The sequence below is a fragment of the Brachypodium distachyon genome, chromosome 4, assembly GCF_000005505.3.
Source record: "Brachypodium distachyon strain Bd21 chromosome 4, Brachypodium_distachyon_v3.0, whole genome shotgun sequence".
In the NCBI taxonomy this organism is placed as follows: domain Eukaryota; kingdom Viridiplantae; phylum Streptophyta; class Magnoliopsida; order Poales; family Poaceae; genus Brachypodium; species Brachypodium distachyon.
This window is the reverse complement of record NC_016134.3, coordinates 5,161,257-5,299,717: the sequence shown is the minus strand read 5'-3', so window position 1 is coordinate 5,299,717 and position 138,461 is coordinate 5,161,257. Positions and strand designations below refer to the sequence as shown.

Genomic DNA, 138,461 nt, shown 5'->3' with positions numbered 1-138,461 from the left:
TATACTAAAATATGTCTAGATACATGTATTATTTCGGCACTTAATATGAGTCGGAGGGAGTATAACTTTATGTCTGACTTAAAAGTTAGCCTATAAATAAGATGGCGGCGTATCCAGTGAAAACCTCCATTCGGTGCAAACTTCATAAAAATCACGTACAAAAGTTTCAAAAAAATCATATAAAAATGTCATATGTTGGAGGTGTGGTGCTCTACAAACCAGCAAAATTTCAAGCTAAAAATCAAATGCATTTGGAAGAAATTAAAAAGAGAAATATGCAAATGAATAGTATCAAAACTGAAGGCCCACTATTCATGCTGATTTTGTTTTTTTCGCTGCTACTAAACGCAATTGAGTCCGGAGTTGAAATTTTACACACACACACACACACACACACATATATATATATATATATATATATATATAATACATCACTTCTCTAACACGTGTAATTTTTTTGAGAATTGTTTGAATTTTTTTTGTTGGAGTTTTCACGGTTTACACCGTAGAGGTGGTTTTTACCGGATATTTTCCCAAATAAGATACAAACGAGATATACACTGTCATTTTTGCATTGGGGTGTCCCAGGCGTCACGATAGCAATTGACCTTGCCGTGGGACAAATGCACACCACTAAAATTTCTAAAGTTACATCTAAGTTCCGTTCTAATTGCGGAGGCGCCCTGTAACATTCAATTTCTTAGGGATGTCCGCCGCGCGCCCGTCCGAGGGGCACCGGTACCGCCGCGCCCACAATTACTGCAGGTCGATCTCCAGCACACACCGGTTGGTGACGAGCAAAAAACCAAGGAAAAAACGAAGTTTGAAAGTCGTGGTTAGCTATTGGCTGGGCTTCCGATCCGGGCAATCCAAAAGCACGACTGTCAGGATCGAATTGAAGGTGCTCAGAGGAGCTGGGCCCGGCAAAGCAGCGGCAGTAGAAGTAGGAGTTTGCTGCTCAGCTCTAGTTTGCTCACTACTTTGGGATCGTCGCAAAGCAGGAACACCACACGCTAAATAAGTGGGGAAATAAATGGTTGGGATGATTCAAGCAGCTAGCAAATTTCATGAATGCTTGAATAGTTATTTGTTTTGAGAACAGTCTGGCTTTATTGATTCATAGAAGAAAGTACAATATATCCAAACAAGCTAAACGAACATAAAAACGAAAATCCACTATAGAACTAAAAGCTCCATCATGGCCTTCCGTAATCAACGTCTCTAGATCCATCTTTCCAATCTTGACGTTTCTCTATGTAACCGGTAACGGAATTGCAGAACATCATGTTTGCACAAACTGGACTAACCTTATAGGTTTTAAAAAGCCGCTTGAGTCACCCACCTCAAACAACGGGAACCTAAAATCGTCGAACGCACCATGGCCGAGGACACAACTCTTACAAGGCAAGCTGTGAAAACTGCTTCTTCGTTGATGAATTGACAAGGAAAAAAACCAAAAACACCAAAAGAAGAATTGCGAGAACCACTGGCTCCATGGAGTAGGACGCGATGCCTACGCTAGGACGGGGATGAAGCCGGGACATAAATTTTCGAGACGACGTCATCTCCACCGTCAAGATGCCACCATGAAGAACACACAAATCTAATCAGTAAACTGCAAAACTAATGCCAGACGTTGATCCGTGGTCCCCCCGTCTCTCAACGCTGAAAGGACAGTCAGAGACGAGGGGAACCGCTGGAGATTGAAATTTCCTTCAACAAGGACGGCTAGGTCTTCTCTTGACAGCTAGGGTTTCATAAAAAAAAATGCTTGAATAGTTAGGAGGAGTACATGGGCATCGGGCGGGACTTTCCCAGCCCAAAGTTCTTTTATGGTGATGCCAGCCCAATGACCCAGCGCCATTTAGCCTTTTCATTGGGCTCCTCCGTACTCTTTTGATCTTTTCCCTCCCACCGTGCAAGTAAGGCCCTTTTTGGAAAGAAAAAAACAGGCCTGGAAATTGTTTAGAACAAAATTATGTACACAAACAATAAAGTTACGTACACAAACAAAAAAAACAGAATTTAATAATTTAAAACAAAATTATGTCGAGAAGTGTTCCGCATGCTTCTCTTTTGCCCTACTGATAAACAAGATGGCAAGCACACGTTCTCTCAAAAAAGATGGCAAGCACACGCATCCAAGTTTAAGGAGAAACTTGCTAGCTTGAAGGGATGGTGGCTCCCCTACCGGAAAGATCTTTTCATCGCATAGCTTCCAAAAGCCCCAGCTAGCCAGAATAATTATTTCTGTGGCAAAAGCCTGATTCGGAGCATCTAATTTGACATTTTAGATTCCAGCAGTTCATAGCAAAATAGCAGTCCCATGACAGATGGATCAGAGTTTCTTCAGCTTGTCGGGACAAGTAGAGCACACAATTTTAGCTGGGTAGGTGGATGTTTTTTATGCTGAGCAAATTTCTGGTATTGAGTCTATCACGAAGGGCCAGCCAACAAAAGGTTTTATGCTCCAAATGACAGCTGCTTTTCCATATTCACTGGAATTGTGGGCAGAGTGTGAACTAACAGTGTCATAAATTTCATGGAGGTGAAGCTACTGGCGCTCCGATTATACTACTCCCACCGACTCATATTACTTGTCTCAAATTTACCCAAATATGGATGTATATATGTTTTAAAAGTGTCTAGATAGATGTAATATTTTGACAAATAATATGGGTCGGAGGGAGTAGTTCCAAAGATTATTAGAGGTACCAGTTTCAGTCTGAACCAAGAGGGCCTGAACTTCGAAATATTGATCATAAGCAGGGTGAGTGAGACAGAAGAAGATGGAAGAGATCAGAAAGGTCTTCCATTTCTGCCACCTGCTTGAAGGAAATATGCATGTTGCGGTTTATGCCTGTCTAATTCATGAGCTACTCCAGAAAGTTCTTCCATTTCAGTCAAAAAAAATTCTGCCACCTGCTTGAAGGAAATATGCATGTTGCTGTTTATGGCTATCTAATTCATGAGCTACTCCCTTAATTGTGTTCCATACCAATACTTAGAAAATACCAACAAAACAAATACAATTTTTAGCGTGTTCATATGTATGAACAATTAAACATAGGTTGATATCATACATCGAGTCCTTCGTCCGTGTCAACATTGCAATGATGCCCCCCACATGGATTGCACTGACTCCTAAGTTTTGTCTACTGCATATGCCCCCAAAGTGTGGGTTCTTCACTTAGTTACTACTCTGTTATTGTTCCTTGTGTTAATGATGCGAAGGGGGCATATAAGTCTATATTATAGAGTTGAGTGGGATCCTGTTCTTTTTGCTAACAACCAAAGTGGTTGCGGCCAAATCCTAGCTAGGGGGCAAGATTCTTCGTACTTCAGCTTCTAATACCACTAACTTGAAGGAAGAAAACAAGGGCCTATCCACAAACCTCATCTTTGTTTCCTGTTTGATCTTGAAAAGGACTTTGTGGTGCAAAAAAGCTAGTTACTGATTGGAAAGTTATGTGGGGGATGCAATGTCTTAGGCGTGAGCGCTCTGCTTATGGCATCCATAAAGTTTGAGTTCTCCACGTCACATAAAGAGACGACAATAATTAAAAGAACTTGTATAAACAGATTGTATCCTTAAGCTGACTCTATATAATTTCTTTAATCCGACTTTACATGAGTTGTTAGAATTAAATTATATCGCGTAATGGTCAACTTTTGTCTAAGAATTTGATTCTTGGGAAGAGTTGTTTCTTTTTTCCCTCCCTCAGTCCCTCACATCAGCAAATTGCAAATAAAACTATAAGTCAATCTCTGCGGATGGTATCAGTTATGTTTAGAAGTATCCCTTACTAAAAACTCATAAAAAAACATGATACAAGATGAGAAATATTGCAAGAACATGATACATGATGAGTATTTTATACCACAAAAATGTTACTTCCTCTGATCCATATTAATTTTCAAAATATTACATGTATTTAGGTGCTTTTTAGGCATGGATACATCCATATATGAACAAATTTGAGACAAATAATTCTGATCAAAGGGAGTATTACCAAGTAGCATAATTAATGCATAATTAAAATTTGGAATGTTTTAATAGGAGCGTTAGAATAACAACTTTTGTTCCAACCTCTAATTACATTGACTCGGATCGGAATTTGCTTTTAAAAAATAAGTGAAGTTTTTTTTTAGAAAAAGTGAAGGATTTAGGTTTGTAGAAAAAAAACCGTCATCCCCTTTGTAGAAAAAAAACTAAATTATATATGTGTGCGCTAGAAAGAAAGAAAATATGTTTGAGTTTCTAAGGTTGCACTAAAAATATGTTCTAGAGGAAACAACAGACTTCAGGAAAAGCTTGGCATGATTTAAAAAAAAAGTTGTACTAAAAGAAAAATTGGCAAAAGAAATTCTAAAACCGAGAGCTATTTTGGAGGTTCGTTTATTTCCAGCCATTGGGTTTGAAACAGAGCTGGAACTCACGGCCGATTCAGAAAGAAGATATAAACAGAGGAGACCCGGGAGGGCACAGCCACCACGATGACGCGCATCCGCCGCCACAGCGCCGCCATCTGCCCTAGCTTCTGCGTCGGACCTTCCATGTCGCTGCTGCACGCCACACGCCGGTCTGCATCGTCGCCGGCAGCGCGCGCACGAAAGGGCTGCTCCTACCTTCATGCCGCTGCCCTGCTGCCTACGGCGTATTGCTTCTGGCTGCACGCGGGCCGATGGAGGAGAGAATGCAGGTCAGACACACGAAAATTGGAGATAGAAGAAGAAGACTGCAGCGAAAATTCATCGAGTTCGTCAACAACCAATGGTTCACGCTACAAGGGTAATTCCTAATTAGTCCGTAAATAGATGGTCTTGAGATTGGAAGTTCGAAATTGTTCGATACGAAATTTGGGAAAACTGGTTCGAGAACTAATGATTTGGGAAACTAATTCGAAAATTGGGATAACTGGTTGATCTTATGAAGTTGGGCCTGAAATAAGAATTGAAGTACGTCTTCGTAATTATCTTTCCAACAGCACCGACATTGCTTAAGCTCGACCAATTGTGTGCAAGTTCTAGTCGGAACTGTCCCTAGCCCTGTCATTTTTTTATTTACACGGTAACCTGTTTATTAGATTTTTCATCAGGTTAATGGACTATCTAGTCTCGGCTCACAGCAGCAGATTAAGCTTTGGCTCTTCTGTGTATCTATTCATGGCGGTACGGTTAATTTGCTAGTTTTGGTTCATTAGAACTAAAGATATGAGGAGCAAGTAAATCAGAAGTCATGCTGGGAAATCGTTAGAGAAGTAAGGTCAGGGTTTTGGAAGGATTCGCTGCAATGAGTCTACCTATAATCATGTTCTTAATTTTTATTTTTATTTTATTTTTGAGAAACCAGTAGGAGCTCTGTCTATTCATTAAGAAGAAAGCAATTTGTTACAGACAACTCGTTTTTAAGGGCAAACGCAAAGCCCACTGCACCACATGTTGACTACTCCCAAAATAAGAAACAACAAAACACTGCGTAACAACTGTCTTGCGTAACAACTGTCTTGCGTAACAACTGTCTTGCACCAGCTTGAAGAGGCGAACCTTCTTCTCCCACACGTCAGCACAACAATCCGTCGACACACAACCAACATTGCCTAAGCGAAAGCGGCGACTAACGGAGAACCACTAAAACTACACTGACAACATCAACCATCACAACATAATAGATGCCGGCGACACTGACGACCTAGAAAACCGAGAAAGATCCATCAAACAATTGTGGTCGCCTTCTCCTTGGCGCAACCTTTCTTTGGTTTCTTCTTCTTCACCATCTCCACATTCTTAACGAGGCTTTCAATTGCCGCGATGGAGCGCAGAGACAACGGGCTCTTGAACATATCCATGTATGCCGCACGAGTAATATCATCAAGCTTTTCATTCTCACCCAAGAGGCCGCACACCCGCGCAAGCAGCTCATGTGTTGCAGTCTCGTTGCTGTTTGTAGTCATATCCTTTTTCTTCTTCTGTTGCTCAATGCGGTTGCTCCGGCGAGGCGTATCATTGGGAGCAGCCTTGCAACTTATTTTCGGCGTAGTAAGGATTGGCGTCGGCACAGGCCGAAATATCATAGCCATGAAGTCGTCGAGCTTTCTGCCCTCAACGGTCCCTGGATCATTGTTAGAATCGACCGAGGTCTCCGGGATGGTGACGACCTCCGCAACAACAGTCATATCATCCTGCACCATAGGCTTCTGGATAGACTTAGTCGAAGAGATTTGAGCCAGGTAGTCGCAAAGCCTGGTGTTGTCAGCAACACCAGAAACATCAACTATTTCATTGACAACATCAATGTCGCCAACGACAGTTGTTGCATGTTCTTAATTATCATAGAGTAGCTTCTTAAGCAAGATTTTTTCCACAGGTTTGAGAGCTTTCGGTGCAGATGATAGTTCTTCGGTTTAATCATCCGTTTGAGCAAGTGTATGGTTGCCGTTATTTGGTTCTTTTGGTGCTCGTATTGTTCTGTTGGCTGTTGCAATGGTCGTGCAAGGCTGCAAGAAAGAACACCACGCGGTCAGTACATTGTCCAATCACACATATTGACATATATGTACAATAACGGCTTCATGAATTATTCAACTTAGAAAAAATTGGATGCAGAGACTTCTTTTTTCCTTTAACCTTTAAAACATTTGTTTTTGTTTTTTTTTATTTTCTCATCTAGTTTACTTTGAGTTTATTTACTGTTCTGCATTTATTTATATTAAAACACACAAAAAACTAGAAATACCTTTTTTTCATGATGGTAGGAAACAATACTAAGTTGTGTGACTACACCAATGTTCCAAATGCTCAATTTATTGCAAATCCTATTATTTCACCTGAAATTAATGCTGATAGATTTGAAGTTAGTCCTGTTATGTTAAACTTGATATGCAAAGATCAATTTGGTGGTATTGCTAGCGAGGGTGCCTTGGTGTATCTTCATGACTTTCGTGAGATCTGTGATATGCCAAAATTTAAGAATGTTGAAATGAAGTTGATAAGCTTAAATTGTTCCCTTTTTCTCTCAGAGTTAGAGATAAGGAATGGTTACTATCTTTGTCTTGCGCGCGGTTTATAAATTCTTGGGATAGTCTGAAGGATGCTTTTATTAAAAAATATTACCCACTTGTTAAAATTCTGCAAAATAGAAACAATATCCTGTCTGTTAAACAATCTGATAATGAGCATGTAGCTACTGCTTGGGAAAGAATTAAATTATGCTTAGATGTTGTCCCTCACATGGAGTCAATGAATGGACTATCTTACACTCCTTTTACAATGGTTTGAAGTCTAGAAGCATTAAGAGTATCCCAAGTATTAATGCTTCCATTGGCAGAGAGAGTAACCCTTTTTAGCTCTGCCTCTAAGTGAGAAAGGAAACAATTTCACCTTGACAATAGCATTCTCAACATTTTTAAATTTTTGCATGTCACATATTTCACAAAAATCATGGAGGTGCATAGAAGCATCCTCATTAGCACTACCGCCAAATTGATCTTTGCAAATTAAATTCAGTAATCCAAGACTAACTTCAAAACTTTCAGCAGTAATCTCAGGTGAATTGATAAGATGCAATAAACTGATCATTAGGAGCATCTGTGTAATCACACAACTTAGTATTGCTCCCTACCATTTTTTAAAGTAAGTAATTCTAATTTTTTTATGTTTTAATTTTTAATTGCAAGGAAGCAAACAGCTTGAAACAAAATAAAGTGAAGTAAAGTAAACGATAATAAAAAGAACAAAACAAAAATAAGTTCTTTAAAAGGTCTAAGGAAAGAGGAATCTCACAACCAATTTGTTCTTGAAGTAGCGAACCTCCCCAAGCTTAGTTGATTGCAAGGAACTTCACAGTCTGGCCTGGACCTTTTACTCGGTACTCGGAGAGTAACTCGACTCGTTTGGTACTCGGCTCGTTAAGAGTTCGGCTCGTTAGACTAAAGAACCGAGTAGAGCACCTCCTGAAACTCGTTAACACTAAAGAGCTTAACGAGCCGAGCTAGCGAGACTCGCGAGCATGCTCGTTAGCTCGTTATCTGGCGTCTGGCGGTCGAACCAAACACAGTAACCCACGACTCGTTAGGCTCAGCACACCCTCCTGAACAGCCCAACTGACTGAACGCGGCCCAAGCCCAAGACTCGTTAGGTTAGTCGGGTCTCTAGTCTCCTCGTCTCGTACTCTCGTCAAACTAATATTAGTCTTATTAGTGTTTCTGTATTGTACTGTATGAGGACACCGAAGCTGTGTAATGGCTGCTAGTCTTATGAGTGTTTGTGTTGTAGCCTGTAATGGTTATTAGTTTTATTTGTTATGGACTTATTATATAATGCTGCACACATGTTTTGCCTGTCATTTTTTCTGCATAGATGCTGCCCATTTTTTTCACCACTAACGAGTTTAACGAGCGCTCACGACCATTAAACGAACCGAGCCGAACAGGTTTTGATGTTCGTTAAGGTTAACGAGCATAACGAGCCGAGCTCTTAACGAATCGAGCATGCTCGTTAGCCAGGCCAATCACAGATAGACTCTTATCTTCCTGAAAACTTATTGTCAAGTGATGGGAAAGGGAAGCTGAATCATACCTCTGCCCAGGAAGCAAGTGAAGCCTCATTGGTAAGTTCCTAGTCAACGCCAACCCATCAATCATTTTGTTTGATACCGGTGCATCACACATTCATTAATATCACAAGCATGGGTGCACAAGCATGTGTTAGTTACAGAAGTACTTAGTACACCTTTGATAGTACCGTCCCTTGGGGCAAGTTTCGAGCCTACCACTATTGCCATGGACTTTTGATAAACATCGGAAGTGTAATCTTTCCACTAGACCTTGTTGTGTTAAAGTCACATGGTTTGGATGTGATCTTAAGAATAGACTGGCTTTGTAGCGATAAGGGACACACAGGTTGTGCCAACCTAGCAATTGTACTTATATTACCATCCCAAAGGGAAAATTGATCAGATTTGCGTTGAGGAAGTACCTGTTCTTAGTGAATACCTGGATGTACTCTCACAAAGAATCAAAACCCTATACCACTCCTTTGTCATATTCATTAAGCATGTATATATGCTGCAACTACGGTGTTACTTGTGACTACATTCAATATACTACTCTTTAGTTGCTACCACCTATCATATGTGTGCAGAGAGAAGTGAGGGCTTCGACAATAAAAGCATGCACGACCAGATTACACAACCTGTAGATGGAGGGAGGGACGGAGATTGCAATTAATCGATTGATTTGTCATGGCAGAAGTGTACACATCAACTTTTCTTGCCTCCCCCTCCATTATGTTGAGTCTAATTGCACGGCCCAGCTAGCCAATTAACGGCCCCTAATCCCAACCTACCTACATATTTGACCAGTGACAGTGACTGTTCCTCCTACTCCATGCATGCAGGCACATGCATGATAGGCATGATCTCTCTCGATCCCCACACAACACTCACTCATGCATGCACTCAGCTGGCACCTTTCAGACCCCTCAAAATCTATCTCTATTCATAAGCTCATCAATGTGACTTCATGTGTAAGGGAAGCAGTTGGTGCATCAACGAAAAGATGAAGCAAAGGAACAAACAAAAGGGAGGTCACTTTACCATGAAGGAAATTCTTTTTTATAAAGCTGTACAGCGTGCATGCATTATCTGCAAACCCTTAAATACAATGTGCTTTTATATTTCAGAATAGATGGCATCCTAGCTAGGAAAGCTCAAACATTTATAGCTTTGACTATCGACTGATATTATAAAAAGCTTGTATATTACTCCGTATGATTGATCAAATAGAAATAATATCACTGTCAATTAAGCATATCATGAAAGATGTTTCAAAATTTGCAATTCTCTAGTTTGCTTCTAATAGGAACATATTCATCTCAAATAATAATGCTCAGAAGGTAAAATATTCATCTAAATGTGTAAATCGTATATTTGGAAAGAGAGAGCAGTATCAATATATATGTATCTGCATGGAATTGTGATGCATGAGACAACCATATACATCTCAAGTAACTTCCTTTTAATTATTTTTTGCATGACATGAATAACTGTATACAAGGATGAATTGAAGATATGTATAGGATCAAAAGTAAAGTAGAGAAAATGGTCTTGTGGGAAAATCTTGTACATTTTGGGGGAAATAATGTCAAGGCAAAAAAATATATACTACCTTTAATGTATATATTTATATATATGCTAGGAGAGAGATGGGCCCCACCGGTCAGTCTCATCACTCAACTTGGAAATCAAGGAACGGCAAGGACGACACGTCTTTCATGAGCTCCTCCAAGTCCCACTCCCCCATGACATTCCTGCTCATGTGCTGCTGCTGCTGCTGCTGGTGACCATGCAGCTGCTCCGGCCAGTAGACCACAGAACTGCTGACATTATTATTCTTGCTGTTGTCGTTGTTGTCCGTGATGTTGCTGCCATTGTTGCTGCTCAGCGTGGTGGCCTCAGGAGTAGTGCTCTTGTTTCTTGACGCCATTAGGGTCTGGTCTTGTGCTGCTGCCATGGCTGGCTCTAGCTGCAGAGGCGGCGGCACGTTGAAGAGGGCACTCTCTTCGCCTGCTACGACTTCTTCTCCCATGAAGCAGCCGGCGCCTCCATCCTCCATTGCCACCCCATGGTGGTAGTAGCTACCGCCATGCAATGCGGAAGCATGCTTGAAAGACAATGGATGGTGGTCATGGAAGAATAACGGCGGCGCCTGCGTCTCGCCACCGCCGCAGACTTGGTCGGGGAGCGGGAGGAGGAGCCCGCCGCTGTAGCTCCTGGATGCCGCCGCCATCGCTGACGACGGCCGGGTCTGCATGGAGGAGGAAGAAGACGTCGAGGAGGACGAGTCCATCATCCGCCACGTGCTCTTGATCATTGCGTGGTGGCCTCCGTCCTCTAGGCTGGCGAGGTCGAGGCAGCCGACGTCGAGCTTCGGCTCTGGCGGCGATGCGCATTCCGTAGTGGTCGCCGGAGACGAAGCCGCCGAGCTCACCTTGAGCCGCTTCTTGATGGTGGAGTTCCAGAAGTTCTTGATCTCGTTGTCGGTGCGCCCCGGCAGCCTGGCAGCGATCTGAGACCACCTAGAGCACGTAGCAGGGATATGTTGATTTTATTGCAAGCAAAGAGATGTTTCTGTCAGGGAAAAGTTTACAAGGACACGTGTCTTTATCTTTTTTCTAGTTACAAAACGACTGATTATTTTCATATTGGTGTCGTGATCATAGTTTATGGTAAGACAGAGATTAATCACAGGTATGATGGAACCGACAAGAAAACTGCATGTCCAGGTTAAACGCACATGCATGTGTATCGCTTTCAGTTTAAGTGTCTATGTTTGTCCAACTTTTATTTGCTACGACGTTATATCTGTTTTGTACCTTTATGTCATTTTTCCATGCAAATTAAATTTATTGAAGGAGGAAATGAAGGAAAACTCCTAGTCATTCTCTTATGGAAGTAGTAGTAAACAGTAAATAAAATTATACCATATACTAGTATTATGTTAAGATCCTACCGTGTGCCGACTGATATCGAGTCGATAAATTCTCAGTTGACTTGGAAAAGTTGTTGTGTTTTACGTACTTGATGATTAATAATGATGATGCTTTAGAATTTGAATGGTACCATAGTACTATATGGACACGTAGCAAAAACATTTATCAGCATGTAGAAAAGAAACCCGACCGTACAATGAGTGTTCTTTTTATTCAGGGGAAACAAACAACAATGTGTGTTCCTAAAGCAATGTTTCACAAAAAAAAAGAGAGATCAAAACAGGCAGGCAATAAACAATTATATCCTCCTACAAATATATTGCTCATAAGCCTATAACTACCACTAAAAGCTAAAATGTATGAAGAACACATGCATTTGCGTGCATGTTACTATTTTGGAAGGGAAAAAATTGAAGAGAAATAGATGCATCCTACATATGTATGTATGAATGAATACCTGTTGCCGAGGATGGCATGGAGGTTGACGATGAGGTCCTCCTCCTGTGGGGAGAATGCGCCGCGCTTGAGGTCGGGGCGGAGGTAGTTGATCCACCGGAGGCGGCAGCTCTTGCCGCACCGCAGCAGCCCGGCGTTCCGGGCCACGTCGCTCCAGGACCCTTGCCCGCTCCGCAGCATGTACGCCACCAGCCTCTCGTCCTCCTCCGGCGACCACAGGCCCTTCCGCAGCTTGGCTGCTGACGCCGCAACCACATTGCTGCAGCTGTTCCCTGGCCCGGATGCCGCCTTCGTCGTTGGGCACTCCGGCTTCCTCATTGCCCGTAATTAAGCACGCACACACACAGGAGTGAAGATAGATAGGTAGATAGAATATGGGGGGTATAGCTATGTACCGGCCGGCCTAGAGATCAGGTTGATCTCCGGGACTCCAAGTACACACCGGCCAAGTGTGTTGGATTTATAAGGGGGGGAATGGACTCGAGTGGTGTGAGTTATATATATATGATGTGTCTGTATGTGTGTGGGTGTGTGTTCTGTATGGAGTGATGGCCGAGAGGCATGGAGGGAGGACGAGAGGAGGAAGAAGGGGAGACGATGATATGATGGTGATGGCGATGGGTGTGTGCTTTGCTTAGAAACTGGACAATAGATGGAGAGCAATATCAAAGAGAAGAGGGGAGAATTGCTAGGTCCACACCACCCACACACACTCTGCCTTCGTAGTAGTGTTGGACTAGGAGATCTGTCATGCACAGTTCAAAATTTCTGATTTTTTTTGTCATTTCGAAGGCTAATACGTAATGTCCGTTGTCCCGAAGTTTCAGTCCAAACTCAGACGAAATATACAAAACTTGTCAAAATGTTTGATTAATTTTATTTGAACTTCCAAGTTTTCATATATATGTGAGGACTTTTCAAGGTTAGGATCTCAATCCATGGAGGATGGGGTGGTAAGCACCGACATTTTTGCATTGACGGGCAAGGTAAATATCTACCCTTGTGTTCCGGCGCTGAAGAGGCAGAGGTGTTGGAATGCCTCGAAGGTGTTCGGCTACTTAAAGAGTGGATCTTCATGCTAGCGATTGTCGATGCGCTTCTATGGTGGCAAGCTTGTTAGGAGGTGGATCTGGCTGTGCTTGGAATTTCTAGATACAAGGAGATTTCGGAGGCCTTAAAAACAATTCTAGGCTATCAGGTCCCAAAAGTGTCGAGAGAGTGCAACAAAGTTGTTCATGGGTAGCTAATTGAGCAAGTCAAACAATTCATTCGGCATTGTTGTGGGCATTTGGCTGCACTGATTTGTATTCTTTTGAGAATGTTGGCAAAGATGTAAGCACATTGTTCAAGACCGACGAGGCTCTCTCGTCCCGCACAAAAATAATCATGTGGCAATTCTTTTAGCAATTTCACATATCTCCGACTCGGAAACAAGTTTGGACCTTTTGAACATTGACATGGTTTTCAAGATGTAACCTTGACCACTAGTTTCTGTCTATTAAATGCAAAATACCCAATAAATTATTGTATTCTAGAAATAGTTTGAGACAAATCTATACATATCATTTCTCAAGTTTCCAATGTAGGTATGTAAAAGGATGTTAGGAGTCAAAGTTTGACTATCCTAAAGATAAAAAATTACAAACCAGAAAATTAAGCATATATTCATGTATCCCATCACTTGTGACATATATTGACAGCTCTGTGATCTAATGAGGTGTAGCTGGAATGTGTGAACCAAACATTTTACATGCTCGCACGACAGAGGGGGAGAGAGAGATTGGAGAGAGAGAGAGAGAGGAGTCTAGTCTTCTTGTCTTTGACTCCAGCTCTTGTTGTCTTTTCCCATCCTCACTTCCCTTGAGCCAGAAGGTTATCATGGCCACCTGAGGGCAGGGGGAGATCAGTTGAGGGGACAGAGATATATGCATACATATGCCCTTGTGTGGGGTTGTTTTGCCATGAAGCATAGCTAGCTAAGTCACATAATTGCTTAGAGTTCACATAATCCCACTCTCCCTCTCTAGATCTCTCTTTCTTTTCCCATATCTCAGCTTTCAAATGTCATCATAATCCATAGGGGCGTATATCAAAGCAGGTCACTATTATATGTGCATGCAATAACCGTTGGACCGATCGATGATGGAAGCTGTTGTAGTAAGCTGCAAAACATGCACGCGTGGAAGCCTTTGCATGGAGTGTACGTCTGGCGAACTGGCCCCTCTTCCTCTGCAAGGGAACAGAATCAGACTTCATCCCTTCCCTTTTGAAAAGTTCTCCAATCTAACAAAAAAAGAAATTGTTTAACATGAAGAGAGAAAATGAAGAAAAAGTTCATGTATATACATAGAGCTAGCTTGCAACTTTACAAGTTGGTCGTCGTAGTATATACATGGTTGTGATCCTCTGAAGATTTGTCCACTTGTCAGCTATGAGTACAGACAGTGTGGCCACTTGTCAGTGGATGAACTTAATTGCCAGCCTTCTACACTTCGTTTCTGCTGTACGTATTTGTAGTTTGTTAGGTACGTAGTTCGTTATGGTGATTATGCGTAATTATGCAGATTATTGATTGATGTAATAGATGGAACAAACAATTTGGGCAGCTTGTTTGCATGATGTATTGGTGCCCCACGCATCTACCATGCATGCATGCTCACAATTTTTACCAATATTCTTTTTATGTATTTTTCAGTTGATATCATCGGAGGGAGTACGTAGATAACTAAATATAGATGCAAATTAATACTGCAATCTCACAAGGCTTTCCCGGCCCTTAATCAACTATTTAATCTAGATAGATCAAGATCGCGTATGCATAATCTAAGACATGGCCACATATTGAAGCATTTTTGTTCCCATGTCTCCCAACATCATAACTCAGGTACAAGAAAGTTTGCTTTAAAGAAAGAGTGAAGCGTTTAAATACTGTCTGTGTAAAAAGTTAAGCCGCGCGCACATGGACGAGACAATACAGTAAGCCAAGTGCTAAAAAGGGAGATTTCAAGCATGTGATCCATTCAAAGGAGCTTACTTTTGTTTAGTCCCATATAACAAAATAAATATATGACAGCCAGGGGCTTTGCGCTTTCTGTGAGACATGCATATTTTTTTCACACTAGTAAATTTTATATTGATTAATCCACGTAAATATGTTAACATGTTCAAATAGCTTGTTATGGTGTCAGCACTTATATCTAGTTTAAGCTTGGGCAACCATCATGATGGCTGCTACTAGGATACTTGTATTGGCTCGTTTGGTGCACCGGGAGAAAAAAGGTCGAGATCCCAACCCAATCCCGTCGACAAAGAGGCATGTGCGTTAAACCCAGCGAGAGAATTATGCAGGTCCATTCGGTTGTGGTCCGGGAAGGTAAATCTCGGCCCATCTCGATCGAAACCCAGGGATCTGCCCAACGCAATTCTGTTTTTTTTTTCTTATTCTATTTTTTTTAGAGATCGATGGCACTCGCACCCTTTTGTCGTCTTATATTGCTATTCCACATGTTAAGCAAAGCTCAAAATTATTTCTCAAAATAAAATAAAATGAGAAGCTTGCGCCAATAAACACCCCCTCCGTTCCAAATTAATTGGCGTGGATTTATACAAATCCGCGTCAAGTTAATTCGAGACGGATGGAGTATTTATTATTCAGAAATAATCTCGTCTCAACGAAGTCAATGTGTCGTGGTGGTGTCACGACAGATGTCATATGATGGTTTAACTTGGGGCCGATGGACAAAGGAGGAACCGGAGGAGGGAGGACGTGAAGGGGAACACGCACAAACACACAAACACATCATGGTTTACTCAGGTTCGGAGCCCTCTTGTCGAGGTAAGACTCTTACTCCTGCTTTGTTGTATTAGCCGAGATAGACAAGCTTTACAATGGCGCTCCTTGAGCTGTATTCTTGAGAAAGAACAAGAAGAAAGGGGAAACCCTAGAATGCTCCGCCTCTCCTGTGTGTGTCTCTACCGAGGGGTGAGGTTCTATTTATAGGCCAGGCATGTCACACTGACATGCAGACCGAGTCTAACGTCATCTTCCTTGAACCCCGCCGGGCACGCGGCTCGGTTCCCTCCAGGAAGTACTGCAGGGGACAAGACAATTTTACTTTTCCTGCCAGCCAGCAGCGGGTACGGCTATCCTCTGCCGACTTCCGTCATAGATTCGCTTTCAGTGCTTCTTTTGCGTGGTCACCTGACACCGATACGCAGGCATTGACCGCTTTCCCTGGAGTGATGATGGCGCTGCTTTACTTTACATCGCGTGGTCAGGATAAGACCGTTGAGAGATCTCGGCTACCGCCGAGATCAACATGCTCGTCCTTATCCTGCAAACTCATAAAGCAAGATAGCCCCGTCGGCATACGCTTGGCATGCTGGCTTAGCGTTAGCCGTACTCCATGATGCCGGCATACGTAGCCATGCCGGTCTTTGTCTCCGTCATCTCGGCTAGAGTGGTGTTGCCATGACCCTACCCAGGGTCATCCCCCCGACACTAGTCCCCGAAGCTGTTGTGGTCCGGCAGAGAAAGATGTTGGGCTACGACAGTTTCCCATAGACAGACCACCAACGCCTAGATGAGTTCGGCCGAGAAGGATGCCGAGATAGCCCCAGATTCTCACGGCCAAGATCAGTCTGATCCTGGACTCCGGGTTGGCGTGCTTATTCAGCCCTTAGCCGAGATTCTTTCTTCTTCATGTTCGTCAGTTGAAAGCTTATTTCTGCCGACATAGATGCCAACTGTGACTTGGACTCTTCACTTCTGACGGGAGGATAACGCTTGAGTTAATGCAATCACGCTTTTTGAGGCGAGCGCGCCGTCGCGTCGGACAGTAAAGCCGACAGAGCCTTTAAGGATGGAATTTCGGTTCCCACGCGAACACTTATCCTCCGATTCTCGGCTGCACGCCGCGCAGTAACCGAGCAGGCGCTTTGATGGGAATAACTGCCCCAAATCGTGCGCAATCTTCCCGTTAGCCACTGAGATAGCGGGCGCGGGGGAGTTGTGCCCCATTACTGCACTGCGGGTATAAAAGGAGGAGGAGGGCGTGGGCAGAAAACCCTTCGCACTCCTCGCTCTCTTCGCCCCTTCGTGCTCCTTTGCTCCCTTTGCTCCTCGCGCACTTTGCCGCCGTAGCTAGCTCTGAGCTTCTCCGGCGCTGCGATTTCTTGCTCTCGGCCACCGAGCTCACCGCTGCAAGTTCGCTCGCAGTCGCTTGGGAGTCCGCCCCATTTCTCTGCTTGCTCGAGCCTCGCGCAAGCGCCTCCCTCACCGAAAACTCAAACCCTAGATCTACTCCCAAATCCATGGCTTCTTCTTCCCGCAACCCCGCCGTCGACCCTGCTGCTCAGCAGGCTGAGGAGAGGACCGGCTCGGAGCGAGCCGGCTGGGAGGGCTCAGATGTCACTCCAGCGAACATCGAGTGGCTCCGCCGCTCCTGGCTGATTCCGGAGGGCGTCGAATGCCGGGTTCCCGGCGACGAAACCGTGCCGACTCCAGAGCTTGCTGAGCACGTCGTTTTCCTCTCGCATTTCGAGCGCGGCTTCGCTCTCCCCGCTAGCAATTTCTTTAGGACCTTCCTTGATTTCTTTGGCCTCCAGCCGCACCATCTCCCGGCGAACGCCATTCTTACCCTCTCAGCATTCGTCACCTGCTGCAAGGGTCTCGAACTCTAGCCATCCATTGATCTGTGGTCCCGGTACTTTATGTTCCGGCCGCAAGTTCTCCCCGACAAGGACAATCCCGGCGCTCCCAAGCCGATGACCTAATGCGATGCTGCCACTGTCATTCCTCGCCGGGGCTCCATCTTCCCTCGGATTCAGAGTCTTGAGTCATGTAAAAAATGCCTCAAGACCTTCTTCTATATCAAGAACTCTGCTGAGGCCGACTACATCAACCTGCCGGAATTCGAAGTCGGCCCCCCAGAAGAGAAAAGGAATTGGTCCCACGACGGGAAGGACGCCTTCCCGGAGGCTGCCAGGATCCACGCCAGGATCCTCGAACTCAAGGATGAGGGGATGTCGGCTGATGACCTGCTAGCCATCTTCATCTACCGGCGCCGGATCCACAAGATGTGCTTCTACGGCGGTCAATTTGACCCGGATAGGGTGTCGACCATCAAGCTTTCTCACGCTGAGGTTCGGCGCCGGGTCAGGCCGATCGCCAAGACAAACATGTCGGAGAAATGGGCGTGGGGCAAGCCGGCATATGCCAGGGATCGTCGCGCTCCTCCAGTAAGCTTTAACTCTTACTCATTTTATATTTATATCCGACATACAACTGTGCCGGCACTTGTCCGATATAAGCTTATCTCGGCTCAATCCGACTCCTTTGTGCAGATGTTCTCTCTTCAGCGGAGTGAAGACGGGGGCTCTCCCGACAAGCGCTTTGCTGCCCCGCGTAGGTCCGCTGACGTCGAGGACCTGGACTCGGAGGATTTCATGCCAATCCCCCATGCCGGCCCTCGCCGTATCGAAAGTAAGGACCTCTGACACCCTTCTTGTAATCTTTTCAATACCCATTAGCAAAGTATTTACTCTTGCTTTATCCCGTAAATAGACGATTCGGGCGAGCCTACTGCTGAGGCATCAGAAGCAGGTGCCGTTGCGACGCCGGTCCGGCAGAAGCGCACCGTTATAAAGCGCCCCGCCGAGAAAGATCTTCCGCAGAACGTGAAGCGGAAGAAAACTGCGGCGCGTGGACCCAAGCCCAAACCCCTGATCGCTGGGTAAGGCCGAAGTTACTTCAATTGCTAACATCGGTTTTCTTCTTTGTAATCATGCCAACGACTAAGCTTTTTTATTTCTGCAGGGAGGCTTTAACAGCCACGCAATCTCGGACGTGTATTGCGTCCGAGATCCCGGTGGCTCCCTCTTCCCGCGCCGAGATTACAGACCTGGCCACGGGTGATACCAGGACCGCCGCGGATCCGACATCCCCCGCTCGGGATGTCAGCCCGAGCAGCGACACCTCGATCGTCGGCCAGACCGAGACTCCTGCGGCCGGGGTCTCGGCGACCAAGGCTGCTCCTTCCTCGGCAGCAGTCGAGACCGCGACGGAGCCGCCGGCCTCCGAGACGCCGCAACAGCCGGCAGTGGGTTCTCAAGAACCCCAAGGGCCTCAACCGACTCCGACGCCGCCTCCGTCTCCGTCGCGGCAGGAGGACACCCAGGTTGCTGCCGCACGGGCCAAGAAGGCCATGGGCCCTGCTGCTGCAACAAGATCGGCAGCCCCGGGCTCCGCTGGCCCGCGGCCTTCCGGCAGGCCGCATGAGGTTCCCCGTCGGACGGCCAGCGGGCACAGCTGGGGGTCATTGGGCCAGTCTGTCATGGATTGGAACAGTGCGGATCACTATGAAGTGACCTCCAGCAGCGTACAGTCGGCGCGGCAGATCCCCTTGGTGGGACCACCACCGACATCAACTCCGGAGTCGATCTCGACCCGGATGTACCAAGCCAGGGTGGCTTTGTTCGAGGCCGGCCGAGCCACCAAGGTACGAACAATCCTTCAGAAAACTTTAACTTCTAAATTTAGCACCGTATCCATATTCCTAGTCCCCGAGGTTTAGGGCGAGTAGAAAATAGTCGGCCTGAAGCTTATCCCGAAGAACTTTAAACACTTATTCCTCGAGATTCAGGCCGGGTTTAGAATAGTCGGCCTGAAGCTTAGAATACTTCAAATACTCATTCCCCGAGATTCAGGCCGGGTTTAGAATAGTGGGCCTGAAGCTTAGAATACTTCAAACACCTATTCCCCGAGATTCAGGCCGGGTTTAGAATAGTGGGCCTGAAGCTTAGAATACTTCAAACACCTATTCCCCGAGATTCAGGCCGGGGTTAGAATAGTCGGCCTGAAGCTTAGAATACTTCAAACGCTTATTCCCCGAGATTCAGGCCGGGTTTAGAATAGTGGGCCTGAGATTCAGGCCGGGGTTAGAATAGTCGGCCTGAAGCTTAGAATACTTCAAACGCTTATTCTCCGAGATTCGGGCAGGGTTTAGAATAGTCGGCATGAAGCTTAGAATACTTCAAACACTTATTCCCTGAGATTCGGGCATTAACTTCCTGCTGCAGTAACATGAACTATGAATCACTGTTTTGCAGCTCTGCATGAATAAGCACACCGCCATCTTCAAGACTTTGTTAGCGATGTACAAGAAGTTGGAGGCTGAGCACGAGGCACTCAAAACTGAGCGTGAACACCAGGGTAAGTATCTTTTACCAGAAAAGAGTCTTTCTCCGAGTATCAATGTTCTGCGAGAACTAACACCTGCTCTTGTTCACAGCCGGGGACAACGCCCAAGTAGCCGAGCTACTGAAGCGCGTCGCCGAGGTCCAAGGTAACTCGTCGTCCGTATCCCGGGTTCCATCCATATTAGATATCAATCTCTGTAATATATGCCTGTTAAAACAGATGAGAAGACTCGGCTAGCCGAGCAGCACCGAGAGGACGTGCCTCGGCTGCAGGCACAAATCTCGGCGCAAGCGGAGGCACACAAGACCGAGGTGGGTGAGCTCACCTTGGCTCTCTCTACCCAGGCTGATGAGAGGATCCGCCTAGAGGATGAGGTGAACAAGTGCAAAGGTTTGGTCGCCGAGACTGAGACCCGCGCCGTTGCTGCCGAAAAAGAGGATGCTGAGGAGACCCGGCGGTTTCAGGTTGTTCGGCATGAGCTCATCAAGATCGAGGCCATGCTGACCAGTAAGTTGCTAGCACAAATTTCTTCATCTGATCACTTGTCCGAGTAATAGTAGTAAAAATGCCGAGACTCATTACTATCTTTTAAGCTTTTGTCAGAATTTTTTCCACAATCGGTCGAGACCACCGAAGCCGCCGTGATCAAGGCGTGCAAGAAGAGGGATCCAACCGGGACCACCCCCTTCGAGTACGACTCAGAGGATTATTTGGTTAGCATTTCTAGCCAGGTAAAACCTATAAAATCGTTCGGGGTGAACATGCTGAACGCCGGCATCCGTGCCTTCCGGGCTCTGTGGCCGGGAGAGGAGGCTCCGACCGGCATCCCCGAGTTAGCAACGCGTCTGCTGTAGGTGGGGGATCGCCTCAACGAGTGGCGGGAATCGGCCGCACGCGTTGGCGCTGACGAGGCCTTGTCATTTGTACTGTCTTGGTACGACGGCATCAACCTCGACGTGCTGCAGTCAATGCGTGCCGGTTCCCCCTACCTCACGGACCCGGAGGTAATCGCCAAGCGCAAGGAGCGGGCCCATTCCTTCATCCGGTATGCCGACGTGCATACGTTCGTGGAGGGCCCGCCATCCGAAGCTGAGGCCGAGATGACCGATGGCGATGAAGAGGAGGCAATGGACGAGGAGATTGTCATTGAGTCGGCCTCCACCGCAACGGATGCACCAAGCTCCGGCGCCAACCATCCCTCTGTCTCTTCTTAGTTATGCCGGAAAAAGAACTTTAGAACTTTAGAACTATCAAATCCCCGGAATGCCGGGTGCAAATGTAACCGGAATACTTATGTTTGTCAGGCACTATGTTTTTAATTTAATTAAGTCTTTTGCTTATCGAATTCCCGACCGAGTCCTCGAGTTCATTTATTCTTTTAGTGAAATTTTACAACTTTGGTTCTTTTGTCTGCCTTGCCGGCGTTCGACGTATGAATCGCAAAGTCGTAAAACCACTCTCTCGAAAAAAGTAACTCAAAGAATTCGCCCGGCAACAACCGAGTTAAAAAGGAATGCCGAGTTAAGATGGCGCGTATCTCGGATCGCCTCTTTGCTTGTTTCCTTAGTCATTTTTCGTGTGCTCGGTTATTTTATTCCCGTCTCTAGCTTGCCATGAAGCCGGGTTGCGGACAGCAGCGAAGTCATAGAGGGGTTTTGTCAATACCGACACACTACTAAATTAACGTAAGGTTACGCAAATAAGCCACGCCGACATACTACGAAAGTTGTAACAGAGTACTTAAATGATACTTAAATCCCCGAGTTTCTTTTGAGAACCCGGCGGATAATTTCATTGTCTTAATGAAAACATTCAACATAAGGAAAAATTAATACAAATACTCAGCTTTCAAGTATAGAATGGACGGAGCAACGCTACATTCCACGGCCTCTTGGTGTCCTCGCCTGACTGGTCCATCCTGTTCGCCTTGGGGTCTTGTGCATCTATAAGATAATAGGAATCATTGTGGAGTGCTTTGCTCACAATGAAGGGTCCTTCCCATGGAGGTCATAATTTGTGCATGCCGGCTGTGCGTTGCACAAGCGGGAGGACAAGATCTCCGTCCTGGAATACTCGCAGGCTGACCTTTCGGCTGTGATAATGCCTTAGGTGCTGTTGATAGATGGCCGACCAAGATAGAGCCAATTCCCGTGCTTCTTCGAGCAGGTCGACATCATTTTCTCGGGCCTCTTTTACCTCGGCCTGCGTATACATGGTTACTCGCGGAGAGTCATGTTCAATGTCGGCTGGTAGGACAGCTTCCGCCCCGTACACGAGGAAGAACGGCGTGTATCCTGTAGAGCGATTGGGAGTCATCCTGAGACTCCGCAGCACAGCCGAGAGTTCATCCAGCCAGCATCCCGGAGTGTGCTCCAACGATTCGATTAGCCGGGGTTTTATGCCGGCCAAGACCATGTCATTTGCTTTCTCCACTTGCCCATTGGATTGAGGATGTGCTACAGAGGCAACATCAAATCGGATTTTCTTTTCAGCACAGAATCGCGCGAAAGGTCCCTCCGCGAAGTTTGTTCCATTATTCGTGATGATACTATGCGGGTGCCCATATCTCAAGATGACATCCTTCAGAAATGATACCGCAGTTTTGCCGTCACACTTCTTTATCGGCTTGACCTCAATCCATTTGGTGAACTTGTCGACCATGACCAGGATATGCGTCATGCCTCCTCGCGCCCGCTTGAACGGTCCTACCATATCCAAACACCAGACGGCAAACGGCCAAGTGATTGGAATGGTTTTGAGTTCGGATGCCGGCATATGAATCTTACTGGCATATCTCTGGCAGCCATTGCACCTCCTGACTATGTCTTCTGCTTCCTGTAGTGCACTCGACCAGTAGAAACCGTGTCGGAAAGCTTTGCCTACTAGCGTTCTCGAAGATGCGTGATGGCCACACTCTCCTTGGTGAATATCCCGGAGTATCTCCTGCCCTTCTTCCGGCTTGACACATCGTTGTAGGACGTTAGTGACGCTCCTTTTGTAAAGCTCACCGTTGATGATGGTGTACGCCTTTGCTCTTCTTTGAATTTGTCTTGCCGACACCTCCTCTTCTGGTAGACTCCCATCTTTGAGGTAAGACATTATCGGTTGAGCCCATGCCGGCACAGGATGAGTGGTGAAGATCGGCTCATCCGGCTCGTCTATCTCCATTTGCTCAACTGCCGTTGCTTCCGCCGAGTTAAGACGCTCAGTCCCCGGGTTACCGGAACCGTTGCCGCTGTCAATGTCCATAGGAGTGGCGTCGGCCTCAGAGCTCGCTGGGATAAATATAGACTTCGATTCTGGCAATGGTTTGATGGATGGCTTGTGTAAATGCTCTAGTGCCACCCCAGCCGGAATGACTTGTCGTGTTGAACCAAGTTTCGACAATGTGTCAGCTACCTTATTTTCGCCCGAGGTATATGGTGAAATTCACACCCTTCGAAATGACCACTGATCTTTTGAACATGGAACCGGTATAGTGCCATGTTGGCATTCAGTGCATCCCAGTTGCTGGAAGCTTGCTGGACAACCAAATCGGAGTCACCAAAACATTGAATCCGGCGAACTCCAATTTCCTTTGCCATTTTCAGTCCATGCACCAGTGCTTCATACTCGGTGACATTGTTGGATGCTGCAAAGTGAATTTGCAGTACGTACTTGAGCTGATCGCGCTTAGGCAAGGTCAGAACTATGCCAGCACCTAACCCGCTTTTCATCTTAGAGCCATCAAAATGCATCTTCCAATAATTAGTTTCCGGGGGTGGTGGCTCATACTCCATCTCTGCCCAATCCACCAAAAAATCTGCCAGAGCTTGAGATTTTACAGCATCTCGTCTATCGTACTGTAACGTATAGGGTGCTAGCTCAACGGCCCCATTTTGCTACCCGGTTGCTCGCGTCTTTGTTACCCATGATCTCCGAGACAGGCGCCTCACATATAACCCGGATCTGATGCGCATCGAAGTAGTGCTTCAGCTTTTTTGCCGCCATATAAACACCGTACGCCATCTTCTGATAATGGGGGTAATTCTGCTTGGACGACGATAACACCTCGCTCAAGTAATATACCGGCCTTTGCACCGATTTGCCATCTTCAACTCTTTCAACCACGATGACGGCACTAACAACTCGGTTGGTTGCCGCGATGTATAACAACATCGGCTCCTTCTCCATTGGAGAGGCCAATATTGGTGCTGTAGCAATCATTTTCTTTAGCTCCTGAAAAGCTAGGTCTGCCTGTGGCGTCCATACAAATTTGTCAGTTTTCTTCATCAGCTGATATAAGGGCATGGCCTTTTCGCCCAGTCGACTAAGGAAACGACTTATCGACGCTAGGCACCCCGTGAATTTCTACACATCTTTGAGGCACTTTGGCAATTAGATTCTTTCTGCAACAGCAATCTTTACACGGTTTGTTTCTATACCTCGGCTTGACACTAGGAACCCAAGCAATTTCCTTGCCGGTACACCCAATGTGCATTTGGCCGGGTTCAGTTTCATTCGGAATCTCCTTAGATTCGCGAATGTTTCCCGGATATCGTCCACGCACGTAGCACTCTCTTTGGTTTTTATGACGACATCGTCGACATATACCTGCAATTTTTGCCGAGTTGATCGTGCAAACATTTCTGCCTGCATCTTTGATAAGTAGCTCCTGCATTTCTCAAACCAAACGGCATAGTGCAATAGCAATAAGCCCCGAACGGGGTGATAAATGATGTCTTTATTTGATCGTTAGGGTTCAACGGTATCTGATGAAAACCAGAATATGCATCCACAAAAGACAACAACTCACACCCGGCAGTAGAGTCAATCACTTGATCGATCCGAGGTAACGGGAAAGGATCTTTGGGACATGCCTTGTTGAGGCTGGTGTAGTCGATACACATGCGCCACACCTTGGCAGCAGTTGGGTCGTCCTTCTTCTTCTCGACCATGACCAGGTTTGCCAGCCAGTCGGGATGTAACACTTCCATGATGAAGCCGGCAGCTAGAAGCCGGGATATTTCCTCTGAGATGACTTTCCTTCTGTCATCGGCGAAGCGTCGAAGGGGCTGCTTCACCGGTCTCGCGTCTGGCCTGACGTGTAATGAGTGCTCAGCCAGCTCCCTCGGCACACCCAACAGGTCTTGATTCGACCATGCGAAGATGTCCCGATGCTCACGGAGGAAGCTGGTGAGCTCGCCTTCCTATTTCTCGCTTCGACCGGCACCAATGATGACGGTGCGGTCCGGGAACTCGCTGTCAATTTGAATCTTCTTTGTTTCCTTGGCTATCTGGAAAGCCACACTTCCATGAGGATTTTTCATAGCCGGCAAGCCAATCTGTGCCGCCTGAGCCATCACGACAGCTTCCTGTAGCTTCTTCTTCTCACCAGCAATGACCAGAGATGCAGCCAGAGCCGACCTTGCCGCCGCGCATTCGATTGAACGGTTGTAGTTGCCAGTGATGGTTATGGTACCATTTGGTCCCGGCATCTCTCATCTTGAGATAGCCAATGTGGGTTGTTGCCATGAACTTGGCGAGTGCCGGTCTACCGAGCAGTGCGTGGTATGGACTATTGAGGTCCACCACTTCGAACAACAGATTCTTAGTCCGACAGTTCTCCCGGGTACCGAATAAGGCGTCCACTCGAATCTTGCCTATTGGGGCACAAGACACTCCCGGCACGATGCCATGAAAGGTAGTCCGGCTTGGCTCAAGCATGTTGTCGGTAATGCCGAGCTTCAGCATCGTGTCCCGATATAGGATGTTTATGCTGCTCCCATTGTCGACGAAGACATGAGTGAACTTGACGTTAATGTCAGGCCCGATGAGTGTCGGATCAACCACCAGGGCGTATCCGCCAGGATTAGGCATAACCTTGGGATGATCTGCCCGGTTCCAGTTGATCTCCTGCTCCGACCAATACATGAACTTCGGAACAGCCGGCATTACAGCATTGACATCCATTTCTCACCTACGCTGACTTTGTTTGTCAGTCGGCTCAGTGATGAAGATCATGTAGCTTTGGTGATGCTCCTTGTACTCATTTCTCCCGGCATAGCCTGGGATTTCCTGTTCCTCCACCTTGTTAATAGCATTGTTCGCCTGAGGGGGTCCCTGGATTTGCGCATTCGCACCTGTGAGCGGTGGAGGAGGGGGTAACCGACTTGCGTCACCCTTCTCGGCCCGTTGCATCCAGCTGCGCTGCCGCGTCGTCTGGTTCGCCGGCTTGTTGGGGTTTGTCATGTGAAAACGACAAGGCTGATCCAACATCACTTCGAAGGTATACTTCGGCTTATCTTGCCAGGGTTTCTTTTGTTCTCCCTTCTTGACCCACTGATGATTTCCTGTTTTCTGACGCTGGCTAGAGCCGGCATCAGGTTGGTCCTGAATCACAGCGACATGAGCTGGCCCATATCGGTAATCCAGCCTGTCATACCTTCTCTTGTTGCGATGATCTTGATGATCGTTTATCCGGAATGCCCCGGCAGGATTGTATACCGGCTGCTCTCTTTATGGCTCTGCCGGCATCAGCGATGGCTGAGTCGGATCGCCAAGCACGTATATGTCGGCTATCCTGATCATTTCAGACAGAGTAGCCGGCATCTCTCTTTGAAGCTTTTGCCACAGCATGCTGCCGTGCCGACATCCTTGGACAAACCATGCTATGGCCTCCGATTCCACTATCCCTTCACAGGAATTGCGGAGATTGTTCCATCTTGTCAGGTAATCTGGATCGGTCTCGTTGTCTCCCTGCTTGCACATGGACAACTGTTGAGGACGATCTGGCCTCTTATAAGTACTGGTGAAGTTGCTGAAAAAGGCTTCCTCGAGATCTATCCAGCAGTTGATACTGCTCTCCGGCAAATTGTTTAGCCATATCCTTGCCGGTCCTACCAGCATCTGGGGTACGTAACGCACTGCCCATCTGCGGTTGCCGCCTGCCACACTTACTGCTGTGACATAGTCTTCCAGCCAATCTTTCGGCTTAGTACTGCCGTCATACGTTCTCATACTCCTGGGCAGCTGGAAACCCGGGGCTGGTTTCTCCCTCAAGATTCGGTTCGCGAAGCAACGCGGTCCCGAGGGACCTTGCTCCTCCAGGAGCTCGGACAGATAGATTCGGTCAAGCCGATGTCGTGCATCCAGGGGTGATACCTGCCTATTGCCAACTCTGCCTCCGAGCGGGCCGAGGTTATCGCGCTCCCGCCTGATATAACCCTCGTCTGCCATGGCCGAGTATCCGTCATCGTAATGGTCATACCAGCGATCTTCACCTTGATAGAGGGGGTTGCACCCGACACCCTGCTGTCCTGCAGCAGTATTGGGTGCCGGACCCCGAGGTCGGTGTCCCTGATCGAACGAGTTACGCTCCTGCTGATCTCGGCGATTTCCGCCAAGACGCAGACCACTTTGGCTGTCATCGACCCTCCTGACTATTTGCCTCTCGGCCAAGGCTGGGTCATGGCGTTCCAGCTGCTTATTCCGAACAGAGTTGACGCTTTTGTCCCATTTGCCACCAGGCGAGGATGCTTGTTTGTCAACCCGACCACCAGCGTCTGCAGCCGAGTGAATGACCTGCGACGCACCGGGTTTACCGTGCATTCTCATGTATGCCTCATTCTGTTCGTTAGCTATCTGGAGCAGCTCTTTCACGCGCAACTGTTGCTGTCGTAGTGCCTCTCCCGTAAGATTCGACAACTCCTCAGCTGCAGCCTGCCGAAGCAAAACTTGCCGACACAGCTGGTGCTCCCCTGCCATCTCTTGTCATCTCGGCATTCAAGTTCTTGCCACGGTTACGCACCTCCCCCACTCTGCTAGGGTTAGTAAACGCAGTAGAACTGAGACCATGAGCTTTGTTATACTCACGGAGCGAGATGTCGAGCTGTTGTCGGGCGTTGGCGACATCAACGGCTTCCTTCAGCAGCTTCTGTCTCTCCAACTCCAACTCCACCTGTAACTGGGCCGGGTTAGCGTTCGACGCCACCGGCGCGGTCAGCCACTCGATGGAGGTCTGGATCTGAGTCGGCTTTGGTGGCAGAGCCGATGTGCCGGCTTGAGCGGCGATGTTCTCCGGCTTCTCCAAAGGGAGCTTCGCCGTTCTGCCGGACTTGGTTGGGACCGCGCCACCTCCTGTAGCGTCCCTTCCCGCATCAGCGCCATGGGCCGTCACCATGACCTCCACACGGTCAGCGGGGCAGTCAAAGTGCTGGCCGCGAGCCGTGCAGATGGCAGGGGGATCTTCGGCCATCACCACCTGCTCCGGGTACCTGCAAGGGCTGTCAGTAGCAACGTAGACCTCGTGCATGCCGAAATTGATGAAACGGCCTGCACAAGGAAATGGTGTGCCATCGAAGCAGCCCGTGTTCTTGTTGATGAAGCCCAGAGAGCCGAATCTCTGGACCAAACCGAAGACCACGCGCTCTTCGGTGACGAGGAAGTTTCCCGTCCGGATGAAAACTCCAGCCAACGCTGCTGCTGGCCCCACGGTGGGCGCCAACTGTCGTGGTGGTGTCACGGCAGATGCCATAGGATGGCTTAACTTGGGGCCGATGGACGAAGGAGGAACCGGAGGAGGGAGGACGTGAAGGGGAACACGCACAAACACGCAAACACACCACGGTTTACCCTAGTTCGGAGCCCTCTTGTCGAGGTAAGACTCCTACTCTTACTTTGTTGTATTAGCCGAGATAGACAAGCTTTACAATGGCGCTCCTTGAGCTGTATTCTTGAGAAAGAACAAGAAGAAAGGGGAAACCCTAGAATGCTCCGCCTCTCCTGTGTGTGTCTCTACCGAGGGGTGAGGTTCTATTTATAGGCCAGGCATGTCACACTGACATGCAGACCGAGTCTAACGTCATCTTCCTTGGACCCCGTCGGGCACGCGGCTCGGTTCCATCCAGGAAGTACTGCAGGGGTCAAGACAACTTTACTTTTCCTACCAGCAGCGGGTACGGCTATCCTCTGCCGGCTTCCGTCATAGATTCGCTTTCGGTGCTTCTTTTGCGTGGTCACCTGACACTGATACGCAGACGCTGACCGCTTTCCCTGGAGTGATGATGGCGCTGCTTTATTTTACACCGCGTGGTTAGGATAAGACCGTTGAGGGATCTCGGCTACCGCCGAGACCAACATGCTCGTCCTTATCCTGCAAACTCATAAAGTAAGATAGCCCCGCCGACATACGCTTGGCATGCCGGCTTAGAGTTAGTCGTACTCCATGATGCCGGCATACGTAGCTATGCAGGCCTTTGCCTCCGTTATCTTGGCTAGAGTGGTGTTGCCATGACCCTACCCGGGGTCATCCCCCCGACACAAGGTCCTTGTAGGTTTTTTCCGGCACATACACATGTTTAATTTCTCTTCTTCCGACCATAAGCAAGTACTTTTATACTACTGAAGTCACATAAATTCTGCATTAATTCTGTATTAATAAAGTAATCATCGGTGAAATGTTTTTCCAAAGCAAATGAAACAAATCTTATGTGGTGAGACGGAGGGAGTTATCGCAGTCTCTCTAGTAGGTTCTTTACAACACCTTCTTCCATGCACACCATCGTCATGATGTTCCCTCACCTGGAACCTCTACCGAGCGTCTCCGTCTCTCGAGTTCTTCCCCAACGCTCTCCTCCCAAACGCCATGGATGACCAACGGTGGAGCTCAAGTTTGTGTCACCGAGCTTAGAAAGACACGGGGATCGTAGTGAATGGGTCCATGGTAGCCAGATCCGGTTCTGCTAGGACTTCGCTCGTGGAACTTTGGAGGTAAAGATTTCTTATTTTCTGGCCTGACACGTTGCAAGCACATATGCTCTTGCTGCACACACCAGGTGATATGTTGCAATGGTTTTGGACATTTGCTAAGACAGGGTTGATTTTATGTTGCGAACAAGTCTTTTTTATGTTGTCCGTGTTGTTTCCGAATGTTATATATGTTGATTTTTTCATGCTGCATACATCACTTCCACCGGTTTTAAACTTTTTTGTCACGACGAAACCATGAGAGAAAAATTGCAACATACAATAGTTTATTTCTAGAACTTGTTCTCCTTTTCTTTGTATCATATTATAAATTATTGGATTTTATACAATTGCACGGAGGAATCTAATTGACGACAACAAACCGCAATTTTAGGTGTGAAATAATTTTACAAAACAAATCCAAACACTACCAATGCTTAAACATTTTCTGTAAACCACACTGAAACGGCATCTCGTCCCCCGCAATATCGGCAAGCCCATAGCGATCAGACAACCGCGAGAGTGGTTACTTGGAGGACACGAATGGACAAGCAAGATGTCCGGCTTTGTATGGGCGGTCCATCGCCGTGGCGGACACGAATGGACAAGCAAGACGTCCGGCTTCGTTCACAGACCAACCAGGGCCCGCAAGCTATATCTCTGCCCGCAGCAGCGTGCGCGCTGCACGTGACAGAACCCAAAGCCCCGGCCCCACCTGACAGTCCAAACCCCCTCTTGAGTCTTGACCCCAACCCTTCCTCCTCACCTCATCGCCTCCGCCGCCGCCGTCGCGCTCTAGGTTTCCCGTCGCCGCAGGCAGCCCTCCTCCGCCCGCCGCTATGCCCACGGTCAGCGTCGGCCGCGACCGCCTCTTCGCCGCCCTCGGCAGGGTCTACAGTAAGCACCTCCGCGTCCTTCCCCGCCCGCGAACACCTAGCTAATTCGTCGCTTTGCCGTGGCTTCTGCAGCTCAGGAGGAGTTCGAGGCGCTCTGCTTCGAGTTCGGCATCGAGCTTGACGACGTGGTGAGCCGCTAGGATATCTGTCTTGTTCTCTCTCCTACTCCCCTGCTCTGGTTTTCGGGTGTTGTTTGGTTGGATCTGATTTGCTTCCTGGTTCTGTGTAGACCACGGAGAAGGCCATCATTCGGAAGGAGAAGCACCTGGAGGAAGATGGTGAGGCCGATGGGGAAGACGAGGTCATCTACAAGATCGAGGTTGCCGCCAATAGGTCAGTACATTTCGGTTTTGCCAGCTGAACTGTCTGTAGTGATCGCCAAAATGCTCTAAATTGAGTTGATATGTTGTGTAATTCCTGTCCATGTCTGCATCGCTAGCTCAATTGGCCTGCGTCCATGCTACTTGTCCAAATGGATATACATACCGAGTATGATGCTAGTGTCTATTTCTGATTTCTGGCTATGGTTGCTTCTACGAATTGGTCTCAACCTAGTTGTTTTCCTTTGACGCGGAACACGTAGTCGTCGCGAGCAAATTTCGTTCTGCTATTCCAGTTCGATGTTTTAGGTCTTTTAAGGAAATTTGGCATGCCATGCCTCACCCAATTGCAGGAGTTTGCGGAAATAATCTTGTAATCTGTACTAAAGTCAGGTAACCTGCTTAATTTATGCCTGATGTGTCATAAGACTTCACATAGTGCTTCCACATTACCCATTCCATCCAGCCAGACAATCTACATTGGTTTATAGATGCGAATATCTAGTATTTCTGGCATAAAGTAAGATACCCAATGACAAGGAGCTTAAGCATAGCTCTCCCTGAGAAGCAAGTGATACAGCTGGAACTTCCAGTATGGCTGCCTTGTTACGAGTTACGACTTCACACCAGTCGCAAGCCTGTCTTGTTTAGCCTCATGCCTTCATGATCTGTTCTTTTCGTTTAATTTATTATGTTCAGTTTGATGAATTATTGGTTGTCAAATAATTTACAAACAAATATCATTATATTACTTATTCAGTTGGATCTTCACTACAATCCATGCAGATATGATCTGTTATGTCTTGAAGGAATAGCAAGGTCACTTCGCATTTTCATCGGAGCTGAAGCGACCCCTCTATTCAAAACTTCCTCAATCCCTCGTGGTTCGATGCTTCAGATGCATGTTAGACCACAGGTAATTGTTTGACATGTTTGTACCCTTGTCTAGCTCTTTATTATACATATATGTACCCTTGTCTAGCTCCTTATTATACAAATATTGTACATAATTTCTTATGATCTTTTTATGACATATTCATGTTACAAATAGCATTCTGTAAAAAATTTAAACCAAAAGTAAGGTTAAACTTCTTCGATCTGGTTTTGCTACCTATCGGGTAATGAATATGTGTAGGCTGTAGATAAAACTGATGAACATAGTACAGGGGTGGGAACCCTTAACAGCTTAATTGCTTTATGGATTCTTGATTAGTGGTATAGAAAAATCTTTTCAAATAAAGGAGAAATGACTCATAGTTAAATACATGATAGAGACGAAATTTTAGGGGGGTAAAGGAAAGATAAGACTAGTTTACTGTACTTTAATTTTCTATAGATATGTTTGGTATGCTTAGTCTAGGCATGTTGTTTTCGCCCTGACCATTACTTTAGCATGAAAAAGAAATACATTTTGTATGTCCATGCTTCATCCTAAACACTAGAAGCAGATGGCACATAAAGTGATGGATTAATTGTCATATTTGAGAATGTTAACTGTGTTTCTCCAGAATGGTAGTAGATAATGTATATGCTCATCTATAAAAGGGAAGTCAAAGCCTTGACCTGTGGATATTTTGATTTCTTTGCAGACTGCACAAATCAGACCATACGTGGTTTGTGCTGTCCTAAGAGGAGTAACTTTCGATGAGGTCAGATACAACAGCTTCATTGATCTTCAAGATAAACTGCACCAAAATATTTGCCGGTATAACTTATCTGGTTCCTGTGGTAGTTTATTGTATTTGAATGGAAGGTCACACTTTATGCCGTAATTAGTTAACTGACTATGCTGTGATGATGGAAAACAGGAAGAGAACTCTTGTTGCTATCGGTACCCATGATTTGGACACTCTAAAGGGACCCTTCTCTTACGAGGTAGATTTCTGACGTTTGTTAGTCAATAATCACTATTATCTTAATTGTTATCTCTTTGATGTGTTCTGCATGTTTCCTTTTCTTTTCTGTTGTTGGTATGGGGTTCCTTGCGTATTTAGAAGACCAAATGCATTTCAAGAATTACTAATCCATAAGTTGGAGGAATTCTTCATCACTGGTAGAAAGGTCGAGAAATAGAACCATATTTGAGTCGTTCCCAATAGCCATGAGATGATCATCTTATGGTGATCTTTTTTTTTTGAACGTATTTGAGTATTTCTGTTTTAGGATCTATCCTTGAGTGTTTTTTTGCCAAAAGTAGTTTACTTTTTTGTAGTGATAGCAAAACATTGGGACATCTTGTGGTATGTTTAGTTGATTGTGCACTTATCCGCTATGCTAGCTCGTGTTGAGGTTTTAGTTTATTGGCCCAAAAGCTCCCTTCCACTGCTTTCAGGCTGTGTTTAGGAAGATTCAGGTTTATCTTGAGGTAATCGGAATAAGTATTTCTAAACACGATGTCTTCATGTGGAAGTTTAAACCCATCTTGATCTTGTATTGATAAACCGAAGCTCCTTTCTACCAGCTTATGAGAGAAGCCAAATTTTGGAGGAAGCTTAAGCCCTTTAATTAAAACCTAGTGCATTCTGGCTTGAAACTTATATAACACAAGACCAAGAAGCTCCCCTCTGTTTGGGTTTGTCTCAACCTATAAGTCCATAAGTTTACTCTTTTGTTTGTTTTAAGATCTTGGCAGAAATCTTGTACCTTGTGTGCAACTGCTTGAGTATGATATATATCGTTTCGTGTTTACGTATACAAACCTCTTTCAGATAGCCCTTTCTTCAAGTTTTGATTAATAATTGTAAACATACATTTCTTTTATAGCTATTGATGTGGTGACGCAAATGCCCTGTTGAATGTTGATTCCTTTCATCATTTTTATTTGACATATTTATTAATCTTCCCAGGCTCTACCACCACAGGAAATCAATTTTGTCCCATTAAAGCAGGTAAAAGAACTCGCCACTTTCAACCATGCGAGATACTATGCTTATTTTGCTCATTACTCTTTGGGCATTATTGCAGTTCAATTTTCTGGCAAGCAGGCGTTTCTGCTTACACTTTCTTAATTTTGTTTGCTTTGTTATATGGTTCAGGAGCAAAAGTTCAGAGCTGATGCATTGATGGATTTCTACAGAGTAAGTAGCCACATCACAGTTTTTATAGTGCCACTGCTAACGTAATATTGCCACTATTGACCGTGGCAAACATAATTTTCTGAATTCTTGAGTTCTATTGTAGGTTCTGAGTTCTGATTTTCTTTAGGTAATCTATCTGTACATATTGGTCACTCATTGTTTATGCTTTCTTTGTGGCAGTCAGACATGAAGTTGAAGAAATTTTTGCATATAATCGAGAATTCTCCAGTTTACCCAGTCATATATGATAGCAACAGGTAATCAAATTCCATGCTAGTGCTATTACATATTTCAAATCCTTTATTTGTATTGTTCAAACAGCAAGCTGACACTTAATACTTTGTAGAACTGTATTATCATTACCTCCTATCATTAATGGTGCGCATTCTGCTATCACCCTGAAGACAAGGAATGTGTTTATTGAATGTACTGCTACAGACCTCACAAAAGCAAATATTGTTCTGAATACAATGGTAAGTGTAATGTAATGCTATAAACATGAATAATATTCCATCCTTTTGGATGAAGATTAGAGTTATTTATTGATGCACTTGTTTCTTATGTGTCCAGGTTGCAATGTTCTCGGAATACTGTGAAAATAAGTTTGAAGTGGAACCAGTTGAAGTGGTATCTTCTGATGGAAGCAAAGCCATTTACCCTGATCTTTCATGTTACAAGTTGGAGGTTTCGCTCTCTGATATCGTTGGTCCCATTGGGATTTCCCTAGACGAGACACAGGTATATTACGTTAATGCCTGAAAGATGAAGTACCGCTTTCTTTTACTGGGACAAACGACCACATATCCAGATTAGTAGTTGAATAACCGTTCTACATTAATTGTTTTTCTTAATGCAATTTCAACGTTCCTGCATCTAATTCTGAGTTCAACAAATGTTTGTGATCCCATAATGTCATATTTTCTTCTTGAATTTTATGAACTTAAGTTTGCATGCTTGAGCAACTGGGCAAGTGAAATGATCCGACTGTATTTGGAAGTGCAGGTTATCTCCCTTTTGAAAAAAATGCAGTTGCAAGCGGAACTTTGCCCATCAAACGGGGAGCCTCGTTTTTCGGTGTCTGTCCCTCCTACGAGAAGTGACATTTTGCATGCCCGTGATTTGGCGGAGGTAAAATATGCAATTCCCTACCTGTCAGCCATGTTTGTGGTTATTTGTTCATAATTGTCAATCTAACTTTGTACTAAATCCAAGACACTTATTATGAGGAGTAGTTTTTTGTGGCTGATTACCATTTTTGTTCCATAAAGGATGTTGCTATAGCTTATGGGTACAACAATGTCCCAAAATCAAAGCCGAAGTCTATGACAATAGGTGGAAGGCAACCACTAAACCGTTTCTCTGATAAAATTCGTGCTGAGGTATGTTCTTAAAATATTCAGTACTCCTACTTATTAGGAGTTTCTTCACTCGGTCCATATACATATTTCACCAATTGATTGTTTACTGAAAAAATAACTTTTTGTGGAGCAGGTTACAAGAGCTGGCTATATGGAGGTGCTCACGTTTGTTTTGACTTCACATGAAGAAAACTTTGACATGCTAAACAGGACAGATGATGGGAACAAAGCAGTCATTATTGCAAACCCCCGTACTTCTGAATTTGAGGTGAATTGCCCAAGTATTCATGGTTGTCTTTATGATTGGATGTTTTTTTCTCACTGCTGATTGCAGTATAAAATATTATCTGTTGTGAATTGCATATTGATCAACGAGCAGTGTAAGCGTTCATTCTGGAGGCCTGGCCTTCTATGCTGAGTATCTTTGTTACTCCTTCCGATCCATATTAGTTGTCGAAATATTACATGTATCTAGACGCTTTTTAGGCATAGATACATATTTGGGCAAATTTGAGACAATTTATATGGATCGGAGGGAGTATCTTTTTTTCTAGAATAGTTGTTGATAATTGACCTATCCATACAAGTAAAATCATGAATGAGTAGCGTGAACAACTACTCTGGTGTCCACTATTTACTGATGTAAGTTGATGACATGTTATGGTTCTGCCTTTTTTGATAAAATGCAACTTTGGATGTTATTAGTTATATATTTATCGCACTCTTGGTATCTTCTGTCATTCTTATTTAGCTGTCTTCACTTGTCAACTGCAAAAGAAGCTTAACACTGTTTTTACATTGATCATTTGTTTCTTATTTGACATTGTAAATATAATTTCCATTAGCTTGTTCCCACATGTGATGTATGATGTTCTTGTTTGTGATCATGCAGGTTGTTAGAACTAGTCTCATGTCATGTCTGTTAAAAACACTGAAGCATAATATAGACCATCCAAGACCCATAAAGGTACTTACTGAAACAACCCTATTAACATTGTTGTCGAGGTGTTATTCTTGTAGCTAGTTATTACCAATACTTCCTTTTTATATAACGCCAACTCTAATTATTGGCTGACACATAATATAATATTGGTTGTACCTCACGCACAATTAGCTTTGTTAATACTCCCTCCATTTTACAAAGGTTGGCGTATTTTGTTTCGTTAAGACAAGGCTTTGACCAAGAATTACACTATTAATATGTAACATATATGATACAAACTCATGATTATTAGAAAGAACTTTTAAAGATGAATCTATTGATATAAATTTCATGTATGTAAAAACACATATTAATAGTTATTATTGGTCAAAGCCTTGTCTTAACGAAACAAAATACGCCAACCTTTATGAAATGGAGGGAGTATGTAACATCATGGTTTTCTAAATGGAGAGCTTTCATGTGGCTGCTTATATTGGTCATAGTCAATTAGAAATGAAAGCCATTTTTTGCATGCAGATTTTTGAAGTTGGTGATGTAGTGGCATTGGATGCATCTCGTGATGTTGGTGCCTCTAATAATCGCCGGCTTGCAGCTCTGTACTGTAATAGTAATTCTGGATTTGAGGTAATACACATGTTTTTTTTTGTACGAATGATATTTGCAGATTTTTGTTCTCTAGTCCTTGGCTAATTATTGCGGATTATAACAGGAAATCATGGGTTTGGTGGATAGGACTGTCAAAATTGTGAGAGCGCCACATATTAATTTTGGCAAGACTTACTACGTTCCCACAAGTGTAAGCATTTAAATTCTTGATACATTTAAATAGACTAAAGTTCCTTGCTGTTATAAACATCAGTACTGATATCTTGTCTATAGGAACCTGAGTTCTTTACGAAAAGGCAATGCAAAATTGTTATGAGCGATGGGAAACAGGTTGGCTACCTAGGAATTGTCCATCCTGAGGTAATTCTTGTCATATCAAGAAAATATGCCATGATAACTGTTATGGAGCTTTTAGTTTGTGCACTCATATATAGCTTTATTATCTGACGGCGATAAACAACATATTTTCTGTAAACTGCAAGAAGCCATCTAGTTGTAACAGAAGTACCCCAAAACCCTTCAAGTGACAACGGTGCCAGAAATAAGACCGGTGAAAGCACATAGATCAAAACATTTCAAAACGATTTACATTTCAAAACGATTTGTGCAAATATCCACCACATTTAGTCATTTGGAATAACTAATGTGACATATTCTTTGTTACATGCAGGTGCTAAGAAAATTTGGCATTCCTGACCCCTGCACTTTCGTTGAGATTGACATCGAGGCTTTGTTGTAGTGCCATCTACTGTGAATCAGGGGCTGCTCCTGTTGGTTTTCTTCAGGTGATAGTTTGACATGCGTGGGGTATCTCAACAGGCCTCTTATTTGAGTTCTGACACAACATGTGATGGTAGCATTTGCGCTCACATCTTTTTGACTCGGGAAAAGGGAAGATATATAGTGATAGTAAAGATGCCCCCCTTTTGTGTGTGTGTGTGTGACAGAAACATCTGTTCAAGATCATGTTTATCTCGTTTCCATTGTAATACAACATCATTTCTGGCACAGCTTTCTATTAAAAAAAAGGCTAGTTAAAGTTATATCGTGAAGAATTTGATGTTGAAAAAGCAAAGCCCTTTGGTTCTCTTCCACACAGCAGATTTGACACGGTGCTGATTCATCTTTTACATTATTCAGTTCATATCTTTGTTGAATGGATCTCGGATTCCAGATCTGCCCTTTTGTCTCGTGCCTTGGTTTTTATCTTAGCTGACGCTGAACTAGCTGTCTATTTCCAGTCTTGGACTGCGAAATTCATGTTGTCTGCTGGTTGTTTTCTATGCGAGTTGCTATCAGCTGCCTACTTTTTTTTCTGATGCCTTCTGAAGAGTGCAAGAGTCAATGGTGGCCATGACGTGATCATAAGCGGACGGTAATCCTCTCCCGATCTGGGCGATCTCGACCGCAGTACCCAGCCACAATCACAAGGACATACCATTCCCGATTGTCATAGCTGCCACTGAATCTAAGCTGGTGGCCCTCGTTTTGCTTGTTTCAGCTGGACATGGTCCGTAGGCTGCGGCTGGACGATCACAAGGACCTTTCAACTACGACATTACGATGTATGAACTGGGATGTACTAGTACTATACTTTATGGAGTTTTCTCGCCGTTAGGAAGGAAGATTGGCTGGTTTTCCTTGTTTTGGCGAAGATGGACTTTGCCCAATTAGATTTGAGTATTAAATGCTAATCGAATCGAACTTTGCATGCAACGGTACACTAGTCTCGTCGGCTCCGCTAGCCTCAAGAAATCAAACTGTTCGCCTCGCTAGAGTGCACGCAGGAGAATTATCAAATGTCTTCCAATAAAGATGAAGAAAAGAATAGTATAAGCTACCGAATTGTGAAGAATTGTACGAGCCACGAATAAATGGCAAATTTTTCGATTCAAAGGATGTTTCATGGAAATTGTGAAGAATTGTATGATTAAATCCTATATGACTTTTTCCTATAGATTCCTCTGCACTACATTCAGTAGGAAAGTTAGCATTCAGCCAAATATCTTGGGAAAATTCTCATGTTTTTTCTGTGGTTTAATCGGGTGTGCAAACAGAATCCTGTGGATGCTAATGAATAAGTAATGTGGTCTCGCATTTTCGAAATCCTACGAATGAAAAAAGCCATTATGCGGTAGCTTGTCACCATGTTAATTACGTACAACATAAAAAAAGGAAAGGAATGCACGTCCCATTACTTATTTTTAACAAAGTCTGAGGTATGCGAAGTTGTTTGCAAAGATTAAGTATTAAGAGCCGGTAATGTTTTTTTTAATCAAAAAAGGCTGCGCCCTTGTTTTATTAATGGAAACCATAGTATCTTGACATAATTTAGAATAAACATAGAACATGCATCAGAGCTCTACCCCTACAGGCAAACAACAGCCAGATGCCCACAATTCGAGCTACCCAAAAAACAATTGGGTTCAATGTTAGTGAGCTAGACTCAGTTGCTTATGTATGTTAATTACAACGGAAAAACTGGAAATCTTGTAGCAGTTCATAACCGCCACAAAAAACCAAAGAGCGGCTTTGATAACCATCAACTGCCTATGCCATCGGTTTTCGAGTAACTAGCATCCTTTTCCTGTGACCGACGAAAGATCTCAGTCGTGACTTGCCACAGTCGATGCGAGCAGCGGAGCAGCACCTCGGAGCAGATCGTAAACATCACCGTCAAAAGATCACGAGGCATCACATTACAAAAACAAGCGTTGTTCGTTTATGAAAACAGGTGTTGTTCCTATTTTTCCATAGGGACCCAAATGAGCCGGCAATGAATGCCATGCACCTGTGCAACAAGAGCAGTCATGCAACAGTAACTGACAAATTTGGTTGCATGGTCTACAAACACCGGGTCCATGCGAAAACAAGCCAATCACCCGATCCGATACACCCAAGGCGGCTTGCGCCCCCACCCCATCCCCGCCGTCCATCCAATTAAACCCCACCTCCCTCCCCCATCCCCTCCATTCCCATCCATCTCCATTCCAATCTCCGCCGCCGCCGCCGCCATGGCTTCCTCCACGCCGGCGGCCTCGCCGCTCACCTGCCACCACCTCGGCCTCCGCCTCCGCCCCCACCTCCCCTCCTTCTCCCTCCGCCGTCGCTCCACACTGTCCTCCAAACCCATCTCCCTCTCCCACTCCCACTCCCTCCCCAAACCACTGGCCCTGCCCCCAAGCGCCACCGCTCGCCGCCATCTCCTCCCGCCCGTCTCCGCCGCTTCTCCGGCGTCTACCCCCGCGCCGGTCTCGCCTCCGGCCAAGCCGGCGCTGAAGGGCGCGGCCATCAAGCCGCTGCTGGCCTCCATCGCCACGGGGCTGCTCATCTGGTTCATCCCGGCGCCCGCCGGCGTGGCCCGCAACGCGTGGCAGCTGCTCGCGGTGTTCCTCGCCACCATCGTCGGGATCATCACGCAGCCGCTGCCCCTCGGCGCCGTCGCGCTGCTCGGCCTCGGCGCCGCCGTGCTCACCCGCACGCTCACCTTCGCCGCCGCCTTCTCCGCCTTCGGGGACCCCATCCCGTGGCTCATCGCGCTCGCCTTCTTCTTCGCGCGAGGGTTCATCAAGACCGGGCTCGGCAACCGCGTCGCCTACGCCTTCGTCTCCGCATTCGGTGGATCCACGCTCGGCCTCGGCTACTCGCTCGTCTTCGCCGAGGCGTTCCTCGCCCCCGCGATCCCCTCCGTCTCCGCGCGGGCCGGCGGCATCTTCCTCCCGCTCGTCAAATCCCTCTGCGAGGCTTGCGGATCGCGCACCGACGATGGCACGGAGCGGAAGCTCGGCTCGTGGCTCATGCTCACATGCTTCCAGACATCGGTCATCTCGTCAGCCATGTTCCTCACCGCCATGGCGGCCAACCCGCTTGCGGCTAACCTGACGGCCAGCACCATCGGTCAGGGGATCGGGTGGACGCTGTGGGCCAAGGCGGCCATTGTGCCTGGGCTGCTCTCGCTGATAATTGTGCCATTGGTATTGTACGTGATCTACCCGCCGGAGGTGAAGTCCAGCCCTGATGCACCGCGCTTGGCCAAGGAGAAGCTGGCGACGATGGGGCCCATGAGCAAGGAGGAGATTATCATGGCCGGCACGCTTCTGCTCACGGTATGATGCGCGTGTTACTCTGCTGTTTTCACTGCAACAAAAGTTTTTTGGAACCATGCTTAGTTTGCAATCTCTGACATTATTACCAGCTGACTTGCATGCTTGTGTCTACGGTGCTATTTGTATGATGCTGCCGTCCGGTATTTGGAATCTTGTGATTGTTTATTTCAAAGAGCTGTTTGGAAATAGGAATCTCCGAGACTCTAGTATATGTGCCTGTCAATTTTATTTTTATCATGGTCTTCTTTTTCTAGATTGGGAGTACATTAGACGTACTGTCCTTAATTCTAACGGAACTGCTAGCCTTACCTCGCTAGAGACATCTTTGAACCTGGCCATCTCAGGGTTTAAGATTAGAGGTGTTTTACAAGTTTTAAAGGTCAAATTTAGAGAGTTCTACAGTCTTGTGTAATTAAGTCACCATATATTAACATATCCACATATTGATTGCCTTATTTTGTAAACAAGAGGTAACGCTAGTCGAAGCATGGCGGTAGGTTTGTTGCATCAACCTGTCCGCATCTTCCTTGAATGTCAACTGGAATACTTTTCCTTACTGTATTGTGTTGTCCATGCTACCAGGTTGGTCTTTGGATCTTTGGAGGAATGCTGAGTGTAGATGCGGTGTCTGCGGCAATTCTTGGCCTGTCTGTCCTCCTAATTACAGGTGTTGTCACATGGAAAGAGTGTCTGGCAGAGTCTGTGGCATGGGATACCCTGACATGGTTTGCTGCGCTGATCGCAATGGCTGGCTACCTCAACAAATATGGGTTGATTGCCTGGTTCAGTGAGACTGTTGTTAAGGTATGCCCCGTTCTCTACCTTAATTCCCTCCTGAATCTCGAAATAACATGATGCCAAGTTGTTTCAAGTGATCTGCTTTACTATTTTGTTGCTCTTTCTTAATAATTATGATAAACAAATGAGCATGATCGATGTACTTTGTCACAGTATGTCGTATTTTTAGCATTTGACAGCATGAAATTTGCTTTATGCTGATGCATCACTGAAGTTTATTCTTTTAACTTTGGTGATGTCAGTTGCAATAATGTCTTCTGATCATATTACGGTACCCACAAAGAGTTTTTCAATTTTAAAAGGATAGGCTTGGTAATTATGTTATAGTGAGCTTACTTTAACAGTGTTAGATCTAGACTAGCAATGGAAATCGGATTCTTGGTTGCATGAAATAAGACATTAAAGGAGGCCTCATTAGTTTGTTGGATAAATGAGATATGCAGTTCGGTAGTTTGTATCATTCGACCGGATGTACAACTTTTTCGCTCTTTTAATCCAGAGTAACGTCAACATAATAAGGTGGAAGGTGTTTTCAATCTCTCTCTCTCTCTCTCTCTATTCTAATATGTTCTTGTGTTTTTCCCTCAGTTTGTTGGAGGTCTTGGTCTCTCCTGGCAACTATCGTTCGGTGTCTTGGTGCTGCTGTACTTCTACTCCCACTATTTCTTTGCTAGTGGCGCTGCACACATTGGAGCAATGTTCACAGCATTCCTGTCAGTGTCGAGTGCCTTGGGCACCCCTCCGCTTTTCGCCGCCATGGTTCTGTCATTCCTCTCTAACATCATGGGTGGCCTCACCCACTACGGCATAGGGTCAGCCCCTGTCTTCTACGGCGCCGGGTATGTCCCCCTGGCTCAGTGGTGGGGCTATGGATTTGTCATCTCCGTTGTTAACATCATCATCTGGCTTGGTGCCGGAGGCTTCTGGTGGAAGATGATTGGTTTGTGGTGAGCGGCACAGTAAATCCGGAACCTTCGATTTCAACAGAGGACGAATGAAACTAGCAAAACATTTGCAGTGGCACAGGTTGAGCTGACCACGAAGTTTTGTCGACATGATTGGAATCCATTCTTTTTGTTTGTATCCATACATTTGTTTCGTCCTTCCTTTCGGACAGTTACTTGCAATGCCAGGGTGCAGTTTTACTGGCAATCGTCATCTTGTGTTCTTTAATTTGTACTACTTCTGTTTATATTATGCCTTAGATTCTCCACCCGATAGCTTAGATAATGATTGCTGCATGAGGAAACTGGTTTTCCGGCACAAAGAACAGCATTTGGACTTTCAGTCGAACAACTAAAGAGATGGTATCAGCTGATTTTGGCACGGTTTTTACCTGTTACACGTAGATGCTGTTTGGCTTGTGATACGGAGTACGGAGTAGTATTTTTTGCGAAGATGCCTGAAATACATTTGAGAAGTAGGAGCACTATTGCTGTATTTTGGGCACCAGTAACAAAGTTACACACCGTAGCCAGCAGTAACAAAGTTACAGAGTTGAGGAGTACACGAGGGTTTTGTTGTGCCACCCAACATGTCTGTCTTTTATTTCTGATTTGTCAAATAAGAAATGACTTGGTTTCTAAGCAATAGAGCTCTTGTTATTGATTAAACTGAGGACTCACCTTGAGTTATATTTTGGGCATCTCGGAGAAGAGGGTGATGACATGACAGCGATCTCCAATTCCATCTGTGATCTTTTAGTCAAAATCTTACCCCGAATATCTGCATATCATCAAGTGCCGTGTAGGATGTTTGCTGCAGATGATACGAAATTCAGTTTTAACAAAAAGCTGGAGTGGAGAATAACTATGTTGACGCATTCTTGTCACTTTATTCTGGGTTGCCGTCTGCATCCATGCATATGAATACTCGTGTCCCCTCAGCTCACACGATCCTGTCACGAGTCATAGCTTAAGCGAAGGGCATCCGGTTGATACTAAAATTCTTCTCTCCCTTTTTTAATATGTTTTTTTTTCTTATTAAATTTTTTTCTTGATGAGCCCACGTGTCATCCTCTTTTCCGTCTTGGTATCCATGTGGTACCTGTTACTTTTTCAAGTAATCACTACTTAGATGTAGTATTCATCTCTCCTCTACATTGGTCATTTGTTTCTTGGTACCCATGTAGTACCCCTTGCTGAGGATGCTCTAATTGTGTGGGTCAGTTTTGTGACTTTTGTGGTGGTTCCTTTTCCTTTTCTTGTGCAAAGAACGACCGGTGCATTCTGACTGGCATCAGCGTGAATGCGTGATTTCACTCATCCCGACGCAGACGTGCTCGTTAACTAGCGGAACGACGTACGTGGATGTTTTTTCAAAGGGAGTGACCTAGCCTTAAACTATTAGATGTTTGTGGTGATTTCATCAATTTCAAATCTGCTGACTCAATCTCTCGGAGATGTTCATAAAAATAAGTTGGCGCGCGTTCAAAGACGTGGTTGTGCGTGGGTGTTTGTGAGCGCATGTACCGTATTTTTTCAAGAAAAAGAAGTGAAAGGTCTAATACTCCGATTTTCAGTGAAGTTGTTGCCAGGAAGCCTTGAGAAGCTATCCTGATTCCTTTTCTCTTTAGATTCTGGACATGCAATTTCTTTTTCTGATCTGAATATGAAAAGTTTATAATGCCCCAAACTTCAATTGTGTTTGTGTCGTGTTTCACTATCAATATCATTTGCTCACTGGCATGTAACAAAATATATCACAAGCATGCATTGTAGCCATGCAAAAATAAATTTCACTGGTCTTGTTCATGCATAGAGTAGCACACCCATGACCAAATTTGTATGCAAAAAATATACTAGCATGCACACAGGCGCGCGTGCATTGGATATGGCATGCACACCGGATCTCCGCGGATATGATCTGAATGAAGTCGAAAGAAGGCAGCACACCAAGATTTCGTCACAAGTATAGTTTGAAAATCCTCATGAGTTCAACATAAAACAGGCATTTTCTAACTTGTAAGGACATCGGTGGCGCTTCGATCAATGGCAGATGGTGGAGCTGCGTTGGAGGTGTCCAACCTTTTCTTTTACTAATGATTATTGGATCGAACTAACTATCTGAGCTTCTCATGGCATGGTTGATTGAATCTATTTTTAAATGCTATACTAGATGGACTAAAGTGTGTCCCTTTTTCCTTGCTTAGTCGACTAGAGGGCTCACTTGACAGATTTCGGATTAGTGCCCACTAAAATTTCTACTGCAATAGTGGCCCCTATGGCAAATTAAAGTGTTGAAACTGAAACAGAATAGTAATATAATTTAAAAATCCTAGCGAAACCAAAATAAAATTTAGAATCGAATTTTACTAAACTTTTCACTCCCGTTTCAGAAAATTTCATTCGAATAATCTAGAGAGGGGATGAAAACCCCGGCGAGCCTTGCGCCATAGAATTTCCGACTTAGGGTGTGTCTGGTTCTTACCCATTTGCCAATTATTGCCAACCATTGTCTAGCCAAATATTTGACTAAGAATCATATTGACCCATGGTTGGCCAAAAAAGTTGCCAAAATTTGTGAAAAGAGGTGTGAGAAAGTTGACAAGATTTTTTTTGGCAACCAAATTTTCGGCTACCAACCAACCACACAACACAAAGATGAAAATAATATAGGTTGCCAAAATTTGATTAGAAAAAACCTTTGGACAAGAACCAAACACTTGGAAAGCGTAGGCAAAAGAGAAACTGGACAATGACAATGGGAAGGACGGACGACGTCATCGTTCCCTTTCAATCAGCAAACAGCCTGAGCCTCATTACACATTTATGACGTCATAAATCCAAATCGAAGCAACCCACGGGATACCACTGCCGGCAACGTGGCGGCCAGGCAGCGGGCGTCGGGCTCGAGTCCGACCGAGCCGGCCGTGCGTGCGTGCGTGCGTCGGGCTCGACCCGCCGCGCCGGACCACGCTACCAGCCGGACGGAACTCGGGAGCGCCCCGCGAGCCCGATTTGATAGCGCCCACCTCGAGTCCGCCGCGCCCTCCGTGAAAATCTTTTCTCACCCACCCTGAGCCCGCTAAGCCCACTGACATGCCGGCATGGTATAAACGGAGCCCCAGTGTCGGTGACTCCGTAAGTCTGCTCTGACTGGATCCGCTGGGCGGGCGCGAGAAGCGAGGAGGGAGTGTATCGGGCAGCGAATATAACCAACCGGCGCGCACGGGCGGTTCATCTGATTGGTCGCTCGCGGCGCGCCACCGGCTGGCCTTTTTTTCTTTTTTTCTTTCTTTCTTTCTTTTTTACTACTACTCCCTGCTGGGTCTCTGGCAGACTGACACGTTCAGCCGGAGTGACTGGCTCAAACAAAGGCAACCTTGGAATTATGTGAATTTGCATCTCACCTTTTTATGTCTTTTCAACTAGTTTTCGTTTCACGGTGTGCGTTAGTATTGCGGCACGTGTTGGGTCTTCAACCAGCTCGTGATGATTCGGTTTCTAACTCTTTCTGGTCTGCAGTGGAGTAGTAGTTGTTGTCGTCATTTCGAACAATAATAGATTTCAAATATTTTTTTCCCATAATTCTTGTTGAAACGAAATTATTGGACGGAGGGGTATTAAAATTACACACTTCAAACTCAAACATATATTTTTAAAACTTATCAAACAAATTTTTATTTCGCACTTTGAGAATTTGCCCCGCCTGTGTGTCACTTGACACGTGGGGTATGGATAGGGGCGGGCCCAGGATTTTGACACGGGTATTACTTTTTTTCAAAATCTCACCGGTCAAAAATGTTTTTGAAAATTCATTGGTGAAAATTTTGCGTCTCTATTCAAGTGATACCTGAGGTGTTGTCCTCTTGTATATAGGGTAGTGTGTGTGTAGCCATTCCACGACGGACCTGTCGAAGCACGGAGCATCAGCCAGCCCGCCTAGCCAGCCAACGCCCAAAAACGAGGACGCCGAGGAGCAAAGGAAAAGTCGCTAGCTAGATTGTTGGATTTAGACATGTTTGTTTTGGGATTTGAAAAGAGGCGAGGAGGCACCAGATGCGAGCATGGGTCGGACGAGATTCTGAGTATCCAGTAAATGGTTTGATATTAAGCGATCTAAAATCGTACTTAGACCATTGAATTGGCCCACTCGGGGGAAAGAGGTGATAGATGGGTAGCGCATTTTAGAACTCAATGCTCGAATACTTTGAATTTTAGTCCAAAAGACTTTATACATGCATACATATAGAATGATAGTATATGTATTCATATTTTGAGCTGGGCCCGCCCATGAGTATGGATGGAGTCACATGTCAATCGAATCCGCTGCACCCCGTTGTCGTGTGGAGCCCGCTGTCACATGACTTTTTATGTTGCAAAGACCAATGTAACAATTATTTTCGTTGTTGCAAACATATGAACCAAATGCTACATGCGGGGTTTTGATGGTGCGACGATCGAGCATACAACATTTGGCTTTTTCAAGAGATCCAACGGCCAGAGAGGTGGCTGATGTGGTTTCCCATCTGTTGGGTCGAGTTGGGAATATTTTGTGGAAATGCGGTAGTAAAATGGACTCGTTGTTTAAGAAAAACTTCCTTAACAAGCAAGATGAGTTAGTAGCTGCACTTACTCTCTAATTATTTTATGTTTATTTATCACGGTGGTGCTTTTACTCTCTTATTCTTATATTTCTAGTGCTACTTTTTGCAAGAAATTTATGATACACAAAACTAAGTGCTTTTAGAAAAGTCATCACCAAGATCTGATATGTTGACAAATATTAGCCCGCCAACGAATCATCTGGATGCATGGAATTTGTAGTTTAGCAAACTAGACCTAGCCAAAGCACTTTAGTAGCTAGCATCACAAAACCAACCAAGTCAAAGAAATAAACATTTAATTATGCTCATCATCGCCACATCAATACATCTGTGCTGGCCAGGGGAGTGTTGTAATAAGGTTGTGAAAGATGCAATTAACGACAATTTGCTAGAATTATTAAGAGAAAGGGCTTGTATGATGTCATTGCAGATGACCTAAGCATTAATATTAAACACTTCACTTACCAGTACCATTGTGCGTCAGTTTTACCTACAGTTTCAAGTAAAATGAAACAGAAAGTTCTTTTTCCTAATCCTAACAGGATGAAAATTCAATTGACTTTGCTGGATTGAAAATTCAACGTCGGCACCTCCACTCAACATATGGAGAAGCTTTTCGTCTGCCCAATAGCAATGACAACTGATAATTCTTTTGAAAGGGAGAACTGATGATTTTGGGTTAGCCTCCTCCACCCAAAAAAGTGTAAAAAGCTGTGAACCCAAGTTGAGGTACCTCAATCAAAATTCACCATTTCCCAAGGAGCAAAGCTGTGAAAACTACATTTTTCCCCACAAAGCAAAAACCCAGCCCAAGCAAAACCTAGTTTTGTCCAAAAACCCAAAGGCCACTCTCCTCTCCCTTTCCCTTCCCCCCTTCCTCCTCCACCTTCGCTTTCCACCGTTTCGTCGAACACCTTCTCCGATCGCGCGCCGCCGGCCATGGGGGAGGCCTCCGAGTACGAAGGCGTCGATGTGGCGGCTGTCTCCTCGAGGCTGCTGGAGCTGGCGGCCGACGACGACGCGGAGGCGCTCGGGTGCCTCCTCGCGGTGCACCCGTGCCTCGCCGACGAGCCCGCGCCGTGGTACTCCTCGGCGCGGGGCGCGGAGCCCATGACGCCGCTCATGGTCGCCGCCGCCTACGGATCCGTGGCCTGCCTCGACGCCCTCCTGTCTCCGCCCCACCTCGCCGACCCCAACCGCGCCTCCGCGTCGTCCCTCTCCACCCCGCTCCACCTCGCCGCTGCAGGCGGCGCTCCATCGGCGCCCACAGCTGTGTCCCGCCTCCTAGCTTCCGGCGCGGATCCCACGCTTCTCGACCATCTCCACCGCCGGCCGTCGGACCTCGTCGCGCTGCCGCCCAACTCGCTGCCGCTGAAGAACCACCTCCTCTCCCTCCTTGGTGCCCGCAAGGAGTGGCCGCCGGACCCCTCCCTCCCGGACATCAAGAACGGCGCCTACGCCTCCGACGACTTCCGCATGTACTCCTTCAAGGTCCGCGCGTGCTCGAGGGCCTATTCCCACGACTGGACGGAGTGCCCCTTCGTCCATCCCGGCGAGAACGCGCGGCGGAGGGACCCCAGGAAGTACCACTACAGCTGCGTTCCCTGCCCGGAGTTCAAGAAGGGCGCCGGGTGCAGGAGAGGGGACATGTGCGAGTATGCGCACGGGGTGTTTGAGAGCTGGCTCCACCCGGCGCAGTACCGGACGCGCCTCTGCAAGGACGGCGTCGGCTGTGCGCGCCGCGTTTGCTTCTTCGCTCACACGCCGGAGGAGCTCCGCCCGCTGTACGTTTCTACGGGCTCGGCCGTGCCGTCGCCGCGCGGGGCGATGGAGATGGCGGCCATGGGGATGGGGCTGTCCTCGCCAGGGTCTTCGTTCACACCGCCGATGTCGCCGTCTGGAGGGGGGAGTGGCATGTCGTGGCCTCAGCCTAACTTGCCGGCTCTGTGCCTGCCTGGCAGCGCGGGGAACCTGCACCTGAGTCGGCTACGCACCTCGCTGAGCGCAAGGGCCATGGCTGTCGATGAGCTGCTCGCTGCCGTGGACTATGACAACCATGTTGGATCTCCTGCCTCCGTGCGGTCGGCAAGGGGGAAGGCACTTGTTCCGTCAAACCTTGATGACCTCTTCTCTGCGGAGATGGCTGCCTCCCACTCGCCGCGGTATGCTGACCAGGGCGGAGCTGCACACTCACCGACGCACAGGTCTGCCTTGCTGAACCAGTTCCAGCAGCAACAGAGCTTGCTCTCACCACGGGCCATGGCCACCCCAGAGCCGGTCTCTCCTATGAGTTCCCGCCTTCTCGCCGCCCTTGCACAACGGGAGAAGATGCAGCAGCAAACACTGCGGAGCATGAGCTCACGAGACCTGGGTTCCAACGCCTCGGTCCTTGTCGGCTCACCAGTGGTGAGCTCTAGCTGGTCCAAATGGGGTCTCCCCTCCGGCGCCCCGGACTGGGGTGCAGACAACGATGAGCTCGGTCGCCTGAAGCGGTCATCATCATTTGATCTCCGGTCTGGAGCCAACACAGATGAGCCAGACCTCTCATGGGTTAACACCTTAGTAAAGGAGACCACGCCAGAGAAATCTTTGATCCATGGGACCATGGGAACAGAATCTATTGGCATCTTGGGCCGATCAGCAAACCACCGCGAGGGCATTGATGGTGAAGACATTGCCATATTGGGTCGATCAGCAAACCGCCGTGAGGGCATCGATGGTGAGGAGGACGCTGCCACTGGTGTCATCGGCGGCTGGCTTGAACAGCTCCAGCTGGATGAGATGGTAGTCTAGAACAAGCAAAACACAAATGAAACAAGGTGACATTCTTTTTTTGGCTGTGCTTCACCTGTTGCTACTGCTTACAAGTTACTAGCCTCATGACTCTTGTTGCTAGTAATTACTGGTGCTACATTCTTTTGGGGTTGTTTAGTGTAGAAGGTGATGAGATTTCTACCATTCAAGAGTTTGCCCACAGGTGAAAGAAATTGAACCTAGTCAAGTGTATCAAAGTTGCCGGCTTGCCTAGGTAAAACATTTCTCCTTGTATTACCTCAACTTTTCTTTCCCCTTATTGTTTCTTTCTAAAGGTGACCTCCTCCCTGTGAGGATTGTGAATTATTATGGTATTTATTTGCCCCCCATCCTTCGATTGTGGATCAAGGATTAGGAGGAGAGAAGGGTCTTACTTACATCAAACTGTTGCTCCATGACTCATGATTGATGTAATAACCCACTGTTGTACTCAAGAATCGTGAACAAATGGCATGATTGATGTAAAATGCCCCATTGTTGTCCTCAAAATTAATTTCTGCCATTGTTCCTTTTTTCTTTTCAAGATTAAGCTCCGCTATTTGCTGGCTTTTGCCAGTATCACTTCGATTTGTGCTGTGTTCTTCTGTTGTTGATTCAGACCGGTTTGGACTTAATCCGAGGTACTGGTGAGGCGTTTGACAAAGATGGAGCCACTGAAACATCATACGTATCGATGGCCGCGAGGTCGGTCTTTGATGCCTTTTGTTATTCGATGAGACCTCCTGGCCGATGCATCTTGTCATCATAAAACAACACAACTGGGACGGTGGCTCGGTAAGGTCGCCTCTCGTCTTGGCTTATTACTCGCAGTGCTGTGCTGACATGTACTTGGTGACCCTGGGAAAGGGATAGAAAAATGGGCTGTGTCATCTTATTTGAGATGGAATGGCCATTGTGTCCCTCAGTGGACGAGCAGAGACATTCAAATTTAACCATCGGTTAGACCTACGATTCCTAGTTTATGTGCCAAAAAAATCGTACTATTATATGCGCATTTGAAAAAAGTTTTCAATAATATAGATACTCATTATTATATTGGTATAATTGCTTCAAAGTTAAATTACGAATTGTGTGCATGTTCACTATGAGAGAACGGACGGAGTACACAGTTTCCCGACGATTGCTGCCTTTGTGGCCTACGAGCATAGTTCTCCAAAACACAGATTAATGTGTTATGTCAATGCATTCATAAAATTAGGTTAGGGTTGTAATGTATCTTTTTATGTGTGTTTTCGGTATTAGATGTTCGCAGATTTTGCAATAAGAAATGTAGATATTCGTATAGTTGGTAACTATAGTTTGAAGGTACAAAATATGTGTTGTTCAAAGTGAGTGGCAACTTGTCTTACCGAGCGAATGGTCCTTGGCCATCGGATGCGCTCGATCCAAGCACGAGGTCGAGGAAGAAGAATTGTCCCTAGCTTAGAGAGATGGCGGCCATTGGTGTCGGACCGGTAGATGGCCGGTTAGTGATGCCAACCGGTCGGGTCGACGGCTGTAGTCGAGGAGACAGTGTTAGTGGTGGAGCTTGACGAGAGGTAAGGGATCTGTCTTAACGGCATGAAAATTGTGGGAAGACGGAAGAGGAAAAAGAAGGGCCGCTCCGCGAGCTCAAATCTAAATGCTTGATGTAATGTCATGAAGTGGACTTCTGCCATATGAGAAATGTGCGCTTAGTGTCTTATTGGAGTGTAAAGTTTCATGTCAAATTCTTGCGGAACTAACTTGTTCTAGGAGGGAAATAGTCGTTCTATATATTTATATGTGTAAAGCTAGTGTATGTTGTTAATTATCCATTGTAGATGCTTAAGGGAAGCATGCCAATGATTTTTTTCGAAAGGAGAGTATCTCGCCAAGTACGGTTCTTTCTCTGAGTTCTAGCTCAAAAGCACATGCATAATCATAATTTCTGTTTCAAATTGGTTATCTAGACACTTGACCCTTCTGGTAGTGCAATGATGTAAAGCATCTTCTTTTATAATAGATTAGGTACATGATGACATTTCTAGTAGAATAGGCTGGATAATTGGAATGGCCGATTAGGACGCCTACCTCACCCCTACTGACATTCGATCAGGTACATCTACTTAACCTATGTATATTTCCTGACGTATGTCTTTAAAATTCCTAAAATTGTACTTCCTCCGTTTCATAATTCTTGTCTCAAATTTATCCAAAAATAGATGTATCTGTTCGTAAAAAATGTCTAGATACATGTAATATTTCGACGAGAATTATGGAACGGAGGGAGTAGTTTAAAGCGTAAATTCCATAAATAATACGGTGGATATAGAGTATAAAATTGCACCACACCTACAATTACTCTCGGGCCATGGAATCTGCAAACTCGACTAGGAAGTATCTAGAAAAAAATAGTACTTGTACTCCTTGACTCCGGGAAAATGAACTGTATTCTTTGACTCCGGGAAAATGTTCCAAGAGATGGTTGAACAAACTAATTGCATTATGCATTGGAATCAACCTACTAATGGTACTTTGGCTTTTCATTCTAAAATATGCTGTTTCGTTTAAAGATGGAGACTTCGGCAGAACCACTGTAGCAACATGGCACCGATTTAGTTTTTTTTTCACGTATGATCGTAATATTATTATTATTCTTATTTGCACGGATTATAAACAATCAACTAGTGCCCAAAAGTTCTACATTTGTAATCCTATACGTTTGTCGAAAGACAACATCTTCAAGTAAAGATCCACGCAGCTGTTGTTGTTGTAGAGTCTAATTAAACAGATCCAATATGAGATCATCATCTTCGAGGTAGATATTCAAACCAACACCTTTAAGGGACACAACACACCTTCAACACCTAATGCTATTTTGTCTTTTCATTCTAAATATATTGTTTGGTACGAAGGCGGAGACTTTGGCAGAGCCATGGAGATGGCACCCTGGTGGCTGGTGACACAATTCAGATGTGGTTTCCCTCTGTTCTTATAGATACCTAATGCCACTGCTTTTGGTTGCAACTAAAGTGACACCAACTTTTTTATCGTCTGATCCCTGATGTTACTATTGTTCAAAAACCAAGGGCAGTGATCTTAAGGCTCACAACGCATAGACCGCAGATTCGGAGGAATACTACGACAGTGAGAAGCCCACAATGATTGCCCAGTGTGCCACAAAAAAAGAGAGACAATGTGCCCTAATCACTATTATATGTTAGATTGTCCTATTTCGACTTGACGGGATCGATGAAAAGTTCTATACATGTACTCCTAAGTTACGGTTCATTCTTTTGTCCTCATCATCAAGCATAGTTTTTTTTTCATTTAGGTCCTCTTTGGATTGTAGTAATTTTAGAGAAAGAAATAGAGGGATCTAATTCTAAGGAAAACTTTCTATATGTACGTACAACCTTTGGATCATAGGGTTGCACAATAGGAATTTCATGCATGGTATTTTTTTTCCTCTCCAAATTTTGGAGGATTCTAGCATTAGGGGTCTAATTAAGCTCATGGAAAAGTTCCTTTGAAAATCTCAAAACATCTTCTCTATCTCCTCTCTTATTCCAATTAAGTGCCACCTAACTTCCAAATTCCCATGTTTTTCCTGTGAGGCAGCGAAACACTCTTTTAAGCAATTCTTATGGTTTTAATTTATATAGTATTTAACATGTCATGACATTTCACTCCTATGTTTTTCTATTCTTGTTTTTGGATTCCTGTGAACCAAAAAAAGCCCTTTAGTGTTTTGTGGTCTTAATTCTTGCATCAAATCAGTTTAACACGAGAAGAAAAGGACGTGAAGAAGTATCATGTGGGTCATGGGCCAATCTTCCTTTTTGACATTTGGTTAGCCTTTTGTGTGGAATTAATGCTTTTCTGCGAGCTAGTTGAGTCCTTTCGGTTTGGCATTTTGTGGCTGTGGAATTGTCGGTAATCCGTGGACCTATGGGGTCACATAACCTACTACAGTATGCATATCTTTGTGTCATTTTTCAGCTATAGCGATGCAACGGAAAGTGCGAAGACCTCTATGAATATGATGAACTGTTTATTCAGATTTGATTGGACAGTTGCCCACAGGCATGGCTGTGATTTGAGCTTATAATCTGCAATAGCATGTTTGCATACATAGGCTGGCCTACATGACACAGCCCTGCAATTTTCGCTTTGATTAAGTTAAAAGTGCTTTCTTTGTATAAGTGTGCTTCGTTTTCTGACAGCGCTCTTCGGCTCAGAAATGACCAAAAAAGTCAGGAGCAAAAGGAAAGAGGAAAGGAGAAGCAAAATAAAACAAGTCTATGTCCTGGATTTCTCTATGTGCTATTAGAATACGAAGTCAAGTCAACAACAGATACTAATCCCTCGGTCTAACAATATGAGGCGTATTAGCTTTTTTTTGACCAATGTTTTGATCACAAATTACTCTATTAATATATAATTATATTTTTTTTAGAAATTGGAAGCTTTATTACCTCCGGCCTCTGTATCTATGATGCATACGGCCTAAAGTTTTACATTATTTGTGACAATTTGTAAACACATGACACCATCAAAAAATGTGACAGGCCACACATGAAATCACTCTACATACTAAGTAACCTAGAGCTAGCACTCCACCCAAACCGGGACGTGAACTCCCTGGTGATCCACTCTAGTCGCTTGGCGCCAGACTCCATCGGTTCCTTGTGCTGCACCTTCTGTAACAACGTCCATAATCGCAGCCAATTTGTACATAAGAGCAACACCTGCATACAAGAATGCACATTTTTCCTAGCAAAAACAATGTCATTACGGCATAACCAAATGGACCAAAAAACTGCTGCGGCCCCTACTAAAATGAGGAAACGTAAATTCTTGTCCACCCCCCGCAACCAAGGACCAAAAATATGAGCTATATTGTTCGGAGGTAAAATGTTAAAAGCCACCTGGACTGCTCTCCAAGCAACCTTCGCCATCGCACAATCAAAAAAGAGGTGCTGGATAGACTCATGTTCGTAGCAGAAAATGCAACGGGTATCCCCTTGCCATCTACGCTTAGTCAAGTTGTCCTTTGTTAGAATAACTATTCGACAAAGAAATCAAAGAAACACTTTAATTTTGAGTGGTAGCTTTAAGCGCCAGAGCAATTTTGACCTAAAGCGGACCCGTGTGTCCATAAGCCTTGAGTACATCGATTTAACGGAAAAGATCCCAGAGGGCAGGAGGCTCCATCGAAAGGAGTCTTGCTCGGTCGATAGACGAACCGTAGCAACCAATTCAATAATTTGGTTCCATGCCTCAAGGTGGTGTATATGACATAGATTCATATCTATTATGTTCCTACTCAAAGATATTTGCTTATGGTTATGATTTTGATCACATTAGTCCTCACATTCATAAAGTAATTTGTGGTCAAAGGCTTGATCAACCGAATCCTAATATGTCTCATATTGTTGGATGGAGGTAGTATTCGATTGGATTCAACCAGCAGACCTTGTGTTGTTTTCGATTGGATTCCTTCTACCAGACAGACAGAAATATGCATTGTGTGCATCATCAAACCTTGTGTTAGTTTTGCTCCAACCAGCAGTGGCCAATGAATCACGAAAGCTATAGCTGCCGTTCCTAGCTCGCCACGTGTGTTGAAGCTTTTGAAAGCTAGCGGTATATTAGTAAGCACACTTGGCAAAATGGAATCTGATACTATTTGTTGCATCGTTGTGTTGTTTCTATTGCTGTTTAGGTTTGTTTTGTTTTTCATTCCATACAGTATAACCTACTTTGGGTGCTTCTGCGAGAACTTTCAGAATAAGAATATATACGAGTGTGACCTGTTAATTACAACTTCTGATGCTGCTCCGGCACTGTACGTCTCTCTATTGAACTACTGTTCGTACTTCGTAGTGGCATCAGGCAACTTAACCGTGTTTTTTTCGATAAAGAAGTTTTATTGAACTGAGAAACTGGAGAGCAATTTAAGGAGCTTGCAGGCCAGGTTGGTGGGGTGGACAGGATATGCCAATCTGTTACCTGTACAGGTACATTTGCTTTTCCCAACCGAGAAGTCGCACAAGGAGATATATTCAAACAAAATTTACACCAAATCTCTGCATAACGGGATGCGCACAGTCACAAGGAGATATATTCAAACAGAATTTAATTGCTCCAATAATTAGACCCCCATAATTTAATGATTGGACCACGGAATTTGCATTTCTATGAACATTGGAATAATTTTGTAGAAATGTAAGTGCTGAAACATTTGAATTTAAATCATCATTTCAGGAATTACTAATTGTTTAACATAGTTCAGATTTTTCTCAAATTTTGATTTAGATCTGTTGCTCGGCCAAGGCGGCAAAAACATTTGATGGTTTGTGAATAGCACTAGTAGACATCCACAGTATCCATGTTTGAACCATGACTAATAAGTGACACAATATACATCATTTTGCGCCAGTAAAAGCTTTTAACAACATCAATTTGACGAAAGACCGTCGCAAAAACAAAAGCATGTCTAACTCTCAAACAAAACTTTTTATGTAAGGTAATCGATCGTTTTCCATCTAAATGACCAAATGCCCTTGAATAAATACTGACTGAGTTTGCAAATATCTCTCCGGCTGCTCCACCGATGCCACCAACGCGCATCAATCTTTTTTTTTTTTGAGAGGACCAACGCGCATCAATCAATAGACCGACTGAGAACAGCAGTACTTGGGCCTCTTTTGTCTGAATCACAGAATTCTTCAGCAATGTGGTGTCACAATCCAGAAGAAGTTTCATGCGTCAGTTTCCACACACTTGCCGTGTTTCTCGGACAGCCAAGGTTCTTGATATCCACAGCGATCGATGTCAACCCGAGAACAAACGGCAGCCTCTGCTTTTCTTCTGCGGCGAATTGTGGCCACGGTGCATCTGTGCTCCGCTTGCAGATTGAAAGTGCTATTTGTTAGGAGATGTGATGCCACTGGCAGAACATATATGTGCATCTGGGCTAATTCGCACCTCATATTTTTTTTTTCTTTTAACTTGGTTTTAAAAGACTGTAAAAAAATAGAAACATTTTATATGTTCATGAAAATGACATTAGCAAATTTGGGAGTACAAAATATTATCCATCTGAAAAATAACAAACTGGTACCGTTAAATATATGTACAGTATGCTTTATTCAAAGACGCAAATTTTGTTTATTTTCTGTTCTTTTTTTTCAAAAAGGGGCAGTTCCCTGATTTGTTTATTTTGTGTATGACACATGTAAGCGTATTTTCTTTCACCAAATTTTGCTACTGTATATGTAGTAGCATGATAAACATCATGAATTTGTATGGATTTCTCACAACCATTTGAGTAGGCAATGAGGAAAGAGAGATTACCAATCAACTTGGGTGGGGAGGAAATATTTGTTATACTCGGTGCCTACTGCACATCGCAGCATGAAGAACATTTGTAGAAACATGACAAAAAATGGTAAAAATACTCAAATTTATAAGGATGCTTGGCAGTTTTTGGTTCGATTGGTTGATTTCCAAATTAACCAATTCTTTCGAATTTTTGGTTGTGGCAAGAAAAAGTTTATCCTTGTTCGGATAGTCGCCAAAATATCAAAATGCCAATGCCACCTTGCAAACTCTAGTTTGTATGCCAACATTTACTAAATCATTTGGAAGCAAAACTTTGACCAAAGCCAATATTTTGGTATGGGTTTGTTCTCAGACCACACAAACCAGGGATTTCCATTAATCGTATGTAGGGTAAGTCTTTTATTAGGCTACTAGGTGGACCTAAGCTAGACCTACTTTTTTTTCATAGGAGGTATGAGATTTTGTTAATTACTCGAAAGTGGTAAATCAAGATATGCAATGGAGGAACTACTCAATCATTTTCTCAATACATGGCCTATTAGATTTCATTTAGGCAAGACTTTGACCAAATATCACTTCATTAATATGTTATTTATATGATACAAAAACATAATTACCAGTAAAAACTTTTAAAGATAAAATTAACAAAGTAACTTATATGATACAAAACCATTATTATCTTCAAAAAAAACTTTGACCAAAGCTTAATTTCAAGTTATATGATATAAATTTAATGCCATAAAAACCACACATTAAAAAAGTACTCCCTCCGTCTCATATTAAGTGACTTTCTATTACATGTATTTAAACGCTTTTTAGACATAGATACATCCATATTTAGACAAATCAGAATCACTTAATATGGGACGGAGGGAGTAATTGTTTAAAACATTGTCTTAAAAAAAGCTAAGGGGGTGTGTAGAAAAGGAGAGAGTATTTATGTTTTGGTTTTCCGGAGTCAAATAGGTAACAAAGTTTCTCCCTTCAAATGAAATGAATGCCATTAGTAGCCAACAGTCAAAATGATTGTGCACTTTCACCATATACAGCAGAGCAGAGGTAGGAACGATGGGTGTATGCACAGAAACTAAGATGAAATTTATGACATCTTTGGTCGGTAGACAAACTTGCCAAACTTTGCCACGAGTATAGCTACAACTTGTAGCTATTGTTTGTTTCATTGTCATAACTGTGACAAGCCACACTTTATTAACCGTCGGCCTCACCTTTCATACACACATAGTTTTGTCAAATTAATAAGAAAATCTCGACACAATTATGGCCACCAATTTCTACACCACATTTTGCGCGGCTTGGCACAAATTAATAAGAAAAATATGGTACCAGCTGCCACTATGTCACCAACACATACAAATAGACTTGACCGCGAATCTGGATCGCTGAATTTTCAGCAATGTTGCGTGACAAACTGACAACACAGGAGAGAGTTCGTTCATATGGCCGCCACGTGTCATTTTCCAGTACACACACCTGGCCTCCGTTTGACTACATCTCTTTCCCCTGCGTGGCCTCGAGGTCCTGATCGGCAGTGACATTAAACGATTTTAACCCCGAAAGTCGAAACCAAGAGAAGCCTCTTCTTTCTTGCAACGAGTTGTTTGTGGCCGCCGTGTATTTGTGATCTGTCTGCAGATTAGATTAGGGTCTTTTAGGAGATGTGATGCAAAAGCAAAACGAACCTCGAGATATATGTGCTGTCTCAATGCCTATCTGGCTATCTTGCTTGTTGACGTGGAGGAACATGAATATATAGAAATTTAGAAGAGTTTTGCCGTAGCCAGCATTTATGGTAACTCAAATTCTGTCTGCTCAGCTTCACCTGAAGCATGGAAGGTCAGGAAAATATTGTTCCTGGCTACAAAATTAAGAGATGAGAGAGAATTGTAGAACGATTGCAAGTTTTCTCTATGAAAAACATGCACTAATTTGAAAAATATGTAGAACAAGTTCATCGCTTGCCTACGATATGTTTGAAAAATATGTAGAACTGGTTCTACATGTTAGATAGCAGCCAGCATGCATTTGCAGTAATTGGCTAAAGATATATAGCATCCCAGGAATTCTTCATTCTTGACTGACAAACAGGTTTAGATAGGTTCTCATCATTTTCTTTACCGAACAAAGATAAGATAGTAAGGTACACAATCCCTCAACAATAAGGTACAATCCCTCGGTATGGTTTCACGTCATTCTGGTACAAAGAACTAAGGAACCCTGTGGCAAACAATTAATAAACGGAAAGAAATTCCACTTTTTGTTTCCTTTTTTCTCTAACTAAGATGTTTCTGAAGCTGTCATCTCTCACTAATAGATCCAAAATTCATCGGTCAGCACTTCTGCCATATCGTTTCCAGGAACATTTTGGGTCATCTAATTCCCTTCAAACCATTGTCAATTGAGTTAACTGACTGTATCTTGAGGCCCCTTGTACGTCCAGGAGCACCTCCTGTGAGGGAGGACAAGTCCAGCGCTAGCCTGTCGAATTATTCAAATATGGACGACTAAGAATCATATCATCAGTTAATATCATCACGCCATGAAAGAAGGAATAACATGACTTACAAGCTTGCAGCTCCTTTTTCTACTTCATTGGTCTCAGATTGCAACAAAATTTCTGAATCAGTTTTGGACAGGATAGAATAACATGCGGTTGTCTTGCCATCCTTCATGCCTGAAACAGAGATTTAATATTAAAATTACACAACGAAGCATTAGTAATACAGTGCAAATAAGTTCAACGAACTTACAACAATCATCTGAATCTTCATGGTCATCATCCAATGAAAGCAGCTTCTGCAGGTTGAGATCATGTTTTATTACAGAAGAGAAGGGAAACATAGCAGTGCCTTGCATTCAAATAACTCAGGCAATGAAATCTTATACAACCAGTTATCTGAGTTAACTACCTTCAAATTCTCATAGCAAGTTTCAAGGTCATCATTTACTAAAAGATGGTCGAAAAGACCTGGTGAATTGGACTGGTCAAGCTCAGCACGAGCATTTCTCAGTCGCTTCTGGATTTGCTCCTCTGTTTCTGTACCCCTGCATGTCCAATTGACCAGAGAGTAAATCAAGCATGTCTTCGTTTTATGAGGTTGTAACTGAATTATCAATGACATGAGCTTAGGCTATCACTGCATTGCATAATCTACAAATATACCGTGCCCGAAGGCGCTTCTCTAGTTCCTCGAACGACGGAGGGCATACAAAGATGAATATTGCTTCAATAGAAGAAGCCCTCACAGATCGAGCTCCTTGGACATCAATGTCAAGAATACACCTCTTCAATGAAAAGCAATCGAAAGATGAATAACTCACCTTAAGGAAACTGGAATGAAAAATGATGGTTATTTTACCTTCCCCTCATCAGTAACAGATTCAACTGCTTCAATACTTGTTCCATAGAGATTTCCATGGACATGAGCAAATTCGAGAAATTTTCCCTCACTTATATCTTGTTCCATTTTGCTTCGTCCTGTGAAGTGGTAGTGCACTCCATCTGTTTCCTTCACCCTTGGAGACCTCGTAGTGTGGCTAACAGAAAACCCAAATTTTGATGGGTACTCTTTCATCAATTTTGCTATTAACGTCCCTTTACCAACACCAGAAGGCCCGCTAATCACAACTGGCTTTTCGGCAACGCCGAGTACTCCCTTGCTCCAGGAAACAACTTCTCCACCCTTGATTTTCCGCTGTTGTTTAACAAAGGGTGTATCTATCTGAGATGTAAAGCAAAAGAGGGTTAGCTAGGCAGGTGAACTGCAGAGAAGTAAAAACCAGATAACTCCAAGAATGAAAATTGAAATGTGGAACATATAAGTCTCTACATAATCACTTGACCTTGTGCTAGCATCTAGAGAAAGAGAAATCTGCATTAACTGAAGAACAAACAGGCTGAAGGCACAATACCAGAGACAGAAATACAACATATTAATACAGCCTAAACTAAATTACATGAAGAGACAACACCAACAAAATTGATCTCTTGTTCAGTCCAGAGCTCTGTGATTGTGCAAGAGAGCCAAGTGGGTTTCAAGTTAATTAGTGCTCACCACGTCCACCTTGAAAAAGGTGAATGATTCCTTTCTCCTTGCTTTTGTTTTTACAAAAATACTAGACGGGCAAAGAAGGATAACATTTTTTCTCATTTTGCTAATGTTTACCTCAAGGAACCAGATGGAATCATTCAATGAAACACCCTTCTCAAGAACCAATATCTTCTCATCATTTATAAGAATTGCTGAGTGCGACTTGGTTGGAGGCTGAGCCCCAAGTACTGTCGGTACAACCCTGTCACAAGACCAACACTGAGAATGATTATCTATAATCAAGGAAAATATAAGCAGAAAACAAACAAAAATGAATGGCAAAGTACAATACCAGGTCTGAGTTTGTTTATCCAGAATTTTAATGCCAAAGGATGACTTCGAGTCATCATCTGATCTGCCGATTACATACTGGAGAAACAAGAAAAATGTTGTTACAGTCTAGCTTTATACTTTAGAGTGCTCCTAGGTACAATACAATACACTGACAGGTGCACGGGAAATCTTGATTTTACTGAACAAAAATAATAAATAGTAGGTTGTAGTTGGTGTATAAGAAGCTCACACAGTATTGTATTATACCTCAGCCATGTACAAATATATACGTATAAGAAGCTCACACAGTATTGTATTATACCTACGCCTTCTTTACTAATGAGAAAGAAGTGTCCCGGCTCTCCTATTTGGTCTCAAAATAAAAGGATGTCATATCCTGCTTGCTGAATGAATACTACCACAAGTCCACAACACATTTTTATGATTTAGGTAGTAAATAAATAGCTAATCAGCATGTCGATACTACTATAGGGATGTCCAAGCTGGTTTTCAGCCAGTTTCAAAACCCCGGCAAGGGCCTAGGTCTAGTATTAATGTGAATATGTAATACTAGAGTTATACTTTTGTCAAAAAAATGTCGGTCTGCTAGTCCAGACCATGGGTTTGAAACGAGTTGAGAAACTGTGGCTGACCAACCATAGATGCTATGTTTTGAGATCAGAAAGACAAACTATTGAGTGCTTACTACAGCCATCTTAAATAATTTTGTAAGCAACATAATACATGTGATAGCTTCAACATGTACACACACAAGCAGTAGTGACTAACAAGCATTTCCAAAATCAAACATAAAAGATATGATGTAAATCAACTGATTCATTGGACTCACTGTCTTGTTGCCAAGGTCTATGGCATTCTGTTCGCAATCCTTGGACTCCAAGGTGATGTTGTCAACACGGAACTCAGGAGCCTCTTCACCCTGTTTATTTATCACATCAAATAAATCAAGAATTGTTGTCTAACATAATCTTTGTTGTTAGCATGAGAAGCAAATTACCACACCAGGGAAACTCAGAAAAAAAAGAGAGCACATAAATAGCTACTCCCTCCGTCCAACATAGGATGTCTTAACTTTGACTAAATTTGAATGCATCTATATACTAAGTCATGTCTAGATACATTCAAATTTTGACAAACTTGAGACATCTTTTGTTGGACGGAGGGAGTACTAGTATTGAGCAGGGTAAACTCACCATAAAATAAGCCGTGGTCAGGAGCAGGTGCTACAAAGCCTCGCGTTCTCCCTATTCACAGAAGTGGAAATGGAAAAAATTGATCAGGACAAAATACAGGGCAGACACATTAAGCTGATTATTACTAAAAGAACAAGACCAAAGTGGAGGAACTCATCCCAATACCCACTACTAAAACAAGACCCAAACCTTCTACTATTTGCTCTCGCATTCCATCCAGGAATCAGGCAGGGCTTTCCGCAACGGGGACGACATCCTACGCTACCGAGCCAACACGAATCACGCGCCATTACCATTCAAAGGCTAGATCCAAGGGACACAAGACGCGGCCACTAATGATGACCAGGCACCAACCAACCATGCCAGGAACGATCAAGGAAACCCTAAATCAGACCGGGCCGTACACGGCCCAGAACCAGATCAGTCCGGGAAAAAAACAAACCTCGGTTCCAACCCCACGACGAGATCCCGCGATCCTCGCTCGCGCCGCCCCGAGCTGGGAGAGAGCTTAAAGCCCGGATGGGTCGTCGACAGGGGAAAACCGCGCGCGGAGCCACGCGCCAACGAGCTAATAAGGAATGCCGCGGCGGCGGCGGGGGCTATGGGAAGCGCGGCGGAGGAGGGGCCGGGGCGAGGTCGGAGGGAGGGGGGATCAAATGGGGAAGGAAGGGAAGGAAGGAGCGAGCTCGGGGGCAGGGAAGGGAAGAAGCGACGGCGAGGCCACGGCGGCTTTATAGAACTTTTTCCTTGTCGCCTTTTATTATTGTGTTTTCCCCTGGGAATTAATTTCAGGAATGATTATCTCTTTTATTGTTTTTTGGGTCGGATTCCGTGGATCTGGTCTCGTGTCTTGACCCGCCAGGCCGCAAAGGGCACGAAAGCCCAAACTCCAAAGCATCTTTACTTGTTCATTTCTTTTCCGTGGCGTAGTTTGGAGACCTTTTCTAGGGCTGCCTTTGCTTTCCCTTTCGGTTCTTGACTCCACTTGACTTGGGAACTTGAGATGGATTCAATGCAAGGCAAAGGGGAAACTTCAGGAGTTCAGGTGGATTTGGAGCATTATTATGCAGATGATTGATCGTTGACTGTTTTCCGGACTGATTTTGCCAAATTTTCTCACCATAGTACCCCATTTTGTCTCTCATTTCTTTTTCGTGCTCAGCGGTAGCGAGCCGAAACCACCGGAGAGAAGGGTTAGGATGGAAAGTTCACCTGAGGAAGGATGATCTAGAGTAATGTCAGCACGAAGGAGTTAGAACTAATGTACTCTAGGTGGGATAAATAGAAGGAGGAGAGGGAGAGCACGACCATTGAAGCTTGGTCCATGGTTGAAAATTTTGAATGCAGTGGCGGAGCCAGAAATCCATTAAACCCCGGACCATTCCTTCAAATCACGAAAATTACCAGGCAAGACACAGACCAAATTTTCAAATCAGTAGAACTAACAAAGAAAAAACACTCGACACCCAAGCCCGCGGCCCGGACTGCTTGGCGCCTGTCTTCGCCTCTGTTTGAATGTATATTCCAGTTAAAGAATAGTCAATGGTCAATTAAACGGTCATAGGGAGAAAATGTAGCTCATGATCAGCGTTGAAAACAAAAGACAGAGTGCCATGGCACTCTTTTTCTGCCACCTAACACGTGTCATTTTTTTTTTAGGATAATGATAGAAGAGTAATGACTGTCCATCTGAATCAATACGATTAACAAGCACATATCAATACGATTTTATGTTTACCCCTAATTGTCAAGAACCTAAACAGAGTGAAAAGAAATAAAAACTTATGTACCCCGCTGATTCCACACGGTCAGTTAATTAGCCCTTATTTAATATAACGGGCGTACTCCTGCCGACAGCTGAAAATAAACAAGATCCGAACTCCAGTGAGCTAATTAAGCACCGGCAGACGGCAGTGGGCTGCTATCAACTGGCGCCGTCCGTAGGCAGGTTCCTTCCTCGCAAGTGGGCAACTTGGAAGTCCTCAATCCCTTTGCTTGCTGCGACAGTGACAACCCCTCCCTCCATGGAAGCCGACAAGAGGAGCGGCCGCGCCAACCTTTGACAAAAAAGAAGTTTAGATCGCCGATGAGATTCTCAAGAAATTCAGCTTTATTATTAGCAGGCCTGAAAACGACGTGCCACGGTGCCATTGCAACCGATTAACATTTGCATTATATGCTGTACTGTACTAGCTACTCTGTACCAGGTTAATTCCTGCAAGTTGTTGATGCTTTACTGTACTCTGTACCCAATATATAGCGGTGCAAACATGTGCATCATTGTTAGCTAGCGCCCCTAATAATGTGTAGGAGTATATCCTGTCAATTAATCGAATGGAACATATTCCAGTAGCCTGATCTAAACAGAGGGAATTTGATGCAATATGAAGATCAATTCAGACGCTCGTAGGATTACAGACACGCAGATTCCAGACGATTTGCATAAAAAGCGTGTCCTTTCCGGCGCCGTTGCTTTGTCAGATTCTTTGTACCAACGGAGTATGACCCATTTAAGAGTAGTTTGAACGGGTGACGTTTTTTTTTTACCCTAAAGAGGTGACGTCTTGGATGTACTCTGCACTAGAGGTGAATCGAATCGAAACAGATGAGCAACGACAAAAGTCGTGAAATTCTCAAAATAAAAATAAAAATATCAAACAAGAAAAATGTTTTTTTTAGAATCGTACGGTACAAGAAAAATGATAGGAACCCCATTCATTTTCTCTTTTTTTTTTGAGCGAACCATTCATTTTCTCAAAGGAGTACAATTTTGTAACAGAAAAAGGCTTTTCAGTCTTGCCACGAGGCCCACGAGGGAGCCCAAAAGACAGGAGATACTTTGCCCACGTTAAAGCCCAGCCCAACCCAGCCCATCACAGCACACAAGGACGTTACCCTAAAAAAAAAGCACACAAGGACGCAATGCTGAGAAGAGAGAGAAGAGGGTTTTAGCACCCACCTTCGCCAGAGAGAGCGGGAGCCGAGGCCCGAGGCGGCGGCAAGAGCGGAGCATCTGCTCCCCTTCCAGGCTTCCAGACTCGAGAGGAGCTCTCCTGTCCCTCAGCTGCCACCGCCGCACAAATCCTGCTACCGTTTCTTCGTCCCCGGTCGTGCTGAAGGCGCCGCCATTTTCTCGATCTAGGGTACTCGAGAAAACAAAAACCCAGCCTCTGTTCGTCAGTTCGTTCCTCAATTTGAGGTATAAATCCTTCGATTCGCTCCTCTTCTACTGATTTACCAGCTGCCTCCAAATTTCTCGTTATTTTGTTCATTATTTCAGCAATATTAGATAATTAGGTGTTTCTTTAGTCTAGCTTGATCTTGTTGCCTATTGAATTCCTCTTTGTTTCCTCAGTGATTCCCTAGATATAATTATGATACGTATCTGAGATTGCTGGAACAGTTAAGAAGGGTGACAATTTAGTTTGATGTTATTGCTAATTGGTTCCCTGTATTTTGCTCAGCAACTTGTAGATAAATTAAATACGTTCCTACCTTGATTATTGTTCTTTTGTAATGACGGAAAGCTAAATTTTAACCAGATGCAGGAAAACATTCAAATTTCATGAGTGTATATATGCTTCTTGAAGTGTGTCCCTTGGTCCCTACTGTATTCTAATTACCTTGACATGATTCATTCTAATCACGCTAATTCCATTCCAGCACTCTGTATACCTGCTGAAGCAGATTACTCAACTAGCCCAGCTGCATTACTCAATGGAAGATCTCCCGGAAGAACTATTCACATAGATCATTGCAAGGATTACCCGGACAAGTGATCTGGATTCTCTTTCCCTTGTTTCGAAGCGCCTCCACACCATTGAGGCATGTCAAAGGAGAGCTCTCCGCGTCAGTTGCGTCCTTTGCCCTGCTAGAGAAGCCTTGGCATCATTGTGCTCCCGGTTCCCCAATTTGTGGAAAGTGGAAATTGATTACTCTCAATGGACGAGTGGCAATGGGAAGCAATTGGACAATAAAGGCCTCCTTGTGATTTCATCTCGGTGCCACTCGCTGACTGATCTCACCTTAAGCTTCTGTTCATGCATCAATGACTCTGGTCTTGGCTATGTTTGGGGAGCAAAATAACGAAACTCTAAGGCAGAGTGTGTATTTTCTCAAACGCTCCAGGAGAAAGAAAAAGATGCGGGCGTGACAGTGTACTAACGTACACAAATAAATGAAACAAAGTAGGGAAACATGTATTTTATTAATCTCACCATGGAGAAACGAAATTACAAGTTCCCTTATACATCATGCGCTCCGTGTGGCCTGCTAGCACGGCCAACATGACATAGGCAATTGCGGTTTCTTGGTTCACGGGGCCTCGGAAAGCTCCCGCTTAATTACGTCCGCAGGTCAAGCCTGCAGACCACCTCCGATTAAGCTACTGCAATGGTGTCGTCTTCAAGTCTTGTCTTCTCCTTGTTCTTGGTGCAGAAGATGGTGGTGATGAATAGGAAGAGAGGGGTGGTACGACCCCGCTCCGTCGATGCTAAGCCACGACCGTTCGACCGTGCAGGTGCCGAACGACGTGCTACACCGTCTTGTCGATGTACGATGAAGTGTCTAGCTGACACGCGCCTTGTCTAGCTGACAGGTTGATGAAGTGGCCTTCACCTCGTCGGTACCCGGCCTGTAAAATCTCCACCTCGTCGGACCGGACAGGATGTCTTGCCATCACCTAGCGTCAGTGCCCAGCAAGAGCATATGGTGTGGTGATGTACTTCATCGATACACGGACATGTCAGTGGAGTGGATTCGCGTCGCCGGTGCTTAGTCGATGTTGGAGAAGATGCTTGGATGCCGGAATGCCATCGGCAATGCAGATGAGGGAGTAGACTTGATGTTAAAGACGATGATGTAGATGTTGTTGGAGGTGCAAGAGACATCGCCATGAGTCAATGAAGGATGCGCCCAGGCGGGCACCGTGTAGCGGTGTCTCGACGGACACCGCGTAGGAGGCCGCCATGAGTAGCGGCATGCTAATTCGAAGTTGGTGAAGAGTGCGCCAATGCGGGCACCGTGTATGGAGGTGTCTCAGCGAACACCACGTAGAAGGCCGCCACGAGCGACATCGTATTGATGCCAAGTTGGTGAAGACCGTGCTAAGGCGGGCGCCGTGTACATGGTGGTGTCTCAGCGGACACCACGTAGAAGGCCGCCAGGAACAGCACTAACATGTGAAGGATGCGCCAAGACGAGCGCCCCGTATGGCGGTGTCTCAGCGGATACCACGTAGAAGGCCGTCACGAGGGATGACATGCATGACATGAAGTTGTTGAAAAGTGTGCCAAAGCGGGCGCTGTGTATGGCGATGTCTCCACGGACACCATGTAGAAGGCCGCCGTGAGCGATGATGTCGGGTTGATGAAAGATGTGCCAAGATGGGCGCCCTGTATGGTAGTGTCTCGACGGACACCAGGTAGAAGGCTGCCATGTGCGGCGGCATCACGATGCCGGGTCGATGAAGGACATGTAAGCAGGGCGCCCTGTATTGCGGTGTATCGATAGACACCACGTAGAAGGCCGCCATGAGCGGTGTCGTTTGACAATTGGGGAGAGCTGCGGGTCGACGGGCGCCTCCCGACGACACGAACGATGAAGAAATCGCCAACAACCGTGGCCGCCACCGGCGGCGGCGTTCAGATGGCTGTCGGCTAGCTTGTAGATGGAGACGACGCCCCGTTCAGCAAGGTAGCGCTCCACCTGGGGTGGGCTCGGTATAGATGACGCCCATGTTCGCGTCGTCGTACACGATGGCGCTTGATGTTGACAGGATGTTGATGAAGACACAGCGTCCCGCATCGCTCGGGCGGGCGCCAGACTGTGGCGCATGGCCCGGACGGCAATCATGAGATTGCTAAGATCCGGAGACAACGACATGCCTCCTACGTGCACCTCCATGGCACCTGGGTAGACAAGAAAGATATAGAAATATGTACTTACCATGATGAAAGAAGAGCGCATGCTTTACAACATGCGTTGTACGTGCATGCTGCCCTTGCAGGTTGAGCTCGTGTGTGTTGTTGTGCTTGAGGCAGCGAGAGAAGTCACCCGCCTGGTGCCGTGTATGGCGGTGTCTCAGTGGACACCACACGGGCATGGCTACCATGCCTTGATGATGGCACTTGTTGATGAAGAACGCCCTGCCTAGGGCGTGCAGTATGTAGACATCGCCCACGACCGCACCAACAGCATGGACGGACGTGTGCTGATTATTGATGAAGACGATGTCCCACACTGAGCGGGCGCCAGAACATGGCGCACGTCCCGCGACGACAATCAGGACCACGTGAAAATGTGGTCGCAAAATCACGCCGCTAAGCTCTAGAGACAACGGCATGCCTCCTGCCGCTTTATCTCCATGGCACCTGCATAGACGAGTAAGAGAGGAAGATAGAGGGTTCTTTACATGCCATGGTGAAAGAAGAACTCATCTCCTTGTACGACGACCCCTTGGAAGAGCGCGTGGCCGGCCGCTGTCCTTGATGTCCAGGGACCCGTACTCTTGTTATGCATACATTGCTTGACGTCGTGCTTTGGACGTGGCATCTCGCTGACCTCCGTCTTGGTCCTGTACATCTCAATGAATCCATCCTTGTGTACGGCGTGCGCCGCGGGCCGTCTTGGGCGCGTGGGCGCCGCACCTGCGTCCTACCTCAGGATCTTCTTCTGTTCACCCCGACCTGCATCTGGATGTACCGACCTGCATCTGGATATAAACGAGTAGAAAGAAGATCTTGCGTGATATGCGTGGCATCTCCTACGTGACCTTGTGCCGCCGTCTTGGGCGCGCCCGGCCCGCTGCCCTACGTATAGATTCTTCGTACGTGTAAGGCGCCGCTGTGCTGCCGTGCAGGTCTTCGCCGTCCTGGGCGGCTGTGCCTGAGTGCACGAGTGGTGTGCTGCCGCCATGGGCGCGCCCGTCGCAGCCCTCGTGGTCCTCCTGTACGTCGTCTTGAGCGCGTATAGCACGGCCGTGCGTCTAGCCTTCTGGATCCCTGTTAGTCCCGTTGCCGCCGACTTGGGCTCGCTCTCTGCGCTGCCCTGCGTCTGGCCCTCGATCGATCGATGGAGTCTTGGACCTGTTCGCCTTGACTTGGGCGCGTCTGAGCACTGCCTTCTTCCCTTCCCCCTCATTCTTGATTTGGGGACGTTGTGGACTGCGCCGCGCCGCCATCCTGGGCGCGCTCCCCCTCCTTAGCCTTGACCTGGCTTGTTATTTATAGGCAACATGCAACGACCTGGAGAGGCCTGGCGTGATGCATGCGGCCGGCCGAACGGCCTCCTGATTTTCTGATTCCATCTGTTTGGATCAGACGAGATATGCTAGCTAGCTCTTTATTTAAACTTTAAACCATCATTATCTTTTCCTCTGTGCTTATCCGGCCGCGTACAAGCTGGCCCATCGTCTAGCTAGAGGTGGATGCTTGTACTAATCCAGACCTGATCGATCAAGCATGCGACTATCCAACCTGCCTAGCTTGAGTATACGTATACGTATACGTATACTAGTGTATGCATATGTGCTCGGCTGCCTTCCAGCTCGAGGCACACACATGCACGTAGCATTTGCGTGTCCTTCATTTTCTTATTTACATATAACTATAGTCGCTACATGAATGTAGCTGACATTTTTTTTCCCTTCTACGTGGTGTATTGATTCCACCATGAATTTTGGTACAAAATCTCGTCAAACAGGCTATCTAGCTGATTGCAAGAAATTGATGTCGATTAGGCTGAACTCTGCACCAGAAATAACTTCAAGTGGGCTTCTCGCAGTGGCAACTGGTTGCAAGAATCTTTCTGCTCTCCACCTTGATAACTGTGAGAAAATATAAAGTGTGGAGTGGCTGGAGTACCTTGGCTGGCACGGATCATTGGAAGAACTTGTAGTGACGAATTGCAAGGGAATCAACCAGTATGACCCTCTAAAGTTTGGTCCAGGATGGATGAAGCTCCAGAAGTTTGGTTTTGACACCAAGAAACGGTTTTTTGATATTCCTGGAGTTCATGACTTCCATGATCACTTGTGTGACGCTCACAATCCGAGTGAATATGATTTCTTCTGTGAGACGTTGAAAAATTTAAGATTGGCGCGTTTCGAAACTGGGACTAAAGTAGGACTTCGTTTTCTCTTGGGGAAATGCAAAGCACTGGAGAGGCTGAGCCTGGAGTATGTGTTTGGTCTAAATGACAAAGACATTACTGCATTATCCCAGAGCTGCCGCAACCTTAAAAGCATCTCACTTTGGCTCACACCTCTGCACTACGATGATGATTTCAGGACAGCCTTTACCGATAACAGCCTTAAGGCTCTATCCCTCTGCTGTCCTATGCTTCAGGCAATTGAACTGACATTTTCAGGTTGCGAACCTAGCTGGCCATCAGAAATTGGCTTCACACAGGAGGGCGTTCTGGTTCTCATTCAATCTTGTCCCATTCGTGTTCTTGTTCTAAATTCCGCCAACTTCTTTGATGATGATGGAATGAAGGCCCTCTCCTCTGCACCATTCTTGGAGACACTCGAGCTTATGCATTCTCAGAAGATAACTGATGCTGGAATGGGTTTCATTGCGTGTACCCCGTACTTGACAAGTCTCACACTCCGGCGGTTGCATAATGTGACTGATGTTGGATTGGCCGAGCTTGCGCATGCACAGAAGTTAGAGTCTCTGATCATTGAATGCTGTAGAAGTATCTCTCAGCAAGCTGCGCAAGGGGTTGCCAGATCAGTTCATCACTCTGAAACTTTACAGCCTGGCTTTATAGAAAAAATGTACTTTTAGTAGTGTCAATGAAGTTGCCTCCAAAAGCTGGAGTCATTAAAACTGTCGTTACTGTCCCCCCCCCCCCCCCCCCCCTCTTTCTGAAGATTTTCAATTTCAGGACAATTCCTCTTTATTGTACGTGCCTACATACATCAAGAGGCACTGACTGTCCCGAAATGAATTTACATTCGCTGCTTGTCTTTGCTATGGGCAAATGTTGTGGTAGAATAATTTTTGTTAAAAACTGGTAAAATAATCATGCCTGTGGCGCTGAACAAAACAGATGAATGATATGCAATGTTCTTCTCTATATTGGCTTATGCGCTTTGTACTTTTATTAAACGATGGCTGACTGAAATTACAACGGTTTTGAGATTTGTATTGTGGAACGATGAGATATATTTGCTTGTTGATTGTATTTTCGTGTTAGTAACTGAAACTGTTGATTTGCATCTTCAATGTACCTGATGTAATTTGTTCTGCTTAATGACCTGTTCTCAAATGATGGTGAGGAATCAAGTTTTCATTCTCTCTTGCTGTCGTCAGGAACTTGCAAAGATACTCTGTTTCCTCCCGATGGATTACACTCAATCGAGATAAACCTGCAGGGACAATTTTTTTTTAATGGAAGGCTGGTCAAGCAAGGGTTTCAGTTAATGCAGTGCCGGAGAATAATGCATGTCTACTTCACTATCAGAGAGGTTTATTGCTTTCCTTTTTTAGCGGTAAAGCTTTCATTACTCTGTACCATCTCTTGTCCATTACTCTGTACCTAGTCTTGAGGATTAGACCAGAATTGTACATTACTCTGTACCTAGTCTTGAGGATAGGTGTTGCAGTTCTACAATCCTCGGGCGTTTTGTGCATAGGTCATTAGGTCCCTTCCCTCTCTATCAGCCTTGCCTCCAAGCATATTTGATTTTCCTGACGTAGTACTAGTTCTGAAGAAAAGCAGCGGAGTGAGTGATCAAAGCGTCACTCTTACTGAAAACGCTATCATCTCTCAAGTGCCAACTGCCAAGCCCTCCATCAAAGAGCCGTTTACTTATGTTGGAAGGATAAAGGATTGGGAATCATCATCACGCGCAAAGATATCGATATCCATCAAAATTCTTCTTACAAACAAGCGAACAACACGCCACACCATGCATGTGTCCATGTCGGAATCGGACTCTGCCTTTCCTGTCACTTGGAGACCGAATCCTGCTCTGTACCGACTCGGATTCCCCCGCTGGTCCTGCATCGCTATATAAGCACAGCCATCCACCTCTCTTCTCTGCACCAACCCAAGCGTACCAATTGATCGATCTCCAGCGAAACACCACATCCATCGAGATTGTCGATCGAACTGCAGCAAACAATGGCGACAGTTGGCAGCTCGAAAAAACTCACCGCGGCGGCGACGTTCTCGCTGGCCCTCCTCGTCCTGCTCTTCTTCCCCGGCGCCGGCGCCGCCGTCCCCAGCATCGACGCCACGCTGACACGCCACCTGCCTCTGCCGCGTGGGCTTCTACGCGGCCCAGAGAGCGTGGCCTTCGACGGCAAGGGCCGCGGCCCATACAGCGGCGTCTCCGACGGCCGCATCCTCAAGTGGACCAACGCCGGCTGGACAACCTACGCCTACGCGCCCAGCTACAGCAGCGACGCATGCACGGCCACGGCCCGCCGCCCGGAGACGGTCACGGAGAGCAGTTGCGGCCGGCCCTTTGGCCTCCGGTTCCACCTCAGGTCCGGCCAGCTGTACATCGCCGACGCCTACAAGGGGCTCATGCGTGTCGGGCCGGGTGGAGGGGAGGCGACGGTGTTGGTCAACGAGGTTGACGGCGCGCCGCTGCGGTTCACCAATGGGGTCGACATTGATCAGGTTACCGGGGAGATTTATTTCACGGATAGTTCCATGAACTATTCAACATGAGATGGTTACAATGACAGGGGACTCGACGGGCCGCCTCATGAGGTACGACCCACGGACGGGCAAGGTTGTTGTGCTACAAGCGGGGATCACTTATCCTAATGGTTTGGTGATCAGCGCTGACCAAACCCACCTTGTGATCTCGTCAACCGGCCATGCAAGTTGTTGAGGTACTGGATCAAAGGTCCCAAGGCAGGCACGATCGAGGTTCTCGTTGATTTGCCCGGCTACCCTGACAATGTGAGGCCCGATGGGAGAGGAGGATATTAGGTAGCGTTGCATCGCGAAAAGAATGAGCTTTCCTTTGGCATCGATAGCCACTTGCTCGCCGTGAAGATCGGAGCCGACGGGAAGATAGTCGAGGAGCTGAGAGGGCCCAAGAGCGTGAGGCCAACCGAAATAATGGAAAGAAAAGACGGTAGACTTTTCGTGGGATCCGTCGAGCTTCCTTATGTATCTGTCATCAAGCGCAGATAGGCGTTCATTTAATTAGGATATGTAAAGGCTTTGCCAGGGACATGATGTGTTCAAAATTTCATGTTTTTTTTTCATAAGTCCATTTTGTCAAGCATAGTTTTGTATTTCATTATAATGTAATACTATTAACATTATCGCAGACATAAATGTCGTAGGAGTTTATTTCATTAGGATATGTGAGGGCTTTGCCGGGTACATGTTGTGTTACGTTTAAAATGTCATGTTGTTTTCTTTTTGTTTGTTTCATACATACATTTTGTCAAGTGTTTTGTATTTTTCATTATATAATGTAATATTACTAGCATTATCGCGGACATCAAAAACCATTACACAATATAGTACAAGTTAGTTATACTTGCAAAAGGAAAACAATGTAGCTGATTTTCTTGCAAAAAAAACCTTTTCCATATTCTACTTAGCGCCTATATGCATCCATGCATCCATTGATTCTCAGCCTCCAGATCTTAATCGCACGCACGTCAATGAAGTCGGGATTTTTTTGCATGTAGACGCCCGCCCGGGCACCAAATTATTGTCTCTTTATGATAAACCCCCTGAGACCTTTCTTCTTCTTGTACTGTAACCAGCGTGCATCACGGTTCACGGCCCCGATGAGATCTCATCTCTTCTTTATGTCTCTCCTCCGTCTCATGAGCCTTGTGTTCCCTATCTCCGATGGCCTTGCTGGCGTGCGGGTTGAGCTCGGCCTGAGGCACGACGGTCTTCTCCGGCGGGAGCCGGGAGGACGCCGTCGACGTCGTTCTGTATTGGAGGAGGCGCAGCCGCGGCGTGGCGGCCTCACGCCCGGTGGGGAACGGCGCAGCCGGCTTGGTTGGCGCGGCCGTACCAGCGTTGAGTTGAACGATGCGGCGGCAGTCTGATGAGCGCGGGCGGTGAGGCCCGGGACGGCGACGAGTGAGGCTGAGGCTGGTGGTGTGGAGACGGCGGTTGCGGGCGCCGTGCTGGGGAGAGCCGCCGCGGGGCTGGACGGCCGGGATGTAGGCAGCGGTACTGTTCCCCCGCGCAGCTACGGGAACCAGTACCGCGCGGCGGCTGGTCGCCTTCCGCCATGGCCGGCGTCAATGGGTTATTTGCTTTGAGCTATATGCTGGCACGCTCATCGAATCCGTGATGGGGCTCAGAATTACACGTGCTCTGGATTTACACTGGGAGGAGGCGTTCCTAATGGTCGATCTGCATTCTGCACACAGCACATCGATGGCAGGAGGAAGAAGAACGTATCCAGGGGGTTATCATAAAGAGAGAGTAATTTTGGTGTCCGGGCGGGCGTCCAAATGCAAATTTCTCAAGGCTTCAATATTGTGCGTGCGATTCAGATCTGAAGGCTGAGAATCAATGGGTACATGGATGCATATAGGCACTGGATTCATAGGATATGTTGCCGTATATATATGCTTAATGTAATGCAGTATTAATCTGCTATTTTGATAAAGTTGAGTTTGCTAGGTTAATCACCTCTAAACAACCACCACCGGATACTTTGTACTGCCAACAAGTGCTGGTAGTTTGTTAAGATGAATTTGCCTCTTTAAACTGAATCAGCAGTAGACGTATCTTCTCGATGCATTGAGGAAGTTCAGCATATGAGACCCTTCATTTATGTCTGTTCCGGAGTTCGAAGAGGAAATTAAGTACTCCCTCCGTCCAACAAAAGATGTCTCAAGTTTGTTTAAATTTGAATGTGTCTAGACACGAGGAGTACACCCTGTTTGGAGTTTTACACAAGCCGGGAAGGAATTATATAAGAATGTAATGGCAGAAAGGAGTGCTCCAAATTAATGCTTCTAATTGATAAAGCTATTGGCTTGGCAGTATGATACATATTCACAAGAATGATGATCAGTTTCTGTGAGCGGTGGGTAATACCATCTCATCTCAACCGTTGGTTTTAAACTGGATGCAAACGGAAGTCGTTTAGAAACCAATATTTTCCCGTTCTTTTGTTTGAATGCCAAAGCATGGACAAATTCAAAACTCTAAATAAAAAACTGATGTAGAATACATTAAGGTAAAGCTCTGTTTGGGGTGGAATCACGGTGCATTATGATAGTCTCGTCCACAAAACAAATTTTACTTCCCTGTTAAGGAAAACTACATCGATGACGAAAATACTACATGTACGACGATGATGAAAATACTACATGTACGAGACTTGCTGATACGATTCTGGTACGATATGAATCCAGTGGAGTTCCTTGATCTATGCTTGCCCATTGAAGGCTGCTATGCAGTGTCATACGATAATTTTCCTGCAAAACCTTATGCATATTCTATTTTAGTTCGAGCTGATGGTATATATGCTTAATGTGCAGTATTTATCTGCTATTATGATAAAGTTGAGTTTGCTGGTTAATCAACTCTATACAACCACCATCGGAGCATAGCCCAAGTCTGCAGATACTTATAACTTTTTTTTTATTTTCTTTCATTGTGGGAACATATGTGACGAGGGACAGTAGAAAAAACCAAAATAAAAATAAAAGTAGAAGTCAAAACTTCTACACACTTCTACTATATTCTAAGTAACTTGTCTTTTAGTCATAAGTGTTGTGATAGTTTCTAAAGTGTTCTACTATAAGTTGTAACTAGGACATTTTTCTAACTTTGAGTAGTGTTCCATAGAAGTTTCTAGTTATAAGTAGAACTAAGTGGCTCATGAGGCCTATAAATAGAGGTCTACACCTCTATCTTGGGGCAGACTATGTACCACTACCTATCAATAAAGAACACTTTATGTTCTTTGTCTTAGATCTTGGATTAGATCTTGTGTGTTAAGAGTTTGGACTAAACTCTTGGCAGTTCCCCACCCCTAGAGTGGTATCTAGCGCAGCACGCTGAAGTGGTTCCTTCACCATTTGTGATGTCTATATTGTAGCAGCAAGGTGGAGTTGTTCCTCCACAACCTTGTGATGCATCAGGTGGTATCAGAGCCCTGCTGATCCGTTCTAGTTGTTGGTTTCCCCATTGAGAGGAAGCTGCAGCAAGCAATGGAGGAATTGGGAAAAAGAGTGGATGCTGCAGAACAACAAATCCAAACGCTACGTGAGGACATTAACCGGAGATTTGATCAGTTGGTTGAGATGATAAGAAGGGGTGTTGCTCCTGCTACCCATGAAGAAGATACATCTAAGGAGGAAGGAGATGTTCGATGGCGAAGGAAGGAAGCTCATCTTCGAACCCAAGTACCACAACGACATGCACATCAACGTACTTCAAGGAGGCCAACTTATGCTGAAACTTCTGAAAGTGAAGAATCTGATGAGGGCCTTGAAGAACCTGACCTCTATGTGCATCCAAGAGTAACCAACGCTACATATGCGAGGATACATACAAGGTGAAAGCTGAAATCCCCACTTTCAATGAAAATGTTGATATTGAAGGGTGCCTTGATTGGTTGTACGAGGTGGAGACTTTCTTTGAGATCATGAATATTCCAGAAGACCGCAGAGTTTCTTTGGTAGCATACAAAGGAGGAGTTGGTGCATGGTGGCATCGCCTTCAAGAAGACCGCAGACTAAGAGGAGAACCTCGTGTGAGATCTTGGCGGCAAATGAAGAATCTTTTGAAAGGGAGATTTCTGTCTGCTGATTATGATCAGATCCTATTTATTCAGTCCAGAATTGTGTTCAAGGAAGTAGGACTGTTTCAGAATACACCGAAGAGTTTCTAAGGTTACAAGTGAGGTGCAACCTTGCTGAAACTGAAGATCAACAAGTTGCAAGATACGTCAACGGTCTTAATGACACTATTCAGGCTCGTTTGATGATGCAACAGGTTTGGTCCATTGACCAAGAACAAGCTCTAGCCTCGAAGACCGAGAGGTTGGTGAAGACAAGAAAGGCAAGTAAGGCTCCATATTCACATACGGAAGGCCCGTCTAGGAGTCACTCCCATAGAGTGGAAGAGAAGACCACCCAAACAAAGGCAAAGCAACTTGTCTCGAAGCAAGCTGGAGATAAGAGTAGCGCAAAGCCTGTGGTAAAATGCTATAAACGTGGGGAAGAGGGACATGTATCTAGCAGCTGTCCATTGAGGAAATTTGTCAACACAACAATCCATGATGGCGAAGATGACGAAGAATATGAACCCGAAGATGTTGAAGGGAAATATGTTTGTGAAGAAGAGGGTGAAGAGGTGGTATGCGTGATTCAGCGTCTCTTATGTTCAACAACAGCCCGACAACACACAACGAAAGAAAATATTTGAGAGCAAATGCACGGTGGATGGCAAGGTATGCAAATTAGTGATTGATAGTTGCTGTTGTGAGAATCTTATCTCGCAGAATTTGGTGAACCATTTAAAACTTGAGACACATGATCATCCAAATCCCTACACTATCGGATGGATCAAGAAAGGGGTGAATATGAGAGTCACCAAACAATGCAACCTGCCACTCTCTTTGGGAAAGTACTACCGCTCAAATGTGTTATGTGATGTTGTCGATATGGATGCCAGACATGTTCTTCTTGGGAGACCTTGGCAGTTTGATGTGGATACTACACACAGAGGGAAGGAAAATTCTTACTCTTTCACTTGGAACAAAAGAAATATCATCATCCTACCAAACCAATCAAATGGTAATACCTCTAAGGAGGAGGGGAAAAAATATGTTAACCACACACCTCTAATGACTTTATGGAAGACTTGAAGGAGGCAAATATGTGTGCTGCACTTATTGTTAAAGGCGAAGAGCAACCGTCAGTTGAAATTCCAGCAAAGGTACATGGCATACTAGCTGAGTTTCAAGGCATACTTGGAGAACCACAAGGCCTACCACCAATGAGAGAAATCCAACATCGAATTGACTTAATTTCAGGAGCAAGTCTTTCTAATCTTCCACACTACCGAATGAGCCCAAAATAGCATGATATATTAAAGGAAAAGGTGGAGGAATTGCTGCAAGGCACATTCGAGAGAGTATTAGTCCATGCGCCGTGCCAGCTTTGATCACGCCAAAGAAGGATGGATCTTGGCGCATGTGTACGGATAGTAGAGCGATCAACAAAATCACCATACGGTATAGATTTCCTATCCCCTGTTTGGATGATATGTTAGATCAACTTAGTGGTGCAAGAGTGTTCACAAAGCTAGACTTAAAGAGTGGGTATCATCAAATTCGCATTAGACCCGGGGATGAATGGAAAACAGCTTTCAAGACAAAGGAAGGGTTGTTTGAGTGGTTGGTCATGCCATTTGGACTCTCAAATGCACCAAGTACCTTTATGCACTTGATGAACCAGATACTTCGACCCTTCTTATGCCACTTTGTTGTGGTTTATTTTGATGACATCCTCATATACATCAAGGATGAAGATGAACACTTGGATCACATTCGTAAGGTGCTATGGGTACTAAAGCAAAACGAACTCTATGTCAACTTGAAGAAGTGTGTTTTCCTTCAAACACGACTTCTTTTCTTGGCGTTTGTCATAACAAGTGAGGGCATTCATGTTGATGACTCCAAAGTTGAAGCAATCGGAGAATGGCCAACTCCAAAGACTATTTCAGAGGTAAGAAGTTTTCATGTTCTTGCAACTTTCTATAGGCGGTTTGCGAAAAATTTCAGTACCATCATGGCACCGATCACCGAATGCCTAAAGAAAGGAAAGTTTTGGTGGAATGAATCTGCTGAAGCTAGTTTCAAAGAGATAAAGGCAAAGCTCTCACAAGCTCCTGTCTTGGCACTACCAGATTTTACTAAGACTTTTGAGATAGAGTGCGATGCAAGTGGAGTAGGCATTGGGGCAGTTCTATCTCAAGAACGAAAACCCATTGCTTTCTTTAGTGAGAAGCTAAGCGAGGCAAGACAAAAGTGGAGTACCTATCAGCAAGAATTGTAAGCTGTTTTCAGGGCATTGAAGACTTGGGAAGTATATTTGTTGCCTAAGGAATTCATTGTTTTCACTGACCATCAATCCTTGAAGCATTTTAGAAATCAAAAGCATGTGGATCGCATGTTGGCGAGATGGGCAGCATACCTGGAAAGGTTTAACTACCTCACTGTGCATAAATCTGGAACAACCAACAAACTAGCCGATGCTTTGAGTCGGCATGCATGACTTTTGACTTCCTTTGAGGCTGAACTTCCAGGCATGGATCAAATAAAAGAGTTGTACCAAGAGAACGAAGACTTTGGCCATGTTTGGGTAAAACACATGAGAGGAGAGCCATTAGGTGATGACTATTTGATACAAGATAGTTATCTCTTCAAGAATGATCGTTTGTGCATCCCAAGAAGTTCTCTACGTGACAAGTTAATTAGAGAACTCCATTCAAGTGATCTCAGTGGTCATGTTGGACGTGACAAAACTATCGCTAACTTGGAGGCTCGATACTTTTGGCCACAACTAAAAAGAGATGCAGACAAGTTTGTTCAGCGGTGCCCCGTATGTCAAACCTTCAAGGGTCAAGTCCAGAACATAGGGTTATACATGCTCTTGCCTGTCCCTAATGCCTCGTGGGAGGATATCTCTATGGACTTTGTCTTGGCTTTACCAAGAACAAGAGGCGGGAACGATGCGGTATTTGTGGTTATGGACATGTTCTCTAAAATGGCCCATTTCATTCCGTGTCGCAAGACAACAGATGCTCATCATGTGGCAAATCTATTCTTTTGAGAAGTGATCAGGCTTCATGGAGTTCCAAGGTCCATCGTCTCAGACCGTGATAGCAAGTTTCTCGATGCCTTTTGGCTAACTTTGTGGAAGCAATTCAACACCGAGTTAAAAATTTCAATTACAACTCATCCACAAACAGATGGTTAGATGGAAGTGGTGAACAAGTTTTTGGATAATCTGATCCGTTGCATTTGTGGAGATAGTAAGGGACAATGGGATTTGGCTTTATCACTTGCTGAATTCTCATATAACAACTCCAAGCATAGATCAACCGGAAGGAGTCCTTTTCTATTGTCTACACTAAAGTTCCAACACATGTGGTGGATCTGGTGAAGCTACCAACGAAGGGGAACTCAAAATCAGCATTGTCCTTTGCTGATAACTACACCGAATTATTTGAAGAAATTCAAACTGTCTTAGAGGCACAAAATCAGAAGTACAAACAATTGGCTGATTGCAAACGAAGGCTAAAATCATTCCAAGTTGGTGATAAAGTCATGGTATACCTCCGAAAAGAAAGGCTGCCTTTAGGCATCAAAGGGAAGCTCAGACAGTGAAAATATGGACCTTTCTTTATCCTAGGAAGATAAATGATAATGCCTATGTGATAGATCTTCCCGCTGAGATGGGAATATCTAACACATTCAATGTGGCAAACTTGGCTCTTTATCATCCAGAACAAGCACTCTACGAAGATAACTCGAGGTCAAATTCCAAACAACCAAGGGAGGATGATGAGGGACAATAGAGAAAACCAAAATAAAAATAAAAGTAGAAGTCAGATCTCTCAAAGCTTCTACACACTTCTACTATATTCTAAGTAACTTGTCTTTTAGTCATATGTGTTGTGGTAGTTTTTAGAATGTTCTACTATAAGTTGTAATTAGGACATTTTCATAGCTTTGAGTAGTGTTCCCTAGAAACTTCTAGTTATAAGGTAGAGCTAAATAGTGCGGGCTCATGAGACCTATAAATAGAGGTCCACACCTCTATCTTGAGACAGACTATGTACCACTACCTATCAATAAAAAGCACTTTATGTTCTTTGTCTTTGATCTTGGATTAGAACTTGTGTGTTAAGAGTTTGGATTAAACTCTAGGCAGTTCCCCACCCCTAGAACGATATCTAGCAACACGTTGAAGTGGTTCCTTCAACATTTGTGCTGTCTATATTGTAGCAACAAGGTGGAGTTGTTCCTCCACAACCTTGTGCTGCATCAATATGCAATGTAAAAGCCGCAAAAACAGTACTACTATGCATCAAGAATAATGATAAAATCCTTTTCTGAAACAACACAGATAAATGAAAGGAAATGCTTATGTTTCTTTTCTATATATTTGGAACCATTGACAACTGATATATTTGCAACTTTGCAGCTATAAAAATGGCATGAGAGCATTGTAGGTAGGCACGTCTTCGGAACTAAAATATGTAAGCAAAGGCAAACAGCAAAATATGCATGCCAAAGACCGCAGAAAAATCAATAGGCACTGTCAGGATGTACAATGATAGACCTGAATTTTGAGGCTGATTTACGTTCACTTCGCACAAGGCAAACAGAGATGGAATTAAGTTAAAAGAGCAATAGATATAGCATCAGTACACAAATATGAAAAGGAACCGGGACATCCACCCTTGAGACACAACTAAGAAACAACTTGATGACTTTAGCAGGGGAACTCACTCTGAATTGTTTTGGGGAGCAACTTCATCCACGGAGTACCTTGGACAATCTCTTTAGCTCACCATGACTTGCAGACTCGATGGAGTAGTGGACAGATCTGGCAGCCCCTCGCACAGCTTTCTCAGAGATGCCTTCACAGCCTTCAATGATCAGACACTGCAACTTATGTGCACGTCCAAGCTCAGCAACTCCACTATCAGTCACTTTGTTACACAGCCAAGTGTTAGATTAGTCAAGCACGGAGTATATGCAACGAAACGCATGCCAGCATCAGTTATTGCCACACAATCCACAAGCTCGAGTGTCTCCAAGAATGGTGCAGATAAGATGGCCTCCATCCCTTCGTCATTGAAGAAGTTGGCGCCATTTAGCACAAGAACAGAAACAGGACAAGATTGAATGACCACCAGAAGACCCTCCAGTGTGAAGCCTATTTCTGATGGCCAACAAGGATCACAGTCATAGAATGTGAGTTCAACAGCCTGAAGCATAGGACAGCTGAGAGCTAGAGCCTTAAGGCTGTCATCAGTAAATGACGTCCTGCAGGAATAATCATAAAATTGAGGTGTGAGACAAAGTGAGATGCTTCTAAGGTTACTGCAGCTCCGGGATAGAGCAATCATGTCGTTATCATTTAAACCATTAACATACTCCAGCCACAGCCTCTCCAATGCTTTGCACTTCCCCAGGAGGACACGAAGTCCTATTTCTGGCCCAAATGTAATATGCGCTAACCTCAAATCCTTCAAACTCTCACAGCAGAAATCATATGTACTTGGGTTATGAGCATCGTAAGAGGGGTCAAAACCCTTACGGCCCTGACTAAAAGCATCCCAAAATCCATCCTTCATCTCAAACATAAACTTTTGGAGCTTCATCCATCCTGGGCCAAACTTCAGGAGGTCATGATGGCTGATTCCTTCGCAATTGTTTACTGCAAGTTCTTCCAATGATCCGTTCAAGCCAAGGTACTCCAGCCAACCCTCGCTGTCTATTTTATCGCAGTCAGTTAGGTGGAGTGCAGACAGATTCTTGCAACCAACTACCACCGAGAGAAGCCCATTGGAAGTTATTTTTCGTACGGAGTTTAGCCTCAGAGACATCAACTTCTTGCAATACACTAGATAACCAAGACCAGAATCATTGATGCGTGAACAGAAGCTTAAGGTTAGATCAGTCAGACAGGGGCAGGAAGATGAAATCAGAAGGAGACTTTTGTTGTCCAACTGATTCCTATGGCTCCATGTCCAACCAGAGTAATCAATTTCCACTTTCCACAAATTGGAGAACCAGAGCACAGTGATACCAATGCTTCTCTATCAAGCGATGCCCACAGGTGGCACGGAGAGTCCCCTTTTGATTTGCATCAATGGTGTATAGTTGCTTCGACACAAGGGAAAGAGAATTCAGATCACATCTCCGGGTAATCCTCTTGACAATCTCTGCTAGCAGTGACTCTGGGAGATCCTCCATCTAGCAATGCAGGTATGCAGCTGCTTTAGTTGGGTGGGTATTCTCAATGTTCAGCAGGTATACATAATGCTGGACTGAAATAAACGACATTAGAATTTGAACCATGTGAAAGTTCTCCATGCAAGTTATTAGGTTACAGTAGTGAAACACATCGAGAAGTATACGACGAATTCTGAACCTTTCACTGTTATTCTAACAGACGTCCTCTGCAATTCTTAGTTTCGCTTTGCAGCATTATCAAAACTAAGTACAAGAATCGAATTCCTCAAGTAATTATAATGGAGCGTATGAAGATAGTCATATTACAGTAGCTAAACACATAAAAAGAGACACATGCTAATGAAATTTCAAACTTCTTTTCTACATCTGTTGAAACTCAAAATTCATTTGCTCATCCTCACATAGGATGTTAATCAAGGTGACACCCTATTTATTTAGCTACAAAGCTGAGCAAACTACCAAGGAACAACATTGAACTAACATCCTAAGTTTCTAATATTGCTGGAACAATCAAGAGAGAAGGGCCACATTATGTATGCGACTGCAAGATAACACTAAACAGTTGAACTGACATAACAAGGAGCATTTTACTGCTCACATGAAAATCATATATTTTAATGTGTGAGGAGTCAGGCCTATTTAGTCCGTGGAAAGTTGCACGAAATCCATGGAACAAAAATAATTAGCTGTACCATACATGCACACCAATTTTGAGGTTTTCTTCATGACATTTACAGGACCAATACAAAAAAAGAAACAAAAAAAATTCTGAAACATGTACGGATACTCAATATAACCATGAACATTTTTCGCTGTATATTTTCAAAATTCAGCCGTTTAGCTTCACAGAGAAGCTTAATTAAGGCCCCTTCCTTTTTATCCCATAATAATATAGCAAACAGCAAATAACCTACAAGCTAGACTAAAATCCTATGTATCTCAGCATCTGGTATTGCTAGAACAATGGCAGAAAGGACGCCTGTACTACCAAAAGAATTAGAATCAAGATACTGTAACGTCTATATGGTGAAATCAAATCTGAGGAGCCCTAACTCATCAGGTAAAAACTTCTTTTAGAATTTAGGCCGAAGCCCAGCGTTTAATTAATAACGCCCAAACGGGCGAAGCATACACAGAAAAGAAAAGGCACGGCATTGAAAACAAAATTGTCTCTAAAGTTCTCTAAAACCTGGAGATTTGCTTTATGGAAATCACAGAATTAACCAAGTTCATCTAGATATGCACACTATTTTCTCCCTCGTTAATACGATTTTCGGCTAATTAGCGTTTTTAGAATTAAACGGGAAGTTTGGACTCGACTAGGAGGTGCCACAATTTCTTCAGCCGGAGAAATGCAGGCCAAAAAGAGAGGGGGCGCGCACAGGTTTGGTCGTTTGAGGAAGAAAAAAAAACAATTCCATATATACGGATAGGGATGTACCTGTTGTTTTCTTGAGATGGAATCGAGAAAGAGGTGGAGCCCTCGGAACAGTCTGGAGAGAAGAACAGGACGGTGACGGTGGCAGTCGTGGGCTGGGAGGGGGGAGGCGGCGGCGGCTGAGGACTGGAGGCGGCGGCGAGAGGAGAGCCTCGGATCCCCTCTCAGAAGGAGGGGAGAGCTAAAACCCTACGCTCGCTCGCGTCGATTCCCTTTCTTTTCCCCCTTTCTTTTCCATTCTATATCCAGATATAGGAAACACATAAATTGGGTTAAGCGACAGAAAAGGTATTCCGTATAACTTTTAGAATTTTTTGCTTAACAACAACTTTAGGGCTAGAAAACGAACTCTAACAAATACTCAGGACCCGAAAAACAGGAAACTCCTTTTGTCTCTCTGCTAGCACGAACAATTAAGCGATACACACGACTAATAGAAATCCTATCCCCATCGAGATTGCTTTGTATATACTGCTGCAAATTTTGATGCGTTCCAGGTAAGAGCATCGTCTTAAAAAAAAAGAAGTAAGAACATCTCCAAGAGACACCCTATATGCCAAATAACGGCCACGGCCCTACAGCAGCAACGCATGCACGGCCACGGCCCGCCGCCTGGAGACGGTCACGAAGAGCAGCTGCAGCCGGCCCTTGGGCCTCCGGTTCCACCTCAGGTCCGGCCAGCTGTACATCGCCTACGCCTACAAGGGGCTCATGCGCGTCGAACCGGGCGGAGGGGAGGCGAAAGTGCTGGTCAACGAGGTCGACGGTGTGCCACTACGGTTCACAAATGGGGTCGACGTCGACCAAGTGATTGGGATGTTTATTTCACGGACAGTCCCGTGACCTATCAAAGGTCGTAGCACGAGATGGTCACGAGGACCGGGGACTCGACGGGGCGACTCATGAGGTACGACCTGCGGACGGGTAAGGTGGTTGTGCTACAAGCCAGAACCACTTATCTTAATGGTTTGGCGATCAGCGCTGACCGAACGCACCTCGTGATATCATCAACCGAGCCATGCAAGTTGTTGAGGTACTGAATCAAGGGTTCCAAGGGCGGCACGATTGAGGTACTCGTTGATCTCCCCGACGACCCTGATAATGTGAGGCCCGACGGGAGAGGAGGATATTGGGTTGCGTTGCACCGGGAGAAGAATGAGCTTCCCTTTGGTGTCGATAGCCACCTGCTCGCCGTGAGGATCGGAGCTAATGGGAAGATAGTCGAGGAGATGAGAGGGCCCAAGAGCGTGAGGCCATCCAAAATAATGGAAAGAAAAGGCGGTAGACTTTTCATGGGATCCATCGATCTTCCTTATGTATCCGCATCAAGTGCAAATAGGAGTTCATTTAATTAGGATATGTAAAGGCTTTGCCTGGGACATGATGTGTTTAAAATGTGATGTTGTTGTTTTTCATAAGTTCATTTTGTCAAGCATAGTTTTGTATTTCATTATAATGTAATACTATTAGCATTATCGCAGACATAAATGTCATAGGAGTTTATTTTAGGATATATATAAAGGGTTTGTCGGGTACATTTTGTGTTTAAAATGCCATGTTGTTTTCTTTTGGTTTGTTTCATACGTGCATATTGTCAAGTGTTTTGTATTTCATTATAATGTAATATTACTAGCATTATCACGGACATCAAAAACCATTACGCAATATAGTACAAGTTAGTTATACTTGCAAAAGGAAAACAATAGAGATGATTTTCTTGCAAAGAGACCTTTTGCATATTCTATTTAACGTTCGAGCTGATAGTATATATATGCTTAATGTGCAGTATTAATCTGCTATTATGATAAAGTTGAGTTTGCTAGGTTAATCCCCTCTAAACAACCACCATCGGATACTTTGTACTGCCAACAAGTGCCGGTAGTTTGTTAAGATGAATTTACCTCTTTAAACTGAATCAGCAGTAAACGTATCTTCTCGATGAATTGAGGAAGTTCAGCAAATGAGACCCTTCATTTATGTCTGTTTCAGAGTTTGGAGAGGAAATTAAGTATTCATCCATCCAACAAAGGATGTCTTAACTTTGACTAAATTTGAATGCATCTATACATTAAGTCATGTTTAGATACATTTAAATTTTGACAAACTGGAGACATCTTTTGTTGGACGGAGTAAGTATACCCTGTTTGGAGTTTAACCCAAAGCCCGGCAGGAATAATGGAAGAATGTAATGGAAGAAAAGGAGCGCTCCAAATTAATGGCTTCTAATTGATAAAGCTATAGATACTATGATACATGTTCACAAGAATGATGATCAGTTTATGTGAGCGGTGGGTAATACCATCTCATCTCAACCGTTGGTTTTAAACTGGATGCGAACGGAAGTCATTTAGAAACCAATATTTTCCCATTCTTCTGTTTGAATGCCAAAGCATGGACAAATTCAAAACTCTAAATAAAATCAAACTGATGTAGAATACATAAAGCTCCTTTTGGAGGGGAATTACGATGCATTATGATAAGTCTCGTCCACAAAACAAATTTTTCTTCCCTGATTATTTTACCATTGTTTAACAAAAATACTCCAGTTGACTATTCCGGCCGATCAGGAATCATCACCACACACAAAGATTTCCACCTGAATTCTTCTTACAAACAATTAACACACCACGCCATCTCTACCGACTCGGATTCCCCATTGTCATCAAGATATTAACATAGAAATGCCAATATGAAAGAGTATTACACACTATACATAACTAAGATGTTGAGTATCCTCAACTCAGACAACAGTTACTTCGGTTGTCCCATATTAACCTACTCCATATTATCAGCTTTTGGAGGCAACTTCATTAACAGTATTAGAAGTACATTCTTTCTACAATGCCAACTTGTGAAGATTTAGAGTAGCGAACTGATCTGGCAGCTCCCTGCGCAGCTTGATGAGAGATGCTTCTACAGCATTCAATGGTCAGAGACTCTAACTTCTGTGCACGTGCAAGCTCGGCCAATCCAACATCAGTCACATTGTCACACCGCCGGAGTGTGAGACTAGTCAAGCATGGGGCACACGCAATGAAACACAGTCCAGCATCAGTTATCTTATCAGAATCCGTAAGCTCAAGTCTCTCCAAGAATGATGCACTGGAAAGGGCCTTCATTCCATCATAATCAAAGAAGTTGGCGTCATTTAGCACAAGAACACGAATGGGACAAGATTGAATGAGAGCAAGAAGGCCCTCCTGTGTGAAGCTAATATCTGATGGCCAACCAGGTTGGCAACCAACAAAAGTGAGTTCAATAGCCTGTAGCATAGGACAGCCGAGGGATAGAGCCTTAAGGCTGTTATCAGTAAAGCCTGTCCTGTAAGCATCATCATAGTGCAGAGGTTTGAGCCAAAGTGAGATGCTTTTAAGGTTGCGGCAGGTCTGGGATATTGCAGTAATGTCGTTGTCATTTAGACCAAATACGTACTCCAGGCACAGCCTCTCCAGCGCTTTGCATTTCCCCAAGAGAACACGAAGTCCTACTTCAGTCCCAGTTGTAAAACGCGCCAACCTTAAATCCTTCAACGTCTCACAGCAGAAATCATATTGACTCGGATTGTGAGCGTCATACAAGTCATCATGAAAGTCATAACCTCCAGGAATATTTACTACTCGTTTCTTGGTGTCAAAACCAAACTTCTGGAGCTTCATCCATCCTGGACCAAACTTAAGGAGGTCATGCTCGTTGATTCCCTTGCAATTCATGACCACGAGTTCTTCCAGCGATCTGTTCCAGCCAAGGTACTCCAGCCACTCCACACTTTCTATTTTCTCACAGTTCTCAAGGTGGAGAATAGAAAGATTACTGCAACCAGTTGCCACAGCGAGAAGCCCATTTGAAGTTATTTCTAGTGCAGAGTTCAGCCTGATCGACACCAATTTCTTGCAATCAGCTACATAACCAAGACCTAAGTCAGTGATGCATTTACAGAAGCTTAAGGTGAGATCAGTCAGCAAGGGGCACCGAGATGAAATCACGAGGAGGCCTTTATTGTCCAATTGATTCCCGTTGCCACTTGCCCATCCAGAGTAATCAATTTTCACTTTCCACAAGTTGGGGAACCGGGAGCACAGTGATGCCAAGGCTTCTCTAGCAGGGCAAAGGCCACAGCCGACGTGGAGAGCTTTCCTCTGACATGCCTCAATGGTGTAGAGCCGCTTCGACACAAGGGAAAGAGAGTTCAGATCACTTGTCTGGGTAATCCTTGCGATGATCTCTGTGAATAGTTCCTCCGGGAGATCTTCCATTGAGAAATGTGGCTGAGCTAGTTGGGCAACCCCAAGTTACAGCAGACGTACAGAGTGCTGGAATGAAATTAGTGATATTATTAGGATGAGTCGTATGAAGGTAATAAAATAGCAAACCCAGCAAGAAGTATATCTATACAGATGAAAATTGGACTTCTTTCTGTCTCTTTATTCTTAATTAACAAAAGAACGATAATTAGGAAAGCTATATATTATTTATCTACTGCTGATGACACTAAAGAGGAACCATTAGCAATTAAGAAAGATGGGATCCACAAAGAAATAAATTAGAAAGATAGTCTACAAGATAACAGTACACTGATCCGAGACTGATTGCATGAAAACCGTATCATGTAATGACTGAGGACAAAGAACTAGTTGCTCATAAGCAAGTTGCATCAATAGAACAAAATATTTGTTCCAACGTACGTACTCTGCAGTTTCAAGGTCCGCTTTGTGACAGTAGCAGAAATTCTAAGGAATACTATACCAAACCATCCAAACCCCAGAACAACGTTTTCTTGCAACTAATAATGAATCTTTTTTTTTTGGGAAAAAACTAACAATGAATCTTCTGTTCATCTTCACAAAAGAAGATTAACCAAAACCATATTTCTTTCTGGGGAATCGCTGAGCAGGCAGCAAAGCATCCATAGGCAACAAAATTAAGCTAGACTAAAACCGCAGGCATCTGGTATTGCTGGAATAGTGGAAGAAATAGCGAGAAATTTGAGGACACCTCACGGGCGGAGGACCCAGCAGGGCAAGGTAGGGCGGCCGCCCTACCTTGGATTTTGCCTCAATTACGAATTGGGGAAGATTATGAAACGGGGAGCTAAAGGGCGGAATCCGTTCGTGGGGTGATCGGAGGAGAAACGGTCGGGAGCGAGAGAATCGAAGGGGAGATCGACCTGCGGTGGAGGCGCTCGCGCGAGGAGGTAGACGAGCTAGGGAGCTGGGATGGGTGGCGGCGCTCCCGCGACGAGGAAGACGATCCACGGAGCTCAAGCGAGATGGGGCAGAGGGAGGGAGGGGTGCCAAGGAAAATAAATGAGCTCAGGTCCACGTGAAAATGAAGGTAATTGAGTAAAATACACCGCTACAATATACTCCTTCATTCAGAGCAAATTAACGGTTTAGTCCACAGGCTTACAAATGCACAAATCCACGAGCTATGCATTTGAATGGTTCTAAATAGGGCGTAGTAGAAGGCATCGACGAGAGTAAATGTCGCCTACTTCGGCAGCCGTTTTCGACGGCGATTGATGTAAATATAAAAAACCCCGTAAACATTAGGGTTTAAGTTAAAAAAAAATCTTTGCTTTTTACTTGCACGACTAATGAGATAATGACGCAAGTCAATAACCAATTCATACAATTATGCGAATTGTTGACAAGAAATTTGACTAGTAAGTTGTCTTAGGAGATATCCGATAAAACCGGTCGGTAAGACCCGCTTCAAGGGCAGCTCGGCATCACAAACTAAAGATGTGCTCCACTAGGGATGCAAACGAGATCCCATGAAAGGCCCGATTTCTAGTTTATTCAAATTTTGAGCAAAATTTTGAATAGGAGATTTGACAAATGAACTAGAAGCGAGCTCTTCGCGGGATCCCGTTTGCACCCCTATGCCCCACCCATCCTAAGCCAACTTCGTAATTTTGGCCTACTTCGTAATTTTGGATTAGATTCAATCTAACATAAAATTCTAAAATAAGTATTGAAATTTTCAAATGTTTATGTATTTATGAAATATTTCTGTCTTCCAAATTTGAAATCCTAGTGCGCGTCACCGTAGAACTCTTCCACGACCATGTCCCCTGTTTTTTTTAGAACACAACGGTCGGTTCCCGCGATTCGATTAGAAGAAAGAATTGACCCCGTTTATAAGGAAAACCGAGCCTAAAAACCATACAAAGCACGGCTATTCAAGAAAAGCCGTACGAAAACCCTGACAAACTGCAAGCTTCCTAACGAAGCTAGTACAAGGCAAAGTCGACACACAAACCACACCCGCAAGAGCAAAACCTCCTCCCACTCCAACGACGCTGAATAGTGGGCAAATCCTTACGCCAGAGGAGGTAGGCAAAACTGGGCTTCTTCGATGACCGAAGTAAGGAAGAGGCCGCCTTGACAAGTGCAATTGCACAACGACGAGCCCCTGCTGATCGAAGCCGTCATCCCTGGCCAAGCCCAAGGTAGACTCACCGCAACAAGCATCTTTCGCCGCCGGATAATGGCTCCAAAGACAACGCCTCCAAGGAGGGAACGACGTCCGAAGACGCCGTCATTGTCCGGTTCAGAAAAACTGAACCTGAGCTTTCGCTCAGAGACATCTTAACCGCGGGGGATGGGATGCATTGGTGCTGCACGACGACGCCTTCAAGAAGGAAGCGACGTCCGAGAACGTCGTTGTCGCTGGCACCGACAAAACGGTGCAAGGTTTTCACCCGCAGCACTGCAAACCACCGCGGACGGAAGAGCCAGCGTCGCAGCAAGCCATAGGCTATGGAGCAAGGACACAGGCCACCACGTACCACCACTGCAGGGCAACGACGAAGCCGACATCCACCACTTCCCAGCCGACCGCCGTCGGCCGCGCTTCAAACCAGAGCTTGCAGCAACGCGGCCACCGATGCCGCCGCCGCCGCGACATGCCCCAAGCCCTCCACCGGACGAGGCTGCCGGAGCAAGAACCTCCACGGAGAGCCGCTCCCACGCTGGATCCGGCAAAACCACCCTCGGATCCGGTGCTGCCAGCGACGGAACACACCCCGCTGGCCAAGAAACTGACAAATCTGCCGCCAGAGCCCGCGAATCGGCGCGGCCGACCACCACGCCCACGGCGCCGCAGCAACAGAGCACCTCCACCGGATCCGGTCCTCTCCACCATTGATCCGGCGGCTCACCACGGATCCGGCACCGCCACCTGCGGAACCGGCGCCGCCGGCCACCAAGGCGCCCAGATCGAGGAGACCCGTGCCCAGAGCCGAAGGCCCCGCCGCCCCCGTCCCCGCGCGGGCTTTGCCCGGCGACGGCGAGGAGGCAGGATAGGTTGGTGGTGGGGGAGGCTAGAGTCGCCCGACACGGAGCGACACGGGGGCGAGGACGATACCCAATCCTTGGGCATTTGTCCAGTAACATGTCCCCTATTTTTCTTGATAGAGTTAGTTGTGGTGAAGGTAAGTAAACAATTCTAGAAGTTATACGGAGTTTTTCCTAAAGTGACTTAACCGAATTTATTTAGTTTCTTATATTTGGATATACTACTAGAATGGAAAATGAAAGTGGAAAAACAAAAGGGAATCGACGCGAGCGAGCGGAGGGTTTTCCCCGGGTTGGACATTGAATCCTTCTCCGGGTTTTAGCTCTCTCCTCCGGAGAAGGGGATCCGAGGCTGTTCGTCCATCGGTCCATTCGAGATACAGCGAAGCTCCCGTCTTGCCGCCGCCCGCCATTCCCAGTCCACGACTGCCGCCGTCACCGTCCTGTCCTGTTCTTCTCTCCCGACCGTTCTGAAGGCGCCGCCTTTCTTGATTCCATCTCAAGAAAACAACAGGTATTTCCGTATATATGGATTTGCCTTTTCTTCTTCTTCAGACGACCACACCTATGTGCCCCCCCCCCCCCCCCCCCCCCCCCCTCTCTTTTTGGCCTGTATTGCTCCGGCTGAAGCTATTGTGGCAACTCCTAGCCGAGTCCAAATGGCAATGCCAAAAACGCGAATTAGAGAATTAGAATCTTGTTAACGAGGGAGAAAATAGTACTCCGTATGTATATCTAGATGTAGCTGGTTACTTCTGTGATTTCCATGAAGCAAATCTCAAGTTTTAGAGAATATAATTTTTTCCCCTTCTTTTCAGTGACGTGTTTTTTTTTCTTATTTCTATGCTTCGCCCACTTGTAAAAAAAGTTTTTATCTGATGGGTTAGGGTTCCCAAATTTGATTTCAGCATATAGGCGTTATAGTATGTTGTAGACTTGCATTAATTATAAGGAGTAATTGTTTTGTTGTAGAGGCGTTATTTCTTCATTGTTCTAGCAATTCCAGATTCTGTGCTAACTAGGATTTTAGTCCACCTTGCAGGTTAATTGCTGTTTGCTCCATTATTTTGAGATAAAAAGGGAGGGCCTTAATTAATGTTCTGTGTGAAGCTAAACAGCTGAATTTTGAAAATATACGGTGAAAAATGTTCAAAAGTTCCTGGGTATATTGAGTATCCGCACATGTTTCAGAAATCCGATTATTTTTTTGATTGGTCCTGTAAATGTCACAAAGCAGACCTCAAAATTTCAGAGCATGTATGCTATAGCTAAATATTTTGGTTATATTGATTTTTACAACTTGCCAAAGACTAAATAGGTCACTCCTCACTCACTAAAATATGTGATTTTCATGTGATCAGTAAAATGTTTCCTATTATGTCAGTTAAACAGTTTAGTGTTACCTTGCAGACGCATATATGTTTTCTCTTCTTTTTTGTGTTGTGTGTGGCCCTTCTCTCTTGATTGTTACAGCAATATATAAACTTAGGTGTTAGTTAATGTTGTTGCTTAATGGTCCTTGGTAGTTTGCTCAGCTTTGTAGATAAATAAATAGGGTGTCATCTTAATTAACATTCTCTGTGAAGATGAGCACATGAATTTTGAGTTTCAACGGATGAAGAAAAGAAGTTCAAAATTTCATTAGCATGTGTCTCTTTTTATGTCTTTCGCTACTGTAATATGACTATCTTCATATGCTCCATTATGATTAGTGCTATCATCTCATTATCTTCATATGCTTGAGGAATTCGATTCTTGTACGTAGAACTTACTTTTGTTGATGCCGCAAAGAGAAACTCAAAATTGCACTGGACGTCTTTTAGAATAACAGGGAAAGGTTCAGAATTCGTTGGTATACTATACACTGCTCCTTGAAGTGTTTCACTACCGTAACCTGATAACTTTCATATGGTTCAAACTTCAAACTCTAATATCGTTTATTTCAGTCCTGCATTATGTATACCTGCTGAACATTGAGATTGCCTAACTAGAGCAGCTGCATACCTGCATTGCTAGATGGAGGATCTCCCAGAGTCACTGCTAGCAGAGATTGTCAAGAGGATTACCCGGAGATGTGATCTGAATTCTCTTTCCCTTGTGTCGAAGCAACTATACACCATTGATGCAAATTAAAAGGGGACTCTCCGTGCCACCTGTGGGCATCGCTTGATAGAGAAGCATTGGTATCACTGTGCTCCCGGTTCTCCAATTTGTGGAAAGTGGAAATTGATTACTCTGGTTGGACATGGAGCCATAGGAATCAGTTGGACAACAAAAGTCTCCTTCTGATTTCATCTTCCTGCCCCAGAAGGGTTTTGATCCCTCCTACGATGCTCACAACCCAAGTACATATGATTTCTGTTGTGACAGTTTGAAGGATTTGAGGTTAGCGCGTATGACACCTGGGCAAGAAATAGGACTCCGTGTCCTCCTAGGGAAGTGCAAAGCATTGGAGAAGCTGTGGCTGGAGTATGTTACTGGTCTAAATGATAACGACATGATTGCTCTATCCCGCAGCTGCAGTAACCTTAGAAGCATCTCACTTTGGCTCTCACCTCAATTTTATGATTATTCCTGCAGGACGTCATTTACTGATGACAGCCTTAAGGCTCTAGCTATCAGCTGTCCTATGCTTCAGGCTGTTGAACTCACATTCTTTGACTGTGATCCTTGTTGGCCATCAGAAATAGGCTTCACACTGGAGGGTCTTCTTGTGCTCATTAAATCTTGTCCTGTTTCGGTTCTTGTGCTAAATGGGGCCAACTTCTTCAATGACGAAGGGATGGAGGCCATCTCATCTGCCCCATTCTTGGAGACACTCGAGCTTGTGGATTGTGTGGCAATAACTGATGCTGGCATGCGTTTCGTCACATATACTCCGTGCTTGACTAATCTAACACTTCGGCTGTGTAACAAAGTGACTGATAGTGGAGTTGCTGAGCTTGGACGTGCACATAAGTTGCAGTGTCTGATCATTGAAGGCTGTGAAGGCATCTCTGAGAAAGCTGTGCAAGGGGCTGCCAGATCTGTCCACTACTCCATCAAGTCTGCAAGTTGTGGCGAGCTAAAGAGAGTGTGCAAGGAACGTGGTTGATGAAGTGGCTCCCTGAAACAATTCAGAGTGAAATCCCCTTGCTAAAGTCTCTGTTCCTTTTCATATTTGTGTACTGATGCTATGCCTACTGCTCTTATAACTTTATTCCATCTCTGCTTGCCCTGTGTGAAATTCACTTAAATCAGCCTCAAAATGCAGGCCTTCCATTGTAGATCCTGACAGTGCCTCTCAGATTTTTCTGTGGTCTTGTACATACATATTTTGCTGTCTGTCTTTGCTGTAGCAAGCTATGATATTATGGAAGTAGGTAGTTCCAAAGACAGGCCTACCTACAATTCTATCATGCCATTTTTATACTTGCAAAGTTGCAAATATATCAGTTATCAATGGTTGCAAATATATACTATGCATTTGTGGATTTTATCAGTATTCTTGATCTGTGCTGTTCAGAAAAGGATTTTATCAGTATTCTTGATGCATAGTAGGCCTGCTTTTGTGGATTTTACATAGCATCTGTTCTCAAATAAAATACTCCCTCCGATCCTATATTGTTGTCGAAATATTACATGTATCTAGACGCTTTTTAAGAATAGATACATTCATATTTGAACAAATTTGAGACAATAATTTAGGATCGGAGGGAGTAATACAAAAAAAGCTATAAGTTTATATCTGCAGACCTGGCCCATTCTGCTTAGTAATATCCTAATTCTAGGCAAACCACTATTTTCAAGTCAAAATTAGAAAGATTTTTCTTGAACTGTGAGTCAATTAAGGGGAGTGATTGGACGAATTTATGGTGTGAAAAGGTGGCCGAAAGTTTCATTTCGAGGCCAAGAGAGTTTTTACCGTTTGATCACCTGTATGATGCTCATAGTCCGTGTTTGAAGGATAGTTTGAAGGATTTTGGGTTGTCGTTTATTAAAACTGGGACTGAAGCAGGACTTCATTTTATCTTTGGAAAATGCAAGGCATTGGAGAAGCTTCGCAATGAGCATGTTTTTGGTCTAAATGACAATCACATGATTTTGTTATCTGAGAGCTGCCAGAACCTTAAAAGCAGGGCATCACACTTTGGCTCAAACCTGTGCATTATCATGATGGTTTCAGGACGGCGCTAGGCCTCAACTGTCCTATGCTTAAGGTTGTTGAGATCACGTTTCTAGGTTGCGCTCCTGAATATCCAGCAGGGCCTTGTGGTGCTCATATTCAGTCTTGTCCGATCGTATTCCTGTGCTACATTGGACAAACTATTTTTGATGACGATGGGATGAAGGCCCTGTGCTTGATAGAAGAAAGATTGTTTTGATTTTGTTGATTATAAGTGGTTCCAAATGCATAGCAAAATGGTTTCATGAATGCGGTACTACTCACATGTCATTGTTTGACAATCACAAGAGATACTTGTTGATAAAAATACTCGCCGAAGTAATATATTTTTTGTTAAACAATGGCTGGATAGTCACGGAAGTAGAATAGTTTTTGCAAATAAACTCAATGTATTCTAAATGAGTTTACTTTTATTTTGAGTGTTGAATTCGTAAATGCTTTGGAATTCAAATAGAAGAAGGGCAAAGATTTGTTTCTGTATGATTTCTCTACTCCTACAGTTTAATCACCACGAGATTACGGATACGCCGAGCAATATATCAATTCAATAAAATGATTACCCGCAAAAAAAATCAATAAACTGATCATTCTATGTATCTTAGTAGCAATAGCTTTATCAACTTAGACGCCATTAATTTGGAGCACTCCTTTTCCTTCATTACATTCTTTTATAATTTCTGCTGGGCTTTGGCTAAACTCCAAACAGGTTGTGCTTAATTTCCTCTCTGAATTCAACGGAAAAGACAGGAATAAAGAGTCCTTTTTGCTTAAATAAACGTATAGAGAAGATATATTTAATTACTTCTGATTCAGTTGTCAGTAGGCAAATTCATCTTTAAAAAAATCCCAAACATGCCCAAACACTGCACATTAAACGTACACCATCAGTTTGAACTTAGGTAGCTAGAAGATGCAAAAGATTATTTCGCAAGAAAATTATCTATATCGTTTTCCTTTTGCTATAACTAACTTGTACCATATTGTGTAATGGTTTTTTATATTTGCAATAATGCTAGTAACAATAGTTATAATGAAATATATAAAACTACACTTTGACAAAATACACTTGCGAAAAAATCAAAAGAAAACAACATGACATTTTAAACGGAGCATGTCTCATACGAAGCCTTTACACAACCTAATTAATCAATATATAACTCCTATTTGCGTTTGACGACGGAGACATAAGGAAGCTCGACCGATCCCATGAAAAGCCTGCCGGCTTTCCTTTCCATAATCTCGGTTGGCCTCACGCTCTTTGGTCCCTTCATTTCTTCAAGTATCATTCCGTCGGCTCCGATTCTCACGGCGAGCAAGTGGCTATCGACGCCAAAGGGAAGCTCGTTCTTCTCACGATGCAACGCTACCCAATATCCTCCTCTCCCATCGGGCCTCACATTATCGGGGTAGCCGGGGAGATCGACGAGTACCTCGATCGTGCCCGCCTTGGGACCCTTGATCCAGTATCTCAACAATTTGCATGGGCCAGTCGACGAGATCACAAGGTGGGTCCGGTCAGCGCTGATCGCCAAACCATTAGGGTAAGTGATCCCCGCTTGTAGCACAACCACCTTACCCGTCTGTGGGTTGTACCTCATGAGACGCCCCGTCGAGTCACCGGTCCTTGTGACCATCTCATGCTGCGACCTCTGGTAGTTCATTGAACTATCCGTTAAATAAACCTCCCCGGTCACCTGGTCAATGTCGACACCATTGGTGAACCGCAGCGGCACGTCCTCAACCTCATTGACCAGCACCGTCGCCTCCCCTCCTCCTGGTCCGACACGCATTAGCCCCTTGTATGCATCGGCAATGTACAGGTTGCCGGACCTGAGGTGGAACCGGAGGCCCAAGGGCCGTCCACAACTGCTCTCCGTGACCGTCTCCGGGCGGCGGGCCGTGGCCATGCAGGCCTCGCTGCTGTAACCGGGCGCGTAGGCATAGGTTGTCCAGCCGCCCTTGGTCCACTTGAGGATGCGGCCGTCGGAGACGCCGCTGTATGGGCCGCGGCCCTTGGCGTCGAAGGCCACGCTCTCTGGGCCGCGTAGAAGCCCACGCGGTAGAGGCAGGTGGCGTGTCAGCGTGGCGTCGATGCTGGGGACGGCGGCGCTAGCGCCGGGGAAGAAGAGCAGGACTAGAACGGCGAGCGAGAACGTCGCCGCTGCGGTGAGTTTTCTCGTGCCGCCGCCTCTCGCCATTGTTAATTTGCTACTGTTCGACAATCTCGATGGATATGGTGTTTCGCTGAAGATCGATCAATGGATTTGCTTGGGTTGGTGGAGAGAAGAGAGAGGTGGATGGCTGTGCTTATATAGCGATGCAGAACCAGCGGGGGAATCCGAGTCGGCACAGAGCAGGATTCGGTCTCGAAGTGACGGGAAAGGCAGAGTCCGATTCCGATGTGGTGTGTGTTGTGTTGTTTGTAAGAAGAATTCAGCCGTTGGAAATCTTTGAAGCGTGGTGATGATTCCTAATCGGCCGGTTACCCTGGAAATAAACATCTTTGATGATCCTGCTGGTTTCTCTTATCTCCGGCGCGGTGCTCATCAACTGAAATTTGTTCTTGCAGGTTTATCTCGATTGGGTGTAACGTACCCATCTGGAGGGAACAGAGTTTCTTTGCAAGTTTCTGACAGACAGCAAGAGAGAATATGAACACTTGACTTCTCAACATCATTTGAGAACAAGTCAATAAGCAAGAGAGAATGAACACTTCGATTCCTCGCCATCACTTTGAAGTTGCTGCTCAGGAATCCATGATTTCAGCTTTTCTACAAAGATTGCTCTTGCTCCTCAGGAATTTGATTTGGCCGAAAAAACAAAACACGAACATTTATTGCAGCTGAACAACTTTTGTACTTAATGTTTAATGTTGGCATGTTACCTTGAACGCAGCAAAATTGCAGAAGTATGAAGCCGAAGCTAATTAAGAAGGAAGATTCAATCTAGGATGCATATCTTGGCACTGCTATTATTTCAGTCAGAAAGAAAAATGGAACACTGTTTCAGTTACAGCATGCATGTATTTGCCTGTGCTACAGATCTGTTATGTGATTATCCATTCATGTGAATTATCCCTTCACAAACGAAAGTTTATAGTACATGGCACGAAGGTAAAGCAAAAAAGAGAAGAAAAAAAAAACTACCATATACATGATTTGTTACAGATCGACAGTCCCATATCTAAAGGAAAAAACAGATAAATGTCTTATTAACATTCATGACCAGCAGGCAGGGATGACAAAGCTAGTGTGCACACTATCAAGACGATTATCAGGTCCTTCAGCTACAGAGGACACCTTGACATCAGGTCCTTCGGCTGCAGAGAACACCTTGACTGTATGTTGCATCGTTGGACGGTGTGATGGGTTAGGTTTTATGCACTCAACAGCGACTGCCATCACTTTGAATATTTCACTTGCAATCTCAGCTTCAGGAAGCGGTAGCCGGGTATCCAGCAAATCCTCGAGGGATATACTTTTATTGGTCACGGACCACATTGAGAAAAGAAAATCACCAGGATGATGTCCCATGAACAACTCAAGCACGAGCACTCCAAAACTATACACATCGCACTTCTCCGTCACTCTTGTTGAATATGCAAGCTCTGCGATGTCAATAATGGAGAGTTATGTTAGTGTGGCCCTTCTATGTGTATGTATTAATGATGCTATTTTCGTAGACAATCGAAGTCCCTTCGGGATCTTCGGTCAGTTTCAACTTAACGTTTGATGTTGGCATGTTGCTAATGTATATTCTATAGACTAGAAACAAACAGTCTAGTCAATAAAAGACCATGCTAAGATAACTGAATCAACAAGAAATTGTGGTATTTGTACAAATATAATACTACTAATTTTATAGTTGATGAGACCGATAAAAGTAAGAAACACATTGATTTAACTGAATAACATAATTTACCTGGGGCAAGATATCCATTTGTGCCGGCAAGCCTTGTACAGTTTGAAGCATTCGCATCTAGTATTTTCACTATGCCAAAATCAGAGATGCAGGCTTTGAATCTCATATCAAGCAAAATGTTATTGCTTGTTATATCTCTATGGACAATTGGTGCAAAGCAATCATGATGCATGTAAGACAAGGCATGAGCAACATCCTTAACAATATTTAACCTTCTTGTCCAATCCAATTCAACTGCAGTTTCCTTGCTCTTCAAAGATGATGCTAAGCTTCCCCTATCCATGTATTCATAGACAAGAAATCTTCCATGAGAACCAGAGGAGTAGCCAAATAACTTCACAATGTTTCGGTGCCGAATATGTATCAATGCATCTATTTCACGATTAAATAGCTCATCGTCTTCCATATGATGAATCTTCTTTACTGCAAATATCTCACCCGTTGGTAACTGAGCTTTATAGACAGACCCATTCCCTCCAGTTCCGATGCAGTAAGTGTCACTGAAATTTTTTGTTGCATCAACAATTTGCTTGTACACATCTTCCCCATCAAATTTCCAGATGGTGAACATCTTTGCAAGTTGCGGTTCATTTGCACTTTCTGCCTTTGATTTCTTCTTTTTACATTGCCATGTTACTAGTACCATGATAGACAAAAGAAATATAGTAGCAGGTATTATAGCTAGTAAAATGGCTCTAGACTTCTTTTCTAGTCCAGAACTTCGAGTAAGGTCACAAGGGGGCAAACTTTTCACAACGCCACACAAATGTTTATTGTGCATGAACCATTTGATTGGAGCTTCTTTGAAGAGTTTACTTTGTGGCACTTGCCCTTCAAGTCTGTTGTACGACACGTCCATGCATAAGAAGCTATTCAACCGCTGAAATGATGGTGGAATACTGCCATTAAATGCATTGTGTGAAAGATTCATGGCTTCGAGCATGCTCAAATAACCCAGTTGACTCGGTATGACGCCATCAAATGAATTGTCACTTAGATCTAAATATTCTTGTAGGTTTACCAACTTACCTAGTTCTGTAGGAATGCTACCGCTGAGACTATTATGGCTCAACTTTAGAAAACGGAGCTTCAAACAATTCTCAACTGACCCTCGTAACTGTCCGCTTAGGTTGTTTGAAGATAAATCCAAATACTCCAGATTCTTTAGTGATGCGATTTCTTGCGGTATCCTTCCCTTGAGTAAGTTGTTCCCGAGTCTCAAGTTGAACAGTGTCGTTATATTGCCAATTTCTGATGGAATATATCCTTCAAGTTTATTTGATGAAACATCAAGTATCCTCAACCGAGGCAGTTTCCCTATGCTTGGTGGTATGACTCCACTGATACTGTTATTTGAAGCACGAAACATGGAAAGTCCATAGCACTCACCCCAACGCGGAGATAGTTGACCAGATAGTTTGTTTGAACTGATGTCAAAATAAACAAGATTTGGATAAACACCCATCTCAGAGATATCTCCTTCGAGCTGATTCCGTTCAAGACGAACTCTAACCAAACTTGTACAATTTAGCAAGGTTGCTGGCAAGGGTCCAACCAAGTTGTTCTCATAAGCAGTAAAATTTTGTAGCCTAAGTCCCGCACAAAGACCCGATGGCAGGGCACCAGACAATTTGTTAGCACTGAGTGTGAGCCAGACAAGGTTCCTTAAGTTGCCAATTTCTTGAGGAATGGTCCCAGATAACTGGTTGTAGCAAAGGTATAGTGTAGTGAGCCTAGTCAAATTCCCTAAGCTCTTTGGGATGGAACCTGACAGTGTGTTGTTGTGAAGCTCCAGTTCCTCTAGGTTCGCCAAATAACCTAGTTCTGTAGGAATATGCCCAGAAAACCGGTTGTTATGAAGGTCTAACGCGACGAGTCTGGTCAAATTGCACAGACTGATTGGAATGGGTCCTGTAAGTCTGTTCTCACCTAATCCCAAACGCTCTAACCTGACTAAATTCCTCATTTCTTCAGGGATGGGCCCAATTAAGTTGTTACTGGTAAGGTTCAGAGTTACTAGCCGTGTTAAATTCCCCAAACTTGTCGGAACATAGCCTTCAAGGTAGTTTGCACTAAGGTTGAGCTCTTTCAGCCTCACTAAGTTTCCGATTTCCTGAGGAATCGGCCTCGAAAGACGGTTATCCGAAAGATTTAGGCTCACAAGGTTACCCATTTCCCCTATCCAGCTTGGTATTTCGCCGAATACTTGGTTGTCATGGAGCATTAAGAACTGCAGTTTCGTGAGGTTTGCTAAAGAAGGCGGGATGGGGCCGCTTATCTGGTTGCCATGGAGAAGCAGAGCACGGAGCTCCCTGAGGAGCCCAATACTCGAAGGGATGTTCCCGGCGAGCTGGCTGTGCGAGAGATCGAGCCTCGTCAGGGTCCTCAGGGCCGAGAAGTCGAGGGAGTCCAGCGACCCTGATCCGAGCTTGATCACCCCCGGAAGAGAGACGCCGGTAACGACAACCGGCCGCCGGCCGCACCGGACGCCGCGCCAGCCGCCGCAAGGTGTGGTCGAGGTGTTTGCCCCCCAGGATTGCAGGGCGTGCTGGGCTTGCTTGCCGAGGGAGGCTTTCCAGGCGAGGAGCGCCCCTGCTTGTGCTTGGAGAGATGGCGGCGGCGGCGGCGGCGGCGGCGCGGCGTTGGCCGAGAGGATTAGCAGGGTGAGAGAGGCGAGCTGTATGCTCCTGGAAGAAGAGAAGAAAGGCGCCATGGCTAGCAAGACCACTGCTAGCTTGGCCAGAACCGGAATCGTTTGAAAGGCATTGCGGCAGCAAATTAAAAGAGAAAGACATGGAATGGATTAGTATGGATCAATCAACGACGCTAAGATGGTTCACACTCTATTCTTAAAGGTCAAAAGTTACTCTTAAAAGTCAAAGTCAAAAGTCAAAGTTATTGATACATATAGGAGTCTGTATAGAGACGGTGAAACGACATCTACCCATGGAAAAACATTCAATGTATGACTTGACTTCTTGTCCAACAAGCCTGAACCTAAAGTCATACCGGGGAAAAAGAAAGAAAGGGACGTGACTATGCAGTAGTCAAAACTGATGATGTTAAGCTATTGACATCTCTGGCGCTTCAATTACCGAGTGTTGCACAGGAGCATGGTTAATTAACCCCCAGACCAAAACGGAGAAATGATCAGGATTGGTGCATGCTAGTTTTCTCACAGCAGTAAATTAATAAAGGATTAGTGACCACTTCACTGTTAAAAAAAATATCACTTGAGACAGGTCCGAACTCCTCACATAATAGTGTACTGCTGACTAAAAGACTATGAATTGCGAGAAGGCCAAGGCCGTATACTGAATCAACCAACCCTTATGAAACCATCTTTCAAGTAAAAGAAAAAATACACGTAAGTTCTTGTAAGTAAGTCGTTGTCTTCCTCCTGCACTCGCCGGTGACACGCCGTGAGCGAAGCCCGATGCTGCCTCTAGATCTCCAAATCACGTCGGAGCCAGGAAAATGTTTTTGACGTAGCATCCGGAAAGTCACCAGTCGGAGCCAGAAGACGCCGTGATATTGATCCAAGAAATAGACCACCGTCCCGGAGAAGAATACGACGAAGAGGGTTGGATGGCCATCTCAGATCCGGCCAGACGGATTCGAGAAGACCTAACCATGCTAACTCCGCGATGAGGTCGAATCTGTTCGAGCCTCGCCGATTAGAAAAGGAACAAAAAAAACGATTTACACAGACGACCTGCAAAACACAAGCACAAACCAGATCCTCTGCTCCAAAAGAGCAACGACCAATTGTCCCGCACTTCTCAACGCCACCAGTAGGATCGCCGTCGACGAGGTGGACGACGAATCGAGAAAACCTTATTCTTGACCCGCATAGTAGCCCGGTAGTGGTCATATAAGTTTTGTCCTTCAGAGATGTAATTCTCTGGTATAAAATCTCTAATTGTTGAGGTTTGCGATGTTTAATTGAAATCAAATTCATAGAGAGTTGAATTTTTTGTAAATACATACCAATCATCCAATAGCCAATAATAGAACTTTTTTTGTTTGGCTGTCAGATCTCTCTGAATGTTTTGTTTCAGTTAGCAATAGCCAATAATAGAATTTTTATCGGCATAAGGTTTTTTTTTAAATGAACAGGGACCAATGTCTCCGGCCCCAATTTTCATTGAGACCCAAAATGATCGGACCATACAGTGTAGCAAAATGTGAGGTAGCATGACAGTTATAAGACCAAAAGCTATCACCTAGTTTTATCTCCGTCGAGCCAAAAGGAGCTTAAGACTATTACAAGCTAGCGGTACAGCAAATCAACACGCCTCGCAGGGCATCGAAGAGGAGTAGGGAAGCGCCGCCGGCTTCTTCCGCTTCATGGGGCACGGTTGGGGAGATGAGCCACCGACGTCCGGGGGACACCGGGCATAAGGTTTTGAAAGTGAAAAAGGAAGAGCTGACATCGATGCACTCTTTTCTAAAGATTTCATGTTCTGTAAATCATGTATGGTTGATTGATATTGGTACCAAAGACTGGAAGAAGAGGAGGAAAAAAAAGAGAGAAAAATAATAATTTGTGAGCTCGCGCGATTTGGAAAACAGTCAAGGGTGAAACAGCATGACTGAAGTCAAATACTACTGGTAGTCCGAAGAGGATGAGCCGTCCGTATCAGCTCCGAATACAACAACACCCTTCCTTTTAACACCCCGCTCGGTCTGAGCACTCCTCGATCTGCCGCCGCCGCCGCCCCGCAAATCAACGATCAATGCCCGTCCTGCTGATTCCGCCGTCCCGAGAAATCAAACAAACCCCAGGCGAACCCCCTACCCTAGGTTGTATCCTCTTTCCTTATTCCGAAATTGTATTGTATGCCTTAATTTCCCCTTTCCGATCCTTTCGGTTTCTAATTTTCTATTCTTGATTGCGATGAACCAGAAGGAATACTAGCATCCATATGATTTTTGTTGCTAGGTTGTTTCTTTCTTCAGTCTCCAAGTCTCCAGTGATTCCAGGTGCCTCGGTTTTTTTTTATGCTTGAGGGTTCCATCGCTTTTTTCCGAGGGATTTAGAGATAAAAAAGAGTGGTGCCTCAAATAGTATTGTTAACACATGGATCTATTTTTGACAGATACGTACATAAGTTCAAAATTTACATGAATGTATACTTCTTGAAGAGTTCTTGGCTTCCTACTACTGTGATCTCTGATTGTTTTCATAATCTCGTTAATTTGAGCCCATCACTATGTATTCCTTCTAAACCTTGAGATTACCCAACTTGCAGAGCTGCAGTCGATCGATGGAGGATCTTCCAGAACCACTGCTGGCAGAGATCGTCAAGAGAATTCCCCGGACAAGCGATCTGAATTCCTTTTCACTTGTCTCCAAGCAACTGTACACCATCGAGGCAGCTGAAAGGGGTGCTATCCGTGTTGGGTGTGGCCTTTACCCTGCAAGAGAAGTCTTGGCATCACTGTGCTCCCGGTTCCCCAATTTGTTTAAAGTGGAAATTAATCACTCTGGTTGGACACCTGACCATGGGAATCAGTTGGATAACCAAGGCCTATTCGAGGTTTCGCATCGCTGCCCCTTGCTCACTGATCTCACCTTAAGCTTCTGCTCACACATAAATGACTCTGATCTGGGTTGTCTAGCTTACTGCAAGAAGTTGGTGTCCCTCAGGCTGCACTCTGTACCAAACATAACTTCAAACGGGCTTCTGTCTGTGGCAGCTGGCTGCAAGACTCTATCTGGTCTCTACCTTGTTAACTGCGAGAAAATCGAAAGTGTGGAGTGGCTGGAGTACCTTGGCTTGAATGGATCGTTGGAACAACTTGTAGTAAAGAAGTGTGAAGGGATCAGCAATTATGACCTCCTAAAGTTTGGTCCAGGGTGGAGGAAGCTCCAAAAGTTTGAGTTTGAGGCCAAGGGAGGGTTCTGGAGTAGTCCTGATGCTTATGAGGGTTTTGACCCCTTGCACAACGCTCACAACCCGAGTAGATATGGATTCTGCTGCGAGAGTTTGAGGGATCTTAGGTTGGCGTGCTTTGAAACCAACACAGAAGCAGGACTCCGTTTTCTCTTGGGGAAATGCAAAGCGTTGGAGAAACTGTGCCTGGAGTATGTTCATGGCCTAAATGACAACGACATGATCGTCGTAGCCGAGAGCTGCCGTAACCTTAAAAGCATCTCACTTTGGCTCAAACCTCTGCGCTACGATCATGTTTTCAGGACGGCATTTACTGATGACAGCCTTAAGGCTCTAGCAGCCAACTGTCCTATGCTTGAGGCTGTTGAGCTCACGTTTGCAGGTTGCGCTTTCGAGTATCCGTCAGAGATAGGCTTCACACAGAATGGCCTTGTGGAGCTGATTCAGTCTTGTCCGGTTCGTTTTCTCATGCTAAATGGTGCCAACTTTTTTGATGACGAGGGTATGATGGCCCTCTCAACCGCACCATTCCTGGAGACAATTGATCTTGTCGATTGCCAGGCGGTAACTGATAATGGGATCCGTTTTATTACGTGTACACCACGCTTGAGAAATCTCGCACTCAGGCACTGTGATAATGTGACAGATGGTGGAGTGGCTCAATTTGGACATGCACAGAAATTAGAGTCTCTAGTCATCGATTGCTGTTGTCGGGTCTCTTCACAAGCAATTCAGGGGACAGCTAGATCAGTTCACTACTCGAATTGTGCAGGCCTTGGCCTTCTAAAAAGAATGTACGCACTAGAGATGAATAATTGGATGCAGTATTTTCAGTATTAAACCCCTTGCTGAAATCATAGTACTCCCTCCGTCCGGAAATAAGTGATGCGGATTTTTATAAGAATTTATACAAATTCACGTCACTTATTTTGCGGCGGAGGGAGTATATTATTGCTGACTGTGCATCATATGTAGGACAACACCGGACCCACATTCATTTACCTGTTGTCATCTTTCCCAATTTTCCTGAGTGTTAATTCGTTAATTGTTATCCACAAGTAGTTTGCTATAGCTTCCTCTACTAATCTAATGGTGACATGGAATTGCTATGTGTGATGATGAATGAAAACCCTTAGTTATCCACAAGTAGTATACTTCATCCTGTGCATAACCGAACCAAACCAAAAACAGCAAACCGAAACCGAAATTCGGTTTTCGGTTTCGGTTACAGTTAGGCAAAGAGATAAACCGAACGATTTCTGTTAAACCAAAATAAACCAATTCAATATAAAATAAGGTGCTGTAGATAGCAGAACGAACCTAGCTATTAGCCCAATGGTCTGTAACTCTGTTCTGTTGGATGGCGACCTCGGAGGTCCTGTGTTCTAATCACTCCGAAGAAAATAGCACTTCATAGTGGTTCGACCGGAGTAGAAATCAAAACGCGGGTCAATTTTTTTTGTGTTTAAACATTTATGTGTCGCTTAAAAAAATTTGTGTCAACTTTGGTTAATTTGGTTATAACCGAACCAAACTTAAATGGTTATAGCCGAAACGGAATTTTTTTTTGTGTTTATACATGTGTATAAACATTTATGTGTCGCTTAAAAATTTGTGTCAACTTTGATTAATTTGGTTATAACCGAACCGAACTTAAATGGTTATAGCCGAAACGGAACCATATTTTTATACGAAACCAAAGATCAAGAGGGGCTAGGTGTCCTGGATCTTTCTATTAAAAATATTAGTTATATAGGAAAATGGATCTTTCGGTATATTAGTTAAAAATATTAGTTATCTAGGCAACAGTTGTTGATGGCCAAATACCTCAAAAAATACACTCTCAGCCAATGTGTATGGAAAATGGTCAATCTCATTTTTGGCATGGTTTGATGGTTGTTAAGGACATTTATAACAACTTCAGTGTTGAAATTGTTGGTAAGGACAAGAATGGTAGATTCTGGGAGGATATTTGGATGGATGACTTAGCTTTTAATTGTAGATATAGCAATCTGTTTAACATTTCCTTAACTCATTGCTACTATGTTTACTGGATCTGTGTTGGAAACGACGTCGTAAAAAAAAATCAAAGAAAAACAGTTCACGAGCCGTGGTTAAAAGAACAAAGAAATATACAAAGTTTACATGTGAATAACAAATTGTAGTCGTAAAGAACTAAGAGGAGTAAAAAAAAAGCCTTAGTGAGACACGGTTAAAAGAACAAGGAAGTAGACAACATTTTCAAACGAATTCTTTTTTGTTGACAACAAAGAACAATTTTTTAAGTCACATAAATTATTTAATTACTTTTTATGGGCCGGTTTTTTTAAAAGCCCGCGCCAGCCCGTGGCTGGGCCTTGGCCTCGAGCCCGCAGGCCGGCACGAGACGGCCCGTTTATTTTTTTATATTTTTTTTCACAGCTCAGCAGCCCTTGCATATTCTTTCTGGCCCATCTTCTCTTCCTTCTCCTCTGGCCCAGCCAGTGCCTCCTCCCGATTTATCTCATTTATCTCTCGCTTTTTTTTTTTTGCTTGGCAACCTTCCCTCCCCCATGGCCCAACCCCGTCGCTCGTGAGCGAGCGCCGCCACCCCCTCGTCTTCCTCCTTGCGCAAGCGCCTCCACGGACAGATCCAGCCCTTCAACTCTCTCGTTCCCGACCGTTTCTCCTCCCATCACGCCACGAACAGATCCAGCCCTGTAGCTCCCCGTTTCATCTCCTTAATCTTCCCCAATTCGTAACTGAGGCAAAAATCAAGGTAGGGCCCTTGCCTGCTGAACCTTGAGATTTACCCATGGAGGATCTTCCGGAGGAACTGCTGTCAGAGATTGTCAAGAGGGTTACCAGAAGAAGTGATCTGAATTCACTTTCTCTTGTATCCAAGCGTTTCTTCACTTTAGAGGCTGAGCTAAAGGGATCTATTCGTGTTGGTTCTGGTCTTTGCCTTGCGACTGAATCTTTGGCATCACTCTTCTCCCGGTTCCCCAATTTGTCGAAAGTAGAGATCGATTATGCTGGCTGGACGCCTTTTCATGGAGGCCAGTTGCACAACCAAGACCTCTTTGTGATTTTATCTTGCTGCCCCTCTCTGACTGATCTCACGCTAAGCTTCTGTTCACACATTGATGACGCCGGCCTTGGTTATCTACGTTACAGTCAGAAATTGATTTCCCTCAGGCTGAAGTCTGCACCAGGAATAACTTCTAGTGGCCTTCTCTCGGTTGCAGTTGGTTGCAAGAGTCTATCTTGCCTCCACCTTATTGACTGTGAGAAAATAGGAAGTACAGAGTGGTTGGAGTACCTAGGCTGGAATGGATCGTTGGAAGAACTTGTAGTGAAGAATTGCAAGTTTGATTTTGTGATCAATCAATATGATCTCTTAAATTTTGGTCCAGGATGGATGAAGCTCCACAAGTTTGATTTTGAGATCAAGGGAAGATTTTGGGATTTTCATGAGGGATATGATCATATGGAAATTGTTGGTTAATTAGTTATGAAACTGACAATTAAGGTACAAGTACCTCTTTCGTTTGGAAAAGTAGTATCATTCTACCATTTTTGTTGTTTCTGTTTGGCCTCCGAGCAGGAAAGTTCAGGGAAAATGCTGGGATATCAAGATTTCCATACCATTTTCTCATGAAGTTATGCTATGATATCTACCACCAATGCAACTGATTGTTGGATCTTTAATGAGCTAAAGCATCAACATCTTGGAGTACACTCTGGACAACAACATATAAGTACATGGTTTGAGAAGCAGGAGGGACATGCTGACAGAAAAAATAGTTTGACTGTAATTCATCTCTTATTAATTCATGTTGCTTTTAGGTAACAAGATCATTGTTCTGCTATGATGGAATTCAGGATCTGTTAATCAATTTATTACGTGGCTCCGTTACCAGATCAGTTTATTAGGACATCAAGTAAGTCAGAAGAGAAGAATGATAGAACTCACCATCTTCAACTTGGGGCGCACAGTCCTGAAGGTATGGATGTAGTCTGCTAGGTGATTCCCATGTTAATAAGTAAGGAGGATATAAGGCTACTATCTTCGATGGATTAGGCTCAGATGTGTCAGTTGTCAACTCTTAAAAGGTATGCATCACTGGATCACAAAGTGTGTAGTTTTATCATGCTTGAGTGGACTTGTTTTCCAAATGTCACAAGTCACAACACAGGCTTTCTTCCTCTTTATATGCAGATTTTCTTTTGTGAATCATCACGGTTTCTTATTCGATGTTCCAGCCTAAAATTAGAGAAGTAACAGCAGGCTTGGCGTTTATGCAAACATGTTCACTCCTTTGGAAGATAGATTTTGGCCCAACTGACAGGTAGTTGGAGTCTTCATCATCAGCTGAAGAAATGGATTTTAGCTATCACATCTGCATCTCAGACAAAACAAAAAGCTATTTGGATGATACTTGATACTAGTTTGTAAATTATTGCGTATTTACACCGCATTCTGCAGCTGTTATGGAGTACTAAAGGAATTACTATATTGCCGTACTAATTCACCATTCAAACAGGATCATCGTTCTGACAGGAACTTCTAGAGCATTTTGTCCTATTTGCCCATCAGTTTTGTATATCCTAAATTCCTGATTTATTGCAATGAAGTTTGCACCGAATGAGGGTTTTCACCGGATACTTCTTATATATTTTCATTTCCCTCTTTGATAGACAAATATAAAAATTAAATACCCTATTGAGATCTCCGTCTGTCCTTCGTAAATTTCTGATTTGCCTATGAACATAACACAAAAGGATTAGCTATTTGCATCTTGAGAAATTGTAAGTTTCAGTTCCCTTTAAAGACAGTAGTTCTTATTCAATGACGCAAGTTTTCTTTTTTCTAAATTTTGGTACGAGTACAGCTTTAAGACGACAGTCGAGGGTCAATTCGTATTCTTTGAACAGCTCTGGGTTGTAGAATCTGATATTTTTTCATAAAAATACTTGGTTAAATTTGTTCTATTTTGTAATGTATTTTTAATAAGCTACTACCTCTATTCTTAAATATTAGATGCTTTAGCTTTATTCTAAGCGAATTCTTTTAAAATTTGACTAAATTTATATAAAAATCTAAAATTCTACCAACAACTACACTATGAAATAAGTACTCCCTCCGATCTATAAGTGTCTTAGATTTGAACTAAGTTTAGTTTAAAATTGCGACACTTATTTTGGATTAGAGGTAGTACATTATACGTAAAAATATATACCATGTCAGATTTAATAAAACTAATTTAGTGTTTAATGTCTGTTTGTAATTTATTGTTTAAAGTCTGCTTGTAATTTAAAGTTTAAAGTCTTCTCGTATTGGGCCCAGCCCATTATCTCTCGAAGCGAATAAATGGATCGGAGGAATACAAGGAGGTTCTCGTCTTTCTGTACTTGTTTGTACTTTCTCTTTTTTACTGCTATATTTTTTAGAATAAAATACAATGTAGGCCCCGATTCTCTTATCAATGAGCCAAATTAGTTCTAAATTTTACAAAATGCACATATGAGTCCTAATAATTTCATAAATTGTTCTAAAAAAATTCTAATATTGTTTGATGTGTTGACGTGGCCATCCACTTGTACTAGGCCTACTTGTTGGATAACCATTTTCAGTGGAAATTTTTTCAGAAACCGTCTACCTTTCCCGTAGTCCCTCCCTCCCCTCCCCCGTGACGGGGAAGAGAGCATAGAGAGAGGGTTGCCACGAGGTTGTCACTTTATACACGCGTAAAGTTTTTAAAGTTAATTTTGTGAAAACAGTTGTAATCAACCAAACCGATGTTTCCGAAATTATAGTTTTAACTCTAGCAATTTCTATCTTGTTCCCTACGGCCGTATGGTGAGAAAGCCGCTGGAATGATTTCTGGTCCACGTCGGCGATGGAGGGAATAAAAAGAAGCCAGGCGCCAGCCTGTCCCTCAACCGCCGCGGCGCCGCCTCCAAAAGCACCTCCGCCTCCCTCCGCTGCAGCCAAAACCCCTCTTCTCCCCTCCTCTTCCCCGTGCTCACATCCGGGATCCCCGCGCCGCGCCACCACCATGGACATTGACTTCGAATTCGTGCTGCGCGTCCTCCCCGCCCCCTCCGTCTCCACGACCGGCTCGCTCTCCGCGGCGGCCGACGGGGGCCACGACGGCGAGGACCATCTCAGCAACCTCCCCGATGGCCTCCTCGGCGACATCGTCTCCCTCCTCCCCGTCACCTTCGCCATGCGCACCACCGTCCTCTCCGAGCGCTGGCGCAACGTCTGGCACTCCGCCCCGCTGGTGCTCTACGACGCGCACATCCCCGCCGCCAGCAAGTCCGCGCGCTTCGCCATCGTCGCCCGGGTCTTCGCCAAGAACACGGGCGCGTTCCGCACCGTCCACCTCGCCCGCTGCTCCTTCGAGTCGCGCGCGCCGGAGCTCGCCGAGTGCTCCCGCCGCCTCGCCGCCGGGGGCGTCCAGGACCTCGTGCTCCTCAACGAACCCATAGAGCGCTCCGTGGGACGCGACGAGGAGATCCTCCCCGCCGAGATCCTCCGATGCGACGCGCTCCGGAGCCTCTACCTCGGTTACTGGAAGTTAGCGGACGTGGCGAGCCTCCCGGGCGGCGACTTCTTCCCCAAGCTCGAGAAGCTCGGCCTCCTCAACATGTTCCTTGGCAACCACGTCCTCGATCGTCTGCTCGCGGCAAGCCCCCTCCTGACCCACGCGCTCATCCTCTGGCACCAGAGACCCGACGACCGGCTTCATCTCCGCGGCCAGAGCCTCCGGTGCGTCGTCTTCTATCACTCCACGGTTGAGGAGTTGGCGCTGCTGGACGCCCCGCTCTTGGACAGGCTCATCATGCGGTGTACATGGCGTCGACGCCATAAGTGGGATCCCCGTGACCTTATGCGGGTGAAGATTGCTCGTGCGCCTCGGCTGCGTGTGCTTGGTTACCTGGATGCAATGGAACACCAGCTGCAAATTGGGGACACCGTCATCCAGGTGCTTTGTTTGTGATGTTCTTCATGTGAATAATCACCGGATATGCATACTCTTCATCTGGTGTCATCATCTTTCTCTGTTCATTGCATTCCATTGCAGGCTGACACACTGGCGAGTCCACGCTCTGTAGTTCCAAGCGTCAGGGTGTTGGCAGTTATGGTGAATTTGAATGCCTTCGAGCAAGTCAAAGCGCTGTTCAGCTTCCTCAGTTGCTTTCCCAACCTCGAGACCCTGCATGTGAAGAAGGTGACATATATACTGACATCCTACAATCTAATTCAGTCATTGACTCGTTTGGCATTTCCACCATTGATCTCTAGCATTAATTGTCCTTCTTTAATTGGAATGCCTCTAATTGTGCAGTCCGCTGTGGCTGCTAAACCCAATAGCTTGAACCCTGAAAAGTTCTTTCAGAATCTCGGTCCCATTGAATGTCTGCAGTCACACATCAAGAAGGTGGTTCTCCATGATGTCCATTTCTTAGGTGATATTCCATTTCTTAGGTGCTTCTGCCAGAGAGCACAGGCTCTGCAGTCATTGGTACTTATGGTCCGTGATGAACTTGCTCCGGTACTATTGGGCGGGATGGATCTAGCGAGTTATCTAGCTTATCCAACACGGGCTGGTCAATGCTGTACGGTGTTGTTTGTGAATTCTGATGCAGAGGGTTCTTGGAGCTATCACAGATCATCTGATCTTTCCGTCGACGACCCTTTCTTCACTCAAGGTGGGCAGCAGCTCTTCCATATTTCAGTCTAGAGAGAATGAAGAGGTTGCAAACACCAGCCCAATGTGGACGAATATAATAGAGTATTGTCTTCACAACACCTCTTACTGACAGACTAGAAGGTGCTTACATATTCAGGTTGTAAGATTGAGTAGATACCAACTTGGATGACTGTCTGTAAACGTTCATCTTAACTGGTGCTATGGTTTCACTCAGAAGGACTACTGTTTCTCAACATATTACTCCAATGTTGCTGTCTAGTGTCTTCCACAGATTCTGCATTTGATGCTATTTCCCTTTGTATCTGTGGCTGGATCCTGATAGAAGCAGTGGAGAATTGGTGATATAAACAAATACATATATCGCTTAAACCTTGTCATTTTAGTTGGAAATTTTCCCTTCAAAATTTTGTTCCATATATTCATCATGAGGAATCACTTCTATGGCCTGCAGATTCTGCATCTCTTTGATTTTGAGTACTTCTGTCAACTCAATTGCCGTAAACTTCTTTGCAGAACTGCAGTTATGCTTTGCATTCATACAGGACAAGCTGTATTTTAGTTTTCAGCAACGCATCATGCCTCACTTTTATCGGGGAAAATCCACAGATTTCTTCAACCAATCTGCAATTTCAATGTGTACAACAATAGAAAATCAACAACAAAACAGCTAATATCTCTTGTACATTCACATCCATTCAAGTATTCTTTATATAGTCACGTTGATTCGGCTAAACCGATCTGCAACTAGAAATCTGCATATCCTAATTGATCCAGTGTACAGCAAAGCATCTAAAGCATTGATTCAGCTACAGAACAACATCACAAAGTTTTCCTGTACAACAAAACAACAGCTCTAGCTTCAGCAAGCGAACAGACAGCAGGTTCAGCAAAAACAGCAGTTCAGCAGCAAAGCCGTCGCCTGGGGTCAGCACCGGGCAGGGGCATATAACATGGTATAAGACGACAGAGGAAGCGCTTTCCCATTGAAAAAAAGGAAATCATCATCCCCTCAAAAGAAATGCAAGCGAGACGAGGGTCCTAGCGCTGCTCCATTGCAGACTTGGGGGGAAAGGGAGGGTCGAGGGCCCGAAGGACCCAAGATCGATCGGAGGCCGAACCGCCATCGCCGCCGTCTTTATCCCCTTCCTCTCACCTGGCCGTGCCTCCGAAGCCGCATCCATCGCCGCCGCCGCCTCCAGGTCCGAGCCAGCCGTGAGCCCGCGACACGCCCTTGTATATCCCCTGTAAGCCCCGCTGCCATGGAGCCTTCTCCCGTGACCGACAGCGAAGAAACCGAAGGCGTTCGTTGTGGATCGGGCTCGTCCGTTCGCCGGCCGTCGCGTCGTCCCCAGCTGGCCGAGGGGGCGAGGGTTCTGACGGAGAACGCGACACGGGTTGCTGCGGCGAATCCAAGGAGAGCCAGGCTCACGGTGTTGATGCCCGTGCGATCTCCGATTCTCAGGATGATGCCTCTCAGGGCGAGGTCTGCGTCAGCGACATTTCGGACATCCCCGTCAGCAAAAGCCCTGCGAGCTCCCGTAGCCATCTCAACAAGTATGGCTCTTCCATTCCTGATAAAAATTACCTGCCTGCTGCATCTATGACTTCGCGTAGCAACTCTCCAAGTTGTAGGCCGTGTGTTTGGAGCAAACAATTTTTTGATTCTGTTAATGCTACTTGCCTAGGAATCATAACACCTCAATACATGCTCTGGTCTTTTCATGTGATGCTGGTCAGTAGCGAGTGTTGCCTTGCGGGCTTGTGTTAATTCTAATTATTAGGTTCTCTGTAGGTACCTTCTTTCGTTCACTATTACAGCATGCTCAGCTTTTGATGATGTGCTTCGTTAACACAGATATGGTTCTAGCTATTTGATGTAAACCAACACTCTTTAATTAATGTTCAGTCTGATGAACACACATATTCTTAACAGATACAGGAAAGAATTCAAATGTTCATTAGTGTACATATATTATTTTCATTGAATGTAATCTCATTATCTATGATCTCATTAACTTTCAGTCCAGCGCTTTGTATATTCGCCGAACCTTCAGATTACCCAACCAGCACAGCACCATTTCTCATTGGAGGATCTCCCAGATGCAATGTTAACAGAGATCATCAAGAGGATTACCCTGACAAGTGATCTGAATTCTTTTTCCCTTGTGTCGAAGCGACTCTACACCATTGAGGCAGATCAGAGGGGTGCTATTCGTGTTGGTTGCAACCTTTGCCCTGCTACAGAAGCCTTGGCATCACTCTGCACACGGTTCCCCAATCTCTGGAAAGTGGACATTGATTACTCTGGTTGGACGCCAGGACATGGGAATCAGTTGGACAACCAAGGGTTCCTTGAGTTTTCATCTCGCTGTCCCTCGCTTACTGATCTGACCTTGAGCTTCTGCTCACGCATCCATGACTCTGGTCTTGGTTGTCTAGATTATTGCAAGAAATTGATGTCCCTTAGGCTGAAATCCGCACCAAAAATAACTTCACGTGGGCTTCTCTCGGTTGTAGTTGGTTGCAAGAGTCTATCTACTCTCCATATTGTTGATTGTCACAAAATAGGCAGCGCAGATTGGCTGGAGTACCTTGGTCAGAATGGATCACTGGAAGAACTTGTAGTAAAGAATTGCCAGAGAATTAGCCAGTATGACCTTCTAAAGTTTGGTCCAGGATGGATGGAGCTCCAAAAGTTTGAGTTTATGACCGATGCAGGTTTATGGGACCATCTTGAAAGATGTTATGATTCCTCATACAATGCTCACAACCCGAGTAGATATGATTTTCACTGTGATAGTTTGAAGGACTTGACATTTGCACGTTTTACAACTGGGCCAGAAATAGGGCTACGTAATCTTCTGGGCAAATGCAAAGCACTGGAGAAACTGCGCCTTGAATATGTTCATGGCCTAAATGACAATGACTTGATTGTGCTATCCAAGAGCTGCAGCAAGCTTAAAAGCATCTCACTTTGGCTCACACCAATTTTCCATGATTTCTATAAGTGCACAACATCATTTACTGATGACAGCCTTAAGGCCCTAGCCCTCAACTGTCCTATGCTTCAGACTGTTGAACTCACGTTTGGAGACTGCGAGCCCACGTACCCTTCAGAAATAGGCTTCACAAGGAAGGGCCTTGTGATGCTCATGAAGTCTTGCCCAATTCGTGTTCTTGTGCTAAATGGGGCCAACTTCTTTGATGACAAGGGAATTAAGGCCCTTTCATTTGCACCATTGCTAGAGACACTTGAGCTTATTGACTGCAAGGCGATAACGGATATCGGGATGCGTTTCATTGTGCATATCCCACGCTTGAGTAATCTGGCACTCCGGTGGTGTGAACATGTAACTGATGATGGAGTGGCTGAACTGGTACAAGCACACAAGTTAGAGTCTTTGAGCATTGAATGTTGTCTTCAGGTTTCTCTGGAGGCTGTGCAGGGGGCTGCCAGATCAGTACACTACTACACCAAGTGTGTATCCAACAGCCTTTTGGGAAAAAGAATGTTCTTAAAATACTGCTCGTGAAGTGGTCTCCAGATCGTCAACCAGAATCACCTATTTTGTTGTCAAAACCATTGTTTTATGTTACTTTCTGTACTTGTTTGTACTTTCCCCGTCTACTGCTATAATTCTCTTTAATGTTGGGGAAGGCTAGTGTAAGAATATGGAAGGTATCTGATGATTCAAAACTTTTAATGGTAGCTCTGCAGCTCGTTCTGTAAATCTAGCAGCTTAACTTGCAGTTTCTTTACCTTCTCTGAAATCTGCACAAAATGCCCCAAGATACCTGTTACAGATCTTCTGTAGCGTGACAGACACAAATTAGATTTAAGCAGTTTTTGGTAGAAATATCTGGTTGTTAGTTTCTGTTATATGCAAGGAAATGCTGTGATTATGATCATGATTTGTACAAACCGATGAACGGAGCAAGTTAGGAAAGTTTGAAGTGTCTGGTCAGAAAAATCCAGTAACTCGTTGGATTCTTCTCATGTTAGATTTCGATAAGAATCTGGACCTTTTGTCAGTATTGTTGCTGCGTATTCCATTTTCAGTACATCTTAGCACGTATCTGCATGAAATCTCTACTTTCGGACCTTTTTCTGGTCTGTGTAATTGAATGGCTGTTAGCCTTTTGAGCAACTCTGCATTTCTGAATGTTCTAGATCAGTATGCTGGTCTGTACAAAGCCTGTAAAGAACAAAACATTATAGCCAGATCGGTTGGTCCATTCCATGGAAACAAAACATTGCATGATAAAACTGTACATATCGTCCGGCGGGAATGAGTAGATGCGACTTCGTCGTCAATAAAAGGCGGCCAAGCCAGACAACGCCATCAGTCCATCACCACCCTGAACGTGCCAGTTTCGAAATGGCGCACGTTTTTTTTTTCCAAGATGGCCCATGTCGGCGCGCCGCGTTGGGGTGCCAAAACAATGATATTTCGTACCTGCCTTTTTTCAGAGGAAAAAAAACGATACGTTTTTTTAGAGAGAAACAACGAACGATACCTTTCTTGGTCCATTTCCGACCACTCTTTTTTTTTAGAAACATTTCCGACCACTCGAAACGGTCCATCTTCTTATTTCCGACGGCGTGCTCCCCCGCTAACAGGCCACTGAGCAGGCAAGGGGCATGCACCGATGGCCGGCCCAGAAACCGATAGCAAAGTCGCTGACGAGTCCAAAATCAGCGTCCCAGTCGTTCATAGTCTCACGAGGCAATCTTTCTACGATTAGGAGAGGACTACGGAGCGACGTGCCCACCCGATCTTTACCGTACGGCGGCCCCCTCCACGGTCATGCGCTGCGCGGGACCTGCTCGCCCACGGTGTGCAGCCAGGCCGGCCCAGCAGCGCATTGGCCCAGCTACCCATCCGCAGTGTGTTGGCCCAGTAGCACCTTGGCACAGCATCATTAGCTGATCGCAGGAACGCAACGCATCATCACTTTGGGTTCTCTTCTTCTAAAAATAGACCTATTTTCATCATATTAGAAAAAAGGAAAAAAAATGCTATAGAGGAGCGCATTAATTCGGCACGTTCTGGCCAACTCGCACTCTGTTTTCTTTGGGTGACTAGCTAGTGATGTTTGCAGCCTTGCGCTAACATGCGGCGTCCGCGTTAGGTGAACTATATGTGCTTCTATGATCTGAGAATAACATCTTTTACTTGTTGAAACACTTCACTATATCACTTGTTTACAACCAGGTAATAGTCACTCATTTATCGGGTTAACTCATTTATCAGGTTAATATCCTTTGTTTATCAGATTATAGTCACCCGTTTACCAGATTAACGATCCTTGTTTATCAGGTATAGTCACTTGTTTATCACGTTAATATCGCTTGTTTTTCAAGTTATAGTCACTCGTTTACCAGGATAATATCGCGTGTTTACCATGTTATAGTCACTCCTTTACCAGGTTAATATTGCTTATTTACCAGGTCATAGTCACTCGTTTACCAGGATAGTATCGCGTGTTTACCACGCTATAGTCACTCCTTTACCAGGTTAGTATATCGCTTTTTTACCAAGTTATAGTCACACGTTTACCAGGATAGTATCGCATGTTTAACATGTTATAGTCACTCCTTTACCATATTATTATTGCTTGTTTAACAGGTTATAGTCACTCGTTTACCAGGATAGTATCGCGTGTTTACCACGCTATAGTCACTCCTTTAACAGGTTAATATCGCTTGTTTACCAGGTTATAGTCACTCGTTTATTAGGTTAATATCGTTTGTTTACCAGATTATAGTCACCGATTTACCATGTTTAATATAGCTTGTTGAAGCGAGCGGTGGGAAACAAGGAGAAGATATTCGTCTTCAAGTCCGGAGATCTCATCCACTTCCGCGTCTCCATCGAGGGAAGAGGGAAGATCCTGACGAGGGCAGCTGTGCCGACGCTGCCCCAGATGACCACCATCGAGGAGAGCAGGGACCAGTTACGTTAGATCATCCCTGCAAGCACATGCATATGGCGGCCACGGCCTGCTTCACCTCCTTCCCGGTCACCTCTCCATGCCGGAACCTCGGATCGAGTAGCTCGTCGGGCACTCGCTGGCGAGCAGCGGCGCGACCCAAGCGACGAGGCTGCCCTCCGCTGCCGCCGCGCCCCCGAAGCTGCGCTCTACTCCGCCGCTCTGTGACACCGGAGGTCGAAGGCGCCGCCGCCGCCACTCGCGTCCGCGCGCCCTTCGCCGCTGCCCCTTGCGCCGCGCGCGCCCTTTGCCGCCGCCGCAGCCCGGCGTTCCCTTCGCCTCTTCCACCGCCGCCACCGCCCCTCGCGCCCTTCACCGCTGCAGCCCCCGCCCCGCGCGCTGTTTTCCCCTGCCACGGCCGACGAGAACAATCGGGAGTAGGAAGGATGATATCGGGGGACCGAAAGGAAATAGGAGGGGGGGAATGGAAAAGTAACACGGGCTGCTGCTGCCCGCTCGATACCTCCGCTCGAATCTCAAAGAAGCGCCGCACGGGAAGACAACGGTGGGCACGTGTGTTCGTTAGATTGTCCGATCTTTCTATCTGGGATTAGTGGCGGACGCACCATAAATATTGGGATGTGGCGGACGCACAATGCAACTATGCAAAATCTCACTATAATATTGGATGCATATTACTTCCTCCATCCTACAGAGTGGAGATGGAAAGTCGCTCTGCCCGCGACCCTCTCTTTTTTGTGCAAGTGAAAACTGGAGAGAGAGAGTGAAGACGAGAAGTCGCAGTGCCTACCGCCCTGCCGGCTGCTGCTTGGTAATCGGGAACGCCTCCGCTAGCGGTCAGTTCCGCGAGATCGATTTGATACGGGAGGGGCGACTTGGGAGTCAACAGGTTAACGGCCGATCAACTAGACTGACACGATAGCTAGGCTAGCTAGACAGGCTATATACTATGTATATTGAATTTATGCAAATTTAGGTATCGCGACGGCCGCACCTTGCCTTACCGGTGCGTCCGCTCATGGCTGGGATCCATCTAATGTCTGTACACTCAGTCAAAAAATGTTTCACTATTACATATAAGTTGGGTACCTCGTCTCATCTGACTAAAACTAGCATGTATCTCTTTCTCTTTCTCTTCCATTTTATTGTTGTTTATTGTTTAGACCATCTCCAACATCATACCCATATTTGCTTACAATGTCCAAAAATTATCAATATGGATATTTTGCCTCAAAAACCTGCTCCAACAGCATACCCAAAGAACTTGGATACGCATATTTTTTTGAATAACTACCCATATTTTACCCCCCAATACCCAAATATGGGTATTTCCAGCTAGAATATGGGTGAAATCGGAAGTTTCAGCCCCCGCCCGACCTCCCGACCGGTCGGCACCGACATGATTCCGGCGGCCGGACCGTGCCGTCGCCGCCCCCGCGCTGCCGGCCGCTCCCCTTCCTGACCACAGGAGCTAGCGCCGCCGCGCGAGATCGCCGTCACCCTCCCACGCGCCATCTCCTGCTCTGCCCCGTGGTTGTGCAGCGCCGCCGGTGGAAGATGGCTGTGCGATGGATTCGGTGAGAGGATTTTGGCATAGATGAGATGCGCCAGGGGGAATAAGAAGGAGTGTTTCCTTTTAAAAAGAAAAGAAAAAAGGGGTACATCAGTGACAAGTGGGGCTGGTACGAAATGAAGGACATGGGTATTCAGATTTAGGTATGCTGCAAAACTTGGACAAGTTTTGGGTACCATATTTTCTCTCTCCTCTACCTATAATGGTTTTGGATACCCAAAATATGGGTATGCTATTGGAGATGCTCTTAGATGTTGTGTCTTTGCATCTTCGAGGCATCAATAGGTGCAATTTTTCAAATGATTGTGGATGCTCGAACCACAGTACCAACAAATACTATAGCATTGAGTTTGGGTTGCACAAATGAGCACACAAAGTCAAGCAAATGTTCGATGTCGTTTTAACACCATAGAATTAGTTAGGCTTAATTAAGGATAAGCATGCATTCGTGGCATAACTTTTTATACATCGACTGCTACAAAATCCGTTGCTCTTTCAAGTTCGCCACTGACGCAGGATGGGAAAGCGTCAGAGTTACACATGCGGGTCAGAGAGCGCGTGATGCAGGAAAAACATATCTGACGCTTGATCGTAAGAAGTGTCAGAGACTGCCTAGCTACTTCTCTGACTCTTTTCTCCTCTAACGCTTCTTTATGTATTATGTATGAAGCGTCGGAGATAGAAACAACTACTCTTGCGTTTCTTGCTTAGCGGAGTAGTTTGAGAGCCATCAAACAAAAAATATTTGCGGGTGTTCTGTACGTATGAATTGGTCGAAATTAATTGAAACAACACAAATGGATCAAAATTAATATATATAGATCATCTTTGCATTTGATATAATATACAAGTTAAAATAACTTAATAATTAATCATTCTTGCGGGCTCCTGGATTCCAACTCCTTCATCTCCTTTCAGAGCCCTGCGTGCTCCATCGATCACATCGTCAAGCTGAGCCATTATATTCTTTACCCTGCGGCAGTGTTGTGGCGTGGCGTTAGTCATCGCTTGGCGGCGTGGCCCGGCCCCCATCCACCACTACGGGAGAAAGTGCCTTTGCCGGCGGCCAGGGGCCCCCGGCAAAGGCTTTGCCGGCGGCCTTAGGCTGTCGACACGAAGGATCACCGGCAAAGAAATCTTTGCCGGCGGCTTTTTCACGGGCCTGTCGGCAAAGCCTTTGCCGGCGGCCGAAACAACGGCCTCTGGCAAAGAAAAGGAGATTACGGCAAGCGGTGCCGTTAACGGCTGGGCCCACCTGTCAGGGCTTTGCCGGCGGCCAGGAAAAAGCCGCCGGCAAAGGGTGGGCATGTGGCATGCCGCGAGCCGGACGCGCGTGCCACGGCTGGGCCCACCTGTCGGGCCTTTGCCGGCGGCTTTTTCTCTGGCCGCTGACAAAGGCAGGGGTCTTTGTCGGCGGCCAGGTAAAAAGCCGTCGGCAAAAGGGTCTTTGCCGGCGGCCAGAGGAAAAGCTGCCGGCAAAAGGGCCCTGCACGTGGCACGATCTGGTGCGTGCCCGTGCTCAGCCTTTGCCGGCGGCCAGGTCTTTGGCCGCCGGCATAGGGTATTTTTTTCGTTTTTTTATCCAGCAATTTGTAATATTTTCACAGAGCGCGCGTGCGCACACACACGGATATATATAACCAAAATATCCACAAAAAATCATCGATGCATTCACGTCACAAGGATATATATAACCATCTCATGAAAGTCCGAAAACATCACATATCTCACAGTATTACAAGTGTTCATCACATGCATGGTAGCAACATATATATTACAAGGTAGCTAGTGTTCATACACGACAAGATGCTGACTCGGGCACCTTCAACATCCACCACCCATTGCACCAGTAGAAACCTATGAAATGGAGTTAGAATAGCATAATTAGATATAAAAAAAGGAATTGAAGTGACAATTGTAGTATGTGAAGCGGAATTTAGCCATTTGGCTCAAAAATGGTGCAATGGAATCATTTTTTTAGCAAATATGGCTCATTTGGCTCAAAAAATGCCACCAAGGCACAATTTTGGAGCCAAATGACCCCAAAATGCTCTAGAATGGCATGATGGCACCATTTTGGAACGAATATGGCTTATTTGGCTCCAAGATGGTGCCTTGGTCGCATAAATGTGCCAAATGGCACAAAAATGCCACCAAGGCACCATTTTGGCTACAAAACGAGCCATTTCGCTCCATTATGTCACCATGGCTTCATTTTGGAGCCAACATGGCTCATTTGGCTCCAAAATGCCCCAAAAATGGCACCTAGGCACCATGTTGGAGCCAAAATTGCTCATTTGGCTCCAAAATGCCACCAAGGGACCATTTTGGAGCCAAGATGGCTTATTTGGCTCCAAATTGGTGCCCTGGTGGTATAAATGAGCCAAATGCCCAAAAATGCCACCAGGCACCATTTTGGAGCCAAGTGAGCCCTCTTGGCTCTAAAAGGGGATCTATGTCACTATGTGATGCTAGGTTACGCAATTCTACGTGTGGAGACAAGAAAATAAGTTTTCAAAACTCGAGATGAGACAAGTTTGTGGCAACTTACCCGAGTCAGTGCCTAGGAGCAGGTGACTGGCCAGGAGGGTTGCCTCCAGCAAGGCTCGCGTGTGAAGAACGGTCGTTCGAGCCACGGCCGGATTGATGCTGTTGCATAGATGATTAGGCATTGACCCCAACCCTCAACGAAAGCAAGAAAAGTCATGAATGGAGATTGAAATGTTTCGAGTGAACTCACTGGAGTCTTTGGAGAAGGCTATGGAGCATGCTCAATCTGGAGATTGACAAACGCTAAGTCGAACGGCTGCATATTGAAAAGACAAAGAGTTGCAGTTACGGAACTAATACCACGCTTTCTTGGCTATTATGTGCGGCAAACATACCCTCAGGTGGTCGTACTGAGCCCTCAGTGTGGCCTGCATCTGAGCCTGGACCTGAGCCATCTGAGCCTGCATCTGAGCCTCTTGAGCCTCCATCTGAGCCTGCACCTGAGCCGCCACCATACTCTCCACCTCCTGCAATGCCATTACAAGTTCATTGTCGTTACAATGAAATGCGAAAAGACACGAGCTGGTGAATGAAGAACAACTAACCTGCTGTGAGAACTGCCGTGCACCTGGACGACTGCGTATACTAGCACTCGAGCTCGTGGAAGTAGCCTTCAGGTGAGGTAGGCTGGGAATGGTGCTCGGATCAATGGTTCCGTTCCCGAAGCATAGCCTACCGTGCTTCATGCCTCCTCCCACCCTCACGACCACTTCCACATCCAGGTCGTGCTGGCTAGGATCAACCCCGAGGCCGTGCACGTCCTCAAACACCTCCGCGTAGCCTGTGACCTTGGCATGGTCAGCCGGGGTGGCATAGGCTTCGGGCGGGGCGTTCGCACTGTACTCCGACACGGTGCTCGCCTTTCCCCTGAGGGTGCAGTCAACGGCCGTGAAGCTGGTGAGGCTCCGCGGCTTTCTCCAAATACTTCCGATCAAAATCCTTCCATGCTTCGCCATCCGACGGAAGTGTCAGCATCGGCCTATGATCCTTGTCGTATTTGTATTTCTTCCCCAGTTTGTGATGCGTCACAGCTTTGCCAGGCACATCGGATAGCATCATCTGGCCAATTCTTTCTGAGAATGGAAGCATCCTAAGAACTTTATGGGGTATTTTTGATTGCACCAGACCCTTCCCGTGGTCTACCTCAACATACCTAGAGAAATTGCACTTGGGACAATGCTTGGCATTCGCGTATTCTCTGTCAAAGACCGTGCATCCATTTTTACATGAATGTAGGCACTGAGCCGGCAACTTAAGTACACTAAGCATTTTGTTCGCCTCGTACATGCTTTTAGGCAAAAGGTGGCCTTCCGAGAGGAGACTACCGATAACTGCCATCATCACATCAAACCATTCTCTGCTCAAGTTGAACTGGGTCTTCACAGCCATTATTCTAGCAACGGCATCCAGCTTATTGACCTTTGTGTGAGCATGCAGATTTGTGCTTGCCTCCGCCAGCATATCAAGATAGGCCTTAGAGGTTGCCTCTGGGTGTTCCTCCGTTGGAACGCGTGCTTCCTCCAAGTCATCTAGCATGTCCTGGAACCCCGTATCATAGTCATCCGTGTGCCTTCGCACGACCTCCTCTCTTCCTCTATCCTCTTGCTCACCATGGTAGCCCCATCGGGTATAGTTTGGCGTGTACCCGTACAACACCAAGTGACTGCCCATCTCATCCTTTGTGTGTCGTGTCTTGTTATTGCAATGACTGCAAGGGCACCAAGCACGCTCTTCTCCTATAGCAAATGCAACCTCCAAGAAATCTACTGTGTTTTTCATCCAATCATCATCTCGGTCTGTTCGACTACGGCGGCCACTGTACATCCACCGACGATCAGCCATTCTCTTCTATTTTCGGATACCACATGACACCAAAGGGATACACGGTTTAATAATGCAACTAGCAACACAAGTAATTAGTTTCGTCAAATTAATTATGTTGCATATTTTATTTGTTCACTGGAAAGGGCATGTGCTGAACTATTCCACTAATAGGTAAGGATAGGTCCTAATCCCACCCAACGGTGTGTAGATTGGGCCATTTCCGTGCTCCAGTCCGGTCCGAAACGAAATTTCGGCAGCACCTTCCCGTTGTTATCCAAATACACGTCTCGACAACAAACCAAGAGAATGTGCATCCGGAGAACAACGGGGAGATGCTGCCGAAATCACGTCTCGGACCGGACTAGAGCACGGAAACGAACCCAATCTACACACCCTCGAGTTGTCCAAAAAACGTGGACAATCCGAAAGAGTTACGCTTATAGATATGCAAAGACTTGCATATCTATATACGTAACCCTTTCGGACGGGAGACGCATAGGGTTACGCGATTTTCACATTTAAACTACAAGTGTCATCGGCTCGATGGCCGGGATAGAGCAAAAGGGGAAGGCGAGATAGAGGGAGATGCTCACCAAGCTACACCGTAGACGAAGTAGTCGAGGTCGAGGTCGATGTCACCTACATGAGCATGAACATTTTATAAGCATACAGAGATTTGGTACACCAGCTGTAGGTTAAGAAGAAGAGCCAAAGTATCCAAAAAAGAATGCAGACACTGACCTGGAAGGGCCTTGGCTTTGTTGCTTTGCAGGTTCCCAATGAAATGCCCCTCGATATCCTCTGGAAGCTGCAACAAGAACACCAGCTCAGACAACTAAATGGGTGAAAAAGGATAAGCTCGTTGACTTGAAGATGAGTGGTCAATTGTAAGATGGTTGGGAGAAAACATGGCCAAATCTTTGAATACCTTCGATTTGTCGTGTAAGTCGACTAATTAATACTGCATGTTTGGGTCATATAAAGTTTTTCTTCTTTTTATCGCAGAGCAAATATGTACAATGTAGAATTAATTCTTCTTCTACTCTTTTGCATATATGATGCCAAGGATTTGCGGCGCACATAAAACATCACAACAAACACATGCAACCACACAAGACAGCTCTAGTGATAATTTAACTATTGTAATATGCAAGATCAGATTTCATGGAATAATGCTGAAGGAAACTTGCAAAATAGCAAGCAAAACACAAAAATATTTCTGTTACTGTTTTCTACCAGCATGGGAGCACACATTTAACATGCAAAATGGTAACAGGCAGAAGCAGTTATACTTGAGCAACATAACAGAGAAAAGGGAAGTGTTTCAGTTTGAAAGTTACAGCTACAGCAGATTTTAGTTTTCAATTTCACAAGCAAGCAAAATGGTAAAGGCAGAAGCAGATAAACTCAAGCAACATGATAGAGAAAAGGGAAATCTTTCAGATTCAAAGTTACACATACAAATGTTATATAGTCCAAATGCTATGGTAGTGGATGTAAAAAACCATTTACTTATTTTGACGTGCTACTTCAGTTTTTCCTTCCCTGTTCTGTTTATTGACAGAAATTTCATGGTGCTAACATAAATAGATGAGAGCTTTTTAACAGTGTATATCTGTGGAATTGGGCATAGAAACCAATGCATAGGAACTTTGTAGCACAATTTCCTTTGATCCAAATGGCACTTGTATAAAAAAAATCTCTAAAGGTTGAAATCTTACAGAAAAAATGCTAGTATGAGATGATTATATGCAAAAAAAAGAAAAGAAAAAATTTATACCTTCGGTGGAGGAGGCGGGGCCGGGGAGGAGGGCGGTGGGGGTGGGGGGAGGCGGATCCGTCGGCGGCGGGCGGCGTGCGAGTGTGAGTGTGCGAGGAGGACAACCGGCCGGGCGGAGTTTTACAAAAAAAAAGAAAAAACCCTTTGCCGGCGACCCGAGAAAAGGCCGCCGGCAAAAGCCTTTATTTTTTTTTCCAAAAAAAGAGAGTAAAAAACCCTTTGCCGGCAGACCGAGAAAAGGCCGCCAGCAAAGGCCTTTCTTTTCATAGAATCTAATTCGAACTGAACTGGCTGGCCTTTTTTTATTTTTTTGTGAAAAAAAATATTAAGAAAGGCCTTTGCCGGCGGCCCAAGCCACAGTGGAGATGGTAAGAGAGCATGCATGGAAAACCCAAATGTTTTGTGAATAAATAAAGTAAAAACTGGAAAAAAAAGAGTGAACCGAGCCTATCTCAGGTGACTGCCGTGACTTCGTCAATCTCTCAGGATCTGCCGGCCCAGTCTTTCGGAGGTGCTCATAGGGGTAGAGTGTGCGTCCATAGAGGTGAGTGCACGCACGTGTTGTGAGCGTCTGCGTTTGTACTGTGTTCCTCAAAAAAAATGGAAAATGCCTTTGCCGGCGGCTTTTCGTCGAGCCGCCGGCAAAGGGCTTTTCGTCGGGCCGCCGGCAAAGGCGTACTTTCTGGTTTGGGATAAATAAAAAAAATAAAAAAGAAGGCCTTTGCCGACGGCCATTTCACAGGGCCGTCGGCAAATGGTAACTTTTTTTTTAATTCGTGCGCGCGTTTCCAAATTTGAGGGGGGTGGGGGGACGAATCTCTCTTTGCCGGCGGCTTTTTTGTGGTGGCCGCCGGCAAAGATAATTTTTTTTTCTCCAACGGCCGGCCGTTTCGCCCGCCGTTAACCTCGCGCACGGGCCCACGTGCAGGGGCTCTTTGCCGGCGGCCGTCCTTTGCTGACGGCTTTTCCCGGAATTTGCCGGCGGTCGTTCCTTTGCCGGCAGCTTTTCTCGGGGCCGCCGGCAAAGGTCCTCTTTGCAGGCGGCCCGATATAAAGCCGCCGACAAAGGCTTAGGCTGCCGGCAACGGACGGTTTTCCCGTAGTGCAGAGCCAGGCCAAGGAGTGCATGGATCCAATGTGACCGTCACACGCGTGCCCGTGCACCACTCCACCACTCCATTTCGCTGGGGGGTATATGGCGTGGTGGTAACTCGTTGCTGCGATCAGACCTGAACACGACAAGTCGAGCAACCTATGCCCAGACTCAGTTGTGGCCCGCGCCTGGATGTTCTTGAAGGAGTGTGGCGTTTTGGCTCAAGGGTACCAGTGCACCAGGGGCCAGCTTCCGTTTGGATCGAAAAAGAAGCGAGATGTCTGACACGAATTCAATGATGTGCTAGTTGCTAACACCGGGTGATTTAGGGCGAACTAATCGCTCCTGCCCTGTGCGGTACAGGATCTTTTTTGAATTTCCGGCCCGGTAAGACCCTTCGGTGCGCACCAGCGTCATGAACCGGCCTGTTGTTGTTGCCGGCGTCGAGTCGCCGAACGCGAACACGGCCGGCCAGGATGTCAATGTCTCAATGATGTCATGCTCGTGGGCGGTGGGCCACCGCGCTGCTCCTGGTTTCTCACGGCGTCAGACGCCGCCAGGATGTCGTGTTTCCCGCTCGACGGCGGCGACCTCGCTGCTGCTGCTGCTGCAGGGGAGGAGGACGTGAGGAGGACGGCGAGGAAGAACGCGACGGCGGGTGCGAAAGCTTCTCGGCTCCATCTGACGCCATCTATTTTCCTGCAGCCAACCACCCTCTTGTCGGGCAATAAATGCCTGTGACCGTCCTGTACCAAGTTTGCCTCGAATGTTATGCTAATGGTGCATGCTGTCAGATGGCATTGGTTAGCACCGATCTCCTCACAGGGAACGGACGGCATCTGACCCCTGGTGCACTGGCTCCATTGTGCAGCCAGGCTTTTTCGTTCTTGAAGCGTTGGAACGCCTCGGCCTTCAATTCGTCTTGATCACCTTCAGATAACGCGCCCGTTAGTTTTGACAATAGAACGATACGAAGGACACAAACATTTGGAGACATGAAGGATAAAAGTTAAACTTGCATGAAGTAAAAAAATTAGTAATGTAAATGTGTTATCCAAGTTATATGAATAGTTTGTCGGATTGGAGTTAATAGTGCATGCTCACAATTGGATCAGGCCAAAACTGAAAGTCAACAATTCCATGATGCTACTGCAGCTATATGAGCCTTCATGAAAAGAACAAATAAATCATCGGAATTATGTTAGTGCCTGTCCAGATCAAAATATTTCCCATGCTTATGTATGTCGAAGAGAGCAACGAGTGTATAATCACCATGAGATTCTTCCTCTTTTTCTTACAAAAGATGAAATATATGGATATGCATAAGATAAGATCACCAAGAGATTGGTATTTTCATGGCGAAATATTTGCAGACCAGGAGTGACCATTTGTCAGCAGTATAGAAAATAGATGCCATCTGTTCAGTTCAATACTTATAGGAAGCAGCAATGACTCGTGAAATTACATCTAAAAAGTAAGTTATGGTAAGCTTAAAAGAGTTCCATAGAGAGAATCTTGTTGTGGACTTGCTTTGACCGCGAGTGATCATTTATCATTTATCAGTAGTATAGAAAGAAATTCCCTTTGTCAAATTCAATGGACAAGAACTCATGAAGGTACTGTCTAGGAAATAAGTTACAATAAGCTTACCAGAATTCAAGGAATATTGTTGTTGCCTTGTTCTTCCCACCTTGCCGCTGGCACTTGTGGTCCAAAAATTAGCAAATTGATGGATCTAGCTAATGTCCTGAATTTGTAAAATTATAGTGTTATAAACAAATAAACAACAGAAAGAAAAGAAACAAAAGCAATTTTTCGCGCCGAAGAAGATGCCTTTATCATTCTCTCTCGTTGGTCTTGCCGTTGTCACAAAAAGGACGATTTTAATAGACTGGAGCATCATGTTAGCTCGCCTCGCCCCTGCACTGTAACTTCCCCCGGTATAATTGTAACTTGTACATCCCTCTCCATTTTTCTTTTTTTCCTTGTAAAGTTTTACTTTTGGTTTCTCGAGTGGAATAAAATGGTTCATGCTGGCCCGCTGTAGTTTCCGTCAATAAAATCACTATTTTCATCCAGTTCACATAGGCCCACGAAATAACTAATGATAATAAATTAACAAAAACATCAACCACCATTTATTCACAAGGATTATAGCATCCAGAACTAACAAACTAAGTCTACCACTCTAGTTCCTAGCTACCCCAGCAATCCTCTTTGCATCTACCTTTGTAGAGTCTTCACTCTACCCAAATAGTTTATATTGAAGTACAAATCTCACTTGTTCCTTGGTGCCTTTGAAGATCACGAACTAAATGCAACTTCATAATCTGTTTGAAGGGAATGTAGATCCGCAACTGCTCGCCCGATTACTGGCCAGGTACAAACTCTGTTTCTTTCCTATAACCTTGAAACCACCTGTCGTCGCACGGGGCTCCGACACCGGGGGCGTGCTGGCACACCCCCTTTTAGGTTCGGCGGGGGCGTCGGGGATCGCTCCGGCGATCGCCGGCGTGGCCGATGGCGTACGTAACCTAAAAAAAAGGTACACCCAAGGTGCATGCAAGCAAAGAACACATGCACGAGCGTTTTTACCTAGGTTCGGGCCACCCGGAGGTGTAAAACCCTACGTCCTGCTTGTATGAGCTTGTATTATCGCAGAAATCAAGTGTTTACAGGTTGCCGGGTGAGTTCCCGGATACTCTCTTCCTTAGGCTAAGTGACCTTACTATCCTCTGCTAATGCTAGAAGCTAACTGTGAGCCGACTGAAGCAAACTCAAATGAACCGGCCGAGAAACGAACCAAAATCCGAACCCTTTGACCGTCGGCGGGGGTCCTCCTTTTATTGACAAGGGGATGCCACAGGTGCCACATTGCATGGATTACAAGTGGCGAGTAGGGAGATAGGGCAGCTCCCTCTCGGTGCGCTGGTGGCATGCATGGGTGCCAACTCCTCAGCTAGAGGCCTAAGGCCTAAGAATTAGCTCTAGACAACCACTGTTTACCTGACTAGACGGGTAACTCCCCTCCTGTCGGCTCATTAAATGCGCCGTGCGCCTCACTCCTCGCCATGGCGGAACTGGGCGCTGGATGCCTGACGCGCGCGTACGTGGCGCCGTGGCTCTGCCTGCTCGGCCCCGCCCTCACGACGGAGGCCTGCGCCCGGGAACCCCCCTCTCGGCAAGTGACTTCCCGGGAGGCGATCAGGCAGGAATATTCCCCGAAGCCCCGCTAGCCCTTCCGGGCTGGTGGCCTGCCGGGCAGCACGTTAACTGCTCCCCGGGATGGTGCCTTCCCGGGAACTCGGTGATGCGACCCACGCGTCGCGCAACGGTGGTACCCTAGGAGCCACTGGTGCGACAGTAGCCCCCGGGCGTGGGCCGGCAACACCTGTTCCCGGACGAGTTTTTTCCCTGGCCGGTTGCCGGGCTACGCCCACAACCGACGCGTGGGTCCCAACTTGCCCTGGGCCCGCGTCTCTTCGCCACCGCACGTTCCCCGCCGTTGCGGACGGAGTAGTGGGCGCGTGATTTCCGCCCTAACCTCCCCCCTTAAACAGGGAAGTTAAGGCCACTCTCTGCATTACTTCCTTTGATTAGGAATTATCCCCGCACACCCGTAGGGTGCGGAACCGGCCGTTACCAAACGGCCGGGTGTTATAAAGATTTTTACTGCCGTATCAAGGGGAAGAACACTTTGCCCCCACAACCTTCGTCTTCCTCCCCCTTTGCATCTTGCGCTCAGAAGCTCCGCTAGCCCCCCGCTTCCGCTTCCCATGGCTCCTCCCACTACAAGGAAGGGAAAGGCACCAGCGGCCAGCAAGAGCGGAGCGGCCGCCAAGGTCGCCGACAGAGATCAGAAGAATTGGGCAATGAGGGCATCGCTCGCCTTCTACCGGCCCGGCTACAACGGCGAGGCACTGGCCAAGATCCAGCACGCCGTCGCCTCCAGGTTTAACGAGCACGGGGAGACCCAGATCTTCCCTGCTGGCGCCGAGCACCAGGATAAGAACTTCCGGGTGTTCGAGCGCTTCATCCTCACCGGGCTGGTGCCGCAGTTTTCGCTGTTCCTCCACGCACTGATGGAGTCGTACCAGCTGCGGGTGGCGCAGCTTCACCCCACCTCGCTCTTCCTCCTCGTCACCTTCCAATTCCTCTGGAAGCGTTCGTGGGGGTGATGCCGTCGGTGGCGCTCTTCCGCCACTACTTCTACCCCCGGCTAGACAACGTGAAGGCGATGTCGTCGGGAGTGGTGTTCTGCGCCCGCGACCGGATGAAGTCCGAATTCATCGTCCAGTCGGAGAAGAAGATCGAGAAGGAGTGGCAAGGTGACTGGTGCTGGGTCCGGGTAGAAGACCCGCAGGATTTCATCCTCTCGCCCACAGAGCTGCCGGTTCCCCACGACGGCTGGTAGGACCGGTACCACCGCGACACCGATTTCCTCCCCATCGTGGAGAACATCAAGGTGCTCCGGCTAGCGGGGCTCACCGACATGGATGTGGCGCGCACCTTCATCAACCGGCGCATCGCCCCGCTCTAGCTGTGCTCCCGGCCCGCGTGGATGTACACGGGTCCCGGGGACAGAACACGCCTCCACCAGGACGACGTGGATTTGGAGACCCTCAAGGTGTGGGTGAAGGGGATCTCCGGCGAGAACCTCCAGTCAACGAAGTTCCCGCCGGGAGTGTTCTCCCTCCACGCCCGTGTTGCGGCGCTCAACGACATCGTCGACGCCTTCCCGCCCTGAAACGAGTGGGGGTTGATGGACGATACCCCCACCCGAGCCCCCCCGCGCCCCCTGCCAGCGCCTCGCTGGAAGCAGGCGCTTGAGGAGAGCGGGGGCAAGTCGGAGATCAGCTGGCCCTCCTTCCAGTCCCTGGACGACGAGGCAGGCAGCCTGCAGGGTCCCCGGAAGTCGTCCCCGTGGACGAAAATGACGAGGGCAGTGATGATGCGCCCCTGGTCGCGCGGAGATCAAGAGCGCGCGTAGCAGCTGCGGCTATCTCCTCGGCAGCCGTGGCAGTATCTTCCCCAGCAGCAACGTCTGCCCCGGCAACGGCCGCCAGCCCCATGGCGGCAGCCGCCTCAATGGCGCCCGCCGGTACCTCGGCGGTGACCACTTCCGCAAGGGTCGCCGGAGCCTCAACGGCGACATCCGCCCCAGCGGCGGTCGCCAGCACCATGGCGGCCGCCGCCACAGGGGCGTCTGCCGGTACCTCGGCAGCGCCCACGAGGCCACGGCGGTGGCCACCCCGGTGGTGCTTGCTCGCGCCTCGGCGGCGGCTTCACCAGCAGCAGCTGCCGCGGTCGGAGCGGCAACCACCCCGGGGGCGGCCCCCGACGCCGCGGCGGCTTCGTCGTCAACTCCCGCGACGCCCCGGGTCGCAACAACCCCACGGGCACCCACAGGGCCGCCCGCCCGGGGGGTATTCCGGGCCTTCGCGCTCTGGCGCAACCCCCCGAGGGCCGGCTCGCCGGGAAGCGCCAGCAAGAGGGGGAGGGGAGACTCCCCGCCCGCTGCACCGAGCAAGAGGGCGCGCGCAGACGACGGCAATGCCGCTAACCCTAATAACGCAGGGGCCCACAGCGCCGTCGTCGCACCCGCAAACGACCCACCCACAACGGGGGCGGGGCCGGCGCCAGGTATGGCTCCTTCTTTTTTTGCTGCATTTTTTAGTTGTCAGTTAACCGTTAACCACACAGACGTACCTTCTTTTTCAGTGCGCCGCACTTCGCCCGCGGCAAGCCTCTCGGCGGCTCCCGCGGGGCTGGACGATGTGGTGGAAGCTCCCCCCGCAAGTCCAACAGCCCCGCAAGGTAACTGCCTCGATCACCTCTGTTCGCTTCCGGCAACTCTTGCGCTTGCGGGCCCTCACACTTCTTGCTGCCGCAGGCCTAAGCGCGTCCGCACCGGGAGCGGGCACTTCCGTGGTTGATCTTGACCCCGACGTCGAGATCACGGAGGCGGCGGAGGAGCCGGCATCAGCTCCCGCACCAGGCCTGGCTGCGCCGACCACGGCGGCAGCGGCGACCCCTGTCACCGCCAAGACGGCGCTTGGCGATGCGCCGGCAGCCGCGGATGCAGCCAGCGAGGGCTTGCCTGCCGGCCAGCAGGGTACGGCACCCGCCGGGGGCGCGGCCGCTTCTCCAGCCCTTACCAGAAACAACTTATTTTTGGCGTAGATACCAACTAGTAGTCCTTAGCAGAAACAACTTATTTTTCTTATCCCTTTAATGTTGCTGTAGAAGAAAAAAAAGGCTGATAAGATAGATGATTCTTCTGCAGATACTGCAGGCAAGGATGAAGGTAACATGAAATATATATTTATACCTTTTAACTCTTCTCTAATTAATTACATTCTGGTTTCACTAAGCAAGTTCTTTTCAGTTTCAAGGGACGTGCAGAACAACGAAGATGCATAGATTCAAGATCAAGCACTACAGGGGGCATGCGTCGCCCTAAAATAAAATTATTGTCGATTATCAGCTAATATATTACTTTATTGGTTTTCACATGAATTGTGCCCGCTGGTGTGTCACAGTTTGTTTGTTTTTTTGTCATCAATGTTGACATTTGTTCAAGCTAGAGGATGTATTACATTATTGTTGCATAATACTCTTTCGCACTTCAAATTGGCACTTTAAACAAATAAATATTTCTTGCTAATTAATCTCTATCTCTCTTTTTTTGTGATGAGTTAGTGTATATCATAGTGCTACATCCGGAAGACCTAAATACAAATATTTTGTCAGTGGAGGAGCCAAGCTAACATTCTGCACAGTAGTTTACTGATAGGTCGTAGAGTTAGGTATGAGAAAACTACGTACATCTTTCATATCAATTATTATCTGGAGTTCAAGGCCTTGTTTCTCATCCTGATCAGGTAAATATATCATTGCTTATTTGCGAGGGGATGTAAAGTTCATTATATATTAGCTATCCACGTACTGGTTAGTGACCTGCCACCAATCCACTATGAACGCATGATTTGTAAAAATGGGGGTTGGGACTTCGGAGGGTATAGCTTGCACCAATTTACTGCCGTACATTTGTGAGACAACCGTTTTTTAGATCGAATAACTGCGTATAATTAATTAATGCTTGAATGGGTTTTATTGACATTTACCATTTAAAGATAATAATATGCCCATAAGAAGAGCTCGCGTGCTTTCATTGCTAGCAGTGAACATAATGCATGGCAGAAGCCCAGTCCAAAATTAAGCTCCCTGCAAAATCAGAATTCAAAATTCACAAGACAAGACAAGGTTCTTTCTATCTCCTAAATTTCATCGCGAGGCATTCACACTAAATTACATCTCTCCATGATTCTTCATCTAATTAATATAGATAAGAATGAACCGTCATGGATAGCTAATCTCAGTTTCTAGCTCATTATTTCTTGAAGACTACACGGTATGGCATCAGCAAAGGGACAAGGTGACTGTCAAGCTTCATGTGCTAGCCAACGCAACCAAAAGACCGATCTGACGGAAAGATTTAGACAATCCACTTATACACTACAACAATGACCACTAGCAACTAAATTGAATCTATTTCTCAAGAACACTGGAAAATAAATATATACATAGAAACAAGAGCAGAAAATTATCTCATGATTACTCTAAGCAAGAGGATATAACCAGACATTCAAATTTTTCTATGTGACCGTCCTTTCTGCCATGTGCATTTCATATTTCCATTTCAACTTGTTTGTTTATCGGTGATAGATGCGCACATTATTTTAACACGGACACAAAATGGGCCTCTCCCGTCTGCCTTCAAGTGGCGGCATCCATTGGCCAAACGGATATCGGCTACTCAAAGGGTGGCGCTGACGACATGCCTTCCTTCAGTGGTGGTTGCGAGCCAACTGGCACTGAAGGATTCATATCCAGTACATGGCGGTTTCTGGTTTTCAAAACATCGACCACCAGTGGATCAAGGCTATCCCACCGCTGGCATCTCCATCAGTGGCGGTTATCTACTGAACTGCCGGTGGAAGATGTTGCTCCAGTGGCCGGCTGTAAGTACAGACCTCCACTGATGTAGAAGTGGCAGTTCACATGTATGCCAGAGACGCCACAACAAAAACATACATTTGGTCATCGGAGATAATATTCTGCAGAGGAGATTACCGGTAGGTCGTAGAGTTAGATATGAGAAAACTACAACTTTCGTCAATACAAAGGTGTGTACACTTAGCAGGGAATTTATATATCCATGCAAGGGTGGTCTGTCTACACTCTACACCTGGAAGGATGTGTTCGCTTTATGATATACTTTGTCAGACAAAGAAGCAACGAAATCACTTGTACTTAGCACCGGTGATTTGTTTTTGCTACTATACACAAGTTCATTTTGTTCTCTCTTGGTCATAGTCCCGTACTGTTGGGCTGAAAATTTGAAATGTGATCAATTATTGTCTGAATTTTTCAAGCCCTTGTTTTTCATCCTGATCAGGTAAGTTTGTCATTCTTTATTTGCGGGGGGATGTAAAGTTCATTATATATTAGCTATCCACACTGGTTAGTTACCTGCCACCACGAATGCATGATTGTAAAAATGGGGGGTTTGGACTTCTGAGGATATAGCCTGTCACCCATTTACTGCCATACATTTGTGAGACAACCGTATTTTAGATCGAATAACTACGTATAATTAATAAATGCTTGAATTAATGGGTGTGCTTGACCTTTACCATTTGAAGATAATAATATGACCATGATCAGATAATGCATGGCAGAAGTCCAGTCAAAAAGCTCCCTGCACAATCAGAAATCGAAGTTCACAATGCAAGACGAGTTTCTTTCTCCCTCGTTAATTTCATCGTGAGGCATTGACACAAAACTACATGTCTCCATGATTGGTCATATAATTAATATAGATAAGGATGAACCATCATGCCTACCTAATCTAAGTTTCTAGCTCACTATTTGTTGTAGACTAAACACGATATCGCATCAGTAAAGGGACAAGGTGACCACCAGCAACTAAGTTGACTCTATTTCTCAAGAACACTGCAAAATAAATATATAACAGAAACAAGAGGAGAAAATTAT

General features: G+C 45.4%; 15 protein-coding genes, 2 long non-coding RNA genes, 1 other non-coding gene and 4 pseudogenes across 23 annotated transcripts; 14 read left to right on the top strand and 8 right to left on the bottom strand.

Moving 5' to 3' along the window:
• The first annotated feature begins 4,455 nt into the window (after positions 1-4,455).
• Positions 4,456-6,624, top strand: LOC112268839. The gene is made up of 2 exons (XR_002960331.1): positions 4,456-4,792; positions 6,368-6,624. It is a non-coding gene; the product is annotated as an uncharacterized LOC112268839 (long non-coding RNA).
• Positions 6,625-9,995: 3,371 nt separating this feature from the next.
• On the bottom strand, positions 9,996-12,488 carry LOC100824318 (myb-related protein Zm38). Its single transcript, XM_003575915.4, has 2 exons — positions 11,948-12,488; positions 9,996-11,076 (listed from the first exon to the last, which is right to left on the bottom strand). Exons 1-2 carry the CDS (start codon positions 12,262-12,264, stop codon positions 10,227-10,229), a joined length of 1,167 nt encoding a protein of 388 aa, XP_003575963.1. The 5' UTR covers positions 12,265-12,488; the 3' UTR covers positions 9,996-10,226.
• An 18,075-nt stretch (positions 12,489-30,563) lies between these two features.
• LOC100821229 (phenylalanine--tRNA ligase beta subunit, cytoplasmic) lies at positions 30,564-38,142 on the top strand. Its single transcript, XM_003575907.4, has 19 exons — positions 30,564-30,769; positions 30,841-30,896; positions 30,998-31,101; positions 31,875-32,004; positions 32,678-32,793; positions 32,897-32,963; positions 33,935-33,976; positions 34,124-34,165; positions 34,346-34,422; positions 34,512-34,638; positions 34,736-34,903; positions 35,168-35,293; positions 35,434-35,544; positions 35,657-35,791; positions 36,416-36,490; positions 36,983-37,090; positions 37,176-37,262; positions 37,346-37,432; positions 37,743-38,142. The coding sequence occupies exons 1-19, from the start codon at positions 30,712-30,714 to the stop codon at positions 37,809-37,811; spliced, it is 1,785 nt and encodes a 594-aa protein (XP_003575955.1). The 5' UTR covers positions 30,564-30,711; the 3' UTR covers positions 37,812-38,142.
• Positions 38,143-40,024: 1,882 nt separating this feature from the next.
• On the top strand, positions 40,025-43,189 carry LOC100845825 (dicarboxylate transporter 1, chloroplastic). The gene is made up of 3 exons (XM_003575906.4): positions 40,025-41,178; positions 41,761-41,982; positions 42,565-43,189. Exons 1-3 carry the CDS (start codon positions 40,087-40,089, stop codon positions 42,925-42,927), a joined length of 1,677 nt encoding a protein of 558 aa, XP_003575954.3. The 5' UTR covers positions 40,025-40,086; the 3' UTR covers positions 42,928-43,189.
• A 5,150-nt stretch (positions 43,190-48,339) lies between these two features.
• LOC100843085 (zinc finger CCCH domain-containing protein 67) lies at positions 48,340-50,852 on the top strand. The gene is made up of 2 exons (XM_024455188.1): positions 48,340-50,343; positions 50,457-50,852. The coding sequence occupies exon 1, from the start codon at positions 48,464-48,466 to the stop codon at positions 50,315-50,317; it is 1,854 nt and encodes a 617-aa protein (XP_024310956.1). The 5' UTR covers positions 48,340-48,463; the 3' UTR covers positions 50,318-50,343; positions 50,457-50,852.
• Positions 50,853-59,716: 8,864 nt separating this feature from the next.
• On the bottom strand, positions 59,717-63,952 carry LOC100841871 (guanylate kinase 1). The gene is made up of 11 exons (XM_003575900.4): positions 63,688-63,952; positions 63,246-63,296; positions 62,882-62,971; positions 62,051-62,127; positions 61,834-61,960; positions 61,027-61,389; positions 60,831-60,952; positions 60,577-60,712; positions 60,418-60,463; positions 60,233-60,341; positions 59,717-60,145 (listed from the first exon to the last, which is right to left on the bottom strand). The coding sequence occupies exons 2-11, from the start codon at positions 63,246-63,248 to the stop codon at positions 60,037-60,039; spliced, it is 1,182 nt and encodes a 393-aa protein (XP_003575948.1). The 5' UTR covers positions 63,249-63,296; positions 63,688-63,952; the 3' UTR covers positions 59,717-60,036.
• Positions 63,953-66,953: 3,001 nt separating this feature from the next.
• Positions 66,954-72,034, top strand: LOC100842976 (annotated as a pseudogene).
• Positions 72,035-73,376: 1,342 nt separating this feature from the next.
• Positions 73,377-74,405, top strand: LOC100842668 (annotated as a pseudogene).
• Positions 74,406-82,500: 8,095 nt separating this feature from the next.
• Positions 82,501-85,866, bottom strand: LOC100842364 (annotated as a pseudogene).
• Positions 85,867-86,221: 355 nt separating this feature from the next.
• Positions 86,222-86,994, top strand: LOC100842056 (annotated as a pseudogene).
• Positions 86,995-88,125: 1,131 nt separating this feature from the next.
• LOC100841757 (F-box/LRR-repeat protein 14) lies at positions 88,126-90,963 on the bottom strand. Of its 2 annotated transcripts, none has more exons than XM_010238921.2 (2): positions 90,804-90,963; positions 88,126-89,949 (listed from the first exon to the last, which is right to left on the bottom strand). In XM_010238921.2, exon 2 carries the CDS (start codon positions 89,890-89,892, stop codon positions 88,459-88,461), a length of 1,434 nt encoding a protein of 477 aa, XP_010237223.1. In that variant the 5' UTR covers positions 89,893-89,949; positions 90,804-90,963; the 3' UTR covers positions 88,126-88,458. The 2 variants fall into 2 exon arrangements, with proteins under 2 accessions (XP_010237223.1, XP_003575473.1); XM_003575425.4 differs by lacking the exon at positions 90,804-90,963 and adding an exon at positions 90,632-90,693.
• Positions 90,964-91,704: 741 nt separating this feature from the next.
• On the bottom strand, positions 91,705-93,064 carry LOC112268833. Its single transcript, XM_024455009.1, has 2 exons — positions 92,338-93,064; positions 91,705-92,306 (listed from the first exon to the last, which is right to left on the bottom strand). The coding sequence occupies exons 1-2, from the start codon at positions 93,034-93,036 to the stop codon at positions 92,097-92,099; spliced, it is 909 nt and encodes a 302-aa protein (XP_024310777.1). The 5' UTR covers positions 93,037-93,064; the 3' UTR covers positions 91,705-92,096.
• Positions 93,063-94,581, top strand: LOC100841455. Its single transcript, XR_002960325.1, has 2 exons — positions 93,063-93,451; positions 93,968-94,581. It is a non-coding gene; the product is annotated as an uncharacterized LOC100841455 (transcript).
• A 372-nt stretch (positions 94,582-94,953) lies between these two features.
• Positions 94,954-96,391, top strand: LOC112268538 (F-box/LRR-repeat protein 14-like). Its single transcript, XM_024463222.1, has 2 exons — positions 94,954-95,061; positions 95,195-96,391. The coding sequence occupies exons 1-2, from the start codon at positions 94,954-94,956 to the stop codon at positions 96,029-96,031; spliced, it is 945 nt and encodes a 314-aa protein (XP_024318990.1). The 3' UTR covers positions 96,032-96,391.
• A 1,871-nt stretch (positions 96,392-98,262) lies between these two features.
• Positions 98,263-99,426, bottom strand: LOC100841150 (protein STRICTOSIDINE SYNTHASE-LIKE 3). Its single transcript, XM_003575424.2, has one exon. It carries the CDS (start codon positions 99,298-99,300, stop codon positions 98,263-98,265), a length of 1,038 nt encoding a protein of 345 aa, XP_003575472.1. The 5' UTR covers positions 99,301-99,426.
• Positions 99,427-99,455: 29 nt separating this feature from the next.
• On the top strand, positions 99,456-100,268 carry LOC112268834. The gene is made up of 2 exons (XR_002960326.1): positions 99,456-99,562; positions 99,672-100,268. It is a non-coding gene; the product is annotated as an uncharacterized LOC112268834 (long non-coding RNA).
• On the bottom strand, positions 100,147-103,805 carry LOC100840546 (MDIS1-interacting receptor like kinase 2). Its single transcript, XM_010240627.3, has 2 exons — positions 101,024-103,805; positions 100,147-100,709 (listed from the first exon to the last, which is right to left on the bottom strand). The coding sequence occupies exons 1-2, from the start codon at positions 103,734-103,736 to the stop codon at positions 100,321-100,323; spliced, it is 3,102 nt and encodes a 1,033-aa protein (XP_010238929.1). The 5' UTR covers positions 103,737-103,805; the 3' UTR covers positions 100,147-100,320.
• Positions 103,806-105,642: 1,837 nt separating this feature from the next.
• LOC100840239 (F-box/LRR-repeat protein 14) lies at positions 105,643-107,764 on the top strand. Of its 3 annotated transcripts, XM_014902716.2 has the most exons (3): positions 105,643-105,829; positions 105,933-106,009; positions 106,279-107,764. In XM_014902716.2, exon 3 carries the CDS (start codon positions 106,294-106,296, stop codon positions 107,761-107,763), a length of 1,470 nt encoding a protein of 489 aa, XP_014758202.1. In that variant the 5' UTR covers positions 105,643-105,829; positions 105,933-106,009; positions 106,279-106,293; the 3' UTR covers position 107,764. The 3 variants fall into 3 exon arrangements, with proteins under 3 accessions (XP_014758202.1, XP_014758201.1, XP_024310776.1); XM_014902715.2 differs by lacking the exon at positions 105,933-106,009; XM_024455008.1 differs by having other exon boundaries at positions 105,643-106,009.
• A 1,671-nt stretch (positions 107,765-109,435) lies between these two features.
• LOC100839933 (F-box/LRR-repeat protein 14) lies at positions 109,436-111,568 on the top strand. Of its 2 annotated transcripts, none has more exons than XM_003575420.4 (2): positions 109,436-111,018; positions 111,125-111,568. In XM_003575420.4, exon 1 carries the CDS (start codon positions 109,718-109,720, stop codon positions 110,408-110,410), a length of 693 nt encoding a protein of 230 aa, XP_003575468.1. In that variant the 5' UTR covers positions 109,436-109,717; the 3' UTR covers positions 110,411-111,018; positions 111,125-111,568. The 2 variants fall into 2 exon arrangements, with proteins under 2 accessions (XP_003575468.1, XP_024310778.1); XM_024455010.1 differs by having other exon boundaries at positions 111,102-111,568.
• Positions 111,569-112,725: 1,157 nt separating this feature from the next.
• LOC100839625 (F-box/FBD/LRR-repeat protein At5g53840) lies at positions 112,726-115,003 on the top strand. Of its 2 annotated transcripts, XM_024455007.1 has the most exons (4): positions 112,726-113,897; positions 113,997-114,143; positions 114,261-114,381; positions 114,562-115,003. In XM_024455007.1, exons 1-4 carry the CDS (start codon positions 112,806-112,808, stop codon positions 114,654-114,656), a joined length of 1,455 nt encoding a protein of 484 aa, XP_024310775.1. In that variant the 5' UTR covers positions 112,726-112,805; the 3' UTR covers positions 114,657-115,003. The 2 variants fall into 2 exon arrangements, with proteins under 2 accessions (XP_024310775.1, XP_014757752.2); XM_014902266.2 differs by having other exon boundaries at positions 114,261-115,003.
• A 601-nt stretch (positions 115,004-115,604) lies between these two features.
• LOC100839324 (F-box/LRR-repeat protein 14) lies at positions 115,605-118,380 on the top strand. The gene is made up of 2 exons (XM_010238919.3): positions 115,605-116,180; positions 116,649-118,380. Exons 1-2 carry the CDS (start codon positions 115,886-115,888, stop codon positions 118,157-118,159), a joined length of 1,806 nt encoding a protein of 601 aa, XP_010237221.1. The 5' UTR covers positions 115,605-115,885; the 3' UTR covers positions 118,160-118,380.
• Positions 118,381-125,121: 6,741 nt separating this feature from the next.
• Positions 125,122-127,091, bottom strand: LOC112272363. Its single transcript, XM_024462944.1, has 2 exons — positions 125,250-127,091; positions 125,122-125,171 (listed from the first exon to the last, which is right to left on the bottom strand). Exon 1 carries the CDS (start codon positions 126,544-126,546, stop codon positions 125,584-125,586), a length of 963 nt encoding a protein of 320 aa, XP_024318712.1. The 5' UTR covers positions 126,547-127,091; the 3' UTR covers positions 125,122-125,171; positions 125,250-125,583.
• Between the last annotated feature and the right edge of the window lie 11,370 nt (positions 127,092-138,461).

Bases quoted from the DNA above. Each gene is read 5' to 3' on its own strand.
- LOC100839625 (XM_014902266.2), top strand. From the start codon at position 112,806: ATGGAGGGAATAAAAAGAAGCCAGGCGCCAGCCTGTCCCTCAACCGCC. The intron at 113,898-113,996 runs GTGCTTTGTTTG...ATTCCATTGCAG, and splicing joins TTGGGGACACCGTCATCCAG to GCTGACACACTGGCGAGTCC. The intron at 114,144-114,260 runs GTGACATATATA...CTAATTGTGCAG, and splicing joins AGACCCTGCATGTGAAGAAG to TCCGCTGTGGCTGCTAAACC.
- LOC100841150 (XM_003575424.2), bottom strand. From the start codon at position 99,300: ATGGCGAGAGGCGGCGGCACGAGAAAACTCACCGCAGCGGCGACGTTC.
- LOC100845825 (XM_003575906.4), top strand. From the start codon at position 40,087: ATGGCTTCCTCCACGCCGGCGGCCTCGCCGCTCACCTGCCACCACCTC. The intron at 41,179-41,760 runs GTATGATGCGCG...CCATGCTACCAG, and splicing joins CCGGCACGCTTCTGCTCACG to GTTGGTCTTTGGATCTTTGG. The intron at 41,983-42,564 runs GTATGCCCCGTT...TTTTTCCCTCAG, and splicing joins TCAGTGAGACTGTTGTTAAG to TTTGTTGGAGGTCTTGGTCT.
- LOC100839324 (XM_010238919.3), top strand. From the start codon at position 115,886: ATGGAGCCTTCTCCCGTGACCGACAGCGAAGAAACCGAAGGCGTTCGT. The intron at 116,181-116,648 runs GTATGGCTCTTC...ATTAACTTTCAG, and splicing joins TCCCGTAGCCATCTCAACAA to TCCAGCGCTTTGTATATTCG.
- LOC112272363 (XM_024462944.1), bottom strand. From the start codon at position 126,546: ATGGCTGATCGTCGGTGGATGTACAGTGGCCGCCGTAGTCGAACAGAC.
- LOC100840239 (XM_014902715.2), top strand. From the start codon at position 106,294: ATGGAGGATCTTCCAGAACCACTGCTGGCAGAGATCGTCAAGAGAATT.
- LOC100824318 (XM_003575915.4), bottom strand. From the start codon at position 12,264: ATGAGGAAGCCGGAGTGCCCAACGACGAAGGCGGCATCCGGGCCAGGG. The intron at 11,077-11,947 runs GTATTCATTCAT...TACGTGCTCTAG, and splicing joins CATGCCATCCTCGGCAACAG to GTGGTCTCAGATCGCTGCCA.
- LOC100840546 (XM_010240627.3), bottom strand. From the start codon at position 103,736: ATGGCGCCTTTCTTCTCTTCTTCCAGGAGCATACAGCTCGCCTCTCTC. The intron at 100,710-101,023 runs GTAAATTATGTT...TTGACATCGCAG, and splicing joins AAATGGATATCTTGCCCCAG to AGCTTGCATATTCAACAAGA.
- LOC100821229 (XM_003575907.4), top strand. From the start codon at position 30,712: ATGCCCACGGTCAGCGTCGGCCGCGACCGCCTCTTCGCCGCCCTCGGC. The intron at 32,005-32,677 runs GTAATTGTTTGA...ATTTCTTTGCAG, and splicing joins AGATGCATGTTAGACCACAG to ACTGCACAAATCAGACCATA. The intron at 35,792-36,415 runs GTGAATTGCCCA...GTGATCATGCAG, and splicing joins CCCGTACTTCTGAATTTGAG to GTTGTTAGAACTAGTCTCAT.
- LOC100841871 (XM_003575900.4), bottom strand. The intron at 60,953-61,026 runs GTAAAATAACCA...TTTTCATTGAAG, and splicing joins CTGTTACTGATGAGGGGAAG to AGGTGTATTCTTGACATTGA. The intron at 60,146-60,232 runs GTAAGTCATGTT...ATAATTCGACAG, and splicing joins GAAAAAGGAGCTGCAAGCTT to GCTAGCGCTGGACTTGTCCT.
- LOC100843085 (XM_024455188.1), top strand. From the start codon at position 48,464: ATGGGGGAGGCCTCCGAGTACGAAGGCGTCGATGTGGCGGCTGTCTCC.
- LOC100841757 (XM_010238921.2), bottom strand. From the start codon at position 89,892: ATGGAAGATCTCCCGGAGGAACTATTCACAGAGATCATCGCAAGGATT.
- LOC112268833 (XM_024455009.1), bottom strand. From the start codon at position 93,036: ATGTTACTGGACAAATGCCCAAGGATTGGGTATCGTCCTCGCCCCCGT. The intron at 92,307-92,337 runs AACCTTGCACCG...GGTGCCAGCGAC, and splicing joins TTTGCAGTGCTGCGGGTGAA to AACGACGTTCTCGGACGTCG.
- LOC112268538 (XM_024463222.1), top strand. From the start codon at position 94,954: ATGGAGGATCTCCCAGAGTCACTGCTAGCAGAGATTGTCAAGAGGATT. The intron at 95,062-95,194 runs GCAAATTAAAAG...ATGGAGCCATAG, and splicing joins AGCAACTATACACCATTGAT to GAATCAGTTGGACAACAAAA.
- LOC100839933 (XM_003575420.4), top strand. From the start codon at position 109,718: ATGGAGGATCTTCCGGAGGAACTGCTGTCAGAGATTGTCAAGAGGGTT.